The 144,179-nt window shown below is 45.4% G+C and overlaps 1 protein-coding gene across 1 annotated transcript; it reads left to right on the plus strand.

The window, feature by feature from the left end:
* The first annotated feature begins 790 nt into the window (after positions 1-790).
* On the plus strand, positions 791-90,855 carry LOC146868381 (F-box only protein 44-like). Its single transcript, XM_085609882.1, has 6 exons — positions 791-920; positions 30,623-30,934; positions 39,862-39,988; positions 42,426-42,521; positions 49,669-49,804; positions 88,720-90,855. Exons 2-6 carry the CDS (start codon positions 30,676-30,678, stop codon positions 88,942-88,944), a joined length of 843 nt encoding a protein of 280 aa, XP_085466008.1. The 5' UTR covers positions 791-920; positions 30,623-30,675; the 3' UTR covers positions 88,945-90,855.
* The last annotated feature ends 53,324 nt before the right edge of the window (positions 90,856-144,179 follow it).

The following is a 144,179-nucleotide window of genomic DNA, read 5'->3' on the forward strand; positions in this document are numbered from 1 at the left end:
TCGGGAACTCTACAACCAGTGATCCGTAGTACCAACGGAAGCTTCTAAGTGTTAGATGTAGAACCCACTTATGAAGTATAACGTGCTATTTAGGTAAGGGTTCATCATCCTTTGTGAGTACATGCATGTGTAGTGATTATATAAGGGATTTGGCTCTTCCAGGAATTCTCTCCATGAATTCATAAAGGGCTCAAGGCGTGGCTCTTCGAATGATCCCAGCAAGTACCCAGCGCCTGGATACCCTCACAGGTGATTTAGTCGTGGTGCTCTACAAATCCAAGATTTAAGTTTAGGCTTTATGTATATAACAGGCGGTTTTTGAAGTGGGCTTGACGACTTTGTGACATTGTGAAACTTAGTTGACAAGTGGCTCCATGGCATCTATAACACTGAGGACTATTAAGGCATTTTACCTAACAGCCAGGGCCAGCCCCTAATCTGTTGACAAGCTTGCCCATGCCCATGCCCAAGGCCGGCCCTGCCAACAGCACATTGTAGACTGGGTTTTGAGCTGGTAACGTAAGAGTTAAAAACAAAAGTACAAGCCCCTCAATGCAAGATTAGCTGAAAATCCAGGAATTGTATCATATTTCATGGTGCACTTGGCGGACTCGTGAAATGCAAAGTAATATTTCGTTGCCGACGTTCTTTTATTGAAAGTAAGCCCTATATACAAATGCGGAAGCATGTTTTCAAGATCTATGTATGCTCTTTTGTTTAGCTTTCTATCCTCTTTATATACGCACTGATTAGTAAGCGGACTTTTGACAGGAACTTGGGCTTGTTTTGCAAAAAGCCTGAAAAAAGAGTGACGATACCTGTCTCACACAGGAAAAGGGAAAGTAAAGGTCCGCAGCGCCGTTTCACTGGTGACCTGTCGGCTTTTGCAGCACAAGAGGGAATCCTCTCCATTCTGAGAGGTAGGAAGCACTAGTCCTTCTTTGCAACGGCCAGGACGTTGTCAGAACGCTCTCGCACCCCCTTGTTTATGGGTAGTCAGTGTTGAACCTAGCCCACCATAATTAACGATGGAAAGCAGCTATCTCGTTAGCAGACATACGCCTCCCGGAAGCGATTGCTCAGAAGCCACACCCCTGACAGGTGTGGGGAAGCTGTCAGTTTCCCACTGACCGGTCCCGAAGTTTTGAACCTGCCCAAGACCTGCGAATCACTCGATCCTTAATTAGAGGCGGAATGCTGGTAGCGCCGACACACCCCATATTGTAGTGAACTCGAATCTTAATTTTCGATAAAAATATCGATGCCACATAAAGTGATCTTGAGTGACCATCAGCGAGTAGTGCACGAGCAGATGAGTTTAAAGTCAGTTCCGCTAGTCTCATTATGGCACCACACCCCACCCACACGACAACAGAGTATGCATGCATAAATAAATACAAAACACAACTTTTGTTTGGGAAAAATATTGCTGCAGGTTTATTCCATACAAAAGTATGCATTATGGTGGGTTATCTTACGGGCGATCCAAGGGCAGGCAGCTGTACCAACCTATGCTGCCCTGCCCGCCTGATGAGCCAAGCACTGTGGAGAAACCAATCAGCGCTACCCTTATGGGGGTGATCCCCTTACTGCATCATGTGACACATTGGCCCCTTATTACTCACGCCCTTTTCAGGGCGGATCGTAGCAAAGCAAGCCCCTGGTTGTTCAGGCCCACAACCGCCCGAAGGACTAACGGGGTGCCGACGTAATTACTCCAGGACTCTCCCCTGAGGCTCCTGGGATTTGGCTCTGGCACCCCTATTGTGCTCTTGCGGAGGTACCCTTCTGTACCCGTATGCTTCCAGATCACCCTGTAACTCCGCCACAGCTCTGGAGGCAGCCACCGTCGCCTAAAGAGCCCCCCACCAAAACAGTTCCTTTCTCACTGCCACCTGCAATTTCCCGGGCCTCCTTCATGTCCAGTAGGAACAGATCCAAGCCCACCTGTGCCAAGTGCACTCCCAACTTTGTCAAAATAACCTTTGGTGTTCGCCCGGCATAGCTCATGCCTGATGAAGCCAAAGCCCCTTGCTCTGCGAACTTTTGCATTAAGCGGTTTATGCTTCTCTGGGAATGTACCAGTGTCTCGCATGACCTGCAAGGATGTGATGGTCTCCCAGGAGGGAGCTCTACTCTTAAACATCGCTATATTACCCTTCGAGCTGATGTGGCTCCCACCTCCTGCAACCTGTAGTTGCAGTCCTTCTAGCATTTCATGCTCCCTAACTCCTGTCTCCCCAATTCATGGAACAGCAGCACACTTGCTTCGAAGACCGCTTCCACAACCATGCTATATTCTCTGGCTATGCAGGCGGGGCATTTCATGCTTAACTGAAGCAACCCATAACCTGCCCTGGGAGCAGAGTGCACCCTTTTTGTTGAAGTTGACCAGACATGTGCACCGACCGATTAAAAAACCATGCCGAACAGGACTGTTCGCATTGCGCACACTGTTGCAGTCACAGCAACCATTTGGAGTGACAACTTACGCCACCTACCAGGCTTACTTATCTAAAGCTCGATGACAGATACACACATACCTGCTAACCAGCTGTGACCCTTGATGCTCAACCCAGCTAATGACCTAGTACTTTGTTATTCCAGGGAATATTGCCCTCCTCAAGATCAAGCTGCACATGAGCATATGGCCTTCACGTACTGGGCGGAGGTGCAGTGTGAGCTCTGGAATTGTCGGCGATGGTGCTCCAAACACATTTCAAGCTGCTATTGGAGCCACGGAACACATTCTGGCCTAACCAACTGATGCTAGCTAACTTGCCGCTGCAAGATTTTGATCTTAACACCACCCTCTTGCGGTTACTGGTGCACATCGTCTATAGGTCTTGCCCCCACTCTGTTTATGCCGATACCTGCAATGTACCCTTCTGCCCCTGTATGGGCGGGAAAATACCCGTGACATTGCGAAACCCACTGCACTCTCATTCTCGGGCAGTCCGGTGGGGGAGAGAGGTCCTTAGAATTGGTTCTGCTATCTTGCCTGGCCTCCTAGCCCGCAAGCACCCTCGACTGACAGCACACTATCTGCTGTGTCGCCCGTTCAATGACCGCACCCTGGGCAGGACGTCCCGTTCTATACCTCTGCTAACAGACTACCTTCAGTGAAGCTGGAGTGAACGGTTGTATGTTGTGCATCTGACCATAAGAACCTTGGTTTGCTTTGAGAGGGATCAATTTGTTGCATCTGTCACACTTGAAATAGTGGCAACGTGCAGTTCTTTTGCATTCTGCACTGCAGAGTGTGCCTGGACGATCCTTGACACCCCCTGTGTGCCAACCAGCTTTGACCCAAGATGCAATGCACGACCCCCGGCACAGTTGGTTATCCCGGACTTAATTGCCCTCCCCGAAATCCATGTGTAAAGATAGCTGGTCCCTGATTTAATTCCTAATAGTCTATGTGTTATGCCATACTCCTTTTTATTCCTTTTTTAAAGCAGTTAACCCGCTCACACATGAGACCCGCTAGTAGCAAGAACATGGAATTTAAATTCCCCTAACAACTGCACGGAGGGCCAGCCACACTCACTGCTATTGGTGTCTGACTGATCGGCCCTTGGAGGCCGTAGCAATACTGCCCGGCCAGCAAGTACGCTCACTGTACAGTTGTAATTTAGTAACTTATGGCGCTGACAACCGCAGGTGCCTAATATCGGGCTGTGTGTATGCGGCCCAGGAACCTAAGCAATAGGCTTGGTGTGGATGGGTTGTTAACAATGCCTGGCAATGAGTGTAATACCTTTGACAAACCACTCCTGACTGGCATCTATGTCATTCTTAAACATATTTACTGGTTTTGCCACATGGCACCCTTCTGGTTGGTTATACGGAACCTCCTACCCAGCATAAGCTGACAGTCTTGCGTTGCCGTCACACCACATGGGTATCTTGAATCACCCTCCTGTGTCACCTAACCTTGGTTCTAGAGTGCACTTAATCTGCGCCGTTGACCAGCCAATTTCACAGACCTCTTTGATTGCTAGACCCTGGTGAACACATTAATGTTGTTGATTCTGATTTGAAACAATATATGCATTGTGCCCTCTATTGGAGACAACTCACCTCTTTGTGGAGCGACAGCTACCCAGGTGCCTACACAAGTCACCCAACAGAGAAGTTGGCTCTGACTACCTTGTGTTCTGGTGCCAGATTTGGAAAGAGCCTTGCCTTCACTTGCTGCCCACCTGGGAACACAATGCCTGTGCTCTGGCTGAAGCGCGGCGATGCCCTTGTGTAGCATCGAACCTCTGGTCAAATAAGAGTGCCAACTCCAAGTAATTAAACCTACACCTTGACCATGTGTGGAGACTAGCTCTCCCCAAACCTCTGCTGGTGTAACCCACGGTCACGACCTCCTGTTCAGTTCAATGTAGTCATTTATGGCACTGACAGCCACATAGGCCTAATACTGGGCTGTGTAAATGCGGCCCGGGGGGACCTTAAACAATCGGCTTGGTGTGGATGGATGCTAACATTACCTAACTGAAGTGCAACCCTTTTGAAAATCACTCCTGACCAGATATGCCAATGCAGGTAGAAGAAAGTTATCTAGCCCGCCTTTTATTTCTCTCCCAGTAAATTTTTGAAAGATGCCTGCAAACGCTCTGCTCAGAGCAGCCCGCTAGACAATGGCTTCCATTGAAAGACGGTGCCAACAGACCTCCAAGCACTTAAGGCGGTACCTCAGAGTAGGGCTCTATTCTAACAGATGCCACTTGCATCGGATACCGCATCTGGCTGTAAGCTGCTCAGTGCTACTGATGCCTCGGCGCTTCCTGACCCACAGCCAGCTCACCCTAATACAATCCGCTCGTGGCTGGGACTCAACCGTGCGGCGAAAGCGCAAGACATCCTAGACTGACCTTAGCTCTTTAACAGACTCCCACACAAGATCCCTCCACAAACCTTGTGGCCTAAAACATTCGCCCTGTGGGGTGGTTGCAAATGGACTGCAAACAAATCCTAGGCATTCTCTACCAAAGTTGTAAATGGAGTTTCTGGTTGGCTAGGGTATGCACCTGAGACTGGCCTAACCCATCTCTCTAGTCAGGAAAAGGGAGTACACACTTAAGCTGACACCAGGCCACCCCCTAGGTGACAGAGATTTTGGCTTAGCCCAGAGGCAGTGTAACTATAAAGTGCCAACCGCACTCCCACCGTGGCACACTAGGTACACTAGAGAGACTCCATACCAGGTTATTTTAATTACCCTGGATTACATAACTCACTAGGTCAATCGGGCCACAGTCCTACAGCTCCAGTTAGCACAACCCAGTAGTTGGTGGTAGGAACTGTACTTAGCATAACCTTATGCATCCACTCAATCAGCAGTGTTCCCTACTAACACTTGTAGCAGGGCGCATATCATAAGTACCTCATGCCCAACTTAGGCATCACATAACACCATAGTGCTGTGTACAATTGGCTTCACGGCGGGACTAGGGTGCAGCTTCTACCCCCTCAGGCTGCCTCGCCCCCCACAACCGCACAAAACTGCATTCCGCGTTCATGACAACACAAATGGGGGGGGGGCGAGATCGCACCCCAAAACACTGGCTAGATCACCCCTTACTCTCACTCCAACTAGGGTAAAACTGACCACAACAGGGGCCGGATACTGGGCTGGGCATCTGCGGCCCAGGATGACCTTCCAATCGGCTTGGTGTGGATGGGTGTTAACCTTTCCTGCCTGTAGTGCAAAATTCTTTTACCATCACTCCTGACAAGATGTGCCAATGCAGGTAGAAGCCAGTGTTATCAAGCCCGCCTTACTTCTTTTACCAGTATAAATCGACATGTATGACTGACACCGCAATCTCTCATCACCTACTTTGTGTGATCTTGACCCACTTTAGTGTGGGCAGAGCCCCGATGTATACTTGTCTTCATGGTCGCAAATGCACAAGTGAAATCCACTTCCCATCAGGGTGGGTCGCACTGTACCTACTCAGGGTGCAGGGGGCTAGTTGCCCTCCTGGGGCCCCAATGCCACTGTGCTTGCGGCGCTAATGAAAACTTGTTTTGGCTGTGTCAAATTGGTTGCCTGCGCCACCCATCAGGCCCAGGAAGATCGTGCTGAACTCTTGTTTCCCACACTGCAGAGGGGCCCCACTCTATGGTAGGTTGTGCCATATAGAACCACCCACATCACAATGCACTGAGTGCTCTGTCCACTATGCCTACTATTAAACCATTAGTGCCAGCTGCAGTGTACCGTTATTTCCAATTGGAACTTGGTAGGCACCTAATCTACAACTGCTTGGAGCCAAGGACACGCGGGCAAGAAAGGTGTTTCTCCCTGCAAGCGAATGCTGGCCCATGTGTACCTTCGGGAGTCATTATCTTGCGCTGCTATCCAATTGCCAGGTTGCTGGTACTACACGAACACTCTGGCCAAGTTCGAATTGTGTTTGCCTCAATATTCAGGGGTAGTGACTTGTGTTTTCAACCTATGAAAAACAGTAGCAGCTCACTAATATTACTGTAAATAATATCTGTGACTCCCCGCTCACTCTCATTTGGATGTCTTGTTTTGATCTAAACGATACTATTCATGGATGTTGCTTGAAACCAACCCCATATTTCTCTGCAAGATATCTGTTGTCTTCTCACACACTGCACACGTTAAACTTGCATTTGAGGCAAACGGTAATTAACACAACCCACTCTAGATACCCACGCAGAATACAACATGGTGCACTGGCCAGGTCTGCCCACGTAAGTCGATGCCCAAGCAGGAAAAGGCATGCGACACACCCTGATATCCTGATGTGACGGCGGCCTAGCTGTGCCCAAGGACCTTGCAAATTTCACACGAGTGCTTAATTTGTAGAAAACAGTACTAAATGACTATGTTCCCAACCTGGGTAAAGACGAGCTTCTTTGGTACTGCCTCCAAAGGAAGGAGCATGCCTTTGGTGTTTATAATTACGAGCATTACGAGGGTGTGTCGTTGGCGAAAGTTGTAGCCCATGCGTACTGCAGCTTCATACACAGGTTCGTTGGCTACATACTTACGCACAGTGACTGTGCTAAAATCAACACTGGTGGACCCTGTAGTTAATTGGACTTGCCACCCCGGCACACGGATGATAGGGTTTTGTGTTCAAATTGTGCCTAGCCAGCCAATATCTGCACAGAGATAGGCAGCTGACACCACCAAACATATTATTGTTAATACCTGTAAGCACTGTAATATCGCACCTTTACCCTCCATTGGCTCCGAATGGAAGGCAATCATGGAAAAGCATAAGGTCCAGCAGTCGCATAGGGGCCGACGCTACCCCAACACAGGGACCCGGCTGCTAGGATCAGCACCTTTCGATGTGCATCAAAATTTCTTATCTCTAATGATTAACTGCAGGCACGCCCTCGCAGCCGAGGCGTCATACTGCTGGCCCATAGTGCAATGTACAGTGCGGCCGGACGACTGAGACAGCCGGCACGCCTCCCTGCTTCCAGCATTGGGTCTGTTACCAGGATTCCTTCATCCTTTGCAGTAAAAGTGGCCCACCACATGACGCCAATTTATTAGGTCACCAAATGGTTTATCATGAAGATACGTAAAACTCATGATAGGTGCTGTTACTAGGCATGGGGAGATGAGTGATTCTCCCACACTCACTGTATGTTGAGCCCGCGCCGAGCTCGAACTGGGATATCCCGTTCCACCGATGGCACATCCGGACGTTACTTCACCTCCTCTCTTCTCCCGATAATTACTCCCGAAGCACTGCAGGAGTACCCTTTTTGCAGTGCCTGTCGAGCGTACAAGTTTTAGGCCAAATATATAGCGAAAAAGGCATAAATTATCGCCCTTGCCTCCTGCACATTGTGTGATTACCTCCAGCTGGGGCCCTTTGTGCTGACCTTAGTGGAGACAATTTCGGCAAGCTCGCTCTGTGCGAGACTGGGGAAAAGTATTTCCCCAACCTGTAGCACGTTAACACCATGAGCCGGCGTGCATCAACGCTCTCCTTGCACTGGGCTCAATTACTCCACCCATCTTCTCTGGGAAACAACCCTCAATGTCTGCCCCTGTATGTGCTATCATTGTTGCAGCGCAAAGCCAGGCAAAAAGTCACTCATTAATCCTGCTATGCGTCCACAAACCATTGTGACCAGCTGCTCAAAGATTGCATCACATTAAGTTAGTGCGCTTGGAAGCCCTCAACACATTAATGGTAGTTATTACTGCACACATCCATCGTTGTTTTAAAGTAATATTACTATTTGTCATTCCAAACAATTTGCCCCTGTTGCTGCACTGAGCCAAGGAAGCGCTCTACTGCTTTACCAAAAGCACAAACACCATCAGTCTGTCAGACCACAAGTCTCTTTTTCACCCGGCCGAGAGCACCAGACGCGCAGGAGGTGAGCTTATTTTGTAGTGTGGTGTGCAGTGTCTGATTTTACCAGCTTTTAGGGGTTTCCTAGGCGGTCCCTCCCAACCTCAAACGGTGCAGTGACTGTGCCCCACTTCTACTGTTGTGCACAGTCAGTATGCCTCTCGGGAGCATATTAGTCCCCGAGCCTGCCTCAGAATTACTGCTCGACCGGAGGGGCAACCCCCTTACTTCATTTGCATATATCACACCCTCATACAAATTAGAGAAGGAGGCCTCCTTTGAGACGCATTAGTGCTAAATGCGCGTCTGCACATGGTGATCTGCAGATGGAGTTGCACACGGATATTTGGCCCCCTCTTCAATCACCGATCAGTCTCCCCTGCTGGGGCTACCAACAAGACCCGCCACTCTGTCTGGGGGGGGGGGCAGCGTTACCAACAGCTGGCCCCCTCGCGCTCACCACCGTGCAGCCCCCCATGCGGGGGCACTAGCAAGTGGCCGTCGCGCGCCATATCGCATTTTCACCCATCACACGAAATACGAGAGAAACCGCGGAAACGCTGTTTGCTCCTTTGCTCCGAAGGCCCTGAAATAATTACACGGAGGCATTAATCATTTTAAACATGCAGTGTCGGGAACCAAAAACTGCCTGGCAAGCGCCGAAGCAGAGCGCCCATTTTTCTCGAGGCTACACAGGAGCGCTGGAGATTAGAATTAGCGTATAACATGCCCCCCCAACGTCACAGACGAAACCTCCAGCAAATCCCAGCGATATTTGCAACCTGGAGATACAACACCAAATTAGCGCCGCAACTGAAAACCCGGCTTCCCTGCCGAGCCTGGAACCCTGGTCTCCCAAGACCAGAGTTGACCGCCCTGACGAGTGAGCCACACACTCCGCTTTGCTAGCTAAAAATCAGCCGGGGTGGTTTCCTCAGGCGGTTGCGCTCGACGCGCTGCCCCCAGTGGTAGGAAGCTGGGGGGCGGGGGGGCGATCTGGTGGGTACCAGGAGAACCTCCTCAAGTAGCGGCGATCCGAGTGAGACTGACCTCCGGTGTAAACACGGCCAGCCACTCCCGGTTCTCACAAGCAGATCGAGGGCGAGTCCGCACAGTGAGAAATACCACCACCAAGCCCTCACGCATCCCCGGGAGCCACACTCCTGAGTGCCCCAATGCCACCCCTCCCCACTCTGACTGCCCGTGCCAGGGCACCTGTCCAAGCCGGGACTGACCCAGGGACGGGACAGGGGGAGGGGGCTGTGGTGCTCTCACCGAGACTGCTGATGTCGCATGGGAGCGTGCGTGGTAACGACTGAGTCCGGGTCGGTGCGAGCGACGACGACGAACGACCCTTCCAGACGGCGTGCTGGCCTAGGGAGCTGCTCCACAACACCCCCCCCCCCAGCCACACTGCATCCTCAGCAAAGACTGGGCAATTGTCGCCAGGCGCATTGGCGCCACTGCAGTAAACACCGGAGCCCGCACTGGCCCATGGCCATTCCGTGCAGGCTCCGATTGCAACTTTTGAGCCCCAGAGGGTGGGAGAGCCCGGGAGGCGACATGCTCTCCTGGCCTCGGATGCTCGGCCTCCCGTGCCGCTGGTAGGTCTGGGACTAACGCAGGAGCCATAAATGCCAACTCTCATGCAAGCGGGCCGGGTCGCCCCCCACAGAGCTAAACCCACCATGGGCAGCACGCAAAGGAACCTCAACCGGCCCTACCCCTGACCCCATGCGCACACGCACCGCAAAGTCCCGCACTGCCCCCGAGGGGCATACGCTTTCCTAGGGCGAAAGTGCGTCCAAAGAGCTTGCACCCCTCCATGGCAGCCCGTGCCATGGCCCCTGTGGAACCAGGGACGGGGTGGGGGGGGGTGGCTGTGCTGCACTCACTGTGACTAATGTCGCGTTGGAGCGCTCGGGGCACGACCAGGCCCGAGGATAACGACGACAAGACGATGGGTGACACACGCCCCTCTCGACGGCGTGTCTGGCTCAAAGAGGACGCCAAGATGGCCGGGGGAGGCATAAATACCTCCTCTGCGTGCCGGAAGTGACGCGTCTGTTAAGGGGACTCCTCCTGGAGTCCCGCATTATAGTGGGGGTGGGAAAGTGCCCAAATGGAACTAAAGGGGCCGCCCGTTTAGGGTTGCCCGCTGCGGGGGCCGCGGGCAGCCGCAAATACAAAATATCAGTTCATATATGATCCCGGGTATTACTTTTAAGTAAAGAAGTGCTCAGCCATTTCCAGGAACAGTTTTACTTGCCAAGTCGGCCAATCGGCGATTTCGCTTCGTACATGGTAGCATAGAGAGTATGTATGCATACGTTCCAATAGACCGTATTCAACCAGTAGTATCACAATTTTTAAATTCAAAACATGCTTTGTTTTAGTTGTCCCCCACCACCCCCAGCTTGAAATTGCCTCTGCTTCAATAGAATTCAATGCGCAAATACATTCTCCCGATGTCTTATTTTAAATCTCCCACTTTCCTGTTCTAAAATGATGGCGTGTATGGTATTTCTTAGTGCCATTATCGGCAACTTACCCCACCCACCCACCGTCTGACCATGCATGAATAAATAAATACACAAGACAACTTTTGTTCTGGGAAAATATTGCTGCAGGTTTATTCCATACAAAGTATGCAATATGGTGGGTTATCTTCGAGGGCGGGCAGCTGTACCAACCTATGCTGCCCCCGCCTGCCTGATGAGCCAGCACTGTGGGACACACAGACAGTGCTACACCTTTGGTGATCCTCTTCCAGATCACGTGACACGTTGGTCTCTTATTACTCACGCCCTTTCCGGGGTGGAGCGTAGCAGGGGAAACCCCCGGTTGGTCAGGCCCCCAACCGCCTGAAGGACTAACAGGGCGCCGTTGCGGTTTTCCAGCAACCTGCCCTCAGGCTCCTGGTCTTTGGCTCGGGCACCCTTACTGTGCCGCACAGAGGTACCCATACTGTACCCGTCTGCCGCAGAGGTACCCTTACTGTACCCGTCTGCTTCCAGATCGCCCTGTAACTCCTCCTGCAACGAAAAAAGAAAACATTACAACGTTCTACGTACATTGCCTGCCACCCCCACGCCGGGTAAGCGGTAGGGTGGAAGATGGCGTGTCTGGCGCAAAGAGGATGCCAGAGAGGTGGGGGGGAGGTATAAGTACCCTCCCCCTACCTTTGTCCGCCAGAAGTGACGCGCCTAGCGCACCAAGGCGAAGGACTCCTTCCTGAGTCCAACCCTTGGTCAGTGGGTGTGGGTGGCGTTTGTGCCCAAATGGCACTAAAGGGCCACCCGTTGGAATGGCCCCCTGCGGGGGCCGCGGACAGACGCAATCACCACGAACCTCAGCAAAAGGCAGTGTAGGAATTATAAGAATAAGGGTTACTTTCAGACAGTTATTGTTTTTCAACTAACCTAGCACATAGTTTCACTTTTTGGTTTATAAGCATTCCTTTATCGGTTTCTGCTACGGTCTCATTCCAATATGCTTTATTCATTCATAGCAAGTGGTGTATTGGATCGAGGATTGTGATGGGGTGGGGTCCAGGGAGTTGGACAGGTGACTGGATCCAGGGGAAGCCTGCTTGAGACCAGATATGGGGTCTGTTTGCTCCACCTCGACCGATGGAAACGGACCACGCGTAGTGTGAATAAGGGACACTCCCTCTTCTCAAGGAATAAGCCGCGGGCAGGGGAGGTGGAGCCGGACCACTGACGGGCCCAAGTTGAACATGTACCAAGGGCGGAACCCAGGAGACGGGAAGGCAAAACGCCCACAAAAACAGGCCAGCGCTGGGATTGGCTGGTGCTGTTCAAAACGCCCAATCACAAGAAGGGCCTTTTGCAGAAATTGAATAAAGGGCGAGAGTCAGCACACAGTTCACTGTGTTTCTGAGGCCTTTCACAGCGCTGACCATGTGAACTAACTTCACCTGTGACAAAGTGTCACAGATCAAAAAGAAAACCAAAACTGCGACAAAAAAAATGAATGTGGAGTAATGAGGCTACCGCCTCGGTATCCAAAGCACACCACTGTTAGAAGGATTCTGGCAGCCAGGAAAGAAGACATCTAGGCAGTTCACTGTACTGTGAACCCTCGCCAATTGGCCGCGAACGTTGACATCAACACCAGAGATGCTGCGTTAGGAGAGCGACGCTTCCCCCCCCAAAGGATGCCAACTACCAGACAGAGGACTCAAGTGCAGTCGACGAACCATGCACAGATGCTGGTCATGGGGAAGCACCCTAGCGAGGATGCACAGATACAAAATAGCAGTGTCCTCTAGCTGCAGACAAAGAAGCTCAGCAAATGAAGAATCGCAGGAGGAGCCCAGCTGTACCGCCACACCGGTACCTGCAGCCAGGACGGCGGTGTCCAGAAGCAGAGTCTCATCCAATGAAGAATCACAGGAAGTGCACATTTGTCCTGACAGATTTGCGCCTGCTGGCAGGATGGCGGTGCCAAGGAGCAAGTGGCGGGCATTCGGAATGCAACATGGCCAGCAGATCAGGCCTCCCGGAAGCATCTGGAGCCAGCACGGTGGTATTCATGGGGAGCAGCCCACCCAATGGCAGGATATGTTGCTTTTGGGTGGCTAGCGATAGGGAGGCTTGCTTGTTTTTATCTGGTCTAACAGCACACAGAGGCGTGCCAGGCCGTGGTGCCTTGTCAAGTTTGCGTTATTTAAAATCCGAAGTAGCAAAATGGTACCGTGGACATCAAGCATGTGGCAGCAGAAGCATCGTGCACTAGTGGCAGGAGCCGTGAGGTAAGCATGGGTTTGCACATTAGGGTTCCAGTTACCACTCCATCAGCTGTTTTCCCAACAAAGTGCAGTGGCATTTTCTTTTCCCAATTTCTCAGTGATCACAGAATGGCAGAGACCATTAAAAACCTCACTCTTGTGCAATGAGCCTCCTCAAAGAAGGACTTGCCTCAGTAAAGGAAATAACTATCTACTTTGTGTACTATAGCTTACTTTTGTGCAAAATGCACATATTTTGTTCTCCTGTCATTAGACATGATGGGATTATTCCGGAAAGTCTACCGGTGTCAGTTCTCATCATGTGGTTGCCTGACTTGAACATGTCACCCCTCAAGGCAGTTAAGGAAACACTATTGAGGACCGCAAAGAAACATAAATTACTAACTGTGGTGCTAAATCTTGCCCATACCAAAATTTTCACTAGTGATCTCTACTTTTTACTATATTTCAACATGCTTGACTGCCTTTGGAAATGTTCACAAATCGTGCATTACTTTCAATCTGACACAAATATACACTTCATCAGCTGCCATATAATCTACCTTCACTGCTACACAACTTGACAGATACAATACATATTGTATCCTGCTTTCGGACACCCGCTTATCATCAGCACCCAATATGACTGACTGCAATATTATAGTATCTCCCTAGTAAGGGCACTAGACATCCACTTGGAAGGAAACTATCGGGCTAGGCTTATAAATTAAAGGGTGTCATAATCTTCCTCTAAACAGGTCTAAAAGAAGCCATATGAATGTGAGGTGTCTGGACAGATAAAGTTAACTGTTCTTCCTCAAAATCAAAATACCTACCCCAATTGCTAAAAAGTCATTTGAAGCAGTGATCACCATAGTTGGATGAGGAATCCAGGAGAGTCATCTAGAAAGTATCCAAAGATGACAAGAATGTTATGTTATTATAATATGTATTCACTCAATGTCTATGACCCTCCCTTTTGGTAAAATCTGAACAAAAATGCTGTTTACTACAGGACCCAATAAAACTACTCAGCGGCAGGCAGAAGTGCCAGCCCGTCATTAAGGACGTCGGGGCTCCACCCCTCTGACTTATCCAAATCATGATGAGTGTCTGTCATGCTAAGCTAAGGTAAGCCTGACAGATAAGTTCAGGCAGCCAGGTGCTTTACATGCGCTAATGTGTAAGTGGCTGGCAGCCTGAGCCAAGGTTTTCTGGGCTGAAGATCTCGCAGCCCTGTGGGCAGTGATCGTATGACAAGGGGGAGACTTGCTGACAGTCAGCTCTGGGGACTTCAGGTTTAAGCCCTGAAATGCCCAGGGCTGACTGTCTATTAATGAGGTCTTACACTACCCTTTCCCAATTTGTTTACGTAGGGTGGAATCAGCAAGTTTCTCTAAATCCACCCCATTCTGTGACGCATGGCAAGGTTAGCCAATGAGAGGAGGAGACAGGATCTTCTGTTTTTCCCTTCCAGAAGCCTCTGTCTAGCTCATTTGCTAACCTTCATGCTTGTCCCTTCTACCACCCGCTAGTACTTCCATTGCTACCACAAACCAGTATTTACTGAACATTTGAGTGTGTGTGTGTGTATGTATGAATGCGTATTTGCCTGCATGTGCTCCAAATGTGTGTGTGCAAGTGTGTGCATGTATGTTCCTCTGAATGGTAAGTGTGAGTATGTGTGCGCCCTTGTCAATGAATGGGTGTGAATGAGTGTGCTTGTGAACAGATTAGTGTATGTATGTGCTCTTGTGAGTGAATGGGTGGAAGTGCCTGTTCTTCTGTTTTTCCAAATTATGAGCTACCACTCCTTGGTAAAGACTATCGATTCTACTTTTGACAGACTATCAAACTGTAAGTACCGCCCAGCTAGAGCACACAACACTATGCAAAAACTATGTGAGAGATTTGATTTTAAAGGTGAGCGGAGGTTACCATACCCCAACACAAAGGATTTTACATCTGATCTACAGCAACCACCTACACATCACAGCAGACTCACAGATTGGGACAAAACTAGCCTCTGATCACACTTATCACTATGGCACTGACATGTTTTTTTTAACTAAATCAGATTCCGAATGTTGGAGGATACATTTGAAACCAACTGGACAATAACTACTATTATACAAGTAAATGCCGACTAATCCTAATTCCGACCTATCCCCACAAGTCATATGTGATGCATTTAAAGCTGATATCAGTGGTGTTCTTTTCGGTTCAAGATCTTAAATGAATAGAGAAGCAAACAGTAAATTTGAAGTCCTAGAAAAAAAGATATAAAATAGATGGAAATTTGTCATAGACAGTTCAAAAGTAGTGCCTTTTAGACTCACTAAATAAGAACAAGCATTGAAAATGCAATAGGTCTCGCCCTCGTTTAAGTTAAAGCAATTCTGTTTGTAATTAGGGGGCTTTTTAGCTTCGCTTTTATTAGTGTTTTTCAAACTTTCATGTACATAACATGCATATGTATGCATATATGTATATGTATGCATGCATACATATGTATTTATGAGAGGTAGAGAGTAGTAGAGAGAGGTAGAGAGTAGAGAGTAGTATATAGTGAGCAGTAGAGAGTGAGTAGAAGAGTATGAGTAGTAGAGAGTAGTAGAGTGAGTAGTAGAGAGTGAGTAGTACAGAGAAGTAGAGAGTGAGTAGTAGAGAGTAGTAGAGAGTGAGTAAAGAGTAGTAGAGTAGTAGAGAATGAGTAGTAGAGAGTGAGTAGTAGAGCATAGTAGAGAGTGAGTAGTAGAGAGTAATAGAGAGTGAGTAGTAGAGAGTAGGTAGTAGAGAGTGAGTAGTAGTGAGTAGTAGAGAGTGAATAGTAGAGAGTGAGTAGTAGAGAGTGAGTAGTAGAGAGTAGGTAGTAGAGAGTGAGTAGTAGTGAGTAGTAGAAAGTGAGTAGTAGAGAGTGAGTAGAGAGTAATAGAGAGTGAGTAGGAGAGGGTGAGTAGTAGAGAGTGAGTAGTAGAGAGTAGTAGTAGGATAGAGTAGTAGAGAGTGAGAAGTAGAGTGAGTAGTAGAGTAGTAGAGAGTGAGTTGAGAGTAGGAGAGAGTAGTAGAAAGTGAGTAGTAGAGAGTAGTAGAGAGTGAGTAGAGAGTAGTAGAGAATGAGTAGTAGAGAGTGAGTAGTAGAGAGGTTCGGCGCCCTATGATGCACTGGGTGCAGTTTGTGCTACTTTCATCCGGTTGTAACCATAGTGTATGCTGATTTGTGACAAACTATACGGCTTTGTGTCCGTGCTGTGCACATAAAGTTGAGAGGGCTCTGCGTAGCCACTGTAGCGCGAGCTGTATTAGTACAACAGGTTAGAAGCAGTGGCTATCAGATGTTTATTAAAAAAACTCCCTTGTGTCAATGTTTTTAGTATTCCGAGGGCGAGCTAAAGGCGAAAAATCTCCCGTTCCTTGTTATTGGGCGACCTCTGCTTTGCTAAAGCTTAGGGCGTGTCTGACTCCAAGTAAACCTGAACAGGAGGCCTCGGGCATTTCCCTCAATGCAACACTCCAAAAAGCAGTCCTACAAGCTGCAGAAAGCGTTTTCGGGACTGCCAGGTCTGTTCTAGAAGGGACTACACGCGCTGCATTGGTGCTGCACCGCCGTCATCATAACAGGGGCATGCTTCCGTTCAGTAAGACTTCACAGCATCCCATCAAATAACTGGCGTGGTAATAATGGCATTAAAACAATGTATTAGCCACTCAGTTGCACATTTTATCGACCTCGGAAGGATGCAAGGCTTAACAAACACACACTGCATTGGCTTTGGAAGGATGAAAGGCTTGCCTCACCCATTAAGAGTGACCGGTAAGGGCCAATTGTACGCTTCCACTGTATGGAAATATTCACAACACCTCACCAGGGGTAGCAAGCACTATATAATTGCAAACCTTTTCCCTCCGCTCTCCTTCCCAATCCAAACAACTGACCAACATATCGACCGCCCAAACCACCTCCATATTTCACCATGCCACACAAACGCAAACCCTTTCCCTCTTCTATCCCTCGACCATCCCTCTCAATCCACACAACCGACCAACATAATCACCACTCAAATCACTTTAATATTTCACCGTACCAACCCAACAACAATCCCTTATGGGTTCCGAAGTAGCGTGCCACTCGCCGAAAAAAGCGCCTCACCGCCTCGTCAGGGGTAGTAAGCACTATATCAATGCAAATACAATAGAATACACCACAGTAGAGAGGTGTGGTGCAGCGGCCAGGGCAGCTGACTTCGGAGCACAGGGTTCACGGTTCGATCCCTGGCTCCGGCGGCAGCTCAGCTCAGCACCATGTGACTCTGGGCAATAGCTCACTTCATTTCCACGACGGCCCCCAGCACCTCGAGACCCGTAAGGGTGAGTAGTTTGCGCTTTACAAATACAGATTTCACAGTAGCTACTTCGACAGCTGGCGGTTATTGTTAGCATTTGTAACATAACTCGTCTAAAAACACTGAAAACGACATTTCGCTTTCTCTGACAGTCTTAATACTCGGATCATACACTTTTTCCAGTCAGCTCACCACCCTCTTCACATTACAGTTTCAAGACCACTCAGGAATATGTTGCAGCAGTTTCCAAAGCTGGTGGCCGGTTGAATTTAAGTACATACGTAGGTAGTAAAAAAAAAAAATGCACCTTACTTCAAATAACAAAAGGATAGTACATGGCGCCAGTGAGTGAGCAAGAGTTAGAATGCTGATGTTCTCCTGTCTGCAAAGTAAGTGTGAACGCACTCTTGCGAGAGAGAATGAAAGGGTTGTCTGGGAAGGGCACAAATAGCGCTTAGGTGGTATGTTTTCGTCCTGCATCAAAGAGAATGATAAGGCAAGGGTTGAATAGATGGCGACGCCGATAACAAGGACATTTCCTGCAGCGCAAAGTAGGTGTAAATGTGACAGCATGTGTCTGAAAGCACAGACTGCTTTGCTTTAGGCGGCGAATTTTACCTAACCAAAGATGGTCCATAGACACTTTGGCAACACTTGCTTAGACGCTAGGAAACCGCCAGGCTGCAGCGCGTGTGGGCACCGAAGCCCGGGGGCACCGCTGTCACCACCCCCGCCACCGGCAGCACACACGCCGAGGTGCGCAGACACACGCCGGGCTCTAGGCCTGCAGAATTGGGAGGGGAGGAACGCGATGTGGTCTTGAAATCAGCAGAGCAAGAAAAAGCAAAACTAATCCAGGCAACAGAGAAAAGCCACGTTGAATTCATCTACAATGCTGCCTAACGCGATCTACGAGGTGAGGCCGGTTCAAAGTGCACTGGATGAGAGCGCCCAAGTGCAGCTTACATGTAACAAGCGGCAGTGAAAGCGATCGCTTTTTCGTTGCTATGACAATGAAAGCATCGCAAGATGGCGTCGGACTGTCCGCAGTCCATAGAGACACGCGCATGCTGTCTGCTTTGGACAGATGGCGAGAGCAGCCATCTTTGTCCATGCAGGCGCGTGCATGAGCCCACGGGGAGAATTGATTCCAAAAGGTCCTCTCTGGCGAGAGCAGCGCAGGCGCTGCTCTCACCAGACGAGACCTAAAAATCACGCAGCATGCGGCGAAAGTACAGGGCGCCTTGCTTTCCGCTGTGAATTTAGAGGGAGACAAGCTGGTGGACACATAGTATGTGAAGACTCACAAAAGGGACAGCTAACAAATGTGTAACGCAGCGCTACAGACAATAGCGGTATTGCTACAAATTGATGTTGAAATAAATAAATCCTATTTTCGAATTATAAAGCGCATTGCTATAGTTTTCCCTTAAAAGGTTAGAAGAATATTCCCGGGTATGTTGTATGTTAGCCTAGTAACGTAAACCACTTTAAATGCAGGTACAAATGACTGCATCAAACGTCTCTAAATAGCCTACCCTTTGTTTATGTTTTTTTAAAAGTTACACAAATGTTGTACAGTGTTGAAAGCAAGTAACAGTAATGGCGCTTTGAGGACTAAAAAAACCGTAATGTTTATGCACCCGTAAGTATACCCTAATTTTAGGTAATCCCCCGCTAGATAGTAACACAGGTAGTGTAGACCCCAAAGTACACCGAAATTTGTCAAACCATAACTGTATATTTAAAAATAACCCTAAAGGTGAACGACAATTATCAAAAAGCCACCACATTTTTCAAAACACATTTTACTGCAAAGCACATAAAGGCAACACCTAAACATTGACACTTTGCTCTTAAATGTAATAAAAAAAGAGTGTTCGTACAACATCCTCTGGCTGTAAACCCAAAAAGCCTACCTTTGTTTAGGGATGTGTGCAGCTACGCGATGTTGTAAAACGCCATAAAAGAAACATAAAAAAACATATAACAGTGAGCGAACTGTCAATTAAAACACGAACCCTGAAGTCTGTCCTATTAATTATAAAGATTTTATAACCAAACACACATAAATAAAAGTTAACTTACTGATGCATTTAAAAAGCCTACGTTTAACCCGGATGCTAAGGGTTTGATACGTAAATGTAAACTACGCATTTGGAAAACGCTTGTTTTTTGTTTATGTACCTCTGTACATACACGAAAGGTAGCTGGCTGTTCAAGAAAGGCAACATTAATTGCATATTGGCCAATACAAAACTTCATGTGTATGCACCAAAGCTTGTACATAGCAGTAACTGCAACAGCTAATTAAACATAGAAAATATCAACGTGAAAAGGCCGTAGGTATGTAGAAATATGCTGGTGTAAAAGTAACTGAAGAAAAAGTTTACCATCGAAGCAAACCCCCCTCCCCCTTTGTAAATGTTCATTTGTGGTATTTTATCGGAATGCTGCTAAGCCCATTAAGCGTACTAAAGCCTAGAGCAAGGTGAAAAAACCATGTTGCACTTAAAACCTCACATGGTAAACGAAAAATAAATACACGTACCTTTTTGTGGCTGCGCCCGCTTCATGTTCGCCAAGCGAAGTTTTAGAAAACACACAATATATATGCACAAATAGAGTATAAATATATGAAATGTAGAATGTTGAAAAATGCTGGTATAGAAGTTACTAAACAAAATGTTTACTATTGAAGCAAACCCCCCTCCTCCTTTGTAAATGGTCATTTACGTTGTATTATTGAAATGCTGCTAAGCTCATTGAGCATACTAAAGCTTTGAGCAAAGCGATAAAAAAAGCATGTTGCACATAAAACTGCACGTGGTAAATCAAAAATAGACACTTACCTTTTTTGTGGCTGTGCCAGCTTCATGTTCACTGAGCAAATTTTCAGAAAACAAATAATACATATGCAGAAATACAGTCTAAAAAATGAAAAAAAATTATTTTGTTTTATTTAAGTGTGAAAGTAATGGGAAACACATTATACCGTACCTATAATTGTAATAACATAAGTATAGACATTGTGTTTAGTAAAAAAACGTACATGTACTTCAAATAATATGCTGCATTTTTTTATTTAAGTGAAGTCAAAATCAACAGGGTGTTAGTAAATGGAAGGGGTTTGTGAGAATACGCGTAGCAATGGTGAAAGGGTGTGCCTAACTGTGGCTTGAAAGCGCATATAAAGTGAGTGTGAAATCGATGGCGCCGTTGATAAGAAGGGCTTTTCCTGGAACTGTGTGAAGGTGGCAAAAAGTCACAGCATGTGCTCAGGAGCCCAGAACACTTTGCTCGACGGTATGAATTACTGTGTACCACGAGATGGTGAAATAGATAGTTTAGAATGAGGCGCCAAAAGGACAGGAAAGAATAATACCTGAAAAACATAACATAATGCCCAAAAAAACGTACCTTGGCATCGCTGTGCTCCGCCATCCTCTGCTCACTTGGCAATGGTACACGTAATCACCACGGACCTGTAGAAAAAAAAAACATTTTACATGCACACAATTAGCAACCCCAAAAAATAATCCCCCCTAAAAAACATAGCATAACGCCCTACAAAACATACCTTTGGATCGCTGCGCTCCGCCATCTTCTGCTCGCTTGCCAAAGAGGCACGTAATCACGCCGGACATGTAAACAAAGAAACACATTAAAGATACACAAAATTGGCAACGAGCCAAAAGTTATCATACCTGCAAAACATAACATAATGCCCCCAAAAACGTACATTTGGATCGCTGCGCTCCGCCATCCTCTGCTCGCTTGGCAATAGGGCACGTAAACACGCCGGACCTGTAAAGAAAGAAACACATTCAACATACACACAATTGGCAACAACTCAAAAGTAATCATGCCTACAAAACATAACATAACCCGAAAGAAACATACCTTTGCATCGCTGCGCTCCGCCATCCCCTGCTCACTTGAAATGGGAGACATGATCACAGTGGACCTGTAAAAAAGAAACATATTAAGCAAACACATAATTGGCAACACCAAAAACGAATTATCCTAGTATAATACATAACATAACTCACCAAAAAACGTACCTTTGGCTCGCTGCACTCTGCCATCCTCTGTTCGCTTGGCAATGGGGCACGTAAACACACCGGACCTGTAAACAAAGAAACACATTCAACATACACACAATTGGCAACAACTCAAAAGTAATCATACCTACATAACATAACCCGAAAGAAACGTATCTTTGCAGCGCTGCGCTCCGCCATTTTCTGCTCACTTGGCAATGGGACACATAATCACGGCGGACCTGTAAAAAAGAAACATATTAAACATACCGCCATCCTCTGCTCACTTCGCAATGGGAGACATAATCACGCCAGAGCTGTAAAAAACAAACATATTAAACATACACCTAATTGGCAACAAAAAAAAGTAATCACCTCTACAAAAGATAACGCCCAAAAAAACGTACCTTTGCATCGCTGCGCTCCATCATCCTTTGCTCGCTTGTCAATGGGGCACTTAAGCACGCCGGACCTGTAAAAAAAGTAACACATTAAACATAAAAGTAATAATCATCCCTACAAAATATAACTTAAGCCCAAAAAAGCATACCTTTGCATCACTGCGCTCTGACATTCTATGCTCATTTGGCAATGAGGCTTGTAATCACGACAAACCTAGCAAAAGCGTACAGTTACAAAGTATCCCCTTCAAACTCTCCCACCATCTGCACATTTCTACAAACCTAGGGGAAAAAAAATAACAGCATTAAGCGTACAGTTACAAAGTATCCCCTTTAAACTCTCACACCATCTGCACATTTAAAAAAAAAAAAAGTGCAACAAAGAATAAACCTACTGTGTCACGCCGCCGGTAAGAGATCCAATCCCGCAGGGCGTGGATAAAAGGAGACAGGGTGGCAACAATTAGGGATTGACATGCCTTCAGTGCAACCATTGCACTGCCTTTGGCATAATTCGTGACGCAAAACAATGCGCACAAATCAAAAGTTAAGGCGGAGCTGGGACGAGGCTTCTGGAATCGTATTGATTCCAAGAAGCCTCGTATGACGAGCCAGCGCATGCGCTGCCTACGTCAGGGCGAGACCTAAAAACAACGCGCACGAATCAAAAGTTAAGGCGGAGCTGGGACGAGGCTTCTGGAATCGTATTGATTCCAAGAAGCCTCGTATGACGAGCCAGCGCATGCGCTGCCTACGTCAGGGCGAGACCTAAAAAACTATGAATACAATAAAAGTCTAAGCTCAGGGGCAGGACTTTGGATAACCAAACAGCAACCTCTAACACTTGGTGTATCAGACAGATCTGTCAAAATGCTACACTCTTAATAAAATTTAAGCAGTCAAATTCAGAATCACCTGGATTGCAGATAAATTGAACACACTTCACACTAAACCCCAATAAATAGCTGATCTTTTCAAAATGTTTTACACTGAAGTACATTCCAAACATGTTAATAATAAAAGCAGAAAAGAGTGCAACAAATACATTGAAAATCTGTACTTTCCACGTCCAACAGAACAAGAATAAAATCATGTTTATAATCCAGTTAGTGGACATGAAATCCTGAAAGTTATCAAAAATCTTAAAAGTTGGAAAGTGCCTTGCACAGAGAGGTCTATTTCCCAATTTTATAGAAACCTTTTGCTGCTCCATCAGTGTCCTGCTGCTGGAACGTTACCATCACTTTGAGCCTACAGGTGTGATCAGGGGCTCAACAGCAATTCCAAAGAAGGATAAGGATATACTGAAAACAACAAGACACATCTTCCTTATAAACTCAGACTGCAAAATGTATGCAAAAGTACTTTCAGACAGAATGGAAAAGGTTTTACCTAATCTCAAAGAACTGGCAAAGCTGGTTTCTTAAGATTTTCAAGCAACAACTCTAGATTTCTGTTACATATTAGTGAAAAAAAACAGTGGCAAATGCTCTAGGTGCAGAAAAGACCTTCAGCAAAGTTGCATGGCCTTTTCTTAGCGCTACCCTTCACATATGTAACATTGGATGACTCAATCATAAAGATTAAAAAGATGGCCATAGCCCTGTGTACTAATCCAGTAGCCAGAGTTCATTTTAGTGGCATTACTTCTTTCATCTCTCTTGAGCAAGGTACTAGACAATGATGCCCCCTATCGCAGGCTTTCTTTTTATTAGTTACTGAACCTCTACTTCTAACCATTAGGAAAACCCTCAGAAATGTCTGGCGTTCATTTTGGTAATATAACAATTAATGCAGCTGTCTATGCTGATGAAATTTTAGTGGTGACCGAGGAAGAGGAAATTTCAGTTTCAAATCACAAGTCAGACCACTAATTATTTTGTGTACATGTGAGACGCTGGGCTCGACCGATCTGGCAAACTGTTTTTGTAAAATATTGATTGTAGAATTTAATGTCTTCCTTGTAGAATTAGTGAATCCTATTTAAGAAAAAAACCTTAAAAATATCTAGTTTGTTTGAAAACTGGTCTCCCATGTAACTGTCATGAAATGATGGTCTCTGCAATGGCCAACCACCTGATAAGCATGCTGCCGATCTGTCTAAATGATTTTTCTAGAACGTAGACAAACTCCTAAATCTTTTCCTTTGGAGAGGGGAAAACACAGATCTCCCTAAATAAAATCAATACGCAAGCTCCCTACCAATGTGGGTGCTTTTAAAAACTCAAGCAAAAGGAACAATTGACGGACGGAATGCTGAACAATGCAAACATTCACCCACAGTTATAACGATCTGGGTTTAATCCATCGTTGTTTTGCTCACCACGCCACCCCAGTTTGTACCCAGCCGTATGCAAATAGTCTTTACCCTGTTCCTCATGGGAACAGTCCAGCCCGAACTGCCAAGCCAGTTTCAGGGCATCCCCCCTCATCAGCCAGGCTAGCTTGACTCCGGTGGCATGGAGAGCACGGGACCCACGTCTGGGCATACCCGTTCCACTCGAGGTGACAAATGCAAAAACAACAATTGATGGACAGAATGCAGAACAATGTCATACATTCACCCCAGTACAGAGATCTGGCTGTAGGCAGGAAGGCACGCGTCGGAGGCATGGCTCAGTGAGCACAGGTCCCACGTCTGGGCATAACCTTTCAACTTAGGGCAACAAAAGCAAAAGGAACAAATGATTGATGGAATGCTGAACAATGCAAACATTCCCCACCTATCTCAAAGATCTAATTTTAATCCATCATTCTTTTGCTCACCACGTCACCCCAGTTTGGACCGAGCCATATGCAAATCAGTCTTGACCCCATTCCTCATGAGAGCAGTCCAGCCTGAACTGACAAGACAGGTCCTCCCTGGATCAGAAACAAGACTCCTGGGGGCGCTTTCGGGGCATCACCCCTCATCAGCCTGGCTAGCTTGAATCCAGTGTCACAGTGAGCACGGGACCCACGTCTGGGCATACCTTTCCCACTTGGGACGACAAAAGAAAAAGGAACAAATGATGGACGGAATGCTGAACAATGCAAACATTCACCCTAGGTGGCGTGGTGAGCAAAAGAATGATGGTTTAAACCCAGATCTTTGTGACTGGGGGTGAATGATTGCATTGTTGCCACAAAGGCTGTAGATGCATGCAGGGGGGCACATGGTGTGCCCCCTGTCTGTATGCACCCCCTGTTCCATCACGATATGGACTTTACAGTCCATGCTGTGCTGGAACACGCTGTGGCTGTCCCACGGCGCTGCCATTCTAAGGCTCTCCCATGAGCCTTTGAAATGCAGCGCTATGGGTCAGCCACCACATGACCGCCCGCCCGGATTACAATTTATAATCCGGTGGGCGTTCAGCGAAGGAGTTTGGCGATGTGGGAGCAGGGCAGTGGCGTGCCGCTCTGCTCCCACACGGTCAAACTCCTAATCAGGCACTAAGCCCATAAATGTAGTCTCCTGATAACCTGGTACAAACAGCCCTTCTACACTTCAAGATGCCTTGCTCATATTAAACTGCAATACCGGTAAAGGAACAGTTTTTCAACAGTCCTTACATGCAGGAAGTGATCAATCAAATTTATAACATTTACGTTATGTTTTCTTTTCCTCCTTTTCTGACTCTTATGTCTCTCATACGCTCATGCTTCCCACACATCTCACAGATTATACAAGATATGCTGAAGTAAGTCAAGCGGTATAGCTCCACTGAACGACATCTGGATGCCTGTCCTCTTTTACTTCTTTTTAATATTTAAATTTCTGTTAAGTAGTAACAACTGCTTATGTTGTATCCACTGCATTTGTTGCGTCCACTTCATACATATACAACAGATTTGAATGCTGTCTTTTTTTATTTTGTGTTTCTGTTTTCTTCATGCAAAAACCAATAAAGTTTTTTAACTTGAAAAATCTTCTATGTGCTCCATCATTTCCAGCTAAAGCTATCATTGTTCTTTAGATGTATGTAGCTAATGTTTTCCCAAATCTGCTCCCATTCTCATATATATGACCAAGCCGTAATTGGCGAAACGCGTCGGTAGGAGGCTTTCGAAAACTTATTAAAAAAGCATCTAGCATCTTGGAGTGTCCTGCGCTGTCTTTTCGGAATTGGAAAGTACGTGCAGGCTCTCCTAGTTGAGCAAGGGGACTTCTACAGCACAGTGCCGCTGCATGCAGCCCAACAAAGTTAATCTCTGGGCTCCGAAAGTGTTCTGCCTCCTCTATGTGGCTGACGTCAGCAGGGTCTTCGAGACGGCTTCAACATGGAGGAGACACAACACTTTTGGTGCCCAGAGATTAACTTTGCTACCAAGGAGGCATCCGGAGCTCAAAGTGGATACATTGAAATAATGGCACAACTGAAGTCAAGATGGCTAATAATTCCCCCAACTCAATGGGGCGTGTATGATTAGCTTTAGAAGGATGAATAGCTGGGTTGGCCCTAGTGGGGATTGAATGTGTGATCCGCAGAGGGTGAACAGCCCACAGAGCTACCTCCGTGTTTGATTGGAGCAGAATGAGACAGTCAGCAGGGATGAAGGACCAGCTCGAGCTTGCGGGATGCAGAGTTCGACAGTGACTGATCCGAGGTGACAGGAGAGAGATTTACAGAGGTGAATATATCTGCCGAACGACAGAGCTCGAGACAAGGGCAGCCGGGAGGAATCCGAGCCGGGAGCTGGGACTGTGCACGCAGCATAGTGCCTGCACAAACTGAAAGCAGCTAGTGATAAATCTAATAAAGATCACATTAAAATGTAAATAGGAACGCTAATTCGATCCACATAGGCGCCGTTAATGAAGGGGAACGGTGTAAAGTACTGTCAGGACAGATGTGCAGCTCGGATTTGCCCTGCCAGTAGTCTGTCCGCCCCCGCCACAGCTGCAGAAGGTTCATGGCAGGATTACTGGAACTACAGATGCGGCAGGAGACAGACGTGACTACGTGTCCCCCGTGTTTGTAGCGCCTGATGCATATGTACTGTGTCTGTGTGAGTGTGTGGAGAAGGTGTGTGTGGTTTGCGTGAGGATGTGCACATCTGCCATCATTGCTCGTCTGTGTGGTGTGTCTGTGTTTCTGTGTTGATATTTCATGTCTGTTGTGTGTATGTATGGTAGTATCTGTGCATGAGCTGTGTGTCTGGGGCATGGTATGTGTCTGTGTGTGTTTGTTAGGTGTGTGTGATTTTTGTCTTTATCATTGGTTTATGTGCCTGTGTGGTGTTTATGCTTGGCGTGTAATGTAAGTGGTGTTCCATGTCTTTGGTATATGTGTGTTTGAGTGTTTATTGTGCGTGTGTGGATTTTGTCTTTTATCGGTGGTTTATGTGCATGTGTGGTGTTTATGCTTGGAGTGTAATGTAAGTGGTGTGGCATGTCTTTCGTATATGTGTACTCTCTACTACTCACTCTCTACTACTCTATACTACTCTCTCTCTACTACTCTCTACTACTCACTCTCTACTATCTACTCACTCTACTACTCACTCTCTACTACGCTCTACTACTCACTCTCTACTACTCTCTCTCTAATACTCACTCTCTACTCTCTCTCTACTACTCACTCTCGACTACTCTCTACTACTCACTCTCTACTACTCTGTACTCTCTACTACTACAGTGGAGAAGTGTGGCTCAATGGTTAGAGCGGCAGACCCTGATGCAGAGGGCTGGCCCGGACCAGGGTTCAATTCCCGCCTCGGCGGGTCTTGGGCTCAATTTCCCCGGACCTGATAATTCTCGCCTCGGTGCCTATTCTAATCATGGGTCCCACTCTGCAACTCTGGGCAATAGCTTGCTTAATCTCCACAACGGCCCCAAAAGCGCTAAGATGCCTGGCTTCACCTTGGGGGTGCCCAGGAGTGGGCACTTCACAGGGAAAGGCCAGGAAGGATTCCACAGTGGTATGTGCACAGCGCCTGAGAGACCATTTCGGGGGTGTGCGGAGCGCTATATAAATGCACTACATTTACATTTACTACTCACTCTCTACTACTCTCTACTACTCACTCTCTACTACTCTCTCTCTACTACTCTCTACTACTCACACTCTACTCTCTACTACTCACTCTCTACTCTTCTACCTCTCTCTCTACCACTCTCTACCTCTCTAAGCGCACATATATATATACGTATATATGCATATGTATGTGTATATATATATAAACATATATACATCTGCATATCTATATAAATGCATGCATACATATATGCATACATATGCATGTTATGAACATGAAAGTTTGAAAAACATTAATAAAAGCAAAGCTAAAAAGCAACCTAATTACAAACAGAATTGCTTTAACTTAAACGAGGGTGAGACCTATTGCATTTTCAATGCTTGTTTGTTGATGCATTCAAGTATGACTTCTTGAATATTTTGGCTATGTTTATAGGCTTTACAGCGTCCGCGTTTGTGAAAGCCCTTGATTGGTTTCAGCCAGTTAGTTTTGTTTGGTATCAGTTGACTCTGTACTAACATATCTTTCAGAGATACACTCTTTTGGTATGTGATAGAGGGTGTATGTCCTACCTTATCTTTTAGGATGGGATCTTGTTTTAGGATAGTCCACCTCTGTTTTAGAATTTATCTCCGGTCATTGGCCTGGCTATTGAATTTTGTGATAAATCTGATGGGAACATCTGTCTCTTCTTTTCTCTCTTTGTGGTGTAGTGGTTGAAAAAGGCCTTCTACCCTGTTGATGTTATTAGACCTTTGTTCAGCTTGCTGTAGAGCTTTTATTGAGTCATTTCTTTGCTTTAATCTCTGAATCACTGTTTTTGAGAAAGTTTCCTCAGAGTTAGTTTCTTTTTGCCCGGAGAAATTCACTGAAAGGGATACTCCATTTCAGATTTGGGGGGTGACTGCTTGCCGCATGAATTTCCTGCTGGGCTCTTTCTATGTAGTAATGAGATGAGAGTACCATTCTTCACTGTGAGTCTTAAATCTAAATATGCTATGCTTTTTTCTACTCTTCTGCATGGTGAATTTGAAATTCAGATTGTTTTTATTCATTTTTGGGAAAAATAACATTAGGTCTTGTTCACTTCCTTCCCACACAAAGAAAATATCATCAATATATCTCAGCCACAAGTTTACTTTGTTGAACCAATGTTTCTTCTTACCACTCCCGAGCACCTGCTTCGCCCACCACAATATATATATATATATATATATATTTATATCTCCTAATGGATTCCCCTTCATTCTCTACTTTGCTCTCTCTCTTTCGATCAATAATTCTATTCTGATTGGTGCAAGCAACAATGGTAATTTTCTTGTCATTTGACTATGTGACACTTTGTTTTTCTTTTGTTGAAACCTGCAAAAACTAAATTATTTTCTCGGCATACATCCTTCTAATCGTATATTTTTAAGTATCTGATGAAATGTAGTTTTTGCTCATTTATAGTTCATATTGCATTTTTCTATTGTTTTGCATTATATTTATTTATTCTTTCTAGTGACACTACGCTCGTGCTGCAAAGATCTGTGCTTGGAATATATTTTTGTAAAATCTAAATTACTACGTGGCCTAGTGTATAAGCCTTGAATTTCGAACATTCTCTGTAGCTTTAACTAAAATATCATGCTGAGCAATCTCCCCTTTTCAGCGGTTTCCTCCAGCCCCTTTACAGTGAACAACAAACTTATTTTAAAGTGCCTCCTCTTGTACGAAAATGTAACTCTGGGAAAACCTTCAATTAGATTTGAACCTTGTGTTGGTATGAGATGACTTCTCGTTTCCTAAAAATAAAAATGTAGTATTCCTTTTCTGAAGTCTTAGCTTATGTGATAGCAACCTTGGAATCTATAGGTATGTGCTGTAATAAGAGTTAAGCCTAATGAAATTCTGACATAGAATCAAAGTTAAATAATTTTATAACCGAGGCACATAATCTTATCTTTGTTGCTGTATGTCTGACTTTTTTAAATAATGGTTGGCTAGGTTTCTGAACGACTCATTCTGTGACGGAATAGTATTCACGTTTTATCTCCCATAAAGGATCAATTTTAAAATATCTATCTACATAAATATTTACAACAGTGATTTTATTTTTACTCCTCCTTTCCCCATCCATATCACTCTCCCAGGCTGTGCACCAGTCCCTCTTTTTGTTTCTTATTAGGTTATTGCTAGAACTTAGTGTGTGACTGAGTTTTATAGAAAAACATTATTTGCACCATAAAATCATTAATTTAACCTTTTGGCGCAGTTGAGTTCATGTTTTCTCCAGTGCATGCTCAGTTTACAATGAGAAACACAAATAAGTGTTCTTGCAACCAGTTGACAAGATTTGAGATTGTTTATCTATTGCCAAACTACCAATCTGTGTTTTTGGTGTTCATCATTGTTGGATTTGATATATTTATACATTTCCAGAAGGATATGGTAAATATCAAAACTTCTAGAGTCTGAAATATACAGTTAATTTTTACTTGTGGATATCAGATATATGCAATCCTATATATAGTATTCTCCATGGGAAATATGTTATTTACTGAAGGCGGGCCACGCTTTCGGGATCTAGTATTCAGAAAGAAAATAAGTGACAACAGGTTTGCATAGGGAAGCAAACCTTTTTGTGAACAGAGCCATCTGTCACTTTGCTTCAACTATACAAAGCTAAGATGAGTAAAATATCAGAAAACAGGAGCAGATTGAGGAAAAACTAGGATTTGATGTGTTTTAAATTTCATTTCTTCACCAGATTGTTACACCTTGTGTTTCCCCTAACTGAGAGAGCCGTCAGCAGTCACCAGGATGCACAGCATCCATGATCTCCCTGAAGATGTCCTTGTGGAGGTGCTGTCTCGAGTTTCATGCCAGGACTTGATCCATTGCTGTAGGCTGGTCTGCAGCCACTGGAAAGATGTCGTTGATCTGCCCACCCTTTGGAAACAGAAGTGCCAGCTGGAGTTTTGTTTTCTAAGTAGCGACATACGGAATCCTGGTGATTGGAGGTGCCTGTACTTCCTCTTCAAGCTGAAGAAGAATTTAATAAAGAATCCTTGTGCAGAAGGTTTGACTCGCTTACGCTAGTCTGGGCTCTACAGAGAGGAATGGGATAAATAGCAAATAGTTATCGCATTGATATCTAGTTTCTCTTCCGAAGTTAAATCCGGTGGGTCCATCTTACGTGTAATTGAGGAGTACATTTTTAACGGCATGCTCTTTAGCATTTTAAGGAATTGGTGTGTGTTCCTAAACTCCCTGGGTAGAAAAAAAGAGAGGCTAGAGAGCTTATGGGAGAAGAATGGTTTTTTAAAATAATTTCCTAAATGTTCAATAATATCTTGTCTTTTGGGCTTCGGATGTTGCACTATTCTTGTGCTGAGGGTTTAATATGTCCCTGGCATTTACTGCCCCAGGATGAGACCAGAGAGAGTGGCTATCTCTTTTGGCACATAGGAGTCAACTGCCTTTACTGTCTGGCACCACATGTGCATGAAATAGTTAAGTAACAGCCTACTGTTGCAGCTGTAGGAATTGGGATCTGCCCACAATAGGTAGCAAATCAACCTCACAAATCAATTTCTATCATGCAAGTAATAAAGTACAATTAGTCATCCCAGTTACACTTGTTCTGTTATTTCTTAGACCTTACAGAATGTCTAATTTACCAGGCATGACATAGACACTGTTTTGAACGGCACACAATTCATTCATAAATGTGAAGCCCTGACACTTTTGTGGCCCTACTGCACCACCCATGCACATTCATGGACTTCCAGTTCCCAGCTCTTATTCTTAGCCCAGAAGTGGATCTAATGTTCATTGAGATGAGAACAAGGTAACCAGACTGGTCGCCTCGAGAAAGGAAGACACTTAATCACTAATAAATTCCCCACAACCTCAGAAATATTATAAAGGACCCACCTGTGATCAGGTAGGCAGAAAAGGAACACTCTCTTGTTACAAAGACCACCCGCCTTCATCTGAAAAGCAGACTGTGCGGGAAAACACTGAATACTTGAGGAGCTACCATGGCACCTGAGCCAAGTGAAACAGGTGTTCATGTTACAAAGGGTTTTTAACATCAAGTAAAACTCCCACCCTTTTCACTCAGTAAACCAGCGGTCATGCAGGACCCGGCAACTCCCAAGAAATGAAGAGAAGATAAAGATAACTTCTGATAAAGGAAGATCTCAGAACTCAGAAAGTGCCACTGGCCCCAGGGGGTGGTAACAAGTGCAGGAAATACCCCAAAAGTACATAAACACGAGTCCACAAAAACTAAAGAACCTCATTTAGAAAGACTAGGCAACCACAGTGGAGAAGACAACGCAGCGTCGTAGAGCCAGCCCCCAACTAAGGGACCGATTACGATGTTATTAGGAAAGGCTCTGGATGGGATTCGGTATTGCAGAATCTGATTCGGAACCCTTGTTTCCTACCGAATTGTACAGATTTCCCAACGACTGATTACGATGCCCGGAAACCGTTTGAGCAGATCGAATCGGTTCAGAAAGGCATCCAGCCAGCCCGAGTCTTTCAGAGCCAATTAATACAGCTGTATGGACACGATTTCCGGACAAGCGATTACAATGACCAATTTGGACAGCCATACCGATTCGGTTTGCCCGAGATGAAACGGCTGCCGGGATCTGTCTTTGGGGGCCCTTTGTGGACCCCCCTTCATACTGAGACTTACGAATGTAGCCCGTGGAGGTACCCAAGGGACCCCTCTTCCCAACCATGCCCAATGTGGCAGGCACCATGGGGTGCCCACCACAGGGTGCAAGGTTTTTCCCCACCACCCCTTATTTCAAAGGGAGCCTGGGTTTTCGTTCGAAACACAGGCTCCCATTGAAGTCAATGTGAGTCCGACTGAATGATGGTAGGGAAGCCTTGTAATCGGTCGTCCGGACTCACAAGACATGATTCGTTTGGAAACTATTCCGGAACAGATTAGTTCGGGACAGTTTCTCAACGACCTCCCAATCGGGCCTTAAGTCATCAAGAACCACCCAGTGGAGAGTTCATCTAAGAACAAAACAGACGGCCAGTCAGCCAACACTTTAGAGGGTTTATTTCCATATTGAAGATTGGGTTTCATGAATGGCCTCTCCTTGGTGCAGCTTTCCAAATGTCTGGCCCATGAGAGAATCCCAAAATCATTTTCTAGGGAAAGACGCTACTTTGCCTCTCAAGTCCTTGTTGTCTCAGCTGCAAGAGAGTCCTTGCTTGGCCTCTGTCATGATAATTGCAGTTCTAAAATTAGATGTGATGCTCTAAAGAACAGCTTAGAATAACACTTTCCCCTCAAAGATCAAGTCGAGATCCACCTCACAAGCTACCTTTGGCAGAATTATTTTCTTTGAAGACCAAGCTGTCCTTGGCCATACACCAAGCAGCTACATTGGTATAGTCCATGGAAGCGGTTCTTAATCTTTTGACTACTGAGGACTCTCACTGAATCATTAATGGAATCTGAGGAGGCTCACTCAGACATTACTGGGATCTGGGGATTCCCACGGTTACTGGTAGCTTGGGATCCCAGCTTAGTTCGTTTCTACTATTTGAATTTAAAAAAATACACAAACATACAGAAACAGGTATACATGAAACAAATACACAATTAATGAAATATTTTATTTAATTCACAAATAAATATAGATAATTCGACATTTTACGTTTAATGGGAAGGTGGGTGTGTTGCGCTGGCTCTGCTGCCCCAAACTTGTAATCAGGCCCTTAGTCTTTAGAACAGTCCTAAAATACATTCAACTAACAAATGCATACAAAATACCAATAAACATTCCCCACTAAAATATACCCTAAACATTAATTGCATTATTATGCTTAAAAATGTCGCCCTAAAATGCTAAAACACAACCACAAAATAACCCTCTCATAACCTTAAAATGTAATTGAGTGGAATTTCTTGAAATTCTTTCTCCCTTTGCTGGTAACAAGAAACTTCCATTTGCACAAGTCCCATCCCATATTTCATTTCCATTAAACAATCAGCTGTTTGCTTACATCCGAAAACGAAATGTTTCTAAAAGATTGGTTTACATTTTTTTTTTACAAGCCACTTAAAATCTTTGACAATCCAATGAAACATGAAAAGAGGCCCACACTTCAGCCCACATGTGCATTTGCCATTGTCTTCTATGGCTACTAGTCTTACAACCTTATTTTCAAACCAGGGATTTAGTCCAGATCTGAGGTTTCAGTAAAGCTTGTCTAAGAGAAGGGTTTGGCAATGCATCAACTTATGGGAACAAATCATCCCTTACCTATGACTTTCTCAACAACTCTATATATATGTTTTTACTTAGATGCTGTATATATGCTGCTCCGGCTTCCAACTTGTCCCTAGAGATATTGATTTCTAGATTACGGTCACCTAAGTCTATAGTTAGTCTTCTGCATAGTTCACCTAGCAACCTCCTAACCTCTTTTGCTCATCTCAATTCACTGTGTGCAATCTTGTTTTTACAGATGGTGGCTATTTAATGACGTCCTTCCCTCCCCAGACCAGAATCTTTCCACCCCAGCATAAAGTAGATATCTCCAGGCCGAGAGCTGTGTTTCCATTCCTATAGCCTGTAGCACTTTTCCTTGTCTTAGTAACTTTCCTTTGCTTTTTATATGGGAATATAGCTCTTGTACCCTTTATGACTCCCATATTTTTTGATTAACATCGGTTGTTTTGAGACATAAACAAATAGGACCCCCTTTTATTCTTTAGATAAATTCTCCTCCCCCTTAGAATCATCATATGTTATTGTATCCTTATGAACATATACTGGTTTTGCTAATGTCCATACACCTATTTATCTGCTTTAGTTCTTCTGCAATGCCCTGCAAATAGATTTTCTGACATTTTACTATGTCATTATTCGCCATTATTACTTCTAAAATTCCTTGCAAAGTTGTTTGCATTAATAACAGTGGGCCCAACATAGAAGCTGATGGGGAGCCGACATTTCCAAACCCAACAAGGCCTGTAAGGTTGGGGTGTTGCTCTATTGCTAGATATGATCTCTGCTCTTCCAAACTTCTCACTTTTTCTAGCACAATTGATAATCTTATACTCTAGGTTCTTACTAATTCCTTCTAGGGATTCAAAGGGTTCAATGTCCAGCTCCACATTTAGACCTTTTTTTGACAGGCGATTTGTTCTGGGAAGGGTAAGATGAGGTAAGGACGATACTCCAGGTTCAGGGAGTGTCTTATTTCTCATTGGTGAGTCTAACTCCTTCACAAAGGACCGATCTTGTACTAATTCCACTGGTCATGAACTAAGTCGAGCTCCGATATGCTTTTGCTTTCGCTCCTCCTCTCCGCCTGAATAAGTCTTACTCATAGGTGGCACCTTATACATCAAACTCTTTTTAAAGTGCTTACCCACAAAGTCTTTTATTCCTTGATTTAGTGAGGTCCTTCTAGGAGCTCCAGGCTACTCCCTAGGTTCAGTACTTAACTCCTCCCACTGATAATTCATGTGGCCCTTTTCCACCATAACACCTACTATGCTCCCATTGAAACTCTCCAGTTGTTCTTGTTCCTGGATCAGGCTCACTACCTCACAGGCCTGCCCCTTTTTTGGTAGAATAGCTCTTCGTGGACGGGTCTCATTTTGCGGCATCCGGCACTGACTGACATTTATCAGGCAACGCTGTACTTCCCAGGAGGTGACGCACTCCTCTTATCCACTCCTGAGGCTTCTTAACACGTTTCTTAACTCTGTTAGGGATACCTGTGTGAATAGGTTGAGCCTCTAGTTCAGCCGCTAGTTTTAATATTGCATTCAATAAAAATTCCATTACTTAGCAACCCAACACTAAATATTGTTCTGCAACTTCGTTAGCTGCAACTTCACCGTGCATTAAGGCTAGAATTTGCATGTTATCTCCTAGTAAACCTTCCAAGTCACACCCTGATATCCCTCATAGAGATCACATAAGGGACCTAATGGTCATCAGCGACTGTACAAATAAGATGTAAAATCAAACTACACCTTCACTTACCTCCTCCCTCCAGTAGACCACCGCTTCCCCTCCGCCACCACCACCAATGTGTAATCCCTTGACTGTGGTCACAAAATGCTAATGCTCATAAATCCAATAACACAAATATACCTCCTGCCCCCACCCTTCGGTCAGTACCGCCCCACCCCGATGGGGTTAACTTTCCAAACCTTCCAGAGGTCGTAGTACACTGCTGTCTGCATGCGGGACGTACAGGGCAAAGGTCGCACATGAAGGCTCCAAGACCGAGCTCCAGGGCAACCCAATATCTTTAGCAGCACTGATGCTAATTGTCAAACAATGATCAAACACATAACCAAATCAGGTGTTCCGTCATTTTGAGCTCCTCGTCTGTTTGTGGCCTCGGAAAGGGAGGGGTGCAAGGGCTTGAGAGGGATCCGAGGACCCCCACTGAATCATAACTGGAATCCGGGGATCCCCCGCTGAGTCACTACTGAAATCAGGGGATCCCCGCTGAGTCATTACTGGCAGCCTGGGATTCCAGCCATTTCATTTCTACTATTTGAACTTTAAAAAGATACAGAAACAAGTATACACGAAACAAATACACAATTGTTGAAATATTTTATTTCATTGACAAGCAAATTTGGAAAAGTCGAAATGTGCATTTTAATGGGAAGGTGGATGCTTTTCTAAGTTCCGTTTTTACGTCTAAATGATGAAGCAATATGTTAAACTCTAGCATATCGCTTTGTCTTTTCTGCTCCTAATGCATGCTCTCTTTTTGTTGGCATTTCAATTGAGGTAACCCATCAACCATACATTACTGTTTGCTGTTTTGTGTTGTTGCAAACAGTGAAGCTAAGGTTAGCAACTTTATTTTATATCCTACATTTTCAAAATCCTTCACATTTACAGCACGTTTCTCAATTTTCAATTTTACAATTTTTTTTTTTCATTTCCTTTATTAATCTGGTAACATTATTTAATTGTCATTACAGTCTGGACACCCTGTGTATTTTTCGCAGACCCTCAGGCATCTGTGGACCACGTTTTAAGATCCACTGGTCTACAACAACAGTGCACTGGGAATTGTTATCTCACACATTTCTTGGCAGGATGGCTTGACAGGAGCCACATAGAATGCCTTGGTCATAGTTTGCATTAGCTACAAGATCCCCTGCGTTGGCTGTCAAACAATTATTGCAAATACTCGAATCAGTCTGCATCATTGATGGAGCAGCCCCTTTTAGGTGCGTGTAGGGAAAGTATTCCATTTGCCTTGACTCAAACAAAGAGCCAGCCGTAAGACCTTTGACACGTTTTGGAAGTGGGCATGGGCTGTGGTGAATCACAAGCTGGTGTACCCCGAGACTCTTAATCTGCAGTATACTGTTTACCTCCGGGGCAGATCTATGCAGGGAGAATTCTGAACCTTCATGGTCTATGAAAAAATATATCAATAGTGTGGTGTACAGCTGTGAAGACCAGCGGCGGCCAACACCAGACTTTTAGCACATTGAAAGGAACCACAGTGATGACATTTCCTTTCAGTGTACAGAGACGACTGATGGACCAGTGGTCATCTCTAAATTTGGTGGGCAGAGGACCCTCGGGCTGGCAGAGGTAATGTCCTCCAGGATCCGGACTGACACTACTCAATCCACCAAACATCTTCAGGCCCCTAGTTTGAGTATGAAATATGCACAGGGGGACCACCACATTATACCTACATTATTGTACTGGATTCCATCAAATGCTTCTCATCTCTCTGGCCCACTAAAGTGCATTAGTGTCCCCGAAGTGAAGTATCAAGATAGTCTTTGTTGCAATCGGGCAAGCATCAAGTCAAGGACAGCAGTCCAGGTTATTCTATTACATTTATATCCTGGGTGGGCATCTATTCAGGGATGATAATTCTGTACTAGGTGTTCTTTGCAGAGGAACTTCATGCAGTGGGCTACAGTCCTAGAAATGAAGACTGAGAGGGGCAACTGCATTGCAAACCAACTGGCCTGTTGTACTCCAGCTATGAAGCCGACTACTAGTGGTAAAAATGTCATCTCCCCTCTGATACCTGCTGCAAGTTGTATTCCTCTGCAAATTCATTAGGAGATGTCTGATGCTACAAAGGAAAATCATTTGAAACTTAACATATTTTAGAATCTAATTTGATTCACACAGAAATGCACTTACACAATGGCACGGTTGAGGCCTAAAATATCAATAGTTTTGAACATCACTGCATCATTTGCAATATTCCAGTTTACCAAACACATGGCTTAGCATAGGCCTTCCATTTGGCCAATACTTATAAATGAGGTGAAATTAGTAATATCATTGTAAACACTAAACGCTCCCAAATTCACAACCCTGCTTCATCTTTTTCTTTGGTTAAAATTGCAGACATGAATGTGGCAAGTCCTTCAGTCCATAGCATTACGTTTTTGTTGGGTTATGTGTTGGAAATTAGAATGTGGAATGGGTTCCTCGGAGAGGACCCGGTTTCTAGGTGTAGGTTGCTGCCTGGACCTTGGTGCCAATTGTGGACAAGGAATACATTGGTGAATTCACCTGAGTATGTGCCAGTCAGTATTGCTTACAGAGGTGATCCATCGTAACTGCATTATACCCAGTAAAACAGATGTCCCTGAAATGATATGGCCTGTACTACTGTATTTGTTCTTCGCTTTTTTAAAATTACCTATTTAAGACAATTTTAAGTATGGAGCAGTGTTTCTGTTCAAGAGAAAATAGCTGGGCTCTTTTGTTACATGGAGTCCCTCTGAATACAGTGCTTGTTATTATTAATTCTGTATCATTCCAAAGAGATACCTAAGCCCATTCCAAGTTTTAAATCCGATTTTTACCAAGTATACATTTGCTGGGACTATAAAAGAATCATTTTATCCTAATGACTTATATTGTGGAATTTGTACTGTTTCGGGTGCTGTGTTAACTTCATCGAACATTTATCAATAACTCAACCTGATTTTAGCAGACACTGTGTTTATATGGATGTAAACAAAAGAGGCAAATAGATGTATTTTAGTGAAATCCCATTGCCAAGTGCCACGTTCTGACTCCTTTTGTGGCAGTTTGTTGTTTCTTCTACCTATTCACTGTTCTTTGATTGAGAGACTGAGTCACATCGGCATTATGATAGGCCTCGGTATGGTACTGTGTTTCTCCATGATTATCACTTAGACTTCGGAATCTGATTTCGCTTATCCTGAACTCTATGATCCACTGAGGCCATGATTGAAAAGTGTCAGCTTGCAAATTTTTCTTCATGTATGTAAATATCCTTTGCTTGAAAGCATCAATGTGCTGCAATAATGGATTCACTTGAAGTTAAAATAACATATGGAGCCAAATCACCCCAGACCATTAGGCGTGGCTCTTTGATACAGCTCCTTTGGGACCTATGTCATTTCCTTGTAATGTATTGTCGTCTGCACCTATGTCAGATATTGATTCAAGGCCTGTGAAGATACTAATGGACTGATTTGGTTTGGTGAGACCCAACATTAAGTCCCAGAGAATGTTGCTCAGGGCAAACGTGAAGTTGCAAATAGCATTTGTGGTGCATCCCTTTTATAGGCCCCAAAGGACCTTTGAGCAACACTCCATGTAAGGATCTGAGCATCCACTAAATCAAGACAGACGCTGTGCTTTACTTGAAGTGTTGTGTATGAAACATTTTGTATCCGTAAACCTCAAGATCGGGCAGATCTTAGGTTATGATCCATCACTAACCCTGTCACAGCAGAGTGAACCTCACAGCAAGCCTGTGCCACTTATCCTGTGAAATTGCTGTGCCCACTTGAAAGTGGGCGAGTGACTGTAAGGAACCCTCTACAAGTGTGCTTTGATGAGCTGCAGATACATTCTTTGAAACCCCAAAACAAAAATGACCTCTATTGAACTGGTGGATGTTTGAAGTAGCAGTTATTTTGAAGTTGAAAGACTCACTCTAATATCCTGTTGTTCTCTTTGTTTGTAGAGAATTTTAATTTTTGGCAAATTGATTCTAATGGAGGTAATCAATGGATATTTGACGAACTTCCTGGTGATCATGGCCAACCGTTTCCTCAACCCAACATCCGGAAATTTTTTGTTACCTCATACTGGTAAGTTTGAACCTATGACAGACTGGGGGTAGTCACTTGTGAAATGGGTTACACTGCTCTACGTATTAGTGGTCCATTTCACTGTACATAGTTAGAATGATTCTAGATTTGAAGTATGCATGACTATTTCTCAAGTTACCATCTACACTGTATGTAACTTAAGACAACAAAATCCCATTTGTAGAAGATGAGATCTGTCTCCATGTATGTCAGAAGCACAATATTCTACTTCCATGTAGATGTTGCTCCTCTCTGGAAGACGGAACTACATTCAGAGAGAAATCACATAATGGCAAAGAAATTGTAAAGACAGAACAAAATATCATAAGAAAAGTAAGTAGTACATGCTACATATGGTGTCCAGGGGCATTACAACAATGGAGCAGCAATTGTCACCCAAAAAAGCAACCAAGAGCAGCTAGGGAATCTGTCGGGAAGGACAGCAAGACAGCTCAGATGGTATGTCATTGTAGCTTGTATTTGAGGGACCAGGGTTCGCTGGACAAGGGGGAAAAGGGGTGAAAGGATAAATACATTTGAGGCGATGTCAAAGGACCCGCGCTACAATCAAACATGTTGTGGCTAGATATGATGGTGTGCAGAACTTGGGTGTTTGTTCACGTATTGGGTATTTGCAGAAACCTCATAGAGCTATAGTGGTGAGAAGCAGCGCCTTGCCAACTCTCTCACCTCTGTGAGGCAGGCAATGCAGGCGGGCCAGAGTAGGCTGTGCAGTGATGTCAATAGAAGCCAGCCCCAGGGGAGACAGCTCTGAGGTAAACGCTATGGCGGAAGATTGTCATCTTGTAGGGCACGGAAAGCCTTAATGAGAACATCCCAGCTTATCGACAGTGGGTATTTACGGGTCACACAATCGTCTTTGCTATGTAGCAGTGTGCTCTTGTCCTCCGCCCATGCAACGATTCTCCGCGACCATTCAGTCATTTGTGTGACTGAATGGTTGTTTGAATGTACTTTTTTGTTGTCCTCATTTGCCTCAAGTTAGGCCTCTAAGATCTTACTCTGTGCCCTTATCTTAGGAGATCCACCACACCCAAGGCATCATTTGCTTTTTCTTCTCATACCATGCTGTTGAGACCAGGTAGCGAAGTATAAAAGATGTGACTAGGCGTAATCATTAGACAGATACCTAAAAAGTATCTTTCACAGAACCTATACCCGTCACCCCTCTAACGACCTCACTGGTGGTGCCCAAAACTTATATCTTTTTTTTCCAAATCCATCATATCCAATTAAAAGATTTATTTAATAAACTTTTTCCAATCTGTGGTCATCGGTGGAAGGTAACTTATCCATTTCCTACAAATCTCCCCACGAGCCAGGAGGATCATGTCAAACAGCAATTTCGCTCCATCTTTATTGATTTTTGCCTGCTTCTTAAGGTCTACCAAAAATAACATGAGATGGGCTTACCTGAACTTTTATATCAAGAATTTCAATTAAAGCCTTACTCACGTCCTCCCAGAATTTGTGAACTCCTGGGCATTGCACAAGCATATGAATGTCGTCTGCTTTTTCTAGTCCACAATTCGCGCAACTCACCACTCTTCCTTTTCCCCAACTTTGACAGCCTGAGTGGGTCCAATATACCCTGTGGAGGGAGAAAAGATGGTTTCTCCTTAAATTGGCAGGCTTGACAGTGCTGTAAAGAAGATTCAAAGATACTTGCCATAAATTATCTAACTGGCGCTCCATCAAGTGTCTTTTCCACAGCTCATCTGGCAACCTGAAGTCTCTGTCCTCCAAGTCGACCATCAGCCAGTACCGTCTTGAGACCTCCTTGACTTCTGGTACCCCCTGATTTAAAGTTTCTTACAGCTCATTTGAAACTCCTATCTCCATATTTAATATTTGAAGCCAGCTTTTTAGTTGAAGGTATTTGAACTTTGAGATTGTATTATCTAGTTTACTGAGCGTATCCCATGATACCAACCTACCCTCCTCAACCAAGTCACTCAACGTCCGAATGCCTGCCTCTTTTAATGGGAGTGCTAGTTTGAATGTACTTTTCAAATGGGTTTTATTTCAAGTTTATGTAGACTGCATTAGCTTTAGTTTTTTTATCGACAAGACGTTCATTTTCTTGTTTCTGTCATTGGCTTTAAAGTTTATTGTGGTTTCCTGAGTTAATGATGTCTACATGTGAAATAGTTCTTGCTGTTGTACTGAGTTGCAACAAAGACGTTTGTATCATACAAGTAGGCGGTATCATTGACTATTACCTGCTATGTTCGCTTTATTATTGAGTATTGAGTATTGTGTTCTGTCTGTTGTTGAAATATCTGGTGTTTCTCATGACTTTTCCCTCCCTAGTTGCTTAGACAAAATGTCTGATTGTGCCCTGGGACTAGAATCAGGTGCTTTAGCACCAGACCTGTCCTGGGTTTAACTTTCTCATTCTTACATTTCTCTGTAGTGAATGCAAAAAATCCCAGCTCATTGACCTGAAGAAGGAAGGATACTGGGATACTCTGATGGACGAGGTACAGCCAGACATCGTAGTGACAGACTGGTGAGTTGGACCTGTAATATTCTGGTGTTTAGGGGCCCCTATGGGACTGTTTGAGTGGAAGGGCTATGATTTAGCTGATGATGGGAAGGCATCCCTTGGAATGGTGATGGGGAAGGACTCTGATAAGATTGAGGACCATATCAACCTGATGAGTGAAACTTCCATTGCACTGTTGAATTGGTTCCTCCGTCGGGTATATGTGATAGTGAACATTGATTAGTGAATGGAAGCTCCATGATTTTGGTTAGTCAGAAAGCCTCTATTGCGCGGCTGAGCTGGTGCTTTTATTGAATGAGCGAGTGAGAGCATCTATGAACTCACAAGTTGAAGCCTTTATTACACCAATAACTGAAAGGCCCTGATCTCATTGGTAGAAGCTTTGCATGGAAGCTTTTGGGCAGGAGGTATTATCATGAGATTAACATTTCAGTTTCTAGGGTGGAAGGACCAGTCATATAGCTGAACCTCAATTGCTTCTTGGCATGAATCTTAATTACTTTTGCAAGGCCCACCATCACCTACAGGCCTCTTTTAGAACTGATATGTTTTATGTATTCTACTAAATGTTCTGTGGTCTTTTTTCAAAGAAATACCTAGAAAACCCATTAAGAGACCCATCTCTGTGTGCTCTATGGAAATGCTGTGAGCCAGTCAGCAGCCAGTCATTTAATGTTTGAAAGCAAAGACAAAGCAGGACACCTAGATTATTTATGCCAAAGAGCTTGGCCGCACTCCCTGGTCACAGAACTGGAAAATTCAATATTTCCCTCTCAATTGCTTATGGAGAATATGTCCGCTTCAGTGAAAAGTGTGACTCCTTTTCAACATAGTGTCTGTCTATGCAGTCTGTATCGCTCCAAATAAAACTTTGCTCCAATTCAAGATGTCTATTTTATTCCGTATAGCTCAGCAGGGTATAGGTGCATGATATCTGATAGAGACGTCTAGCCGCAGACTCTTTAACTTAGAATATCCCCAGGCGTCAGACTGGATCCGGCAAACTTTCCACAGCAGCACCTTTGCACGCCGGGGGGCGGCACCGCCCGGCTCTACCCTGACGTCGTCCACGGATATGACATCAGCGGAGCCATACATGCCCCTCCGGGCGCGCTGACGTCAGTTTTCTTCTTTTCCGCGTCTGAGCACGGATCCTGGAAAACCAGCAGTTCCTTGGCCTGATTTTTGGGCCTTCTCGACACCTTCGGTGTCGCGAGGGACAGTGTGCAATGCCTTCCGGCTTTAAGGCCTGTGAAGTCTGTGCGCGTCAGATGTCTGGCACTGGCACTGACCCGTGCCGTGCCGCTGCCACCCATTCCTCTCGCACTGAGCTGGGTAAAGGCGTACGGGAGCCTCATCCTACGTATCCACCCTTTCCGGGTGTTGGGACAACGCGTGCCCAAATGGAGGTCTATTGTAAGGCACTCCAGGCTTGTTTTGCGTCGCCCCCTCTCCCTGGTGCGCCTTTAGGTCCCACAGTGGTAGCAGGCACTCATGCCGGGTCATCGTCTGCGGACGTTTCCCCAGCACCGGCTGTGTGCGTCGACTCCGATTCCGGAGCCGACGCAATGCCACCAAGCCAGGGCCCATAGCACAGCCCACCCCGTCAGTCAGCACATAGCCCTGTGCGACTTCCTGTGCCGACATAGGAGGCGGCGCCGGTGATGCCCGGGTCGACGCTGGGTACTACCCTAGGCTCGACGCCGGCACCCCGTGCCCCCTCCAGGCAGGTTGCTGTGGGATCGGCGTCGGTCGGCGTCCAGGTCGAGACCTCTGTGGAGGCCGTCGACGTCCAGTCAACTCCGATACGACGTCGATCAACATCGATACCGGTGTCAAGTCCACTTCCCTTGGTGGTTTATCCCCCGACTCCTCGGGCTACAATAGGTCTCCACCGCGACGTCCGTCGACACCGCTGCTGCCATTTACACCTCCTCATATGGAACCTGATGCTTCCCTGGACTCCCCTGATGAAGGGGCCAGGGTGCAAGTACCCTGTGTCGCCTGGCCTTTGGGTCAGTCTCCGGCTCTTCTACTCCTCATGTCCAGTGTTAGGATTAGCCTTCAACCGTCTCCTACTGACAGTTTGTTATCACCTACACGGATGGCAACTGAGTCTAGTGCTGCCTTCGCACGCGCTATTCATGGGGCGGCTGCTGTGCTTGGCTTTCAGCCTCCTATGGTGCCTTTGCTTTCTGATCCTTTATTGGATCTGCTCCATTTGGAGCCTATTGAAGTTGAACCTTTGTTGCCCTTCGGGGACTCTCTACTTGACATTCTGTGCAGCACTTGGTCAAGACCCTCTTCTGGTGATCCTGTTGATTGGGTTTTTGCTCGTAGGCACCGCCCTGCTCCGGGTGATCCTCTGTCTCTCTCTTCACCCAACTGCATAGGGCCTGGTTGTTCAGGGTGCTTTTAATTTGCAGTCTTCACCATCTTTACCATTACCTCCCACCAGAGAGTCTGGGTGGCTGGATGATTGTGGTCGCCGGCTTTTCGCCTCTGCTAGTGCAGTTGTTCGGGCTTTGAATACAGCCTGTGTGTTCGCACGCGCATCCTCCGCTCTTTGGGACTCAGTTGCTCACCTTCTTCCTTGTATTCCAGAAGGGCCACAGACGGAATTGCTCCGCCTTCTTCTGCATGGCAGAAGCATGGCACAAATTTCCCTTAGGTCCTCCCTGGATGCAACTGACTATGGGACGGGTCCTGGCTCGCGATGTGGCTTTACGCCGCCATGCTTGGCTGTACGACAGTCGCTTCCCGGATCATATTCGGGATGCCCTCAGATCTTTCGTTCAATGGGTTAGATCGTTTTTACCGCCACGCAGATTCGGCAGTCTCCCACCTTTTGTCAGGGCTGAAATAACTCTTTTTGCCATATTCTCTGCATTATTTTCCGGTGCCCGACCTAATGCACAGGTTGGTTTTAGTGGCCGGTTGCTGTTCATGGCTGGTTAGCCATTTATATGTTCTTTCGGCACAGTCCTCTGACTGTGTTTTTAGCCCAAGAGGACACCCCTACTAGGGATTCGCCTTACCCTATGTGGGGTATTGATGGCATTTGGTTTTGCCATTGCCTTGGTACGCTCCTATGGAGTCTCCGAGCACAAGTTCTGCTGGGAGTCACTTGTCTCTTCCTACAGAGTTCCTAGTATAATTAGCGTCATTGCCCGTTGGGTTGGTCTGTCTGTGGTGTATTAGAATCTGGCATAGGTTCCGTGCCGTATGGTGTCTATTCTGCACGCTTGGGGAAACACCGGGTTGTGGCAATTCTTTCGTGAAAGGCACCATATTTTCCGCTAAGCGGCCTGCTTATTGTTGTTGTTATTGGTGCGACTTGGACATACAACCCCTTCCAGTTTGTCCTCCAAGCTAGTGGTTTAGCAGGTGTTCTCTGTTATACGTGGTCGTAGCCTCTTTCTAGCCGCTTGTGCTACAGCGGTGTCCATAGTCCCTGCTTTTTCAGTATGAGGGTTTCCACGCTTTGCTTGGCTTCATACTCTGTACCCTCAAAGGGGCGTGTTTTCCTTCGATAATCACTCCTTGGGGTCCGGGATCTTTACATTTGTCCTCACTTTTGCCACGGCAGTGACTAGTTCTTCTCCTACTCTGTCTTGCAGGGGGCTGTTGTTCCTATCAGGCAGGGAGCATGGGTTACTTACTGTTCTGGACATTGTCTTACCCAGTTTCCGCATGTCTGCGAGTATGTTCAGCATACTCTAGACTCTTGTTGGGTCACGTTTTCATTGTTTCAAAGTTTTTCTTCCTGCTATGGATCTGCTCTGTGTTCCTACCCAACGGATTCGTGCAGGCTCTTTCATTCATACGGTGTCCGTGGTTCCTGCCCCGGTCTACTTGTTCTACCAGCTCTTGGGGTGTCCGGCTTGCTGGTGCCCTTTTTGAGCCGTCGCCTTCTTACTGTTGTTTGCCTCAGAGTTACTACGCTACCCTACAGAAAGTCTTGCTTCCTTCATATGGCTCCAGTGTCCACACGGCATGCTTAGGTCCCTTCCGGTCTTCACTCTTGGTTGTTAACGCACCACTACCTGTCATCGGCCCGTCACATATTGTGACAACATCGCCCAGTCTTGGCGTGTCTTGTGATTTCGTGCTGCCGGCATCTTGTGGCCATGGATTGGCATTCTGCCACGGCTGTCACTCGTGTCTTTCTGGTGCCAGTTTCAACAGGGCTCCTTTTTGCTGTTGTGCATGTTGGGCCGGTGTTCGAGCTGCCGTCTCTCAGAACTTGGCTGCGGTCGGCACGCTGCATCCGGCGGTTTTCTCAAACCTTCGGTTCAGCTACACTTCTTGCGATGTCATGGCATTCCTTTTAACCCCATCATATTTGGTATACTTGCTGGGTAAGGGTCTCCCTATTGCCTCTGCTGTTCCACGTGCCTTTGCAGGTACAGGTTCCACAGTGTTTTTTAACACTATTTTCTTGGTCGAGCGGTAATGGCTGTTGCTTCTGTCACCAATTCGGGTCCTGTGGATCCCTCAAACCCTTTTTCAGAGTTATATACTCTCACCTCGCTACGGACATCCTAGCTCTGTGCTTTTCTTCTTTCAACCCAGGAATACACAAAGAGGTTTGTGTGCTGTTCTTAACGGCTTCTGGTGCCTTTGCCTCCCAGTATTTTCCGCTCTTTTAGAGCTTCATGGTCTGGCGGTTAACTGCGCTACATTACTGTCCTCACTATGGTTCGTCCTAAAGGCTGACGGTGCTGTTTTACTCACCTTATGGATGACTAAGTTCTCTTGGGAACTTGGTGGGGTTCAGCCGCAGACCCGCCTCCTCCATGGGTATGGCTTTGGTATCTATTCTAAGTTAAGGAATCTGCGGCTGGACATCTCTTTCAGATGAACGAATTACTTACCTTCGGTAACGATGTACCTGGTAGAGACATAGTCTAGCCGCAGATTACTTAACGCACGCCCATCCTCCCCGTTCTGCAAGGACCTTTTCAGGTTGAGTTTATGAATCATGTGTTCCTTCCAGCCCTTGGCCTGGATTGTAGAGTGTGAAATCTATTCACGCTTTTTCCCACCATCCTGCTTTCCCCTTCTGCATTGCCTTGTGGTCTTTGCCACCTCAGCGCCCTTTCCTGCTCGTCTATTGACTATGTACACTTATAAATCTTTAATTGGGATTGCGACGTCTCTTTCTGGTGACGTCTCCGTAATATAGTGTTCCGGACCTGTTCTCATTCACAGTTTTACTTCCAGGATGTGGGCTTTCTTTCCTCTGCCAGGCTGTTTTTCCACATCCTTGTCTCCCTTTAACGTTGCTTAAGCCTTCGCTCTTGCGGAGTGGCTTTTCAGAGCAATGCTCTGTCTCACCTGTCAATTTTTTCATCATTTTTGCATACTGTTCCCATATTTTCACAGTTTTTTAATGATGGCTCTGCGTTCGGACACGGAAAAGTTTCTCAGACGAAAACTGACGTCAGCGCGCCGGGAGGGGCATATATGGCTCCGCTGACGTCATGTCTGTAGACGACGTCAGGGCAGAGCTGGGTGGTGCCGCCCCCGTCTCGCAGAGGTGCTGCTGCAGAAAATGTTCCAGATCCAGTCTGACGCCTGGGGATATTCTAAGTTAAGGAATCTGCGGCTAGACTATGTCTCTACCAGATACATTGTTACCGAAGGTAAGTAACTCGTTCATTTGTCAGACTGGTTGGTAACATTGCTTGTGGTCTCAATCTTGGGGTTGTTTCTACTCATCTTTTGGCTTTGGACTGTAAATTAGTAGTTCTGTGCCATGCCCAAAGCTTCAACTCACAGTAGGACTTCTCCTCCCTGCCTCTTTGTATTGAACTGTGAAGCAGTGCTTGTTCAGCTTGTGTGCTTGCTTTGATCGTTTTTAAGATTTGCTGCCTAGCCTTCTCTACTAGTTTGGTCCAGAGACCAGAACTTGCATACCTTGCCTCCTGCCTACAAACCTTAGTGGGGCGTGGGGGATAGATAGAGAGAAAGAGTGAGAATTTTTAAGTTCTCATATAATGTGTAAATGTGTCTAACACTATTTCTAAATGTATTTTCGATGATTGATGGAAATGTCATTTTTCAAAGCTCCTTTACCACTGGGTTGCCTGATATACAAAGCCCTGCAGGAGAGCATGCCACCTTATTTAGCTAACCTGGTCAGCATCTTTGGGGACTAGAAGGATTAAGAATTAAGAGAACAGTGCTCTTCCAACTACCTATTTTAGAATGGCCCAAGCCAAGCATCAGTCCTTCTCTGGAGTGGCAACCTCTTTTTGGAAATTTCTGCCTGCAGATCGAAGGATCTAAAACCTCACATATTTCGATTCTGTCAGACATAGTTTATATACATATTTCTTGTCACCTTCGTTCCACACTTTCTCTCGTACACTTTGTGTCTGTTCTTGCAGATTAAAACACCCGTATGCTTACATTGGTGTCCACGCACTATATAAAAAGTTTAAATAAATAAATAGCAGACCATAATAATGTAGTGCTTGAGATACTCAATAGCAAAATGCGTCCGCTTGACACTTAATGCTGTTTTCACTGCCAAAGCCGTCACACCAACGTATTTAATGCATACAATTTTTCCTCCCATTTGAACACTTACACGTAATATAATTTGAGCAGAAATCATGATTACTTGCTTTGATTTTTTTATTCCATTTACAACCAGCTAGGGGCTTGTGGTGCATCTGGATCTGAAATTGGCACAAAAATAATATGCATCCTAATTAGGTGGTACACCTGTGGAAACTGGTATCTTATAATGATCACCATAAGTCAGCATGTTGAAGTCACAGTGATATATTATGATGAAAGGAGATCCCATTCATCCGCTACAACTTTCTGTCTGTCCCCTCTGCATTCCATTCCCCATTCCATAGGATCTCATTACATTCTAATCCTACCTAACATACAGACATACAGGGCAAGGTGCTGGTGTATAGCAAAGATGCAATACAGGAATACAGAAGTTAATGCCACAACACCCCCACACAAACTGGCTTTACCACCCAACTTAATGTCAAAGACTGAATGAAGCCTTAACTCTCCACTTGCTAGTAGTTCTTTATTACTCTTTGTGGGAATCATGATACACTGTGACCCAACTCTAGGTTACATGTGATGTGTAGTTACCTTTATTTTATTGACCATCTAGGTATGCAGCAAGAGATGACTGTGGGTGCAAGTACGAGGTATGCGTGCAGCTTCTCTCTATTGACTACAAAGTTCTACAGGAATATAAGCCGAAGCCAGTGATCATTCAGCAGTGGAGTGACGCTAAGTGGAGAAAGGTATGAATTGTGGGTTTAAAAGACAGAGGGCTGTTGCTCCTAATCTCTGTCACAGTATGGCTAACACTCCACATGCAGAGAACTGTCTGTAAATTATATTTTTCTTGCATTAGATGTTTTTTGTACTCAACAATTCGAATATTTCCCGTTGTCAACATGGACATCCTCGGTACACAAATAACATAGTATTTTTTAAAGCAAAATCAACATAGTCAATACATTTTGTTTCATCCTTTTTATACATTTCCAAGGATAGGCTGAGCTTAGGCTCCACCCAGAAAAAGATCTGCTATACCGCTTGTTGCAGGACGAAACCCTTGGAAAGTTTCCTTCTCTAGTTCTGGATGAAATCCTTTCTTTCTGCCTCTGAATACGTGCATATTAGCTTCTAGATGGCTGTCCCTTTTCTATATTTTTTAGCTTGTTTTTTTCAATTCGTTTGCCTTATCGCTAAGTGTGCGGACCTTTATTTTTTCCTTGAATCGCAATTTCATAAAGCACTCTGTTTATATTATTAATACTTGATGAGTTTTTTTTGTTTACGGGTATGCTCAGACGTGGGTCCCATGGTCTCCATGCCACTGGAATCAAGCTATCATGGCTGAAGAGGGGTGAAACACCGAAACCGGTCCTAGGATGCTTGTTTCCAGTCCAGGGAGGACCTGGCCTGGCAGTTCGGGCTGGACTGTTCCCATTGGGCACAGGGTCAAGACTGATTTGCATATGGCTGGGTTCAAACTGGAATGGCATGGTGAGCAAAAAACGATGAATTTAGGCCCAGATCTCTGTACTGGGGTGAATGTATGACATTGTTCTGCATTCTGTCCATCAATAGTTCTTTTTGTAAATGGAAAAGTCTGTCTGGTATTTACAGTGCACAAACCTTGCTGGGAAGCAACAGAGAGCTTAAGAGTGGGCAGGAGCCTGATATATTAATCAAACTATTTACATTGAGTCAGGCAATAAGTAAGTTATAAATTGTCTGGGGTAATGCTGTTTGAAAAATATGTGTTTGAGGCATATGAGCTGCAGAATACATACTTGTGCATAGATCGCCATCTGGTGTTGGGCTTCGATGATTGCAGTTTGTTGTTGTCTTGGAAGAAGTCTTTGTAGTCACGAGATAGGTGACTCCTCCCTTGGACGATAGTGCGCATGGGCATCGACTCCATCTTTAGATTGTTTTTTTCTGCCATCGGGTTCGGATGTGACTTTCGGCGCTCCGGTTTGGTACCGTGTTTCCAAACCTTTTCGATGCGCAAACCATCACTACTCGACGGTATTTTTTAGATCGCTAGCCCCAAACTCCTCGATTCCGGCCGTCGACGCGGGCCGCTGGGCCTATCGGCACCATTTGGGCCTACGGCTAATGGAAAGGACTCCATTTAAAAAATGCCTCCAGTGTGGAGCTAAATTTCCACACAGTGACCACCACAAGGATTACCAAGCCTGCGCCTTTTTTTGATTTAAAAAGACTATCTGTGATCGCCGGGCTCGACGACACATTATGGCTCAACAGGCTCCACAGGTGCCGCATGACATCTTCGACGAGGGTCCCGATGTTCCAGAGGCAGAAGACTCGAAGGATCTCGACATCGTCTCCGAAGCCGATCACTCCGGCTCACTCCAGGTCAACAAGTGAGTACAAATGCCCCTACCCTGGCCCCCTTAGAAAAGAAGAAGGCTCCGGACAAAACTTTGCCTGAAGGCCTTAGTCAAGACCGAGGGAAAACTTCAGAAGCCCCGCCTCCAGGCCCGGCTCCGAAGACAAAGGAGAAGCCTTCCGGCAGCTTGGGACTGAGTAAGCCGCATATCACTACCCAAAAAACACCATCGGTACCGAAATCGGTAATACACCCTACTCCCGTTACGTCCAAAAAGACCTCGGTATCGAGCTCTTCAGCACCGAAAGACCATAAGGCCACAGATCCAAACAAACACCGAAAAACTTCGGATCCGAAAAAGATTTCCGACTCGACATCGAAGCCAGAGGAGCACAAGACCTCTCCTATGGCTCCAGAGCACAAATCAAAACCGCGTTCGTAACCAAAAAAATCGGCACCGAAAGGAGACAACACGGAGGAAGAACTGTTTCAACCAGATCCTATCGATCCAAAACAAAAGACATTACATGTGGACCTTAAAACAGGCCATATTTTCTGCCTTCTGACAAAGAAGAGGAAATTAGATACCTCACACTCTCCTGAGGTACCTGTCAAGAAAAGAGACTTTGCAACTTCACCCCTAAGACTCTCTTTTCCTGTACCTCCTACTAAACCTTTGTCTCCTACAAACTCTCCTAGACTCTCTCCATGCTCACCCTTAACACCACAGGATGAGGATGACTTAGGGGGCGGGGGTACACACCATAATGATCCTTTAGATGACCCTGATGATGACACTACTATACCACAGGATACATGGGCAGATTATAACGATCCTTCAGATCCTCCAGACCTTCCTGATCCAGATGCATACCCAACAAGACCATCGCCCCCAGATGGCAATATAGGGTTTAGTCAGTTTATTAATAGGGTTGTGCAATGTCATGGTGTTCAACTAGATTCAGACCCCATGGAAGACGACTTCCTACTGGATACTTTTGCCGAGTCACAAAAGACAATACATACATTGCCCATGCTCAAAGATGTCATTAAACATGCACCTGACATATTTAAAGACCCTGTCAGGACCAGGATTCTCAATCTTAGGATTGACAAAAAATATAAACCTGCCCCCAACGATCCCACCTACATTAAAGGACAGCTCCCTTTAGATTCTCTGGTAGTGTCCAATGCTAATTCTCAAACCGCTGGTGATGCTCCACCTTCAGATAAAGAGTCTAAACTGCTAGATGCATCAGGCAAACGAGTTGCCTTCCAAGCAGCCAATCACTGGAGGATAGCTAATGCACTGGCACTACTTGCCAGATATGACAGGGCTCACTACGATGAGCTGGAAAACACTCTCAAAGACGCCTACTTCCATACTCCTATACACCCTGCCCACAGGAAATATGTAAGGTTTACAGTGGACGTTCAACACTATCAGTTCAAGGTCCTCCCATTCGAAGTAACCACAGCACCCAGAGTCTTCACAAAGTGTCTGGCGGGGGTAGCCGCCCACTTGCGATGACAACAAATTCATTTGTTTCCATACCTGGACGACTGGCTGATACAAGCCAAGTCATACAACCAGACACTCACCAAACAATTAATTTGCTCCACAACTTGGGGTTCACCATAAACCTCACCAAATCACATCTCTAGCCCTCCCACATACATCAGTATCTAGGGGCTACAATAGACACTTCCAAAGTTCTTGCATACCCCAATCCATCCAGGATAGCCAGTATGCAAACCCTCATCACTAAATTTCAACCCCAACATATCACTACCAGCTCGAGTGTTTATGCAGCTCATAGGAATGATGGCTTCTTGCATTTTCATAGTACCTTATGCAAGACTTCATATGCGCCCTTTACAGGAATGCTTAGCACGTCAGTGGAACCAGGCTCAAGGTCAACTTTCAGATCTGGTGTTGGTGGACAGCCGCACACATCACTCTCTGCAGTGGTGGAACACACAAAACCTTTCCAAAGGGCGACCGTTCCTAGACCCAGTTCCACAAATAGTGCTAACAGCGGACGCATCACTCACCGGCTGGGGAGCCTATCTATTAAATCACACGATTCAGGGCAAGTGGACCCCTCAACAAAAAGTGCTCCACATCAACCCCCTGGAGTTACTAGCAATCTTTCTCGCATTAAAATCATTCCAACCCCATCTCACCGACAAAACTGTCCTTGTCCGCACAGACAATATGACAGCAGTGTATTATATACAAAAACAAGGAGGAACACATTCTTTGCAGCTTTCTCAACTGGCAAAAAACATATGGAGATGTGCCATCCCACAAAACGTATACCTTCTAGCAGAACATCCTCCAGGGGTCCACGATCAGATTGCGGATCTGCTCAGTCGTCAGTCACAGCAGATACACGAATGGGAACTTCATCCTCAAGTTCTTCATCCGTTTTTTCACATGTGGGGCCATCCAGACATAGATCTCAGGGCTCGACAAATCCACTCGCCCGCTCGCATTTGCGAGGTAGAATTAATGAGGACGAGCTATTTTTAGGTCCTACTCGCCCTTTCTGGCGAGTAGGAAAACAAACTAACTTTTATCCTCTGTCTTTAAAAACGGAGCAAATGTGACAAGTTAACAAGATTTAAAGGCATTTTTATTGCTCACAAAGCTAATGATCAATAAAGATGCCTTTAAATCTTGTTAACTTGTCACATTTGCTCCGCTTTCAGAGACGGAGGTCAAGTAGGGTGAAGTTAGGTCGAGGAGATGTTTCAAGGTACTAGACCTGCAGGACTAGTACAATTTTTCGGATTTTTCGAGCCCTGGATCTGTTTGCCACACACGCAAATGCAAAATGCACAACCTTCGCCGCCAGGTATTCACAACCATTGTCCAAGGGCAATGCAATATGGATGAATTGGTCAGGCAGATTTGCGTACGCTTTTCCGCCACTCCCACTCATTCCATTAGTGGTGCGCAAGCTCAAACAACAGTCTCTTAAATTGATCCTAGTTGCTCCAACATTGCCCCGGCAACCATGGTTCACAAACCTGCTGGAACTCACAGTAGTTCACACCAAAAACTACACCTCTCCCCAAAGCTTCTTACACAGAACCATGGAGAGATAAGGCATCCGGATCCAGCTCAACTGAACCTGGTTCCTGAAATCCTAGAGTTCGGTTACCTCCACCTCCCACTGGACTGTATGAACATTATTAAAGAAGCTAGACGCCCCACTACTAGAGCATGCTATGCAGCCAAATGGAAAAGATTTGTCATTTACTGCAATAACAACAAGATTGACCCACTAGATGCTTCGATCCAAAATATTATTTGCTACTTACAGCATCTACAAAGATGTAATCTAGCATACACGTCCATAAGATTACATCTTGCGGCCCTTGCCGCTTACCTACAAAACAGACAACATTTGTCATTGTTTAGGGTGCCTGCTATTAAAGCGTTCATGGCATCCGTGGAGGTGGCCTTCTGCTCGAACTGACATCCACCTCTATTCTTTGTGAAAACACAGCTGGTGTAAATCCAGCCAGTTGCAGACTTAAATGTATGTGGCTAAAAATACTTTTGTGGTCGGGTCCTTTGTATTTTCCTACTTTTTTGTTTTTGGAATTTTGTGAAAGCCTGCTGTTTTATACTATCTATAACGTTTTGTTATATTTGCATATTCCTAAACTGTGGATTTTGTTGCTTCAGGGACTTTTATACATTTCAGTATTATTAGCATTTCAAGCCAAAGCACATGCTTACAAAGCTTAATAGATTTCTGGAAGCCCAAGTTGAAAGTACTTTAAATTGGCCCACCACATATTAAACCTTAATTCTCCTGGTGTCACCCCTTCCACCTCCCTACTAACGTCACTGTGGGTAGTCCCAAAGACAAAGAGGTTGGAGTTTGGCAACTTTTGGTGGTGTGCAACAGTATTAGTGTGGCGCCAGGTATGGGTGGGGCGCCGGATGGCTTCGGGCAACATTACTGTGGATAAGTCTTCAGGTAAAAGATATGTCCTCCGGCTTCTCTGTAATTCCAAAACCCTGCCAAGTCTGTACAGGTGTGTCTATGAATAAAATCATTTGAAATCATGTTTGACATGGTAATGTAAATTCCATCTCTCCTTTCCTGCATGTTCATGGGCTTTCTTGTCTGATACCAATACTTCTTTCTTTTTCAAGATAATGAGCACTTCTACACATATTCTTCACATCAGACTAGATATTTCTTTGTCATCCACTATTATGTACAACATTGCTGGAAAAATAGTTGTGTCCTGTGCCCACATCATTGCAAGCACCCTGTGGTTTCAGCTCCCTTTTATTTTCTTACTTTCTTCCAAGACTTGGGATGTAGTGAGGAGAGTGTATTAGGTTATTTCCCAACATTCCTTTGCTCTTGCTCCGAGCTGCCTGTAGCAGTTGACTTGTGGGATTTGTCATTTTCGATATCAATGTAAATTTGTATTTTGTCAGTTTACATCTGGAGGTGGAGGTGATGTTGATGTAGCAGCTGAGAAAAAGGATACATGAAGTAGTCAATCAGCAGTGGGGAAGGTATATATCCTTGGGGAAGAACACATAGGCCCCTGTTACAAGGATGCTGGAATTTGGTGTGGGGATAGTGGAAGGCCAGCATTTCTGATTCTGACCAGTATACCTCCACCAAATTTCGGTGATTTTCTCCCCAGTATGGAGAATAACTACACTGACCCACTAATACTGGGTATGTTTCTGTGCATTTGTTCCCAATTTGTGGGAGAAAACCGATGATGAAGGGGTTGGTCTGGGGCCAGGCTGTGCTGTTGATCACAGCTCCTGCAGCTTGAAATAGCGGTCCAGTGTCTGCGAACCCTGAATTACTGGGTCTGGAGTTTGCAGACTTGACCATTCCAGGCCTAGAGTCACTTGGAATTTGAAATGGTTGAGCTATAACTCTAGGTGAAATTCCACTACTTGTAAAGAGGGCCACAGCAAGCAGCAAAAGGATGATTCTGTGAACCCCTTGTGTACTTGCTGAGCATAATCACAGAGAAAGGAACTAAGAAACATTGTCAATCAGGTCACTGGTCTCCATAACTTTGACCGTGTATTAATTGACTCCCGGGAGGTGGGGGGGGAAGGCTAGAGGGCCTGCTGCAAGATGGGTGCACTGTAGTACAGCTCTGCCAGCCGGGATCATTAATCCGACTATAATCCTGCCAGCCGCTGCCCTTTTCTACAATACACCGCAGTGCCTATGTTGAGGCACTGAAGTGCGGCTGCGAGCAGTATTTTTGTGGTAATCCCGCCTCCAGCTGACAGACTGTGACAGCTGGCCACGTGGGAGGAGATGCAGTGCGGAGGGCTGCAGCCTGTACTGCCCAGTGCGGCGGGAGACTGGCAGTCGTATGGGCGGAAAAGGAGGGCATGACAGGAGAGAACCAGTTCCTCACCGGCCCGTGCTGAGCTGTATGCCCTGTGGAACACACGCTGCTGATCCTGAGAATTGCAGGAGACGCCTGAGGTGCCTAGTGCCTTGAGAGTACCCGGTGTGAGGAAGTGGCCTTCAGTGGGGCGGTGGACTGAATTCAGGCGCTAGCAGTACTGCTGTGAGTCCTCATAACTGCATGTTGCCGAAGCGGGTGCAAACCTGACTCATGGGCCGAGGCAGTCTAGTGTGTGCGGCCTACATATGTGGCGACCAAGCTGGGAGGCTGGTCTAGAAGATGGGAGTGGCTGCGCTGGCCTTGCAGTGGCTTTTCTGGCAACTGATGGCGGTTTGGCAGCCTGCTCTTCAATGACACCTCTCTTACTGGAAACGCCCTACCCAACGCAACAGACGAGCACTGGCATGATCTAGGTTCAGACACAGTAGAACTGGGAAGAGCTAGCCGGTGGTCGTGGAGGATAAGGCAGCCCAGTCACAATATAGACATTAAGTGAGAGGCCTGGCCCTAGATGATAACTCTCTGTACTGAAGCCATCCATCAACTTGCTGTAGGCTTACCCTTGCACTATCCTACTCTGCCCTAATTTGAGGTATTTTATTGACATAGGATAGCAGAGGCTTTATTCACTGCGGAAGGGGGCTGCTGAGCAGTTGTGAACTGGCACTACCGACATTTGCTGTAAGCTTGCAGCTTGGGCCTTGATAGATGTAGGGCTGTGGGCCCTGGGGGGCGAATTGCAATCTTCAAAAGCAACTTCATCTGGAACAGTCTGAGAGATCACTGACCCTGCAGGCACATACAATACGTTCAATGGCACAGGCATATAGAAGACCACAGCAGCTTCACATCCGGATTACAAAGTGTGGCGCAATATCTCTTGCTGTGGGCTGCCTTCTGAGGTGCTGGTGCCACTGGGCCACAAAAACAACGGAGCACCCCCCTGGGATCCAGTCGAGAATTAACCACATAGTAGTAGGACGGTGCAGTTGCACCACTGCGCAGCAACACGGGGAAGACAGATAGGAACCAAACTCCACTGAAGTTCAAAACCAGGAGCTTTTTCAAGCCGTCCCAATATGCCCCAAATGATCATGAGCAGGCCTCGATTTTACAGAGTGTGCCTAAGCTGAAGTCTATGCTACTGGCGATGCAAATCAGCCTCCAGTCTATAAATGGTAAAATAGACACCCTCAATCTACGTATGGATAATATGTCCGCCAAGTTGGATAAGCAGTCCACGCAATTCTCAGCGGCAGAGCAGAGGATCTCCACAACCGTAGATGATCTACAAGCAGTCAGCATAGCATGCCTTACTATGGAAAAGGTACAATGAGTGATCCAAGCAAAAAAATAAAGATTTCGAGCAGAGTTTGCACCGGAACAAGCTGAGAATAATGGGAGTGCATGATTGAACCAATATAGGAAAGATGGAAGCTTATGTCGAGACGATGCTGACTACAGTCTTTGGCGAAGGGAATCTGTCTCATCTTTTTGTGGTGGAGAGAGTACATCGATCACTCATGATGCGGCTTCCTCCTGGTGCGCCACCACGACCGATTATAGCAAAACTGCTAAATTATCAGGACAGAGACACTGCTCAGGCTGGTGCATGAAAAACAAGATATCAACTACCAAGGGAACCAGATTCCATTTTATCCGGATTCCATGGTGGTGGTCCAGGCGGCCCAACGAGAGTTTCTACCTGTGAAGAAACTGCAGAAAGCTGAAATCAGATACTCCATGCTGTATCCGGCTTGCCTCCGTATCGAGTACAAGGGAAAGGAGAGCATTTTCACCACTCCAAAAGCTGGCAAGGAGTTCCCAAAAATTATTTCTCCGCACAAGCGGTATTAATGAGCAGTTCACAATGTTCATATGCAGTCCTAATGCAATGCTGTTCAGTTTGTAATGCAGTTCTTATTGTCAGACTAATGCAGTTCGTAATGCAAGAATAATGCAATCCTCAATGCATGTAACCAGGTAGTTTGAAATGCAAGTATAATGCACTCCTTAATGCAAGTAATAAGGCAGTTCATAATGCGAGAATAATTAAATCCTCAATGTACGCTATCAGGCAGTTCGTAATGCAAGAATAATGCAATCCTAAATGAACCTAATCAGGCAGTTCGTAATGCAAGTATAACGCACTCCTTAGTGCAAATAATAAGGCAGTTCGTAATGCGAGAATAATTCAATCCTCAATGCACGTAATCAGGCAGTTCGTAATGCAGGAATAATACAATCCCTAATGTAAGTAATAAGGCAGTTCGTAATGTAGGAATAATACCATGCCAATCAATGCGATTAGTGCGGGCACTATTAGGCCCCAACCACAGGCAACAGTCCTGAACTTCCGAGGGCGGCCCTGGTCCTGCCGGGCATGTCCGGACTGCTCGAGGACTCAGCACGTCTAACGCGATGCAGCGGGAGAGAGACGGAAGCACTCCTGTACTCCTCCTGCATTCCTCCCCAGGCCACGCACGCTTGCAGCTCCCGACTGGAGTCCAAGCCTTACCTGGGGGATGCGCTGCCTAGCTCTCTCTCTCTCCCCGCTTGTCGGACGTCCTGCTGGACGCTCCTGATGACGACACAGCTCCGATACAAGGTGACGCTATAGCCTTCTCCGTTGCTGACGATCTTGTGCAGATTCCTCTTGTGAACAACGATCACAATTACCTCACGCCTTCCTTATCTTTCCGAAATCCTTCACACCTTGCGGCTCAGGCCGGCGGCGGCGATCTTGATCCGCAGCCTCAGTGACGATGACGGTTCGGGCCACAAACAGATACACGGGGCACTTTCCAACCAGCACCACGTACCCCATGGAAGTCTCAGCCTGCACACGCACAAAGCGTCGCTGAGACTCGGTTGGGCTTCGGGTCACACAGTCCAGGGGCAATGCTTACAAAGGTCTCAGGCTGCAAAAAGCACACGCACACAGCGCAGCTGAGACGCATTTGGTAACTTTGATGTTCCTGAGTTCCACAACAGGGAGCCAGCTCTCCTCTGGCCCTTGGAGACAAGGTCCTGCGGGACACAGCACATAGCAAAGTCCTTTCGAGCAGGGGGACACAGCACACAGCAAGGTCCCTTAGCCTCTCCTTAGTTAAATCAGCAAACTGCCGGCCAGCCCCAGAACACACAAGGGTCAGTCCTTCTCTTCAGTCTCTTCAGCTGTTTTTCCTTGGCAGAGGTTCCTCTTGACCACAAAGTAGTTTCAATCCTTTTCAGTCTTAATCAGTCCAAAGCCCAGGGGTTTCAGCTCTCATAGTTATACCCCTAAAAGTCTTTGAAGTCTTTGTGTTCAGGGGGCACTGACCCCTGTCCAACCCAGTTCTGGGTGTCTTCCTGCCAGTGGCACCTTCTTCCTTTGATAGTGGGGTCTGGTTCCTCTATACTCAGCAGAAGGTGGATCCTTTGTTTTATGGCAGCAGCCCAGACATCTATATGACTCCTCTGATATACCTGGGAGAGGAGCTGGGGGCTAAGGTGTTGGCTTATGCGGATGACACCCAGCTGCTTTTTACCTGGGCCAAAGGTGCGGACTCTGTACTTCTGGCCAACATTGCCTTTCATCAATCTTTAAATGGCTGGCGGAGGCACAGCTCAAGTGTAATGAAGGGAAATCGGAGATTCTGCTTTTTGGCACATTTCCCTTGAACTTCAGAGAGCAGCTCTGGCCTCCTGAATACCCACGACCGACCTCAACTGGGAAGCCAGCAAAAAACCTGGGGGTCTGGTTTGATGAAGACCTTTCCTTTTCAGTACACATCAAGAAGCTGGCCGCGGCTGATTCGGCCTGCTTAAAACTTTTAGAAGATGTTTTCCCCTTCTGCCACCTGCGACAAGGCAAACGATCACGTGTGCATTGATCCTGTCTTGGCTGGATTACGCTAATGTCCTTTTTGCATCTCGGGCTACCTGTTGAAGAAGTTACAGGTAGTCCAGAATACCGCAGCCACACTGCTATCGGGTCTGTCGGCCAGGGACAGTGTTCATCACCACTTGCGCTCTTTTCACTGGCTGCCTTTGAAATTTAAACAGCTGATCTTGGCCCACCGTGCGCTCCATGGGTGTGGACCTCTTTACCTGCAGAGGCTTCTTTCCTTCTATGTTCCTGCGCGCTCTTAGCGCTCTTCGTCCCTATGCTTTGCCCAGGTCCCACGTTTCAAGCTTCAGAGGATAGGGGGCAGTTCTTTTTCAGTTAAAGCAGCGGTTGCATGGAATGCTCTTCCTCTGGTCCTGTGTACCATCCAGGATCCAGTTGTATTTAAGAAAAAACTGAAAACTCATTTATTTATCTGAAGCCCACTACCGCACCCTGCTGGTCTTGCGCCGGGACACTCACGAGTAGCCGTGCGCGTAATAAATTCATATAACAGAACATCCAGGGGGCTACTCCTCCCCGTACACTCCAGATGCAGGTCAGCCTGTTGCTGTCTCACCTACTCCTCCCCTGGGTCAAGACATTTCCCAGATCCTATCACATTCAAATCCAGACAGTCAATCCACAACCAGGCAGAGACACACAGAATTGTAAGAACAAAAAAACAGTCACTTCTAAAAGCGTGGTTTCTAAACACACAATTCAAATACCACCTTCACAAAAAGATGTGTCATTAACTCGTTAATGGCCCCCAGCCATCCGATGTCACGGTGGGCGTGTGCGGAGGACGGCCGGGGGCCGTCCGAACCACGCCCACTCTTTATTTCACCCGCACCGTGGCGGAATTTGCACCGCGGTAAAAGGATTAAATTGTGAGTTCAGGCACACTAAACTTCACTGCTCCATCTTAAGGCTCGAAACATATTACACAGCCTTCCTACATTCTGTCCTATGGGCAAGGTGGCCTTGCAACAATGAAAAACAAAATGGAGAGTATTTCACTGTCAGGACATGGTATACACTTCAGTACATGTCCTACCTTTCACAGACACTGCATCCTGCCGAGGGGGTACCTTGGGCCTACTATAGGAGTATCTGATGTACATGGAAAGGCAAGTGGGTGCACTTCTCAGGACAACATGGCAGTTAGCAGACTGCGAGCAGGCACTGCAGTGGCAGGCCTGAGTTCTCTCTTTAGGGCTACTTGTGTGGGTGGCACAATTTTTGCTGAAGGCCCACTAGTAGCATTTGCATTACCAGCCCTGGCACACATAGTGCACTTACCTAGAGACTTTACTAGTAAGGCAAACATACCAATTATGGACAACCAATTACCATAACACTTTATACAGGGAGCACTTGCACTTTGACACTGATCTGCAGTGGCAAAGTGCCCAAAGCATCTAGGTCGGCAACATAATGGCAGAAAAAGGTCTAGGAGGAAGGCAAAAGGTTTAAGGAACTTTAGCCACAAAGGGCCAAGTCCAACAATCGGCAATATGAATAAGACAGAGCTTTCAAAAAGTTACCAAAGTTTAAAAATCTTAAAATGATGCAGGTTTGTCACAACCATGGTCTACAAAATAACAATGGCAAGAGCATAGAAGAGTCGATACTTAAAAGAAGAAATAAAAGAGAAGAATTATCCTCATTTTTATCAATAATTAACACTATTCTAAATGGGGAACAGTGCAACCTTATAGGCGTAAGTGAGGTAGATTTAGATTTCAGTTTGATTCTGTCACATTCCAAAATGTTGTCACGGCTCCCAATAATTGCATGTTGTGGTCTCTGAAATGCATTCCCACTCATTAGTTTGTAGTTCTAAGTAAAGGTTTATGGAAGGTTGGTTCAAGCCACCTTCTCCTCTCAAATGAAGAAACTTAACAGATGCACAAAATATGTGCAGCGGAATCCAACCCCAGAGTCAACTACTCTTTCTCTTTTTGGTTAAGCACTCAACAAGAGTTCATTTATTTTGCAGCTCTCTCATGTATGTACTTCTCTTGTCCCACACTCTGAGGCTTATTATGGTGTCGGGTAGAATCACTTCTGCCTGACACCGACTCAGTCATGGGACTGACTGATACCCGGTCGGCGGTCCCAACCGCCTCATTAGTATCGACGAACACTGTATTGTCGCTATATTTCACTATGGGAGCATGCATTACGGCAGTAAACCGGCCGTAATGCATGCTCCCATAGTGAAATGGGAGGTGCGGTTCATCCCTGCACCCCGTGGCAGGGATCAACAGGGGTGCATCATAGGTGCCCCCTCAGCCTCTAATCGGAGCCCGTGCACCAAAGGGTGCTCTGCTGGGGGCCCCCAAACACATTTTCCGACTTGGTTTCCATGTCAGACAGACCGGCATGGAAACCATGTCGAAAACCGTGATCGTAATCATTTTTTTTTTTTACAATATCATTTTCCACATTGCAGTAACAAGCAAGCATCGCTGAAAACATTTCAGCAAGAAATACGGAGTATGCACCAATGTAAGCTGAAGCATTGGAATACAGAGTAATGCAATCATATGGCTTCTTTTACACAGTAAATGGTACTGTAATGCATCCAATTAACTTCCATAACAGATAACATTCGTCCTGGATAGTCCTACAGGTAATAGGAACAACCAACACATTATCCCATTGTAGGCGCAACGAGACTGCGATATATGTCCCACAGCCGTGGTTCACTCAACCCACCCCGCACGATCAAAGTTAGCTTGAGACATGTTAATATTAGCCATAGCCAGCATATACTGTTGATACGGACCCCAGATATCTTCGGGAGCACATCTGATGGGCATCAGCTCGTTATAACTGTCAGATTGGGTGGAACAGTATGCTAAATCCATTTTCCATTCTGCAATCGTCGGCAGTGGACCCTTCATCCACCTCATGGCCACTCTCCTTTTGGCTACGAGTAGGCCAATGGCTGATAACTTGCGCACCCCTTTTGGTATCTGTTTGTCGAATCCCAGCAAAGCATCCAACGGCACCTCCAGCAAGGCGTAATCCAGCATTTTAGACAATACTTCGAATACCTCCCTCCAGAACGCACGTATTCCTGGGCATTCCCATGGCATTCCCAGGTCAAGTGTATAAAATTTGAATCTGCGACAGCAAATCTCATACATCTATCATCCTCCCTCACCCCTTTTCTGTATAACCTTGCCGGAGTGTAGTAGGTTCTGTGTTCCCCCCCCGTGCCGAAACCTGTTCTCACGTTTTAGCGATCCCTTCCTGGAACAGATAACCAAGGCAGTGTATTTCCAGCTTAGCCAGGGTGTACATCATGGCTCTGTCCTCCTTGAGCGGTAACCAGTCACACCATCGCAGTGGCAATCTGGAAGTGTATATTAATTTAATCTGGTGCTTGCTGGCAATTTCAGAAAGCTGATGTCCAGTGCAATGGACCGGGTCTGTCAGGCGTGGGATGAGCCGCACAGTGCCGGTCAACAATTGAGGAAGTGGGATAGGGGAAACCATATGTTCGAGGCATATGAGCTGCAGATTATACACTGTGCATAGATCGCCATCTGGTGTTGGGCCCGGATGTTTGCAGTTTGTTTTTCCTCTTGGAAAGTCTTTGGGTGTCACGAGGTCGGTGACTCCTCCTCTGGTTAGTATTGCGCATGGGCTTCGGCTCCATCCTCAGATTGTTTTTTTCCGCCATCGGGCTCGGATGTAAAACTTCGCGCTCCGGTTCCGAACTTCCCAGTTCACCGATCGACGCACAAATCCTCGCTCATTGAGCTTCTTCAACGACATAAATCGTCTTATTCATCTTCTCTTCGGCACTTCTTCGATTCCGGTGTTCGACGGCGGCCTTCGGGCCTATTCCGGAACCGGTCTCGGCTGATGGAAAGAACTCCCTTCAAGAAGTGCCCTCGATGTGGGTCCAAGTTTCCCCACACCGATCTCCATGAGGTGTGCAACCTCTGCCTCTCCCCAGAACACGAGGCCAGAGACTGTCCCGCCTGCAAGTCTTTTCGCTCAAAAAAGACTATTCGAGATCGACGGCCTAGACGCAACATGGCGCACTCCTCAACCTCCGCTCCAGTCGACATCTTCGGAGATGACGTCGAAGCTCCGGGACAGCAGGACATCGAACAGGAGGACGACGACCTCGTCAGCGCTTCCGAGGCCGACGACTCAGATGTGGAGGACATCACCCCGACGCAGCGGGTCGTGAGTACAATTCCCCATCCCACGCCCACGCCGATACCGAAAAAGGCTTCGGTCACACCTTCGCCTCCGGGCCTAGGCAAGACCAAGGACACTGCTTCCCACACCCCACCTTCGGGCCCGGTAAAGAAGCCTTCTAAGCCTTCCGGCAGCTCGGGCTCGAGCCAGCCGGCCACCGGTGCCGACAAACACCCTTCGGCACCGAAGAAAAAATCGGCCTCCACCTCCACACCGAACCCGGCACCGAAGCCTTCGGTGCCAAAACCTGCTCCTCCGGCGCCGACCAAACATCACAAGACCCTCGGCACCGACACTCCCGTGCCGAAACCTTCTTCGGCACCGACCAAAAAAACGGAGGTTCCCAGGAAGCACGGCTTCGACAAACCTAAAAAGCCGTCGGCCCCGAAACCTTCGGCGCCGACCGAACAACCAGTGTCACAGGAGCTCTTCACACCGGATCCTTTGCAAAAAACCCTCACCAAGGATCCAACGACCGGACACTTGACTTTGTCTTAAAAAAAGAGACACTTGGACAAGCCGGCTCCACCTCCACCTCCAAAGAGAAAGGACATTGCTACATCTCCTTTCAGGGTGCCTTCCCCACCTCCTCTACCTCCTCCACCCTCTCCACCTCCACCTCATCGTTCCCCCACCTTTTCTCCTGTCCCAGACGATTTGGGGGACCCTTACTATGATCCAGCAGATGTGCCACAAGATCCCACCCTTACTGGATCTTCAGACCCATGGGATGATTATAACAATCCGGACATCCCAGATGTCCCACAAGATGACCTTTATCCATCTAGGCCATCCCCTCCTGAAGATTCCTTGGGTTTTCACCACTTGTTACAACGGGCGGCACACTACCACGGGGTGGAGTTACATACCGACCCAGTGGAGGAGGACTTCCTCCTAGACACCTTTGACGATACACATAGGTCCACTGCCATTCTACCTATGTTAAAGGGCGTAATTAAACATGCCCCTGAGGTTTTTAAAGACCCAGTCAGGGCCAGGGTCCTAAACCCTCGGATAGAAAAGAAATACAAAGCCGCCCCTACAGACCCTTCTTACATTAAGGGCCCTGCACCATTAGATTCCCTAGTGGTATCTACAGCCAGGAAGCGCTCAAATTCTCAGGCGTCAGGCGAGGCACCCCCACCTGACAAAGAGTCCAAGCTCCTAGATGCGTCAGGGAAGCGCACTGCGTCACAAGCGGCCAATATATGGCGTATTGCCAATACGCAGGCACTGTTGGCCCGATACGACAGGGCGCACTATGATGAGCTAGAGACCATCATGCACCATCTCCCTGAAAAGTACAAGACTAGGGCTAATGAACTTATTCAAGAGGGAAAGACAATAACCAATACCACGATACGATGTGCCCTAGATGCAGCAGATACAGCCTCCAGGGCCATAAACACAGTGTCCTTCTCCGTCACCATGCCTGGCTCAGGGTTTCAGGGTTTAAACCAGAGGTTCAAGCCTCTATACTAAATCACCCATTCGACCAAGATCATCTGTTTGGTCCTAAAGTAGATGAAGCCCTGGAAAAAATGAAAAAAGATACGGACACGGCGAAATCTATGGGAGCCCTACAAACACATACTCCCAGGCGCTCCTTTCGCCGTTCTTCCTTTCGGGGCACGGGCAGAGGCTACTCCTCGGACAGTGCATCCACGTCCTATAAATCCCCTCCTCAGTCTACCTTCACGAAGGGTTATCAAAGAGGCGGATACAGAGGCAATAATAATAAGGGCAGAGGCAAAACAAATACCGCCCGCTCTGCCACACCTCCTGCCCAATTACTTTCCCCCGCTCCCTCCAGACCATTCCACTCCGGTCGGAGGCAGACTACGACATTTCCTTCACGTCTGGGAGACAATCACCTCAGACAGATGGGTGACACAAATTATTCAGTCAGGGTATTGCCTAGAATTAACATCTACACCCCCCAACATTCCACCCAGGCACCGCCCTATGTCGCAAGAACATACTGCGCTACTAACACAAGAGGTGATCTCTCTCCTGCAAAAAGGAGCAATAGAGCAGGTCCCCATAAATCAACAACATTTAGGGGTCTACTCCCTGTACTTTCTAATTCCAAAGACAGACGAGACCCTACGACCTATCTTAGATCTCAGACCTCTAAACACTTAAATTCATTCGGACCATTTTCACAGGGTAACCCTCCAACAGGTTCTTCCACTTCTCTCCCAGAACGACTTTCTCACCACTCTGGACTTGAAAGACGCGTACTTTCACATCCCAGTACACCAATCTCACAGAAAGTACCTCAGGTTTGTGGTAGACGGACAACACTACCAGTTCTAGGTGCTCCCGTTCGGGGTCACAACAGCACCAAGGGTGTTCACCAAGTGCCTGGCAGTAGTGGCTGCACACCTCAGAAGACAGCACATTCACGTCTTCCCCTATCTGGACGATTGGCTCATAAAAGCCACGTCCTACCAACAATGTGTGCAACATGCCGCCGCTACAGTCCAACTACTTCACCAGCTAGGCTTCACAGTGAACCATCAAAAATCCCACCTGCTACCATCACACACAAAAGCAATACCTCGGTGCCACCATAAACACCTCAAAGGCCATAGCCTATCCCAACCCTGCCAGGATTGCAAAAATACAGGCGCTGCGTCAAAAATTCTTATCCCAACACTCTCTCCCAGCAAGAGTGTTTATGCAGCTCATAGGGATGATGGCCTCTTGCATCTTTATAGTGCCCCATGCAAGACTCCAAATGCGCCCACTCCAAGAGTGCTTGGCGCGCCAGTGGAACCAGGCCCTGGGACAACTGACAGATCTGGTGTTGGTAGACGGTCGCACCCATCGCTCTCTGCAGTGGTGGAACACCACAAACCTTTCCAGAGGTCGACCGTTCCTGGACCCGGTCCCACAAATAATCCTAAAGGCAGATGCATCGCTCTCCGGCTGGGGAGCTCATCTGTTACATCTCACAGCACAGGGCACATGGACGCCGCAACAGAAGTTACTCCACATAAACCATCTGGAGTTACTGGCGATCTTCCTTGCCCTAAAATCCTTCCAGGCGCAGATTTCAGGCAAGGCAGTCCTCATTCGCACAGACAACATGACTGCCATGTACTACATTCAAAAACAGGGGGACACACACTCTCCACAGCTCTCTCAGTTAGCACAGAGCATATGGAGATGGGCAATTCCACAAAAGATTTTTCTCCTAGCCCAACACGTCCCAGGAGTACAAAACACCGTGGCAGATCTGCTGAGCAGACAGACATAGCAGGTCCACGAGTGGGAACTTCACCCACAGGTTCTTCACCCGTTCTTTCAGAAGTGGGGGCATCGACACATAGACCTATTCGCCACCCACGAAAACAAAAAATGCCCAAGCTTCGCCGCCAGATATCCACACCCATTGTCCGAAGGCAATACGATATGGATGAACTGGTCAAACAAATTTGCATACGCTTTTCCACCTCTCCCACTAATTCCATTAGTGGTGCGGAAGCAGCATTCCCTAACTCTAATCCTAGTAGCTCCAACATGGGCCAGACAACCGTGGTACACCACACTGCTGGAACTCTCAGTAGTACCACACCAAAAGCTACGCCTCTCACCATGCCTCCTAACCCAGAACCATGGAGAGATCAGGCACCCGGACCCAGCTCAGCTCAACCTTGCGATCTGGCTCCTGAGGTCCTAGAATTTGGATACCTTAACCTTCCCCCTGATTGCATGAACATTATCAGGGAAGCTAGACACCCTACTACTGGGCCTGCTATGCAGCAAAGTGGAAAAGATTTGTTATTTACTGCCACAACAACACAATCAATCCCTTAAATGTATCCATACAACACATTATATGTTATTTACTCCATTTACAAAGGTGTAACCTAGCATATACCTCCATTCGGTTACACCTTGCTTCAATTGCTGCCTATTTACAAAACAGGCAGCACCTCTCACTTTTCAAAGTGCCTGCCATCAAAGCCTTTATGGAAGGCCTCAAAAGAGTAATTCCACCCAGAGTGCCACCCTCACCTGTTTGGAACTTGAATATAGTCCTCACACGGTTAATGGGACCCCCTTTCGAACCATTATATAAGTGCGAGCTTCAATTCCTCACATGGAAGACAGCTTTTCTAGTGGCCATCACTTCCCTCAGAAGAGTTAGTGAAATACAAGCACTCACTATACAGGAACCTTTTCTTCAGATGCATCACAACAAGGTTGAACTCCGCACCAATCCCAAATTTCTACCCAAAGTCATTTCTCCATTCCATCTAAACCAGTCGGTAGAATTACCAGTCTTTTTCTCGCAACACCAATCAGTTGCAGAAAGAGCCTTACACACACTGGATGTTAAAAGGGCTTTACTTTACTACATCCAGAGAACACAACCTTTCAGGAAAACCAAACAGCTATTTGTTTCCTTCTCCCCACCACACAAAGGCAACCCTATTTCCAAATCAGGGATAGCTAGGTGGATTGTAAAATGCATACAGATTTGCTACCACAAAGCAAAACGAACGCTATTGGTTCCCCCTAAAGCCCACTCTACAAAGAAGATAGGGGCTTCTATGGCTTTCCTAGGGAACATACCACTAGATGACATCTGCAAAGCAGCGACATGGTCAACACCACACACCTTCACAAAACATTATTGTGTAGATGTGCAAACCAAGCAACAAGCTAGTGTGGGCCAAGCTGTACTAAAAACACTGTTTCAGACAACTGCAACGGATGCCGGTGGTCGCCGCTAGGGTTGGGTACTGCTATATAATCTATGCACAGTGTATAATCTGCAGCTCATATGCCTCGAACGGAATATGCTACTTACCAGTATGCATCTGTTCTTGGCATGTAGAGCTGCAGATCTATACACGCCCACCCGCCTCCCCGGCTACCTTTATCCGTTCCAGTCTTATCTTATTTAGATACAATACACATGGGTTTCTTTACTGTTACTACTACGCTCCATCTTTCCCTGCTGGCGAAAAACAATCTGAGGATGGAGCCGAAGCCCATGCGCAATACTAACCAGAGGAGGAGTCACCGACCTCGTGACTCCCAAAGACTTTCCAAGAGGAAAAACAAACTGCAAACATCCGGGCCCAACACCAGATGGCGATCTATGCACAGTGTATAGATCTGCAGCTCTACATGCCAAGAACAGATGCATACTGGTAAGTAGCATATTCCTTTTCTCTATAAGGTAGTGTGGCAGATTGTCCGGACCATGTATCCAGCAAAAGGCATGTAGGGTCTGAGCAGCCCTATAGTACCGTTCCATGTCAGGTGCGTTCAGCCTACCCTCTGAGTATGGCTTTGTTAGAATATCCCACTTAACACGTGACTGTTTCCCTGCCAATTCCAATCGTGTCAGCAGGGTGCGCAGGGTAAGGAAAAAGGACTGTGGTAAGCTGATGGGTATATTAGCAAATAGGAATAGAAAACGTGGGAGCACCACCATTTTTGTCAAAGCGACCCTGCCGATTAGAGATAGCGGCAGCTTGATCCATTTTTTTACAGCCTCTGTGAGTTTCTGTACTGCACACCCATAAATTTCCGATAACACCATCTCTGCATCCGTGTGAATTTTTATATCCAGATAACGTACCGGCTCCGTAGTCCATTCAAGAGGATAAGTGGTTTGCACTTGCGGGGTAGCAGCCGTAAATGGAAATACAATTGATTTATGCCAATTTATATGTAGGTCTGAGTGGTGACTAAATTGCTCAACGTCCTGTAACATTGGAACCAAATTTTGTTTGGGGTTACGAACATACAATAGAGTATCGTCAGCATAAGCCGCTATAGTGAGTTTATAATTTAAGGACCACGATAAGCATGATATTCATGTATTGCACACATTAAAGGTTCCGCCACCAAGGCATACAGTAGAGGGGAAAGGGGACAACCCTGTCTTGTGCCCCTAGTTATTGCGATTGTGTGGGACGACCTACCATTAATCTTCACCTGTCCCAGCTGCTGCGCGTATAGTACTTCTATTAATTGCAGAAAAATATCCCCAACCCCCACCCTACGTAGGACAGCATATAAAAAGCCTCCATTCCACTGAATCTAAAGCCTTTTCGATGTCTATGAACAGGGCCGCGACCCTAACCTTTGGGGTAATGTGCGCTATGGTGCCAAGCAGTGTGCGGAGATTGCTGGTTAAGGACCTGCTGGGCACAAACCCTGTCTGTTCTGGCCCTACTACTTTAGGGAGAACCCTGATAGTAATCTTCAGGGCGGAAAGACCTGCCCTAGAGATTTCTTGCTGGCTTCTGACTGGCAGACGGGCTTTCCAAGCCCGTTGGAAGCCAGCCAGAATGGCTGCCAGGTTTTCTTTCCAACCTCCTCCAACATAATGAGGCGGTCAGACAGGAAACCGAGTGGCCAATACAATGCGGCCCTAAAGGTTCTGACCACAGGTAAGAGCCTTTACGGGCCGAAACGTAATCGGCCCCTCTGTGATGCTCTCTGTCGTCTGAGGCTTCTCCGTTTCCTCCCTCCGCCTTGCTCCCAACCTTAAGTGTTTCTCCTCACTTCATTACTTTCTCACCTGTGTGCTCCAAGTTGCTCTCTCGCTCTCTCTCTTGCCCGTTTGCTTTTTTTCCCCTCACTCCCACACTCCTTGTTGCTCTCTCTCGTGTTGTTTACTCCCCTGTGTACTCCGTGTTGCTTCCTCAGCCCCATCGGGTTTTTAAAAAAAAGCCTTTGCAAATTTTTTATTTGCTGATCCAAATTGGATCTCCGAATAAAATTTAAAAAAGTGCCTGCATCATTTTGTAGGCACATGCTTGTACCCGCCTATAAAATGACTCATTGGTCCATATCATAGGTTATTTAGTAATCCTCTTTAGTCATGCTGTACAGCATTATCGATCTTGTACAGCATGGCCAAAAATCATTGATAAAGCCAGTGAATCCTAAAGGTGTGACACATTGGCTTTACCAGTGCTTGTTATTGTGTTCTAAGCATGTGCTCTCGTAGTATCCTTTGGCAAATGGAATTTCAAAAGGTGATACAACAATGTGTGTGTCTTAAGTTTATAAGTGACCTCATTCCTTTGTCTTTTTTTCTCTGCTAAAAATGTGTTGCTTCTAAATAACTCCAAAGAACCGGTCTCGTGCTCACTTGAGAAACACTTCTCCAGTGTATGTCTGCACCATGCTTTTGTGGTTCTTTTAAATGCACCAAACTTATGGATATATAATTGGTTTGGCAACTCCAGAAATTCTATTCTATTCCATATTCTTGAAGTGTCTCCAATACAATTCTGGAGTTTGCCAAGCCAAAGCCGTGATAAGCAGGCCCAGCCCATTACCCCAATACTCCTGGCGTGCTCTAACGCCTCACTCTAGCCCCTTGTGCTGTTCATTACCGTGATTCAACACAAAGTGTGACACCTTCCCTTGCACATTACGAGTCTGCAACCCCCTTGAATGCAAAGCTGGCTTAGGACACTTGTGACACTCAGGTCTGACCCTTGTTCTTACCTCTTTACACAGTCATGCATCCACATTGTCTGCCACATGCTGCCTAACTCACCACATAGTGGAGAATGGATGATTATCTGGTGCGGGTCAAAGATCATAGTACTTCAAGGGATCTTCACATTAAACATGCATTTTCCCTCTTGCTTAAAATACACCACCTTCATAACCACTGGAGTCTCTCTACCATTACTGTCTACCTCAGCCTCCGCTTCAAAATCTGAGTAACAATGATGTTTTAATTTGTACCACCATGTGAAGTCACTGTGTCTGCACTACATATATCATAGCCTTATTCCTTCAAGCCCTCATTTAGTGACTGGAGTTTACCCACAGGCTGTAGACCAATCCATCCATGGAGGATTGTCCTGGTAATGGTGGTGCTAGATGGGGAAATATAAATGACAAGTGTCTTAATTCGGTCTGGATTTTCTAAAAGCAAGGGAGTCCGATAGTGTGTATTCGTATGCTCTAGGCACTGATGTTGCTTCTGGTTTTGTTTCAGACGTATTCTGAGAGCACCCCTGAGCTCTGCCTCCGCTTAATGGATGGATGCATAATGTGTGTTCAATAGCTTCTTACGATATTTCCTCGGAGATCCCTGGCCTTTTTGTGGTTGTTTAGTTCACGTCAAATAGAGAACCCCGATTGAGTAGTTGTTCTTTAGTTATAGTTTTGCATCTCAAGACTTTTGTTTTTTGAAAATGCCTGATTCAACAGCACAGTAGAGGGACACCGGGATCATTGTCATAGTTCCTCCACAGCGGGGGCGCGCACAGGTTGTGAAGCATTCTTTTTGCATTTGATGTCAGCTGTAGCTACGCTCAATAATTAGAATTGTGCGAAAGTCTTTATTCATTCTTATTTAGCGACCGTCCTGTTGATAGTAGGTTTCACAGACATCAAATTGTCTTCAGATGCGTAGATTAGCAGGCTTGTTTGAAAGTCTTCGGTGGTGCTAGGCATGGTTAGCATGGCTGCTAGCTCAGGTCGACCACAGGGTGGCTTTCTTCCCATTCTCCTCATGACAGTGTTGTTTGAGGTGGCCCCAAGGACAACGACATGTATGTGACTCATACATTCTTGGGCTGAGGCCTCAAAATCTATTTCCATAAAGGCCTGTTCTTCCGTACTGCCATAGGTAGGTCCTAAACTTTGGGTACAAACGACTCACTTGTTGTTTGTGTTCCATGTTTCACCAGCAGGTTGGCAGGTTATGTTGGAGAGCTTCTGGATTGCCGCATATGCTGGTTTGACTGGAGGTGGTTTGTGGTTAGAGAGTGTGTGGGTGTCAGAGCTACTTCTTGTTTTAAATGCACATTGGGATGGCAGTGGATAATGAAAGTCTTAGAGCTCCACTTATCTGGGGAGTCATAACCTGGAATGTAAATGGTCTTAGAGAAAAAACATTAAATAGCCACTCAATCCCTTCAAAAGCATGAGATTGGCCTGGTCTCATTCCAGGAAAGACTCACTGGGTGGTGGATGCCCTTGCAGTGGGAGAGGGAAAGCATGTGCTGCCCTCACAAGGGGGTGAAGGGGTGTGCCAGTATGTGCTCTAAAGCTCTTCCATTTGTGCCGGCTTAGAATTGGCTAGACCCTGATAAGGTAATCATATGGTTACGAGTACGTGTAGCCTCATAAAAATAACTTTTAATATATATATATATATATGCCTCGCTTACAATTGTGATTGAGACCATGTCAAATTGTGTGGCCTGTTGGCTGAAACTAGGGCTGAAGAAATTGTTCTCACAATATTTTTAAATTCACCAGTGGCTAGAATTAGGGCCCCACCTCTGCTTCAGAGGTGGGGCCCTAAAACAACACTTGATTTTAGGTGCACAGTGAGGGGCCTCACATATTACTACATTAAGGTAAATACATTGCCTGGAACCCTAACAGTGCACTTGAAAGCAATTTCCCCGGTAAGGCAGCCAGTGTGCGGTTCCTGCCTATAAGGTCCACGTGGCACTCTAGAAGGCAGGCTTTATGGATAGGTTCTTGCTTTTATGCACTGTATATTCTTCCTGGGCCCAGTGGGTGCGAAATCGAGAGAAACTGCAGTAATTGTCTGACGTTTTGCATCTGCTTACCATTTATTAAAGCAAATAAGGACGTCGGCCACCCCTACCTAAAACCACTGACCACTGACAACAACATGATGGGTGGGGGATATTAATGAGGTGATAGAGATTGAATGAGATAGGTCAAATGCACACGACCAGAGAGCGATTCTAAATCCATTTTTTTGGTTTCATTTGCAGCGGTTGTAGGCCTAAGAGATGTGTGGAGGATGAAACTTGGGTAATCATAGGCCATACTCTTATTCTTCTGAGGTACATGGCACTTCATTTGCAAAAGATTACATTTTTATGCCATGTGCCACAAGTCATCCCATAGAGAGTGTAGAGTTTTTGGCCAGAGAGCCCTCCGACCTTTCATTCTTGTGAATAGTTATGCACTGCTATGGTAGTAGGGGTGGTATGTGGAGAGTGAATGCATGAGAAAAATTGTGGTGGCCCACCTGGCTACAAAATATCCTGTATTTTCTTAAACACATTGTGGTTAATGACAGACCCTGACAGAGCAAAGTAGAGTTTGCCCAAAAAAATTAAAATTCGATCATTCTCACCTTTGTTCTGACACCCATGTGGTGATGCCCTAGGGTCTTTGAGGAAGAGATAGTAGCTCTGCTCTCAGTCATTTGATATGAGTTAGAATGGTGATCATCTTGCAGTGGAGGCGAGGGCAAGAGTGAGCATTCCACAGTGTGGTAATGGGACTCAGCTGAGCATAGGGTTGTGGGGGACAAAGAGGCATGTCAGTGACTGGGAAAAATGCAATCAAAAATACTTTCCAAAGTCTTTTTTCAGGATGCGGTCCTAGGTCTCCTGGTCCTAACGCTTACTGAGATTGAGAAAAGATTGATTGATTCTCAGCATGACATCAAGGACCCATGTTAGCTCAAGAAGAGCATTCACTTCTTCTTTTAGCCTTGAATTAGCATGGAGAAACTTATTTTATGAGTATCAGAATAGTTTCCTCGTATTGGAGATAATATTAGAGGATGGTTGTAAATTGCTTCTCGTTAACTGTTATAATGCACCGAACGGTCACCCAGAAACTGTGCATTTTACATGGTTATCAGACTTTTTAAGTCTTTATAGAGACAAACAATCCACTTTGTGTCGATTTATTTTAATGGGCGATTTTAATGTTCATTTGTGCTCACATTGTGCCCTAGTGGATGAAGATGGGCCAGATAGCGTGTCCCCCCCTCACCTAGAACATACACAGAAGGGTCTGGTGCTCGAAAATGTATTACGGGAAAATGAGCTGAATGAACCAGAATTCTACGATAAAAGTACACGGGTTGCCACTTATACGGGAAGGGCTAGTGACTCGATAATTGATTTTATTTTTGTTTCAAGAGGTTTTCTGAATTATGTGATTTCATATAATGCAATTGCTATGCCTATGAGTGACCATAATCCTGTGGGGTTGGAGCTAGTGAATAGCTCCTTCCTGTTAAAATCAGCTGTCTTCCATCGGTCTATATTGCCTGTAAAGGATAAGGATCAGGGGAGAAGAATTAAATGGGAGATGGTTGTACCGGACAACTTTTTCTTAACTCTATCCTCCTCAGTTTCTGAAGAGCTAAATGTGTGTGCCAAGCCGTTAACTGGGAGCAAGGAGGTTATATCTTCCTTTGAAGGTATTTGCCGGTTTGTGTCCATTTGCCTCACAGCTAAAGGTCAGGGGGGCAAACATAAATCGGTGAAAGGCTGGTTTGATAAAAATTGTAGCAAAGCACACAACCGCCTTAAGAAAGCCCTCAATACTCGCCCAAGGGACAAAGCGACAGTGGCGCGACTAAGAAAGGATTTTACCACGGCCACTAATTCGCGTAAAAATGAACTAAAGAGTAAAGCTTGGGAAGATTTAATGGATAAAGCCACCCTAAAAAACAGCGCTAAGTTTTGGTCAATTATTAACACCCCCTTACTTTCAGGCGACCAAAACTCAGTGCTGGAACTAAACATATCAGAGGAGGACTGGCTTCGGCATTTTGAAAAAATTTATGATAGTAATAGGGAGCTGGAACCTTTCACAATCCCTACTATTGAGATCCCCCTGGAGCCTGTGAGATTTGATACAATTGAGGTACTTAGAGCTATAGAGGAGACAGCAGGACGCAAGGCCCCGGGCCCCGATGGAGTGCCAGCGGATATGTTTAGGGCAAATCCGCTGTTTTGGGCCAATATTTTAACAAAAGTTTTTAATGCCTCTGCCGCAGTGGGATTCCCTCAGACCTGGTCTTTAGCTACAATTGTGCCAATATTTAAAAAAGGGCAGAGAGGAGACCCGAAATGCTACAGACCAATATCGTTGCTGGACTCCTCGGTAAAAATCCTAGGAAAGGTTGTCCTAGCGAGAATATCCGTGTGGGCCAAGGGGAACAACATCCTGTCCGAGGCACAATTCGGATTTAGGTCAGGGAGGAGTACAGAGGATCAATGCCTCAATCTCCACCTCATAATTTCTAAATATACCAGAGCAAAAGGGGGAAGTATATTCCTTGGCTTCATGGACTTGTCCACAGCCTTTGATCTTGTTAATAGATCTAAGCTGTGGGCAATGCTCCTGAAGATGGGCCTCGATAGTTCCTTGGTACACTTTCTGGCGGAGCTCCATAAAGACCTGAGGGCCCGCATCAGAATGACCACTGACGGAAGGTGTACCGAGAGTTTTAGATCAAATAGAGGGGTCCGTCAGGGATGTATATTGGCGCCAATGTTGTTCACGCTATATGTGAACTCTTTGGAGGATGACCTAACGGCTGCCTCAAAGGATATCCCGAGCATGGGGGGTGCACCAATTCCGGTGCTCCTCTATGCCGATGATGCGGTGCTAATAGCCAGGACCCCAGTTGCCCTGCAAAAGTTACTCGACTCCTTCGGCAACTTTATGTCCAGTCTTGACCTGGTGGTTAACAAGAACAAATCACACACTATGTCAGTAGGATGTGGTAAACTTAAAGAAAAAACCTTTTTTTGCGATGGAGAGGTGATTACAAGTGTGAAAGTTTTTACATACTTGGGAGTGATTTTTGACCAAAGGGGAACTTGGACACCGCAGTTAACATCTAAAGCGAATGCGGTGAGAAGCTCATATTCTGCAATCCTGGGGTTTACTAAGAGATTGGGGGGGAAACCAATCGAGGCTGTCCTGGCCGTTTACAAAGCCAAGACAGCCGCGATCGCTAGATACGGGGCTGCAGTCTGGGGTTATGTTAATTCTAAATGCATTCAGACAGAGGAAAACAAATTTCTTCGTTCTCTGTTGGGACTACCCCAGTCAACTGCCACTCACTCTTTACACCTTGAGCTGGGTTTGGGTTATATTCTAGATATAATTAATCTAGCTCCACTCTTGATGTGGATCAAGCTCTGGCTTAACCCGAACCTCAGCCTTAATCACAGGATAATCAAAGACTGTCTTATATTAGATCACAGGAGGGATATTCAGTGGCTGTCATATATTGAATCTATGGCCGCACATTTGGGACGCCCTGAAATCTTTAATAGTCCAGAATCCCTGTGCAAAGCTGATTTGCTGTGGGTGAAGACCAATTTCATCAGATTACGTATGGCCGAGCGTGAAGCGGATGAGTTATGTAAACCCTCTGTGAGGGCTCATGTATTGATAACCCCATCTTTTGAGTTGGCTCCTTATTTGTCAGTGGTCACTAATTCTTTTCATGGGTGGCTACTGTCCAAATTCCGTTTTAACCAAATTTATATGGTTCTGCGGGACGAGAAAGACTGGTGTAAGCTCGAGGAATCGTCCCCATGCAAATGCGATGGTTTCTCCACTCAGGATAATGCCCATTTTCTGTTCTTCTGTTCTTTTTATCACGAACCTCGTACCCGATATTTAAAATCAATTCTGAAGGAGCTGGGTTTTACGCAGTACAAGCCTGCGTTGTTATATTTACAGATGATGCATTCCCCTGTAATTATGTATTGCACTGCTAGCTTTTTGGCTGCATCTGTTAGACGTAAGAGATCAAGGTTAAGATTGGAATCACAGACGAGGATAGATACTTGAATTCATGTTTATTGTAGTGTTGAGTGCAAACTGTAATGAATTTTGTGTAAATAATGCCTTTTTAACTTGCTTTTAAAATCCACCTACTGTTTAATACTGTTTTAATCTGGTTCTTAAGATATATGAATGTATGATATTTGTTGTAGAATACTTTTATGATTTTAATTAATCGAATAAAGTGGACTTTGACTTTGACTTGACTTGAGTATCAGAATGTAAAGAGAAAAACATGACTACACATGCTTGTCACTCCTAAATGGGGACTACTTAAAATCCTTTTGCAATACACACAGTCCATGCACAGTGCTTCTGCATGACATGTCCTATATAATATATCCACCCAATGTTGCCTTCTTAGCCAATGGCAAATTGCATTTTAACCAGTAGTTTTGCTTTCCTTTTAGGAATTAAGCCATGCATGCAGGCCGCAAAATTCTCAATGGAAATCATTTCACTAAAAATACTGAAGGAGGGATAGCTGTCATTCACAGAAATTCCTTACCTACAGATCTTACTCTAGAATTTGCTACTCGTGAATGCAAATCCCTTCTTGCCCAATGTTCCCGTTACACTATTGTTCTCATCATAACTTCTGTATACAAAACTCCGCCACCCAGTGCTGCATTTGCCTAATGCTGCGTAGAATGTCTCAGAATCATTAAAACTTCCTAACCTCTGTGTACGTAGTGCAAAACCTAAATGTGTCCTTTGAGAAACCTGGATTGTCTTTAGCTAGCAGCCTGCTATCCACTCTACAATCTCTGAAACATATGAATTGATCTCTGGCCCTCCCCAAAAAGCTGAATACACACCTGAAGCAATATGTGCCTTTTCCTACCTCATCACATTGACTTAAACTGACCACATTACCTGTACCTTTCATTGTATCATATATTTTATCCTCTAAGTATCTTCTCCTCCAATGACGTCCTCTGCCAATGTTCTTTATAAAAACAAAACTATTTGTTCATTGAAAAACGGAACCTATTCCTTACTTAATAAACAAAGGATCTCAGTCCAGCAGTTCCACCATTAGCTAACACCCATCCTTGACATCATAATCCGACTCAAGAACTCCACAACTTAACATAATGCTTGAAACCCAGTTGGATGACACCAGAAATAAAATGGCAAATCAAATAAGAAATGTCTGTAAGCACAACAAAAAAGATAAACATTTGAAATATCATTGATGAATCCATAACGCCATGGTGGGAAAAGTTGAGTTCACAGAGGCTATACGTAGCTCAGCAGGATGTAACATCTAGCTAGTGGGCATCTTTCTAGGAATAACTTGCATCTGAGAACACAGTGAAATAGGTGATGCTAACGGTACCTCTGTACTTGAGTTAACCCATTCCACAAAGTTCTTGGCTGTGCAGTTAGTTACAAGTGTGTATTTTGTATTTAGCAGATAAACTCTCATGGAGGATATGGGTAGAGTCATCTCCCGCTCATGATGCTGTGATGAAGATGAGGTCAAGGCAATTAGATGAATTAGCTGAAAGTTCTTGTGGTACTGTTTCTTACTGATGAATCCTGCATTGATGAGGATGCTGGTGAGCTAGAGGTTGGCTGATGGAGATTATAAAGGGGTGGACGGATATTGAGTTAAGGTAACAGTATGAGGAGGGGGAAGAGGCAATACAGAGTGAATGACTGAGTCTGCCTGAAATAGGGATAGTAGAGGTTTACCATGAATAGGAGTGCAGTGTGTCCAAACGCATTGTAGACAGGTAGATTATGGTGCTACAAAAAAACAGGAAAAACGGGGGAATTAGAGATATAGAGCAGCTTTTTGTGGAAAGTTGTAGAAGGGACAAGCTGAGGAGGAGAGCTGATCGATAAGGATGGGAGATGAGAGTCAGGACGAATGGTGGGTAGGGTAAGGTGGGATTCAGAGAACTGAAGGCCAAGATTGAGGTGCAAACGGGGGGGAGTAAGGTGTTGAGAAAGAAGAGATAAGAGGTGAGTAAAGGAGTGGAGAAGAGTTTGTGGATAAAAGAAGATACAGGTGGTTGTGGGTTTGGTGGGGGTGAGAGGTAATGTGTGATGCAAATTTCCGATTTGGGAGAGGTGAAAGAGGATGGGGGAACAACTTGTAAATAACCCACATTTATGTTAAGAGCCCTTGTTTCACACTGCGAGACGCATCGGATGAGCTGGCATGAGGGAAGAGGAGACCAGACACTGCAGTGAGGTGCGGTGAGTGTGGGCCGGGGGATTGGGACGGTGCGGGGCCACACGCGCTCCTGCTGCACAGGCTTGGACCCCATCTAGTATACCACACCATGGGGGCTGCTTTGTGGTAGGTGGTGTAATTAGGCCCGTGCTGCGGCAGCTCCCAATCGGGCTGAACCACTGATGTGCTGCAGTGCTAAATTAGGCGCCCGGGTGAGCGAGGGAACTCTGCCTCCGCCTCTCACGCATCCTATGCTCCAGTGATGGGCGTGGGGGCCCGATTTTGGAACACGAGTGCCACTCGTTCCGGTCCTGCTCTGATGATAATTGGTAATTGGCACTAGTCTCTACCCACTGCCTTGCACGGTTGCAGGTTCTCCCCCCCCCCCCCCCCCCCCCATTGAGGTGCGTGGTGCGCACTCTACTGCAACACAGGCTTGGGGCCCATACTAAACCCTGCACGATACACAGCTAATGCAGTAGATACAGCAGTCTGAGCCACACAAATATAAGCGAGAACACTGTAGTAGTGCTGTTACCCTGTATTGACCCCACGTCGTCTAAGTCTTCCATTACTATCTTCTGTATATACAACTACCCTTCCAATAGGGAAGACAGACCCCAAACAGGCGAAGCTTCCCTTTGAAAACAAACGCCTAACCCAGACGAATAACGCTGGCCCTGCCCAAGGTCCCAAAGAACCCGTGGCGCAACCGGAGGAAGACATCCTCACTATCTTGCTGGACGTGCGCTCCAGTATCAAAACAGTGTACAACAAGATAGACGCTCTTGCCTCAAGTCTTGATATAGTCAAAAAACGTGTAGACACTCACGAGAGCCGGCTTGACACTCTAGAGAACAGGTTGTCGGATACCCAAGACTCTAATGCAGAAGCCAGAACGCAAATCCTTAACATGGAAGAAGTATTGGCTGTGATGGTAGCTCAAAATAAAGATTTGGAGGCACGCTCTCAGCGCAACAACCTACATATTATTGGGCTGCCGGAATTAACTGCCGTCCCGAAAATGGAACCATACATAGAAGACCTACTGCGTGATTTATTCAGGCCAGTAGTCTCGCAAGTCACGATCGTAGAGAGGGCGCATTGTTCCTTAGACCCCCGCCAGGAGCAACGCCGCGTCCAATAATTGCACGCGTTCTGAACTATAGGGACAGGGATGCCATTCTCAGAGCAGCAAGGGACAAGAGCCCTATAACTGATCAAGGAAACTCCCTTTCTTTTTTCCCCGACTACACATCTACTGTCCAAGCAGCAAGGAGGGAGCTCACGCCAGCGAAACGCATCCTACAGACTGCTTTGATTTCATATGCTATGCTCTACCCAACCAAGCTTAAAACCACATACGACATAAAGTCGCAATTCTTCACAGACGCTTAATCAGCCCTTAAGTACACCGAACACATAGGTGCAAGGAAATCGCCCTCGCATTCCTCACAACAAGCTGCTTCAGAATAGAAGCTGAGTGACAATGATTGATAAACCGATTAAGTAGCTCTGCATTGTATTATACAAGTTTGGTTATAATTGCATTAATCACTATAATGTTGTTAGTTATTTCGACTGTAACAGAATGTGGTTTACTTCTCATGGTTATTTAATGGTGCAAGCTTTTCCTTTGGCAGATTGCGTATCACACGCCAAAGCCTGGTCACCCTGCCACATGGCAGGTTATAGCCGGCGTCCCAAGCCCCACAAGGAGATCTCCCATTTGCTTTTGTTTTGTTCAAAGGGTTCTTCAAGGGTGGGAGGGTGGCCATGAGTCACAACCTAATTGGGAGGTTGATGTGGGTGGGGGGTGGGACGGGGGGACATTATATATTCAGGCGCATGGTCCTTAACTGCACAGCATATACATGAAGTGAAAAGCACCTTGGTTTCTCATAAGGATTATTTTAGCTTCTATTTTTCACTAAGTGTAAAACATGGTAATACTGTATATTTGTAGGTCAAGCCTAGCGCAGTGCGCAAGCGCTGCTTAGGAGATGACCTCTTGGAATCGGTCTGTACTTTTTGTGTAATTCGTGCATGTACTGCACTGTTTCAAATGAGCACTCGTCCATGTAAGGCATCCACCTTGCGGGAGCGAGCAGCAGCGCCATCTGTTTCGAATTATCGCGTCCGCACTTGTTTCCATTTGCCTGTCTCGTTAATTGTAAACAGACGGCGGTCGCTTTCACTTTTGTAGCCTCGCATTTCCTGATAATTCTCATAGATGTCTCCAGCAACGACTGATGCAGCGCTTGTTTATTTAGTGCTGGATTCCATAGAGACGGCGCGCGCAGGGGCCATCTGTTTTTTTTTCTTATTAGCTTTCACTTTCGTGCTTTTTGCGGCCGCGCTTGTTTATTTAGTGCTGGATTCCATAAGGACGTTTGAGTGTCCACTTTGAAGTCTAGGGACTCCTGCATCACTCATAGCAGGGCTTTTAATGCTACCCCGTCCCTGGCAGGGTCTGACATCGTTGCTCTGGGGGCCGCTCGGTGTTTCGTCGTCCTGCGGTGGCTGTCTGGGGCCTCTGCAGGACTGTTGTTCTCCATTTTCACCATTGTCTCACTCCTTTCCGACCTCTATCCCTGCCGTCGCTTCAGAGATTGTCACAACGCATTAGTTTTAGGCGCGGGCTGCCTGGGTTGCCCGCCTACTTGCGATAGCGTCAAAGCGCTGCAGGTGTACCCTGGTTAATGTCTATAAGCCCCCGTATCCTGCCTTCTCCCCCTTTTCCAATGCTCTTTGCATGGGAGGGCACAAACAGGTCCGAGACTCCCAGTCGCTCTTTACCGCGTTTCTGCTGTATCGCAGCAGGGCCTCACCTTGCGATTACCAGGAGTCTCCAACCTCAATATTGTACTCTCCAGCGGGCACCTCCAGTCTATATTTTGTCTTCTCCCAAGGGCACGTACCGAACTGCATCAGCCTCAGCAACCGCTGCCACCCAAAGCACCGACAGTGCTCGGCACTGCTCGTGCCCAAGTCGGTAGCAGCTCCAACCTCACCGTCTGAGCCAGCCACGAATGGTGAGATTGCAGTCACGCTTCCAATCCTCGCCCTAGAACGTCACCATTGTAGGCGCAGCAGGTGCGTGCTGAGACTGCCCCTCATATCGGTGGTACTTTTTAACTGCAGATGGCAGCGCAGTCTGGAGCATTTTGATAAATATTCTCCCCTCCCCCCCCCCCCCCGCTGCTGGAGGGAGCCTCACGAGAGGAGGTCATCTTGCCAGCCCTCTCCCTAATGCCCACGACCTGTTCCTAAGTGTACCATTTTGGTCGGGCCGGACAAATATCTGTCAGTTTTAGGACCCTTAATTACCTTTTTCTGACTACGTCACGCTTGCTGAAATATACTGTGCATTCACTATGTTGGTTTGGCTTATTAATTCATGTGTATTGGCTGCCTCACATCAGTTCTTTTGCTTTCTTTTTGCCATGTACTGTTAACATATGTTTCGCCCCTCAATGGTGTGCAGGCCTGGGGCTTTTTCAAAGCTAGGATAGTTTGTGTATTAATATATTTCATTAGTTTCGATCCGAACAGTTCTTGCGATCGCTTTGCTATTAAACAAGCATTGGCATAGCCAATAGGTCTCACCTTTGGGACCTTATAAGTGTTTAGCCACGCAACAGTTGATGTTGCACCAAGGATATTGTGCTGGATTAATAAACACTTATAAGGTCCCAAAGGCGAGACCTATTGGCTATGTCAATGCTTATTTAATCTATGATGTTCTATTGTGCGCTCCTCTTACAGTAACACATATCACACACCTTATTTACTGATAAATGACTGAGACCAAATTCCTCACTTGGAACGTCTGTGGGCTTAATGATTTTAAGAAAGCACTGTTGATACACACATATTTAAGTATGCACCGCATAGATGTATGTTTCCTCCAAGAATCTCATCTGAACTACGACTCTGACCCTAACCTAAAGAATAGATATTGAGGGGAGATACACTCGGTCCCATACTCTAATTACGCCAGGGAGTCTCGATATTGATCAGGCGTGGCCTTGGTTGGTCAACCACACAAATACAGATAGACCCTGAGCAAAGATATATCAACTTAACGGGTACCCTTATGACAACTAAGGTCACCTGATTGGCAATATATGGGCAAATGTGGATGACCCACAATTCTTTCTCACTGTATGGGCTAAGATAGCGGCACTGGGAGGAGACACGATCATTTGGGGAGGGGACTTCAATGTCACTCTTAACAATGACTGGGATAGAGTCGGTGCCACTCGCAACTCACATATCAAGGCAACCCTACAACTAAATAATATTATGCTTGCGCATGGTCTTACAGATATCTGGCACAGTAGGAACCCAACCATGAGGTAGGGAACATGTATCACTTCCCACCATAATGCATGGTCCAGGATAGATCACTGGCTAGTGACATGCGATGTTGCGCCATGGACCATAGACACTCTACACCTCGCACGCAGGCTATCCGACCACGCCCCAGTGGTGCTACACTGGAAGATACCACAAACATTAACCCACGCATTCAGCTGGTGCTTGCCACCACATGCACTCCTTGATACCGCATTCAGAGAAGAGATTAGAACTGACATTACACAATATTTCTTCACTGATGAAGGTTCGATGGACGACTCCTCGATGCTGTGGGAGGCGTTCAAGGTAGTGATTCGAGGGGTTTGCATTTCCAAACAATCAGGGGTGTTGAATTCAATTTGGTCTACTATAGTAAAACTTGAGCAAGAAATCAAATCCACGGAACAATTGTTCTTCCAGACTAGAGAACCTAGGCACCTGGCCACCATCAGGGGAAAATCTCAGAATATGAGGAAGAGGCAGATAGGGAGACCGTATTCTTATGGAAACATTCAAGAACACGCTGTTATGGGGAGGGCGATAGGCCTAGCAAAACTCTTGCTAATGCACTTTATAGCCGAGTTATTGGACGAGGACGCTTCCCCCATCAGAGGTCAATAGGCTACACATAAATATCTCACTAAATATTATTCCTCATTATATATGGCAACGCAGAGTGCACCCCACCCGACCTTGGTGAATATTTAGAATCAATTGAACTACTCTGGTTGTGCGACGCCCACAGAGCCTACCTGGGTGAACCTTTTCAATAGAAGACATCACACAAGTTATTAACATCTTACCTGGTGAAGAAGCACTGGGGCTAGATGGCCTGACTACCACATTTTTATAAGACTTATGCAGAGGTGCTGGCGCCTAGTCGCTAGAGATAGGAATCCTCCCGACGACTATGCGGGAGGCAGCAATCATTTCCCTTTTAAAACCAGACAAGGCATCTAATCTATTTGACTCATATAGACCCCTGTCGTTAATCAATGTAGACGCAAAGATCCTAGCCAAACTAATAGCTAATAGACTGCAGCCGCTATTACCGCTCATTGCCAGTCCAGACCAATCAGGATTCATCCCGGGTAGGTCAATGGCCCACAATGTAGGCACATTCTTCGCTATGGTACACCAAATTAACCCCCAATTACCCACTGTTGCAGTGTTTCTTGATGCAACAAAGGCGTTTGATTCCTTGGAGTGGCCTTTCTTGTTTACTGTTCTACCTAGATTGGGATTTAGTCCCAGTTTTATCAAACTAATAAGCCTGCTCTATACTAAACCCACAGCCCGACTCAGGGCAAATAATCTAGTAACAGAACCATTCTATATAACTCGTGGAACTAGGCAGGGATGCCCGCTTTCGCCACTACTGTTCGCAGTGGCAATGTAGCCCCTAGCAGCCAGAATTTGTCAGCACCACACCACACGGGGTCTGGGATTCACAGACAGGAGTCTTATAATATCAATGTTTGCAGATGACATAACATTATAAAGTCGCAAACCAGATGAAAACCTTAACCCTGTGCTGAGAGAAGTCCTTCGTTATGGAGGTATTTCTGGCATATAGATTAACTGGTCAAACTCCTCTATTTTACCACTGACTGATGCCCCGCTGGAAACCAACTTGGAATTCCCGCTTAAATGAGCTGATGGTGCTGTTAAGTACCTAGGGGTGTGGTTGAGCAGACACTTGCAGGAAATATGGAGAATGAACTTTGGCAAGTTACCGGACTGGGTGGAACGCAAGTCAAAACGTTGGGCTGCCCAGCCTTTGTCACTGGCTTGCAGAATTACTATCACCTAGATGACAGTTTTTCCTAAATGTTTATACCTATTTGCTAATATGCCCATACCTTTAACCAAGGCCTTTTTTAATTCCCTGTGCTCTATTGTAATTGCCTTAATTTGGGCCGGTAAACAACCTCGTGTGAGCTGGGACCTGCTAAAACGCACCCTATCCGGGGGTGGAATGGGTGGACCTGACTTCGAACTCTACTCACTGGGTGCGCAAGGCCAATTCCTTCACTTCTGGATACATCCCATCCCATTCCAGCCACACATGGCCATTGAAACAGATATAGCTGATCCGACCCCTCTACATGTAGCTGTCTATAAACCATATCACAGATCAGCAAACAAAATAAATACAGTTGAGACCTTGCGTTGGGCCGGGGAAGGTTTAAGGAAACGTGTCGGAACACCACTACTATACACGCCCTCCACTTCAGTTGCACACCACCCTCATTTTCCCTTTCTTAATGATAAGGGTTCCATAGCACGGGCACGCAGCATGGGCATTTCCACATTAGGGTACCTGTACCCACAAAGCCACAACAACAGGAAGACACTCAAATACCACTCCTGAACGTATTCCTATATTTCCAACTCCGAGCCACTTGCAAGACAATGCACTCGACTTTCCCAGCCCACCCCCCGATATAATGAAACCGCTAGAACATCTATTAACTACACCATCACCTCGTAGATGAATTACTAGATTATACAACCTCAAGCAAACAAACACCCTTTGGGTTGCCCCCAAGGCACTAATACAATGGAGAAATGACCTAGAAGAACTGCCCAGAGACGCGCAATGGTTATTTTGTTGCTCACAGCTGAGATATTTATCCCCGAACTATAAGCTGAGACTTATCCATTTCAAATTCACACATAGGATGTATCGCACCCCTATGCAGTTACACAAACTGGGGTTACGTCCTGATTTGCGCTGCGTGGAAATGCAAACGTGAAGCAGCTGCCTTTCTGCATGTTGCGTGGAGTTGCCCACCCATTGCTGAGTTTTGGAAAGAGCTGTATGATACTATTCAAGCTGTCACTGCAGTGTTGCTGGAAAATACCCCAGTGGTAGCTGGCCCTGCTGGGCTTTATGGGGGAAATCCCACCTGAGAAATGCCATTTGGTGGCCATGATGCTACTACTCGCAAATCGCAGATTGGCTATACGCTGGGGTGCCCCTAGAGCCCCCCGAATGGCTGCGTGGGTGCGAGATATTGCTTACTTCCAGGGGCAGCTGGCAGCATTCTGGGACCTTATGCCGACAGCATCTCGCCCGAGGGACATATGGAAACCTTTCAATACCTGGCGCAGAGCACATAATGCGGACCTCCCGGATGACTCTAGTCCAGTGCCAGTTGTCTCCCCGTCCAGATCGCCCCAATAGCTGCCTTAACAATCACCCCTTTGCACAAATGTCCCTCACATATATGGGTCCGCGTAGCTCAAAACAAGTGTTAAGGTCAATCATAGCCACCCTTCCCCTCCGCATTTAATGAGCCTAAAATCTATATGTTTATTTAGCCCACAGCTGACATTGTTATGTTCCAGTCACTATAACTGTGAGAATTGTGATAATGTATTATACGGATGTACCTTTTTTCCTCCAAAAGGACAAAACGCACTGGAGCAGTGAACCTTATTTTTATTCAGTATTGGTGTTTCAGAATTATTATAATGATGTCACTTGGAACAATGCTGTGTAGTGTTAACATATAAATTTACCTATGTTATATATATGCCTGAACAAAATTTCAATACAAATAAAATAAAAAAAGAGCAATTGTTTCACTTGTAGAACCCCCTTTCACCTGGTATTGTCCTGCTGCTTGATTTTCAGATGTCTCACACCTTCCGGAAGTACGGTCCCGGCGTGCGGTACATAAAGTTTCAACACGGTGGACGAGACACCCAGTTTTGGGCAGGCTGGTACGGGGTGCGAGTGACCTGCAGCAGCCTGGTGATCGAGCCGCCGGGCCCTAACGTTTCAACACAGTGGACGAGACACCCAGTTTTGGGCAGGCTGGTACGGGGTGCGAGTGACCTGCAGCAGCCTGGTGATTGACCCGCCGGGCCCTAATGGACAGTAAAGGGAGAGGCTTGGAAAGGATCCCTTCTATGTACAGTGCGACCACAGATGAGAAGACCACAACTTTACGGAAGGTGGGGACCACTGTTCTGGTCCTCCGGTTCATGCAGATGACACATTTTCTCCCTGGATAGGAATGGGGGAGATCATATGTATTTATTTTGCTGACACATTTCCAGAAAATGAAGCACTGGCATAGAGGGCTGCCAGCTCTCTGGATTTTTATTGACAATATCACCACATATCCGTTTTTTTCTCTTTATGATTTTAGAAATTTCTATTGGTTTCCGTTTTAACCTGCTCAGATCCTCGTACTGTCTGTTTAGCAAATCATACGTTTTGTTTAATGCCTTAAAGCTGTAGCCTGATTTATAAAACTAAACCCTGACCCAGTGCACATTAGGCTGCACAAACCTTCTCGCCCGATGCCCTTCACTGACTAACAACCTCTGGCCTGCCATGCCCTGTCTTCATTTTTCATTGCATTCCTTTTAGTATTTAACTTGAACTACCTTACCAAATAAATATACAGCCACTACCTCCACTAACATCGTTAACCCACTACAATGTAAAAATATAGGCTAAAAAAGCAATAGGAACTCCTCTCTCAATGAGTGGGCGGGGTCAAATTACTGTTCTAACTCCAACTTGACCACTGATGGGTCAAAGGCTTGATGCTGAGATTTGCTGCTTGTCCAACGAAATTATCAGTTATTTGATATTCTCTGCAGTCAACAGAAAGTGATGTGTTCGAATCCTAGCAAGGCTGATCCAGCCTTCCATCCTACTGACATCGGTAAAGTGAGGACCATTACATTAGGTAATAGTAACATTTGTAAAAAAGAAATCACACACACACCAGGAAATGGATGATGTGTGAAATATAGAACACTATATAGCGCACTTTATTTTAAAAAGGTTATCATGTCCTAGGCAAATAATTCTTTATTTTTTTTAATTTTGGTGGTCTATAGTTTCGTAGTCACGAACAACCTCACTGCCAAGCAACTCCTGTTCTTCAGTGTTTAATGTACTGTACACTTTTTATTTTCTAGAACAAACACAATAGTTCTATGGGTCAAATGTATCCAGAAATCTACCCCCAAAACAACGTTTTCCTGGGTGTAGTAGTGTACTATAACCCGTTAACCGCGATTTAAATTCCGCTGCGGTGCGGGTGATCTATTGCGCGGGCGGGGCCGCGTCGGCCAATAGACGTGCGCAGCACTATGGAGGTAGTGCTCGCAAGGGCCGTTGGCCGACACACGCATGCGAGGGGTTAAATGATTCACAAGGCCTAGTACAATTTGCAAACTGCAGTGTATTATTCCATCAACATTGAACAGCATATATCAAATTCTAGTGCAGTCGGTGCAGAGTGCACAAAGTGCACAGTGATTGATGCATATTTACATTTGTTCACATCGATGCACAAGAACAACACAGGGTATTCACATGTTATAACCTACAACATCAACATGAATACATCAACATCTTGACTCGAGTGGCAATGGTATCCAGTGGGCGTTTTAACCCATATGGAATTAAGCCGCGGGTCTCATCAGGACAGGGTCATCAGTCTAGTGTCTTTATTTGGAAGAAGGTTTTTCCTTAGCCCCTATATGTGGCACCATGAAACAATCACAATGTCGATCTCCAATACATGAAAATAGGCTTCGTCTCTCAATACGCGCTGCATCAGGATTGTTCCTCAGTGGGACTGGGTTCTGTCTGGCATTACGGGTCTGTCCTTGTTATTTGTGATATATAATGTTTTTTCAGCACGCCTTCTCAGTGCCTTCCTGTTATTGTGATCATGCTGTCGCATCCTATTATGAAGCATTCTATTGAACCAAATAACCCAAATAAAGAAATACAAATAAGTCATTCAGTGTATAATCTCAAAACTACACAATTGCTGTTGCAATTATAATCCGTGCAGTGTTTTAACTATGGTAATATATCCGCACACAGTTCCATGTGGGTCAGGACATTCACTGTAAGAACATTTTTGCAGCATGAATCTGCGTGTTATGTATGGCTGTCACAGAGGGACACTGCTGTGAATAATCGATTCCAAAGCTGGTTCCTCGCTGCTATGACGAAGCAACAGTGGGAACGTTTTCCATTATTAATACTTCATATGAAATTCCAAGCTGCTCTTTCAGGGCTTTCATACAGCCCATCATCGCTGCGCTGGCTCTCTGTTCAGCTTCGGAGAGGAAGGGGTGCGGAAAGCACAGTGGTTAGTGGGGTAGGTGACAGATTACATTTAAGAAGGGATGAAAGGACATGCTATGATGCCCTATTACTCCTCTGTCCCTGTCTAGCAATTGAAATCTTGGGCAGTTGATTCTGGGAGCCATACATATCACACATTTATAGATGGGCAAAGGTGACTAATGGATCTTTTTCACCTCTGGGTTCTGAGTGACATCATGGATAACCTGAACGCCGCTCACATTGTCTATGTGATTTCATCAGAACCACTAGTTGAAAACGTCCATTATTCACTGTTGGCCATCTATAATTCTGTATACTTTCACATGTAGCTTACTTTTGGCTGTTAGTGGATGACCCAGAGCAAGATCTAAAAGATGTAAAGGCAATGTGAACGCAGCGCCTCAAAGGCATGAGAGTACCTTGGTCTTTGGCTCATCAATTGAAATCCCAGAATGATGTGTGACCCAATGTCATCATTATATTCCCATTTTCACTACTGTGCAAATGAGTAGTTGTTTTCACTCTTTTGAAGTGGTCTTCCTTCCAGAGAGGTGATGGTGTTGCATAGGCTCTGGGGATATACAATTGTCATCAACAACACTCTGCTCTTTCGACTGCGTTCCTTTTTGAGGTAGATGAGGATCAGGCAGGAGGAGAGAGTTAATGTGAAGTGCCTTAGCTCCAACTTATGGGTGAATTCATCCTTACTCAGAGAGCTGTGAGTGGCTGTGTGATTACCTGTGCACCAAACCTAAAAGTAAGGAAGACTGTGCCTGCAATGACCAGCACCCACGAACTAACCACAGAGAAACCCACAAATTGAAATAGGACCACCAGAGGAAGTTCCTGCTTTGACAATATTTCCACATCAACGGGAACACCTGCTGCTCCCATTCGATTGCTCAGCTCAGGTTTTGTGTCCTTGAAATTGTTGGTTCGCGTTCGGACAGGGATATGTCTAAAGTTCTTTCACAGCGTGAATCGTATTGGATTTGGTACATGCAAACTTTATTCTCTAGAGGGTTAAATGACAAATTTGAACTTGCTTGCTTTCTTTAATGTAACCACTGAACTGTAAACTTTGCATCAATTTTGTATTTTACTGATGGTTTCTACTGCGCATTGGTTGCTAAATTCAGATAGTTTTTTACATTTGTATTAGATTAGGTTCTCTCCTTTATGTCATTGTTAATATTGATTATCACTCACAGTATATCATTGTTGTATGGTATTTCACGTTTAGTCGGGTAGAAGTCCCTCTTTTATTTCGTCTTCTTTTCCTCCATGTCTATGGTGAGGGGTCTTTTCTTCACTAAACAACTGTTAAGGCATTTTTTATCCTTATTTCCATTGTCACATTGCACATCTTGATTATTATTTTATTATTTTTTTATTTTTATTTATAATTTTTAGTTTCCAGTGACTTATATTCCGTTTCTAGTTTAAATATGGCGCCTAATACAGCATTAGTGTAGTCCTTTCTTTGTTATCATGTCCGCTATTTCACAGCGTATACATACGCGCTGAGACGCGCAGGCTTACTAGTACGCGACCGGCGTCTCTGTTGTTTGAGAATGATTTTGAATTTCCCGTCTAGAGGTAAGCGTTGTTCAGCATAGTCCACACGAACTTGTAGCGTATTTGAATTTTACGTTTACGTTCATTCTTGGCCATTACTCTTTTTATTTTCGTAGATTTCTTGTTTTGCTTACAAGGTTTCCGGCTTTGGCCAGTGAGAGGCATATTACCGGTAAGCGACTTTTCGGCTTTCCGGTTTTGTTAAAGCTATTCTCATTTTACTGTTTGTACTCATTCCACTTTAATTATTGGCGTCCCCTAATTGTTTTTTACACAGAGACTGGCATATCATTGTTATCTCTCAACTTTGTGGCATTAAAGACATCGTTAAGTAGACTTGCTGGTTTCCATTGGCGCTTTGTATTTACTAACTTGAGTGCTTAAGGTATGATCCATTTTCTAGGTCACTATCTAAATGATAGTTCAGACACGCGTGGTCACTTGTTTCATTCTTGTTGTCGACACTTCTATTTCACATTGTTGGTAACTTCTTGGTCTGACCTTTTTGTTTTTCTTTCTTTCTTAATCATTTTTCTAGCTTTCAATAACACTCATGCACACTTCTTTTTGATGGACTTTTAAGGTGGTTCACATTTAATAACTTGGTGATAAGATCTATCTACTCTCTATTGAATCCATTTAACTATCCATGTCATATTGTTGTACACGCAGATTATATTCAGTTTATGTTTATATTTACAGACTCGTAGATTCCCCTGATGAAGGGCTCATGTGTATAGCCCGAAATGCATTGGGATTTTTTGAAGATTGATTTTTGAAGATTGAGAATTTCACAAGCTGATTATAAGTGATATTCTGTTGGTTTCTACATACATGAGAATTTATCTGCGATCATCAAGAATAAAAGCAGATGACTATCATCTTTTTCTGTTTGAAGATTTGTTTGTGAAAGCGTGATACAGTAAACAAAGGACTGAGTACCGTCATTGTTTCACCAATATTATTCATTATTGTATAATATTTGCCCTTCAATTTTTGAATACATTGTGTATGCTTTAAAGCGACATTCCGTAGTGCATCCGGTATTTCTAGGTATTTATCTGGAATTTCCATTGTTCAGTTTGAATCAGGTGGTTGGCAGAGCCCCTCACCTGGTGCACACATCATTGATTTTTGAGGTTTTAAATTACTGATCACTTGTAAAATTTGATTAATTAGAAAAATTGAGTGCATTCCAGCTGCTATATTTTCTATTACTTTGGAAAGTTGGCATTTGCTTGCCTAACCATTTCAGCCCGCCTCTGCGCTGATGTGTGTCTGCTGTCTGGTTTGTGTGAGTGGCAGGGCGGGAATTCCAAGAGACAGTCTGGGCAGCCAGGTGGTGAATAGGAAGATTACACCAGGATGGGTGGGAGGAGTACACCTGGACTCTGAATAGGGCTGTGCTCTGCCACCACAAGGCTGGCTCCACCTCCTGTGGAGCGTCTGATGTCTCTGCCCTGCACACTGAAAGCAGAAGCCTGCATCATGTCAACAAAGTGCTCAGAAACCGGACCGAACTAGGCAAAGGCCCCCCAGGCCTGCAAGAACAAAAGAATTGCACTATAAGTATTGGGACCCTGCTCCCAAGAACTTAGATCCTGCTGACAAGACGAACCTCTGCCTGAGGAGAAGGAACCGGGAAAGCTGTAGGAGGAGTACTGTCCCTGACCTGGGGGATTGGCCTGCAGTGGTGGCCTTGCTGCTGAAGGAGAGGCGAAAGATTATCCAGAAACTTTATTTCAACTTGTGCTTTTAAGATCTCCAAGGGCTTGTGACTGAGCTTGCCCCCTGAACGAAGTCCCAGGACCAGTGGACTTCACCGCCGCTGAGAACCGCCGTTCTCCCCGTAGCGCCGAAGCCAAGAGAAGTGTGCGTCTCGTAGATCGGCGCGCACACTGGAAAGCCTGTGCCAAGCTGTCCGGCCCGAACAACGCGACTAAGGCCCCCCTACGAGCCGTAGCTCGCACCATGAAGGAAGGACTTTGTGCCGCACCTTGATTTCCCCTCCGCATAGTACTGCTCAAGCGTGCCCCCCTACCCCTGTTGTGGCCACGCTGCGGCGCGTAGTGTAGTTGGGTACGTCGCTCACAATCGGAGCGTACTGCCTGCTTCGCACCGCACTCACGGAGAAGACGCCGCTCTCAAGGCATGGCTCGTACGCCGCAACGAACAACAAGAGCACCGTACCTATGCACCGTCCCCTCAAACAACGCGACTGAGGCCCCCTACGAGCCGTAGCTCGCACCGTAACAGGAGGACATCGCAACGTACAACGCACTGGTTTTTCACCGCATCGTCCGTGACGAACTCTCAAAGACAAGGTACTGTGTACGTTTCACACCGCAGTCTGCAGCGTTTGTGAGACCTGTTCTTAAGCACCGCAGGGTGTACGCTTCGCACCGGAGCGTCTGCAGCGTTGTGAGACCCGTTCTTAAGCACCGCAGGGTGTATGCTTCGCACCGGAGCATCGGCAGCGTTGTGAGACCCGTTCTTAAGCATCTCTTGTCCCCGTACGAACCGCACGAAGAAGAACGAACCGCACAGAACTTTGAAAGTACGCTTAAATCAAGAACTGCTTATTGCCAATAGTATTGTGGGCCGTTTTATCGTTGTTTGTTCTCGTGCTAAGCCTGTTATATATAAAATACTTATTTTTTGATAATCCCAGTGTGGAGTCCCTTTGTGGGGTTGTCCCTGAGATACTGTATGTGGTCACAAATGCTTAACCATTGCGCCCTGAGATAAGCCTTGTCTGCTCGCGTCAAGCTACCTAGAGTGTGGTAAATATTTCATTACCGGTACTATTTTTTATGCGGTAAAGTCTAGTAAGAATAACTCAGTAAATATAAGAGGCAGAATCCGTGGTATTAGAGGTTTTAAAAGGCTTTATTCCTATACAAAGGAATACAATTCGAATTGCAGGCTTCTATTCCATCACCACGAAAGTTCAGGAAGGAAGGGCATACATTATTGACAGATAATTAGTTTTATAGGAAATGCATTACAGTGTAACAGATGCAAGAGGCGTAACAGCTGTAATACAGATAAAATGTGCATACGTAACTAATAGAGGCGTACATATAGGCGTAACTTAGTAAACGTCATTATACATGAGGTCACAAGTGGGTGGATCCATAAGAGAATCCTGCAATGTCAGCAGAAATATTTGGCAGAGATGCGCGCGCAGCCGCATGACGTGTGATTGACGTGCAACTAGAGGGTGAAGGGGACTTGACATTTAGCTCTACATGGGGAGACAGAAGTCTGGGGGGTCATGTCAACCTAATCCCAAATCATATCTAATATCCTATGTTTAAAGAACTGTGTTATCCAAAAGGGAAGGTCTCTAGGATAGAATCTATTCTATACTGACTGTTAGTGCGTGTACAAGCGTCTAAGTGTCTACATGAGGTGCGAGGGGGTAGGAATATTCCATGGTAACGGGGGCTATGAATTACTTGCATGAGGACAGCGAGGCCTGGCCCTTTGCACGGTAGCTGGAGGAATGTTTACCTAAACTACTAGACAGGAATGCATCGGATGAGGAGCGGAGCAGAGCAGATAATTTTGAAGGTGAAATACAGTTTTTGGCAGGCAACAGGCTGGATCAGGCACCGTTAGCCGCGCAGGGAGTAGGACAAAGTTCATGGATACAGATGCAGGCTCAGACTGGAGCTTTCAGAGGCAGAAGGCAGGAAAAGACTTGATGACAGAATTCTGGGCCTACTCGCCTGAATCCGTAAAATGTGGAAAGTGAACCACATAAAGTCGGTGGCCTTTCATACTTAGGAATGGAATATCTGATCCATTCATGGCGGATCTGAAAGAGGACATGTTGACGGTGGACGCACATGTATTTGCGTCTTCAAAACTGGAACTGGAGGGAACATACATGTACTTATAGCATGCACATGGAGCCGTTGGGGTCTACGATAGGGGACATAACTGATCACAAAATTCATATTTCCTCATTCCCTCCTTGTCCCCTACGGACCCTCAGGAGATATCGATCTTCATCAATCCATCGATCTGTTCATATAGCATCATTTGTTCTTCTTTCTTCTTCCGGGATCTTGAACGAAAACTTGGATGTGGGATACACGATGTGGCACACAGACCACAAATCGCTGGCCCACATTGTAGACATAAGCAGCAACTGAATAGTATGAGAAAGCCAATACCTAGGAAGGATAGGATTCTCCATCCCCAGGCTGACAACACGCTCCAAAACCAACCGGACCAAGTCCAGGTGCCTGGACTCTGGTGTATCTGGCTCATAATCTTATGAAGGCGAGTTATGGCTTTATATACTGACGGCGAATTTTCTGGTATGAAAACGCAGCAACTTGATCCGATGACCCTACAAGCTCCGCCCCTATCGGCCAGGATGACGTCAAGGACAAGACGATTTTGAAGCACAACAATCCGCATAGCAGACTGCTCTTCTGTTAAATTGCCTAAGGCGGAAGTAGTCTCGTTCACTACTGCTTCAAGGGTTCTGGTTAATCTACGTATCGGCTTACTATCAGTGACTGTACCTATATAGGGAAAGAAACCTTTATTGAAATCTGTGTATTGTTCCCATGCCGTTTCAGTGTAATCGACAATCGGGAGATCTCTCTGCTGTCTATTGTGTACTAAATTGGTATTTCTGTGATAATCAGGAGGAGCTAGGAAAACAGGTGGTAGAAGGAATGCTATGTAACAGGTACCATCCCAGTCTAGAGGTAGACATATATATGCGGTCTGGCCACATATGAAGTAGGAATGATGGGAAGCTCTAAATGTAGACTTGCCTTGATCACTGAATTTTATTACAGTGGTGCATTTACTATGGCCCATGTGTATGGAACCATTCTTTCTTATACATAATTCCCCTTTTACTGGGAATACTGACATGGCGGGCAAGATTGGTGTAGCTTCAGATTCAACGTTCAGGATCATGAGGTTAAGTGTAAAATTACCTAATCCATATACTTCATTTTCTAAATCAGTTCCTGTTCTTTTGGGAAGTCCCTCCTTGTTAGGGTAGCAAACTTTAAGCAAAACTAGGTTCAGGTTTCCCCATACCCAGTTGTCTTGATAAACTGCGGAATTTGAATCTAGGGAATTAATCAAACTAAACCATGCTCCACAGGAGCCATTGTGTGTGAACGGATAGGGAAAGAGGGGCAAAACTCCCTTATAGTTCTGATAGGGAGGGAGTCGGCCACATATCCAACAATTTGTGGCATTGTTGGTCTGATGGGAATGATGTAACATACTAATGAATGTGTTGTTGCGCAGCGCAAATCTATAGGACAACTCATGCAGAGGTAATTCGCTAAAAGAATGTTCTGCAGTTACATTGTAAGCACGCTTAAGAATAGGGTAATACATATGCAATAGTATGCTGGAAATGATGATCAGAAGACTTAGAAAAAACAAAATTAATAGTGTTACTGTGCAGTGACTACGAAGTGATTTACAATACGCATGCTTTTTAAGCTGCATCTGTTGATTTCTTTCTCTATTCCGGTCTAGAGGATACATGTCAGAGACAAATTCAACCGATTCACCTTGGAGAGGACTTAAACAATTAAATTGTCTGACTTACTAGACCTTAACTTCAGTTTATAAAGTTCAATGTTTGTTGGCTCAACCAAGGGGAGCTTTGAGTCTGTCTGTGAGGGAATGCAGGGCTGGGCGTTCACACTAGATGGTAGTCCATAAAATTTCTTGATATGACTCGAATGCAACCACCCTTTACGTCCCTCGATCTTCACAGCTGTCCTTGTAGTTAGTAGAACCAATTTAGGCGATTTCCACCTAGGCTCCAGTTGGGTCTTCCGGTCGAAATTCCGGACCAGAACCAGGTCACCAGGAACCACGTCATGGGGCTTCACCTCAGTATTATCGGGAAAAGCTGCGGCTACCTGTGAACGACAAGATTGTAGTGCAGACATCAAGGAAGCCAAGTAATCTGTCAGCATATTACAGTCAACATCAGTGATTTTGCGAGGTATAGGCGTCCCCCACATATTTGGTGGTCTACCGAAGATCACCTCGTACGGGGATAGCCCTGTTCGAGAATGTGCTACCATTCTCATGTAAAAGAGCGCAACTGGTAAGGCTACTATCCAATCGACACCTTTTTCTCTACATATTTTTGACAATCTAATTTTCAGAGTTTGATTATGGCGTTCCACGAGACCTGCTGCCTCGGGATGTCGGACACAGTGAAATTTCCATTGGTAGCCTAACAAAAGAGAAACGTGTTTCATCAGTTCGGAGGAGAACGGCTGGCCGTTATCTGAGTAGACAACACGTGGTAAACCGTACCGTGGGAAGAATTCTCAAACTAACTGTTTGGCAGTAGTCGGGGCAGTGTAATCTGAAACCGGGTAGGCTTCTGTCCAACGGGAAAGAGCACAGACAACTACGAGAACATATTTGAATCCTCGACATCGTTCCATCTGGATATAATCCATCTGGAGGACTTCAAAAGCATGATCGGGAGGTTGAAATCCACCCTGTTCTACGGGGATGCTTTTACCTGGATTAAACTGACAACATATCATACAGGTACGAACTTTTTGTTTAGCTGCTGCTCGCAAGTGTTTGTTGAACCAAATGTGTTGAATGCTGTCTAGCATAGCTTTTTCTCCTAGGTGCGCTGGACTATGTATTGTGTTAATGATGACTTGAACCATGGAGTCGGGAAGAAACCATATAGATTTTTCCTTCGTCATCCATCCTTGATCCGTTTGGATCCCTCCTAATCCAGTCCATTTCTTTATTTCTTCTGGTGTAGCATGTGTCTGTATGTCAATTACATCAAGGGCGGGATCCTTAACTGTCATGCAATGTGTTGGTGTCGGAACTATTGTCTTTGTCGTGTCAGTTGTGTGAGTCTGATTCTGAGCAGTCTGTTTAGCTGTTCTGTCAGCTAGGTCATTACCCTGAGAAATGATATCGGTAACTTTTGTATGGGCTTTGCATTTCATAATCGATATTGCAGTAGGTAGATGAATCGCGTCTAATAGGGCTTGAATGAGGGGTCCGTGTTGGATGTGGGCACCGTGAGAAGTTAAATAACCTCTCTCTCGCCACAGTACGCCGAAGTCATGGACGACTCCGAATGCATAACGTGAATCTGTGTATATGTTGACTTTCTTATTTTTGGCTTGAATACAGGCTTGTGTCAGAGCGATGAGCTCTGCTGCTTGAGCTGACAAAGTGTTAATACAATTTGTTTCAATGACTTCAGTGTCTGTTGTGACTGCGTAAGCGGCCACTAACTCTCCTGTACTTGTTCTCATACATGACCCATCTACATACAATGTTAAGTCTGGATCTGACAAAGGGATGTCTGTCAAGTCTTGTCTGGGTTTCGTCGTGATAGTAATGACTTCGACACAATCATGTGCCAATGGATCTGTTCCGCCTACTGGCAACAGTGTGGCAGGATTTAACGTATTACAACGTCTGATTTCTATGTGTGGCTGAAATAATGTCAATTCGTAACCAGTGAGTCTCGCTATAGTCAAGTGTTGTGTTTGTGTGCGGTTCAAGAGAACCTCTACTGCGTGTGGTACATGTACTGTCATTTGGTGTCCTAACACTATGGCATCGCTTTGTCTGATTGCTAAAGCTGTTGCTGCCACCGATTTCAGGCACGCAGGAAGAGCCTGAGCTACTGGATCTAATGTACTAGAGAAATAAGCACATGGTTTGTGTGATCCTGCTTGTTCCTGAGTGAGTACTGACAAGGCAGTACCTTCGCGTTCTGTAACAAAGAGTGTAAACTGTTTACTGTAACATGGTGTTGCTAAAACAGGTGCTTGGCATAAAGCTTTCTTTAAGCTTTCAAAGGCGTGTGTATGTTCTTGAGTCCAAGGGAGGACAGTCGATGTGGCTGCCTCCTGTGTTGTCAACTGGATGAGTGGTTTTGCTAGAAATGCATATTGAGGGATCCACTGCCTACAGTATGAAGTGAGGCCTATAAAAGCCCGCACCTCCTTTTGTGTCTTGGGTGGTGGCATGTTAGCGATTAACTGGATGCGGTCGGGTGTAAGCTGCCTTCCCTCCTTGGACAGCGAGTGCCCAAGGTAAACAACTCGCTGGACACAGAATTGCAGCTTAGAAGGGGACACCTTGTGCCCCTTGTCGGCCAGAAATTTTAAAACCGTCAGTGACGCTTTTTCACATTCATGTTCGCTTCGGGCGGTGATCAGCAGATCATCGACATATTGAAGCAAGGCAGTGTTAACGGGCATGTGGATACTGTCAAGTTCTCGTTTCAGTGCTTGGCTATAGATGCTGGGGCTTTCTGTAAATCCTTGAGGTGCGCGTGTGAATTTAAAACTTCGTCCATTTAAACTGAATCCGAACAGATATTGACTTTCCGGATCTATTGGGACGCTAAAGAAAGCATTCTTGAGATCAATTACAGTGAAAAACGTTGCTTCTGAGTCAATAGCGGTGAGTAATGAGGAGATATCTGGGACCACAGGGTATTGTGGTACAATGCATTTATTCAATTCGCGCAGATCAATAACTAATCGATATACTGGTGGTGCTTTTGGATCCGTTCTTTTAAGAATCGGAATTATCGGGGAATTACATACATTGGAGTCGGTTTCGACAACCACTCCTTGTGCAATGAGCTCGTCAATGATTTGCAGCAAAGCCACAACAGCATCTGGTGGTAACTTGTATTGTCGCATTCGTGGTAGTACTACTCCTGTTTTCAGTGTGACTCGATATGGTGTAATGTTCATGCAACCAACATCAGTGGGGCCTTGTGCCCATAAATGTGTAGGTAAATTCTGTAGCCGGTGATCCATGTCTCTAGACACGTAGTGACCTTTGAAGTCACGTAGAAATAGTCGTACTCCTTCCGGAGAACAACATATAATAGCTCCTAGAGCTTTCAATGTTTTTATACCTAACAAGTTTTCTGGACATGATTTAGTAAGCAATAAATCTGTAGTACGTGTCAATGGACCAATCGTGAGTGGAAGAGGTTGTGTTACGTGATTAATTATGGGTTTTCCTGAGAATCCAAGGGAAATATTCTGTGAGCCTGAGAGGGGTGCCCCTGGAACTTCACTGCGTCGTATAGTCGTTCTGCTTGCCCCTGTATCAAGTAAAAACTTTCTGTCTTCCCCTAATAGTTCACTATGTACATAAGGTCCCTCTTGGTCTACAGGAACCTCAATAAGGGGTAAGCCAACTTCCCTCTCTAGGCTATTTCATGTATATCGCTGATAATCGGGATAATCTGCTTGTGCATACTGATACATCTGTTGCGTTGTCGCTTGTGTTGCAGCAATAGGCTGCGCCTGTGGCGGTGCTACGGTCTGTTGTGGAGCTCCCTGTTGCGGAGCTAGTTGTTGCGGAGCTAACCTAGGTTGTGCATGCTGAGGGATTTGTTGTTGATTCTGATCCTGTCTAGGTGGACGTGGTCTCTCCTGGGTTCTACCTGTAGCAATGTTATGTTTCAGGACTGGACAATCGTGTATATAATGACCTTGTTGTTTACAATAGTTGCATGTCCCTTTCGTAGGACCTGCGGAATCACCCTTTTGATGACCATCGGCTGGAACTGACTGGGCAACAAGCATTTTCATTTTTGTATCTTTCATACGTCTTTGTTCATGTTCTTGTTCTTCTCTAATTCTATTGTGGTGATATTGTAACATCTGTAACATCTGTGATGGGGTATTACCTTGCCAGGTACTTTCGAATTTCAATACTCTATTCTTGACTTGTAGCAGAGAATTTTCAACTAATTTTGTCACAAACAGATGTGGATATGACTCACTACTGGCTTTTATGCCACTATTTATACCAAAACATTTTTCAAATCGGGAATAGAAATCACTAGTGTCTTCATCTGGCTTTTGTTTACAGGCTGATATCGCACCCCAGTCTTCCTTTTTCGTAGTTAATAAACGTGGCAGTACCTGCACTAGTAGCCCTGGTAGTGCTGTAGTCTTTTCCCCAAGCCCTGCTCCTGCAGCTCGGGCCCTTTCTTCGTTTTCTAATGCTGTCCAATCTATCTTTTGGTCTCCTACCTCCCATTCCTTTTCTTTGAGTTTCTCATAAACACCGGCGGGTAATAGGACTTTTAATATTTTCATAATGTCGGGGTAGGTATACTCTCCCATGAGTAACATGTCTTTTATTTCAAGGTGGAAACCTGCTGGATCCTTGTCATGGCTGGGTACTACTTTCTTCATTTCTAATAATTCCATTTTAGTTATGGGCGTGTACACAAACACGCGTGTAAAGTTATTACCATCACCTCTAATTGGGTGTACTTCGCGTAACGGGTTCTGTCTATCTATGTGATACATTTTTCTTCCCGTGATGGGAACTGGAACGTGTTCTGGGCATACGAAAGCTATATACTGGTTTCGGAATTCTAGAATTTCATTAATTAAATCAGTACCTGACCCTCTCCATTTATTCGTGAGTAGTTCTGTCAATATGTCAGGTAAGGGTCCTGGATCGGAGTGTTGGCTTTTATATAATATAAGGAGGTGTTGAATCATGTATATACTAGCTAAACGCTGTTCGTAGGGGTCAAGATTCAGAAACGTGTGTGCTAGTGCATCATCATTGTATTCGCTGGGACTATCAGCCCATTGTACTGCTGACCTGGCTAAATCTTGTTCGTCCATGGAATCGAGCATATGATACCCCCTTCGATCTCGGAGTAATTTATCAACGGTTTGGAATAGGTGTTCAGGGGATCTTGTATTCAACATAGGGTTTGGAAAATGTCTATTATATTCTGGACGTATTGAACGTATCGGGTCATTAAAGCCTCTAGTATTATTATGGGGTCTTCCTCTACCTACGTAAGCTATCGTTTCCAATTGTTCTGAGTATTGCTCCTCCTCTTCTTCTGATTCTACTCTGTCTGCTTCTCGTCTTTCTTTATGTATTCGTTCTACTTCCTTGCGGATCTTTCGATACATGGCGATTATACACGCCTGCCTATCATGTTTCTCTTCTGATATGTTCTGACCCCATTTGGCAAGTTTTTGCATGGTATCATGATCTGCCCCAGGCCTGTCTTGGTTCCTAATCACGCAATTTATAAAAAAGCGTAGTAGTTGTCTTTGTGCATCCACTTTCTGGTATTCCATAGCTTCGTTAATACTTTCTGGACCTCGCCCTGTTTGGACAAAGCGATATATATTGTCTAGGTGTTCAACCATTCCTGGTATCGTTATCAAATATAATGTAGCTCGTCTTATACGTAGCGATGATATGAGCAATTTGTCCTGTCTACCTGGTACTGGGTCGTATCTACAATCCACAAGCTGTTCCTTAAACATGTCGGATGTCGCTAGTTGGGGTGTACGTTGGAGTGCTAAATCTCTAAGGGTCTGTTTATTTCGCGGCGGGGTGGCAAACATGTCTGTCATACCTCCTGTAGCACCATCTGAGGTGCTGGGCACGAAAGGATTCGTTGGACGTAGGATAGAGATTGTAGATGCGGGAAAAACTGTAGAAACGGACGGACCTGTGGGAACTTGTGTAGGAGGTTGTAGTTGCGGGGATACAGACGGATGCTCTTGGTGTTGAACACCATCGGCAAGCGGTGTGGGTGGCATAGCATTCGCATACTCGGGAGCTACGTCATCTAAATAGGAGGAAAGGAAAACGTCCTTTGCTGTTTTGGGATGTGTTTTGGGATGCGCTTTTATCGGGAGCAATGGAGGAGTTAAGTCTTTTGGTATTTCCGGGGTAGCCTTAGGTAACCCTTCGGCCAGAAGAGGATACATACCATTCATAAGAGTGTTTCTTTGTCTATCTACTTGTTCTGATTTTACTCGGGTACCTTCCTCAATTAATAGATTTTCTCGGGTTTTATTTGAATTCTCTCTACCTTTCTCTTCCTGTCTGAGCGCTTTTTCTGTACGTCTATATGATTCTTTACGCCATAATTCAATGGCATCTTTCTGTGACTGTCTGGCTTTCTTTTTCCATAATTCTTCTTCTACTCTCATGATGCTATCTGCATCCCAGGTCCCTGCTGCGGGCCATCTCTGATTTTCTGACAAATCCTTGGTGTAGTCCACCCATAAATCAAGAAATAATACGGCATCTAGGCCATGCTTATGATACATAAAGTACCCTGGAGTGTCCCTTGGTGGGATGGGAACAGCTTCTTCGAGTACCCCTTTTCTAGTTTTGATCTGTCTTAATTTCGAAAAGAGCGGCATTTTTAGACCTTATTACTAGAACACACTTTATACAATAAACACAATAATGAACAGTCATTCATACCACGATATATAGAACGTATTAAAACATTTAACACTTAACAGTTTAACGAATGATGATAACTAATAGAAAACTAGTTACTGACATAATATTGACACTAGATAATACTTATTTATATGCAAGACATACTAGATATACTGCTAAACAGTACAGATACACTGCTGAAACAGTGCAGACCGGATTTGTGTACCCAAACCCGTCTTGACCGGCACAGACTATGTGCACGTTAAATGCCTCCCCGGTAATGGTACTCACCGGGTAGCTCGGAAAGGAAGGCCTCGGAGCGGGACTGAAACTGGACCGGACTGGACTCGACTCGACTGGACTCGGAACTTCGGAACCTGGCGGGCCTCTGTATACCTCGGATCTTGCTCTCTCAGCTAGGCTCTGGTCGGGATACTTCGCACTTCTCACCGCCTCGTCTGGGTGTTGATCGCAGCCTCAGTCGCCCCCGCTTGGCCGGAGGGAGATACAGGAAATCCTTCAGGTACGCGTTTTTGTCCGTTCAGCTGTGGCAGGAGACCGGGCCTGCAACGCACCTCCGGCGCGTGAGATGAGAAAGTGTCCCTGTTCGGGCGCCAATTTATGTGGTAAATATTTCATTACCGGTACTATTTTTTATGCGGTAAAGTCTAGTAAGAATAACTCAGTAAATATAAGAGGCAGAATCCGTGGTATTAGAGGTTTTAAAAGGCTTTATTCCTATACAAAGGAATACAATTCGAATTGCAGGCTTCTATTCCATCACCACGAAAGTTCAGGAAGGAAGGGCATACATTATTGACAGATAATTAGTTTTATAGGAAATGCATTACAGTGTAACAGATGCAAGAGGCGTAACAGCTGATAATACAGATAAAATGTGCATACGTAACTAATAGAGGCGTACATATAGGCGTAACTTAGTAAACGTCATTATACATGAGGTCACAAGTGGGTGGATCCATAAGAGAATCCTGCAATGTCAGCAGAAATATTTGGCAGAGATGCGCGCGCAGCCGCATGACGTGTGATTGACGTGCAACTAGAGGGTGAAGGGGACTTGACATTTAGCTCTACATGGGGAGACAGAAGTCTGGGGGGTCATGTCAACCTAATCCCAAATCATATCTAATATCCTATGTTTAAAGAACTGTGTTATCCAAAAGGGAAGGTCTCTAGGATAGAATCTATTCTATACTGACTGTTAGTGCGTGTACAAGCGTCTAAGTGTCTACATGAGGTGCGAGGGGGTAGGAATATTCCATGGTAACGGGGGCTATGAATTACTTGCATGAGGACAGCGAGGCCTGGCCCTTTGCACGGTAGCTGGAGGAATGTTTACCTAAACTACTAGACAGGAATGCATCGGATGAGGAGCGGAGCAGAGCAGATAATTTTGAAGGTGAAATACAGTTTTTGGCAGGCAACAGGCTGGATCAGGCACCGTTAGCCGCGCAGGGAGTAGGACAAAGTTCATGGATACAGATGCAGGCTCAGACTGGAGCTTTCAGAGGCAGAAGGCAGGAAAAGACTTGATGACAGAATTCTGGGCCTACTCGCCTGAATCCGTAAAATGTGGAAAGTGAACCACATAAAGTCGGTGGCCTTTCATACTTAGGAATGGAATATCTGATCCATTCATGGCGGATCTGAAAGAGGACATGTTGACGGTGGACGCACATGTATTTGCGTCTTCAAAACTGGAACTGGAGGGAACATACATGTACTTATAGCATGCACATGGAGCCGTTGGGGTCTACGATAGGGGACATAACTGATCACAAAATTCATATTTCCTCAAGAGGGTGAGCAGGGGTTGTGTTAGGAGTGTAACCCCTTACCCTGACTAGAGGAGAGGGTCCCTGCTTGTCACAAGTACCTACCTGTGCCAACCAGAGACTCCCAAATCTAACATTGGTGGTCAGCGGTGAGGATTCTGAATTTGCATTTGTGATTCATGTACAGTGATTTGGTGAATGCCACTTAGTGAGTTCAGACCAATAACGCAGCCACATACCTTTTGATTTTTGTTTACCAAGGAATCTCCATTTTTGAAACATCATGCCTGGTTCAGTCATTGTTGTGAAAGCGCCATCTGTAGTCTCTGAAAGCGAAGAAGTAGAATGGGAAGAGGAGAGACTAGAAAGCTACACCAAGGCCCAGCTGAAGGGCTTCTTCAAAAAAATCAAAGTTCCTCTTGTTGGATGTAAGGTCAAAGCAGATCTACTCAAGGCGCTGAGGGCCTGGATTGAGTCAAGGTCGCCTGAGGATGTGGTAGTAGTTGAACCAGCAGAAAGCGTCCATAGCTTTGGCAGAGGCCTGTCGCCAGAGGAGTTGGCAGACAGGAAAGAAACCAGGATGCATGGGATGGAGATGGCAAAGCTCAAATTGAATGAGCAACTGGAGCTGGAAAGCAAAAATCTGGCTCTGGAAGAAAGAAGAATCCAAATGGAACATGACATGAAGTTGAGGGAATTAGATCTAAAAGCTAAAAGTTTAGAGTCTACTCCCTCTGGTGGCAGCACACCGCCAGTGCAGGTAGAATCAAGGGTGTACATACCAAAGGATGTGGTAAAATATTTTTTTAAGAATGATGACATAGGGCAGTGGTTCAAGGCCTATGAGGTAGCCATGTCTTCCCACCGGGTCCCTGAGAAAGATTGGGGAGCGGGGTTGGGGGGACGGTTCCTTAGTGAGGGGCGGGACACACTGCTAGACTTGCCTTCAGATGATTATAATTCTTATCCCCATATGAAGGCAGCTTTGATGACTAGGTATGGGTTGACCCCTGAGTTGTACAGACAAAGGTTCAGGGGTTGCACAAAGATTCCAAACAGTACGTATGTTGAGTATGTAAGTTTTTTTATTTGCAGAGCACTGGTTGGTTGGGTGAAGGGTAGCAAGGTTGATGATTTTCAAGGGCTTCTTGATTTAATGGCATGGGAGCACTTGTCCAGTAACTGTTTTCCTGAGCTACGCCAGCACCTGATTGATAGTAGGCTGACTAACCCTGGAAAGCTTGCTGAGGAGGTGGACCGCTGGGTCAGTACCAGGGTCCACAAGGGTCACGTGGGAGACTCAGCCAAAGGTGGACAGGGTCCCCAGCAGAACAGTGGGGGGGGACAGGGGTAACCAGAGGGAGTTCCCAAGAAGGCCCCAAAGTAATCCCCAAGGGAGAGGTTCTCAGCCTCCCCCACCCCAGAAACCGACCGGGCCCCGACAGGCCAACCTGTTCAAAAGGGGCCCATAAAATGTTACAAGTGTGGTAACATGGGTCATTTTGACTCTGATTTAAAGTGTCCTTTGTTTGGTAAACCAGCACCCACTGGTGCCCCACCCCGGCAGATGGCTAGTGTAGCCTTGGGGGAGGAGAGGGCAGTCCAAGGTGGGTAGGGTCCCGCAGAGATGTCCCTTTTCTCATTAGGAGACTGTGAGATGGTACCCCAAACCCAGCTGCCTGATAACACTAAAAAATACAGTCAGTGGGTGACCATCAATGGCCATAGGGTTGACGCTCTGAGAGATACAGGAACCAGTGTGACAGCTGTCAAGTGTCACCTGGTGTCTCAAGAGCAGGTGGTCCCAGGAGCATTCTATCCGGTTGTTGCTGCTGACAACACAGAGAGTCACTGCAAGGTGGCTCAGGTTCCCTTTGAGTGGGGGGGGGGGATCTCTGGTACTCTTCAGGTAGCTGTGAGGCCCGCCATGCCTGTAGACTGTCTGTTAGGGAACGATTTGGAGAGCTCACCTTGGGCTAAGGTGGAGCGGAGTGCTCACCTGGAGATGTTGGGTATGCCGGATTGGGCGTGTGTCACCACACGGTCCATGGCAGCAAGTAGAGGTGCTCAAGAGGTCCTGGAGCCTGAGACGGAGGTCCAGGGACCGGCCTTAGAGAGAAGAGGAAGGGGGCGTGGGAAACCGGCCCTGAAGTTCACGGTCCAGGAGGAAGCAGACCTTGAGGGGGATGCCCTGGAGCCTACAGGGGAACAGATAGCTGAACTGGGGGACCTTCCTGAGCTGACTCATTGGCAGCAAGAAGGAGGCCCCTCCAGGGAGGACTTTTGCAAGGCGCAGAAAGAATGCCCTTCTCTCGTGGGTATGCGGCAGCAGGCTGCAGCCCAGGCCGCAGGTGATCAGTCTGGGTCACATTTCATTTACTGGGAGAACAACCTCCTGTATACAGAGCCCAGGGTTGCTGAGCCTGGGTCAGCCCGTGTGCTGGTGGTACCCCAGAGCTTCAGAGCCTTCCTACTGGGGCTGGCTCACGATGTGCCATTGGCAGGAAATTTGGGGCAGGACAAGACCTTTGAAAGGCTTGTCACCCACTTTTATTGGCCTCAAATGCGCAGGAGTTCAGACACTCACTGCAGGACCTGTCAGACTTGCCAGGCAAGTGGAAAGAGTGGGAGGAAGCAGAAGGCTCCTCTCCAACCATTCCCTGTGGTCAGTACCCCATTCCAGCGAGTGGGGATTGACATTGTTGGGCCACTGGACCCCAGGACAGCCATGGGCAACAGGTTTATCCTGTTCCTGGTGGACCATGCCACCCGGTACCCGGAAGCCATCCCTCTGAGGACAGTGACGGCCCCCGTGGTGGGACGTGCACTGGTGGGAATTTTCTCCCGAGTGGGATTCCCTCTAGAGGTGGTGTCTGACCGGGGTACCAATTTCATATCCAAGTATATGAAATCCCTTTGGCAAGAGTGTGGTGTAACCTACAAGTTTACCACACCTTACCACCCCCAAGGAAATGGGTTGGTTGAGAGATTCAACCGTATCCTCAAGGGCATGAGGATGGGTCTGGAAGAACCCATGAGACGTAAGAGGGACGTCCTCTTACCATGCCTTCTCTTTGCTTACCGCGAGGTGCCACAGAAGTCTCTAGGGTTCAGCCCCTTTGAGCTCCTGTATGGCCACCCAGTGAGAGGACCTCTAAGTCTGGTCAAGGAAGGCTGGGAGCAATCTCCCAGGAAACCTCCCCAGAATGTATATAGCTACATGCTGGCCTTCAGGAATCAGACTAGGCGTTTCAGGCAACTTGCTGAGGCAAATCTAGAAGCCAGCCAGGAGGAGATGAAGCGGTGGTACGACCAGAATGCCACTCTGGTAGAGCTTCAGCCTGGACAGAAGGTGTGGGTCTTGGCCCCCGTGGAGCCTTGTACGCTCCAGGATAAGTGGACCGGTCCCGTTGAGGTTGTGGAGCGCAAGAGTCCTGTTACCTATGTGGTGGACTTGCAGTCTCCCAGGAACCCCTTGAGGGTCCTACATGTCAACCGTCTCAAGCCCCACTTGGAGAGGTCCCAAGTGGGCATGCTCTTGGCAACAGATGCTGGGATGGAAGAGGAGACGAGCCTCTTCCAGACCTCCTGTCAGCCCAGGAGCAAGATGGGTCAGTGGATGGCGTCATCCTCTCTTCCACCCTGACCCCTGAGCAACAGAATGATTGTCGCCAGCTGCTGGGACAATTTTCTGATCTGTTTTCCCTGGTTCCCGGTGTCACTGATTGGTGCATCCATGATGTGGACACTGGGGATAGTACACCTGTGAGGCACAAGGCCTACAGGGTGACTGACAGGGTGAGAGCATGCATCAAGGAGTAGGTCTCCAAGATGTTTGCACTCGGGGTAATTGAGTCCTCCAGCAGTCCTTGGGCCAGCCCTGTGGTTTTGGTCCCAAAGGCTGCAGCTCTGGGAGCCACACCCGAACTCCGGTTCTGTGTGGACTACAGAGGACTCAATTCAGTCACCAGGACTGATGCACACCCCATCCCCAAAGCTGATGAGCTCATAGATCGGCTAGGGGCTGCCAAGTACCTCAGCACGTTTGATTTAACGTCTGGGTACTGGCAGATCGCCTTGACCGATGGGGCCAAAGAGAGGTCAGCATTTTCCACCCCAGATGGGCACTACCAGTTCAGGGTTATGCCCTTTGGGATGAAGAATGCCCCTGCCACCTTCCAGAGGTTGGTCAACCAGGTGTTAGCTGGTCTGGATTCGTTCAGTGCTGCCTACCTGGATGACATCGCAGTGTTCAGCTCCACTTGGGAAGAACACCTGCGCCACCTCTGGGAAGTGTTGATGGCGCTGCGGAGGGCAGGCCTCACGATCAAGGCAAGTAAGTGCCAGATCGTGCAGGGTTCCGTGGTGTACTTGGGACACCAGGTTGGGAGCGGCCAGGTGGCGCCCCTTCAACCCAAGATATAAACCATCCTGAATTGGGAGTCGCCTAAAACCCAGACAGAGGTGAGAGCCTTCCTAGGTCTCACCGGGTACTACAGCAGGTTTGTCAAGGGGTATGGCAACATTGTTGCCCCCTTGACAGCAATGACTTTCAGGAAGCAGCCCAGGAAAGTGATTTGGACTGACACCTGTCAGAAAGCTTTTGAGGCCTTGAAAGCTGCTATGTGCACAGCGCCCGTGCTCTTGGCTCCCAACTTCTCCAAAGAGTTTATCGTTCAGACAGACGCTTCAGAGCATGGTGTGGGGGCTGTTCTTTCACAGATTAATGAACAGGGCCTAGATCAACCTGTAGCCTTCCTTAGCAGGAGGTTACTTCCACGGGAACAAAGATGGAGTGCTATTGAGCGTGAGGCATTTGCTGTGGTCTGGGCACTGAAGAAGCTAAGACCATACCTGTTTGGGTCTCACTTCCGGGTTCAGACAGACCACAGGCCCCTCAGATGGTTGATGCATAGGAGGGGTGAGAATCCAAAGCTGTTAAGGTGGTCCATTTCCCTACAGGGTATGGATTTTACGGTGGAACATCGCCCCGGTACAGATCACGCCAATGCTGACAGTCTGTCCAGATTTTTCCGCCTTAGTGATGAGGAACTCCCTGGGGTAGGGTAGTTCTTCCCACATTTCAGCGGGAGGGGACACGTGTTAGACCTGGCACCTTGGCGTGAGTCTCCCATCCACTTTTTTGTTGCTGTGCCTCATGTGTTTTGCTGGTGTTGGCTGCTCAGAGCACTGTGCCACTGCCAACCAGTGCCACAGTGCAAGTGCTCCCTATATAAAATGTATATGTTGGCTGGATTCCATGATTGGCTTATTTGGTTTACTATCAGACCCCAGTAAAGTGCACCAGGAGTGCCAGGGCTTGTAAATACAAATGCTGCTGGTGGGCTTGCAGCACTGGTTGTGCCACCCACAGAAGCAGCCTTGTAAAATGTGTCTAAGGTCTGCCATTGCAGAACCTGCGTGCAGACTAGTACTGTCATGCTGACTGGGCAAGTGCACCCACTTGCCAGTCCCTAAACCTTCCCTTTACTTCATGTGAGTCACCCCTATGATAGGCCCAATGGCAAGGTGCATTGTAAGCATAAGGTAGGACAAGCCCTGATGTGTGTGGCATGTCCTAATAGTGAATTACAGCCCTTTTCGTTTTTCACTATTGTAAGGCTACCTGTTCTCCATAGGCCAGAATGGGCTGTTGGAATTGTTACATTCTATGATCCTAACAGACCATGGGGACATGGTAGAAAATCGAGTTTAGTATGCCTGAACTCAGAATAATAAAATACATCTTTTAGCAAAGTTTATTTTAATGTTCTGTGTTTGCAAATGCCACTTTTAGAAAGTTGGCATTTGCTTGCCTAACCATTTCAGCCCGCCTCTGCGCTGATGTATATCTGCTGTCTTGTTTGTGTGAGTGACAGGGCTGGGGAATTCCAAGAGACAGTCTGGGCAGCCAGGTGGTGAATAGGAAGATTACACCAGGATGGGTGGGAGGAGTACACCTGGACTCTGAATAGGGCTGTGCTCTGCCACCACAATGCTGGCTCCACCTCCTGTGGAGCGTCAAATGTCTCTGCCCTGCACACTGAAAGCAGATGCCTGCATCATGACAACAAAGTGCTCAGACCCCGGACTGAACTAGGCAAAGTCCCCCCTGGCCTGCAAGAACAAAAGAATTGCACTATAAGTATTGGGACCCTGCTCTCAAGAAATTAGATCCTGCTGACAAGACAAACCTCTGCCTGAGGAGAAGGAACCGGGAAAGCTGAATGAGGAGTACTGTCCCTGACCTGGGGGATTGGCCTGCAGTGGTGGCCTTGCTGCTGAAGGAGAGGAGAAAGATTATCCAGAAACTTGAGCTTGCCCCCTGAACGAAGTCCCAGGTCCAGTGCACTTCACCGCCGCTGAGAACTGCCGTTCTCCCCGTAGCACCGAAGCCAAGAGAAGTGTGCGTCTCGTAGATCGACACGCACACTGGAAAGCCTGTGGCAAGCTGTCTGGCCCGAACAACGCAACTAAGGCCCCCCTACGAGCCGTAGCTCGCACGGTGAAGGAAGGACTTCGTGCCACACTTTGATTTCCCCTCTTCGCACCGTATTGCTCAAGCGTGCCCCCTACCCCTGTTGTGGGCAGGCTGCGGCGCATAGAGTGGTTGGGTACGTAGCTCACAATCGGAGCGTACTGCCTGCTTCGCACCGCACTCACGGAGAAGACGCCGCTCTCAAGGTACGGCTCGTACGCCGCAACGAACAACAAGAGCACCGTACCTACGCACCATCCCCTCGAACAACGCGACTGAGGCCCCCTACGAGCCGTAGCTCGCACCGTAACAGGAGGACATCGCAACGTACAACGCGCTGGTTTTTCACCGCATCGTCCGTGACAAACTCTCCAAGACAAGGTACTGTGTACGTTTCACACCGCAGGGTGTACGCTTTGCACCGGAGCGTCTGCAGCGTTTGTGAGACCCGTTCTTAAGCACCGCAGGGTGTACGCTTTGCACCGGAGTGTCTGCAGCGTTGTGAGACCCGTTCTTAAGCACCGCAGGGTGTACGCTTCGCACCGGTGCGTCGGCAGCGTTGTGAGACCCGTTCTTAAGCATCTCTTGTCCCCATACGAACCGTACGAAGAAGAATGAACCGCACAGAACTTACGCTTAAATCAAGAACTGCTTATTGCCAATAGTATTGTGGGCCGTTTTAACGTTGTTTGGTCTTGTGCTAAGCCTGTTATATATAAAATACTTATTTTTTGATAATCCCAGTGTGGAGTCCATTTGTGGGGTTGTCCCTGAGTTACTGTATGTGGTCACAAATGCTTAACCATTGCGCCCTGAGATAAGCTTTGTCTGCTCGCGCCAAGCTACCTAGAGGGTGAGCAGGGGTTGTGTTAGGAGTGTAACCCCTTAGCCTGACTTGAGGAGAGGATCCCTGCTTGTCACAAGTACCTACCTGTGCAAACCAGAGATCCCCAATTCTAACAACTGGAATCTATGTTGTATGTATGGGTTTGTTCTCAGAAGGCTGCGCTTGATGAATCAGATGTGCATTTAGGAGACTCAGGCTGTGTCTACTGCAAAAGAGACGTCCAAGGGGATGGGGCCTTCAGATGTGCCACCCTGAGCGGTACTTGTTAATTCTGTTTTTTTTCACGTTTCTCCCGCTCCGTCAATGCATATGTTCAGACCAGTGGGTGTTCATTACCAAGTAAGTGCAGCAGTGGATTGCGGGGAGATTGCTGAGTGGCTCTTATTAGTTTGGTGGGGGGGGAGAGGGGTAGCGTTGTGTTTCCCTGCCGTTTTGGGCAGGAAGGAAGCCTGTATATGGTGATTTAATGAAGGGCGTGGGCGTTATATCTGCTATACTCGAGCAAAGGGTGCTGTCCAAAGCAGCTCATAGTTTGAGCCCAAGGAAACGGCGTGATCAAGTAGCACGGAGGGATCAGTGTGGAAGAGTGGCGCGTGCGAGTAACAATCATCTAGTTAGAATTTGTTGCAGTAAAGGAAGATATGCTGGCTAGCTCACAAAAATAAACAATAAATGATTGGGTTACAGATATTGAACAACATAATTCCTACTTGTAAAGCGCAAACGTATCACCTCTTTTAAGGGTTTCGAGGCGCTGGGGGCCGTTGGGGCGATTAACTAAGCTACTGTCCAAATGTGAGTATATGGTGCACCTCAGCTCAAACTCTTAGGGAACAATACACACGGATTAAAGATATCCACTGGTTGCCAATTAAGGGGAATGACCGCACAGACAGCGAAACAATGCAGAATATGACTAGCTACTTAAAGTAAGATGAATACAATAAAACAGGTTTGAGACCCTAGGGGCACTACTGGCTGGGCGACATATTGCAGTTCATGGCATGAGCAAGCACCACATTGATGAAGCTGAACACAGGGCGTGTTAGAGTTGGCCATGGAAAGGCAAATGGAAATGATGAGTAAGATGAAAAGCTAAGACCGGGCTAACTGGGCTGCAATGATTCAGGTATTGTCTAATACCCCTGACAGTGGGCCTGCTTAAACTGGTCAGTGTTCTGTGTGGGAAGAAAGAATATATAGTGATGGCTTCTGTGGTGACTGGAGCTCGGTCTGATGGGTGCTGGAGAGTAGTAGCCAATCCAGAGGTGTTGCGCAGCAAGGTGTGCTTGGTACAGTAGCTCCTGCTCCCCCTATGGTCGTCTAAAAATGTTTCTGACAGTTTAAGAAAGTAGCAGGGAAGACGTAGAAGGAACGTTTCTAGTTTGACAGAGTAAATAGAAGGTGAGGAAGATATTGTGAATGTTGAGTTGACAGCTAGGAAATTATGTAGGGGTTCAGATTTGACAGTATTTCACTGTGTAAATTAACCATGAAATGTGGGGGAAGAATGAGGACAAGATATGAGATACTGAATGGCTCTGATTAGCAGAAGAGGAGGAAAGAAAATATATTGTCCTTGAAAGGGTAGAGCATACGGCTGTATACATCAATCCACTACTGAATGTCAGAGAAAGAAGTACTAAGTAAGGGCAAGAAAAATATCAGGGTGTTATGTGGGTGAGGCTCAATCAGGGCAAAATCCCTCAAAAGAGAAGTGAATACATTATTCACCTGGAGGACTACCATAACCATTTGGACGTGTAGAGTTTTTTCAACTCTTAGAATACACAGATACAGTACAAAAATGGGCTATTTAATGAATGCAGTTTGAGTATGAACAATAGCTAAATACCTCTTAGGATTATTGGAAGTTGTTGTTAATGTATCAAGGCACATTGTAAACAGAGATGCATTCTGAATATAGAATCATTAAGGAGCATGCATCTCTTTATGGGGCACAGACAATGTGAAGCAGGTGTCCATATTCTGATTTCCAAAGTGAACGTAAAATAGCCATGTTTTACATTGAAATACATTGCTGAATTATAGGACACTTACAACAGCACCAGATATTGATGAGTGTTGTGCCAAATCCTATCTAAACGAATGAATTTGCTTCTGTATCATCATAATACATCAGGTAAAAAGCAGCGTGGCAGAAATATTCAAATCTAGTTCTTGATGGCAGGAATCATAGGCATCCGGATGCAATATGAAACCATAAAAATCTGTTCTGCCAGAATACAGATCCTGGTGCAGAGAAAGCCACTTGACATGTGGGTTCTTAGGAACGTTTTCTCAATAAACTAGCTGTCTTAGAAAGGGATGAGGCCCCTAAATAAGCCAACCTATACATTTCGAAGTGTATGTTCATTGGGACATGCATTTAGGTAGACTGATCCGCTTGTAAAGCAATCCCCGAATTAAAGTATATATACAGGTACAATAGAATAAGTTTGTGCCTGCATAATAGGCCATATGTGGACACTTCCTGTTGTGTAGGCACTCGGCCCCAGTAGCTTGTTGTGGCCTATATTTGTAAGAAGTATGTTCATGCCTCTTTAATTGTGATACAGCCCCTTGGAGTCCTGCATACATCATATGGAATGTGATGCCCCTAGACAACAATATACTTATAGAGAGTTAGTGAACAGCTGGCCTTGTGGTGGCTGTGCAGTTACATGGTGGATGCATGAAATCTTCGTATGTGTTCTCTTAACATAGCTGTGAGGTAACTCTGCAGCAAACGTATAAAGCACCTCAAGAGGTTAAAATTACCAGCACCCTTTCGGGTCAGGCCAGTGTGGAAATACTGAGAGCATTCCGATTGTAACAACATTAGAAAAACAAATTAACAACATGTTAGGTTATTTCCAAAACAACTGATATACCACCACAATCAACAGGATAAAAACGGTGTAATAATATGCCGAAAAACGATTATTTTTTTTACGAGCAACAAACATACTTTCACCACCAAAGCTCCAAATTACTCCTAATACTTAAGTTTTGATTTGATTGCATCAATAGGATTTAAACAAGGTGAAAAATATGGAGTTGAATCTACGGCAGAATATTAGAAAACGCAGACTTCACGGAGAAGAAATGCCATGCCCCCCCACCCCCTTTGATATTTTTAAGTGTGTTTTGGTATAAACTGCAATAATGTTCATGTTATCAGAACCTGCTAGCAAGTCATCAGTTTATTCCTGTGACATCTATGCAGCTTCCAATCCATCAAGGGGATTTTACTGAAATTGCAATAAATACGGGGAGGGGGGGCAGATCGGTGGGGAGAGCACTCAAACTATCAGGATTCAAAAGAGCTCAAAACATCAACTTTTTAGAGGAGCATAAACACATAGCTTGTAGTAAGAGGGAAAACTGCCTGCAACATAGAAGTTCATGTTTTATGAGGGGGAAAATTGGGGGAAAATAATTTGAAGAATAAAAATGAAAACATGTTACGGCAAACCCATCCCTACTATGAAGCGTTGGGGACGTATAGCACGTTTCATGTTCGTTTTAAGAATGAACGTGATGTGAACGAGCCACAAGAGAGGTATTCCCCATTAAAGAACTCTTGATTTACTTGGTCGCAACAGACCTAGGACCACGTTTCAATGTACGGCTAAGTCTACGAACGGTATTTACAAGTGTGTGCATAGATGAAGACGTGCCTCATAAACGGTTCAAAATACATGCCCAGTTTAAAACCGAGTTTGTCGTCTTTTGCCACTTACCTTCCACCGGGTTTCCTACATGCCACTGGAAGTCTGACCCTGTACCCGGAAAAACTCAGACTAAGTTTTATTGGGGGCAAAACAACAGCACTGGATGGATTCCTTTGGTATGCAAATAGAAGGAATGTTCAAGATATCAGCCCTTAAACAGCGGCAGCACAAGTTTCACAGGGCGGGGGGGGGGCAGTGTAGTGAGCACGTTACAGATGTCACTCAAGCACAAAATTGACTTCCCTTTTTACATTAAACATATCGGTTGCGCTGTTCCCGACAGAAATAGCTATCTGCACTGCATTTTGTCATAGGCAATATTTACAATGTGGACGAAAAGAACAGCTCGCCGACATATTGAGCAGACAAGCATTGGCCACGCGCGCGGTTGCGAGATGCGATATGTGGAGGGGGAGGGGGGAGAAGGGGGATGGGGAGAAGCGGGAGTTGGACGCGCGGCCGAGAGACGTGCTCTGTGACGGGAGGGGGAGCAGGGGGTGAGCCATAAAGGAAAGCCAGGGCGCAGAAAGCTGGCGGCTGCTCGCGTGAACGCAAGCGCTAGGTCGTGTGGCAGCACTTTTAAAAGCTCTAACTAAACGTCTCGCAGACAGCGCATGCGCTGGCTCAAGCGAGACCTAAAAACGACTGAAATACCTCAGTTGGGTAGTTTTTATAAAAGAAAATGCATTATAACACTATACAAAATACCTTAATCAATCCTAAATTATGTTGGAAGGTGTATACTGTAACAGTGATAACCATACACAATTAGATACATATTTTGAATTGCACTATTTTGCTTTTTTTTCCAGAAGCACATTAACTGATGTATTTCAATACAGTTATGATATCTGTTTTACAGCTCACAGTGTGCACCCATTGTACCCTTATATACTGTTCAAATCTTTATTTTAAATGAGTGACTAAGCTGAGCTTTTCAGCACACTGTATATTTTCCATGTTACTTTAATGTAGGCCACTGCAATATTGTTTTCCTTAATGAATAAAGCATCTTGTATGCTGAGTTCAGTTGGTAAATGTTAATTACCATTTACAGAATTGCAAACCAAATTCAGGTTACAAAACACTCATACATCTAAATACTAGCAGCTCAAGCATACAGTTAGCTCTTGCATTAAGGGGCTGATGGAAGTACCACCTCAAGAAGTAAGGGCCTTGGAGGGTAGAATGGCTAAAAAACAACATTGCTGATATTTACAACATTAATGGTCCACACACAGAAAGACTGGATGGCATCAAAGCTAGATAGAGAAAGACATACGCCCAATAGAAAATGGGTTATGGCTTCAGCAAGATATGGTTTCCGCTTGGTCCAATTGAAAACTCTCCATAGAGTGTACTACACAAGGATTCAGCTGTGGATATTTGGGTGAACTAATACTGATATGTGCTTATGAAGCTATGGCCAAGAGGCTACGTTTACCCACACATTGTGGAGTTGCTCGGTCATAGAGAAATACTGGGAGTAAGTTCATAGAAAGCTGGGGGCGACCATGGGGTTCTCCTACCAAGGAAAGGTATAGCACTATGATGGGCCAGCCCATTACCACCAGCCACTGAGGAGTGGGCCCGCAATATGAACTGGTGTATGACATCGGACATTGTGGAATTTAAAGGGAAGGGTTGTCAGAAGATATTTATAAAAAGAACTTGGAGGACTTGAGACAAACATAATGGACTTGGTTAACTGAGCACAGTACATCAAGGAGAACAGGTAGCAATGTACTCAACAACTACCCTTTAACATCGATTATGTAGAGAAACCGCTTATAAGCGTAAAGGTGGATTATAATGACATTTTGCCTACATTAGTCACATATTTGGTCATAACTGTAATATGTACGTCTTGCAGACGCCATAGTTCATTTTGCATTGTTGTCTCAAAAAGTGACCAAGGACCTGATTTATATTTTGTGGATATCCCGTCCACCTTAAATACAAATACCTTAGGACATAATGGAATTTATATTTCGGCCGACAAGCTGTCCATGAATGTTGTGACAGAGTAATTCATCCCTCAAAGTATAAATCAGGGCCCAATTGTTTAAATGAACATGAAGAATAAAAAACTTGATAAAATATATATATATTTTTAATTCTCTTCATCCTATAATCCATAAAATCCTTAATCAAGCTACACTTAACTTTGTTTGTGTAACCCCATGTACATCCCAAGATGGTATCTGACATTGGTTCACTTTATTCAAATATTTCAAAAGGTTAGCCAAAAATAGATATTGAAGCCCGCCTATATTTACTGAAAATGGCACTGAGTTATATTTCTGGCTCAAGTGTTGGAAATCCCTGATATTCACCAGTTATGATTAACAACACCACAACACACATAACATGCTGTTCTCTTGATAGCGCTTTCTTTATCTTTGGTCTGTTGGTATTACATTTGAGCCAGAATGCTAACTGTTTTTCTATGGTGAGCATACACGTAGAAAAAAAGATAAATAAGAAAATGTGTGATATTATTAGATAGGGGTGTGCAAAATACTTCAAGAGTACTATTTAGGAGACTAGGGTCTAAGGGAAAAAAATTTATAGACCTGCCCAAGTTCCAATCCCCACTACTAACTCAATTATACACACAAACAGGAACTGGGGGTCTAGTGACAAACAGCACAGAAAAAGAGAAAGAAGGAAGTTAGTGCAAAGGATCAATCCCAAACAGTCCTAGAACTGAGCATGGATTACCATCAATCTCACTCATAGGGTGGAGCATAGATTTGGAACGTACTAGCTCTCTTGATCGTTCACATCATTTGGTCATCCAACTAATGACGGAGGTATGTCTCTTGATCATAGAGACTGCCTCACTAGTTAGAAGCTCTGTTGCTCATTTAGGCTGTTGGATATTGACCACACAAGCAATTCAAGAAATGGTTGTGTCCAAGATGGATAATCCTATATAGTGCAGTGCAAAAAAAACAGTGAAAACTTTAAAAAGGTTGTGTAGAGAGAGAAATCCTAGATAGTGCATTCATTCCGCACACCTTAACTAAAATAGTGTAACAAAATTATAGCAGTGCTTCCTAGTGACTGCTATACGTAGGTCAACATGTTTCAGCCATTCGGGTATACTACCCACGGCTTTCTTCAGGACCTGTGTCTATCTAAAACATGCTACTGCAAACAGTTATCACACTACCACTAGTGAAGCATGACAAAACAAATCTAAGAGATGTGAAAAGTAATCAAGGTTGGAATTAATACAACCTCAGTAGATCCTAATCCTCTGGATCACAGGATGCGAACGTCACCCAACATGATCTGGGATTACACCTCACCTACCCTGGAACCTGTCTCAGGTGAAGGAGGCCCCGCTCTGTCCGTCGTTGCCCCAAGTCTATCTGAGCAGGGTGGGAGGTGCAATCCCACCTGAGACAGGTTCCAGGGTAGGTGAGGTGCAATCCCAGATCCCAGAGTCCCCAAAGTCTGGCGCATGCCACGCATCACTTCCAGCGCATCAGGGGGTGGGGGGCAAGGTACTTATACCTGCTCCGCCCATCTGGCTTTCCTTTTGGGTCTTCTGGTCACGCTGTCTCCCTTCCTACCGCATACCCGGCGTGTTGGCTGGGGTGCTTAGCTAGGGTAGGAACATGTTACCTTGTTAAATTGTGTTGCAGGCGGAGTTACAGGGCAATCAAGTGGCTGAATGGTACATAGGGGTACCCTCTTCAGGAGCACAATAATCGTGCAGAAGCCAAACAACCCCAGGAGTCTTTACGGCAGGAGCCTGGAGGAAAGTGACAGCACCCCGCTAGTCCTTCGGGCGGTTGTAAGCCTGAGCAACTGGGGCCTTGCCTGGACACGCTCTACCCCTAAAAAGGTGTGAGTAAAGGGATGGACTGGTGGTCCATGGTATTTAAGGGGGATAATCCCCACAAAATGGTAGCACCGATTGTGTTGGCCACAGTTCAGTTGGCTCATCAGGCGGCGGGGCAGCTTGGGTTAGTCACCACTGCCTGCCCTTGGATCGCCCGTAAGTTAACCCACCATGTTCGCATATTTCTGGTATGAAATAAAACCTGCAGCAAAATGTTTCCCAACAAACATGTCTTGTGTGTTTATTTATTGATGTGCGTGCTATGTTCTTCATGTTGGGTCAATTGCCTATATTGTCACTACTCTAGCCACACTAGGCCCCTGCCCACGATCACACAAAGAAACAGAATCAGCAATGGCAAGTCGTTGAGAAGAACCTGAACTGAGGGCAAGTAGCTCTCAGCATTTTAAAAAGTTGTAACACCAATGCTTGGTAGGATTGAATGGCACACAGTGTATGCATGCACACACACACGCAGCAGTGAGGGAGCATGGGCTGTGTGTGTGTAGGTGGGTTGTGTGTGTGTTAAAGAAACAGCAGCGATATAGAATGAGTGACAGAAAACGGGGAGAGAAAAATAGGGTAGAAAGGGGGTAAGGGGTAGAGGGCAGGACTTACCTGGTTGCTTGTATGTCTGCTGCCCTCTGTAATAGTTATGGATGCTCCCTATAAAATAAAGTAATGCCAGAGAATAGGCAGCAAGAGGTGGTGTAAGGAAATGGTAAGGAGGGATTTAAGGGAAAGGAGGCAGTGAGAGAGGAGATGGTGCATGCGGTATGAGTTTCATTGAAAGAGGATTGTGTGAATATCTGTCAGTGAAAGGGGGTAAATGAGCAGGATGCAAGAGGAATGTGGATATACGAGAAAAGGCTTAAAAAGAAGGTGAGAACGTGTGAGTGAGGTGAGAAAGAGGAAGGCGTAGGAGAGAAAGGACAATGTTAGAAGTTTAAAAGGTGATGCTCAAATATATGTGAAAGAAAGTTGGAGGTGAGGGTGGTGAGAGGAGAGAGAGGAAGAGTGTAAATGCTATGGTAGAGAAAAGTAAACATTAAAGGAAGGAAGGATTTAGAAGAGAGCTGAGGGGACAAAATAAGAGGGTGTCTCTCAGATTAGTGAGTGGATGTTCTGTGAGATAGAGAAAGGGGTGAGAAGGAAGCATAGTTGTGAGAAGAGGAAGGAAGATGAATTATAGAGAAGTGTTCAAGAGAGAAAGTAGGAGAAAGAGAATGGTGTGTGAGGAAGAGGAGTAGGTAGTGCTGTTTAGGGCTTAGGGGACTACTAGGTAGATGCCTTCTGGGCCACCAACCTAGGATGTCATATTGATCCTACAATCCGGAAATGTGACTCTGTTGATAGAGGAGGGATGCTACCAAACAAACACGTCTTTAGCTAGGTTGGCAAACTCTTTTTAATGAGCTAGGAGGTGAAGACCAGGGGAGTAACGCAGGCAATTTACCTCTTATTCTGATGTGTGCCATGCAACACTATTCCAATTCTGATGCATTCAGTGGGTTCTCGTGATGTACCCAGCAACGGCTGCTGCCAATTCGACTCTGATTGGGACAGCGCAGGGAAAAGAAATAAAACAAATACACTTACCTTTTGCTGCTGGCCACTGAAATATTCTGCTCCCTCGCCATGCGCCTCGCTGGTTCTTTGCTCGGCACTACAATTCCCAGGAGCACATGCTCCCTGACTCCCAATGCTATCCCAGCATTTCTCTCATGCAATTAATCCCAGCATGAGAGGAGCACTGGGATTGGGCCGAGCTGGCCAGTTTCACTCTCCAGCAGGGACTGGGAGCCTGTGCCCCTGAGCACTGCTGATATCTCAGAGTAACAGCCTGGAGATATCAAAGTGTGCATGTCTTTTTGACCATCCTAAGACGACAAGCCAAACCGACATGCACACTTTCAGTGCCGGCAGCACCTCCTCCCCCTGCTGCTGATGCTCAGACATGGCGTTGCCCCAGACTCATGGACTGCAAATGAAAAATAAAACGACAATAAAATTGGTTTATTCATTTTTCTACTGTCTGCGGCATTTCACCAGTGGGGCGATGCTCCTCTGCTGTAGCGAAGGAACCACCCATGGAAGTACCTCTATACTGACCTGTACCATTAACCTAGATCCCAGAACAAAGGCATTAATAGACCTTGACTAAAGTATTAAAGTGCTTTAAATGAGAACCAATTGCATTACAGATGGACACATGCATTTTGTTAGGCATGAGGAGATTAAGTGATTTGCCCAGAATCACAGGATGTTGAGCGTCCCTGCCAAAACTCAAACCCGGTTCCCCAGCTTAAAGGTCCACCGCTCTAGCCATGCAACACTATCCTAGGACTAGGATCTCTGAAAATGCGCCTGTGTCGTGAGCAAACATACACTGCTGTCCTAGCAATGATATCTCATGTTATGTTAATATAAACCGGAGTATGGACTGCAGACCTTATTGGTGCTATTAAGTAAAAACTGCAGAGAATAAAACAAAGCCTCAAACATAACTGAGATGAAAGGATTAAGCTTTTCCGAAAAAAGATAGGTAAGGAAGTATACATAATTCAAATTGTTGATCACAAACATATCGCTGCAAGATATAGCGCTTCAACAATATTGTTACTAAAATATTGTCAAGTCAAAAAATTATTGTGGGACAGAATACAGAAGTCTACACTATCGTTTTTTAGATATAAAATAACTTTTTTATATTATTGCATATAATATTGTTTACTTGAATATAGCTCAGGAAATAATATTCTTTAAGTGATTTAATATATATAAGGTATTATCTTATTTTTAGGTATTAGTAGTAATATAATGATTCATTTTAACCATAGTTTGTAAGTTTTAAAATGCAAATAGTAATTTATCATTTAGTAGTACTTTAGTAGATTTGTAAGGGGAATGGAGAAGTTATTTAAATGATAAATTATTGTTTTTTTTATTTTAATTAGGTTCGTTATGTTAATTAACTATTTAACTGGTAATAAATTATGTAATTGCTTAATAGTTATTTTAACTATATTAGGGCCTGATTACGATATTGGAGGTTGGGATACCCAGTCGCAAATGAGACGGATTTCCCATCCGGCTTGATTACTATATGTCCACCATATTGTAAGTTCCATAGGATATAATGCAATTGTAATATGGCAGATGGGATATCCGTCACGCTTGCGATGGAGGAATCTTGTCCGCCAAGATTGTAATCAAGACATTAGTGTATTTTGTGATTGTTAAAGTGTATTTTACATTTCCTTCAGTTTAATCACTAATTTATAATTTAGTAGCAGGTTGTTGGGTTTGTAGGGGAATAAGATGTAAGTTATTTAAATGATAAATTATTATTTTTTTAAAAATTATTTTTAAGGTAAACATTTAATTGGTAATTAATTATTTAATTGTTTAATAGTTACTTCAATTATTTGAGTGTATTTGCGATTTTCAATTAACATTTTCTAAATTTTAATTATTAATTTATAATTTATTAGTGTGTTATTTGATTTGGAGAGGATTGGGGTGTGGCCTTTTTAAAAGTATGGATTATGTTATTTATTTGAAATGAGGTTTTTAGATTAATTAAAATGATAATCAATGATTCGTTATGTAAATTATTTAATTGATTATTTGTTCTATCAAATACTTGTTATATTTTAATTAATTGTTAATTTGTTGATAAGTGCATTTGATAATTAACTTTTTAAAATGTAGTGTATATCTATTATTTATTTTAATTTTATTTGTTTCATGCAGTTACTATTTTAATATGAGTAATGTTGTATTAATCATGTTTTGGTTGTTTTTTTGGTTAGGGAGGAAAGTGTATTTATTTTAAGTTTATTTATTTTGGTTTATAGTTGTTATTTTTATTATTAAATATACGTTTTTGCTAATGTATTTTACTGTATTTGTTCATTATGCATAATTTTATATTTTGTGTTAGGTATTTAATTTTTTTTTTATTTAAATGATTAGGAATTGGAATGGTATATTTATACCTTCCAAAGTCCAACACTTTCCCTACTGTTGCTGAGAATAGAGGTGTAATAGTAAATCTAGCTTTCCATACTGTTGCTTAGATTGCACTGGTAATAGTGAATCTAACCCTTCTAATACCCTAATCTTTCACCGATTTTGCTTATGTTGGAGCTGGGGTAGTAAATCCAAATTTTCCAAACCCGCCATTTTCACAACTGCTCCTGAGATTCAAGTGAGAATAATAACTCTAACCCCACCATCGTCCAACATTTTCCCTACTATTGCTTAAAATGAAGCGGGAATAGTCTATCTAACTCTTCCACAGTCCAGTGTTTTCCATGATTTTGCTTACATTGGAGTGGGAATAGTAAATAGAACCCCTCTAAAGGTCAATACCTTCCATACTATCACTTAGATTGGAGTGGAATAGTAAATCTAACAGTACCAAAGTACAAATCTTTCCCTGCTGGTGCTGAGATGGGAGTCAGAATATTACATCTAACCCCTCCATCATCTACACTTTCCCTACTGTTGCTTAGATTGAAGATTTAACCCCTCCAAAATCCAACTCTTTCTCTGCTTTTGCTCACTTTAGAGTGGGAATAGTAAATCTGGCACATTTAAAGTCCAACAATTTTACTAGTGTTGTTTATTTTGGATTGTTGTTATTTCTTTATTATTATTTTCTTTAATGTTTACATTATTTATAGAATATAATTGTTTTTTAAGTTAAACTTTATCTTTGTTTTTTGTGTAATGTATGTTTTTGTTATTACATGGTAGTTAATTTCAATTTTGCAGTTTCGTTACTATGTTTTTTTATAGATTTTTAAATGTTTTTTATATGCACACACACATATAAATAAATGTAGGTACATGAATTATTTAAAAATGTTAAGTTTATTTTTTAAATACATTTCATGTATGTTTTTCTTATATATGTTTGTTAATCCTAACCTATCATTTATTCCTAATGTTGTTAATGTAATGCTTTTAAAAACTTGCTTAATTATGTTTTAAGATTTTTCAAAGAATATATGTATATATTGATTTATATATGCAATTTTCTAATTCTAACGATTTATTTTTATTTATATTATTATGATCAAATTAATAGACTGTTACATCCACAACTACTGTGTCAAAGCAACAGTCCCATGACAGTAACATCGTTGTTATCCCCGCAATACAATACAGTGAGTTATGTAGATTCTTTACGTATTCCTTATGATTCACATTGAGCTTGTGTTCACATATATCCATGTACATAGTCTCCAAGGAATGAATTCCAAACATCATAATCTCAAAACCAGTAAATGAGTGCCTTCCAAATTCAATGGATGCAGAGTAAGCATGGCAACGGTTTTAATCAGCTTATTCTGTCGTCAACAATGATCATAGATATGTTTTAAAGATGTCAAATGTGATAAGTGGCAAAATTACAGCAATCGGAACCCACAATTTTGCATCTTAGTTATCTATAATGATCCTCATGTGCTATCATATTCATCAGATTGCTTTTCATGTATATTATCTGCCGGAATTAGAGTGCAGACTGGGTTCTGGCATTATTCATAATCCGCATATGGCCAGTTACCAAGTGTTGCAGTGCAAACCAGCATAATTTTTATTTCACTTCCATATTTTACATAATAACAGTAGCAGCAGAAATACCCAGCTGAAATACGTTGTAGTATATGCTGTATGCCAATGATCATAATCATATCTGGTCCCATTTCCCTAGATGTGGAGTTAATCCAATGACATCATATTACAAGATGTCACAATGCATATTGCCTTAAATCATAATCTATTTCTGTATTTTCATGTAAGCACGTAACAGCAAATCAAGATGCATAAAGTATCATGGTGCATACAGATTCTAAGGACAATAGCTCATGCCTGGTCCAATATTTCTGTAATATTGAAGAGTTGTTGTACACAATGGCCCAAGCTATGTTCACTTCTCTGTTCCCATGCTGGTTCAGTGTTTCTTAGTTTAATATCTCACATGAGATAAAAACATAATATGGAATTGTTACGTGCAAATGATATGGGGTGTGTATTTATGTTGTCATATTAACACTTAGCTGCCCTTCGGAGGACAAAAAGTGTCAAAGTGGATATAGAATTGTATGGACAAGAGTCTATGCCCAATCCAATATTTTTGTAACGTTAAAGTGTCATGGTGCAAAATGACCCTGACCATGTTCCCTTTTCTATTCCCATGCTAGTTAAGTGTATCTCAGTCTTGTATCTCAAACGAGTTACCCACATCCCAAGAAGTAATTGCATGTAACTGACGCAGGGAGTAAATTCAATGTCAGGTTGGTGTAAGTGCCTGTTATGTATGTGTGCAAGGTAGCTTGTTAAAGTGTCATAGTGCAGTATATTATCATGTAAGTGTGGAAAGTAGCTGAACGACATGTCATAGTGCATAAAGATATATTCATAAACTCATCTTGACATTAATTGACCTATCATTGACTGAATCCCATGTGACAATTTATTATATATATAGATATATTCAAATGTATCCAAGCACGCAGGAGACGCATACCCTGGTGCAAAAAAATCCAACTAGGCTTGAATTTGCAAAATTAATTTTAGTGCGACCACCATGTACAAAACAGTCCAACGCGTTTCGACGTAACAACTCCAAAAGAAACGGGAGGCCCATGGGTCTCAGTCACTGACTTTTCACTTATTGGTGAAACGTTGAAATCCTTTGTGATTGAACAGTTCTTCATAGGCTCATGGCTGCTATGGGGCTTGTTCTTAAGGCTCCGATCTTAACCTCTTGGCCACGAGTGGTGCTCCATCAGAAAAATAATCACACTGGGAGTCGAATCAAAGACCTGAAGGACTCTGACAGATAAACATGCCACTAATGCACCAGTAACACAATGAAAAAAACATTGACCTAAGCAAACAGCAAGTGGGAATCAACAAGAAGACTGGGGTCAGAGTCATAAGAGACTGGCCAGACAATACAGGTTCACCCCAAACCTATAAAGCAGCAAACAATTAATGGACAATGTAGATTTTCCACAACCATGATGGGATGAAAATCTGGATTTTATTAAAAACACAGAGGCTAATATTATGCAGTAAGCTGCCACATGGCGCAGGGATATGTAGAGGGGAACTATAGGTGCCCCACAGGGCCAATATCAGAGGACCTAGGGGAAGGGGGAGGCTGGCTACAGGCCTCCAAGTCCCTTTACGCCTGCCTTTTCCTGGCAGGTTAACCGCCATGAAATGGCAGACGGAAAGGGACATTTTAATCCCTACAGCGGTCCCTGAGCAGGCACCGCCACTATCGTAGGGATTGCAGTCCCTCTGATGGTCTGACGGGCTCCCTGAGCCCATTGGATCCACGGCAGTTGGTCTCTCTGACCGTCCACCATCTTAGCACCATCCTAATGTTGCGGGCGGACCTGCAGGGTCCAATGGCAGTGGCACCGCCACTGACAGCCACACAATGGCGGTCCCACCGTCATTCAGCCTTTAGAGTCATAAAACATTCCAACATAATAAAAATAAAAACAGCAACTCGTCATCTTACTTCTTTTATGAACTATGAACTCCATCTCAAGAAAACAAATGTCTCTCAATAAGATCCAGAATGTAAAAATATACGTCTTTGTCAGGACAAAACTTCTTCCTCCAAAATAATCCATCAATACATCCCAAAAATGTTAAACTTGTGCTGCTGTAAAAAAATGAAAATATAAGAAACATCAAGGAAGAGTATATATTGGGAGGGATAATATTAGCTTCTGTGTCTTTAATAAACCCAGATTTTCAGCCCACCATGGCTGTGGAACATCTTCGCTTTATTTCAAGACCCGGAGGCCAACATTATACAAGTTTAAAGCTTTGCAACTAGACATTTTGCTGCACTCTCCACAGGTTTTAAAAAGAGTCTGAACATGGAATCTGGAGACCAATCAGCGCATCGCAAAATATCCTGCAAACTTCCACCCACCATACAGGCCTTCGAAGCAGCTGCACCCCTCACAGAATGTGCACCAAACAAACATACTTTCACACCAGATCTCTGCATTATCTCTCTCACCCATCTAGCTAAAGTAGGAGAAGAAACTGACCTATGAGGATGCCTGAATAAAATAATCAATGGATCTATTCCAGACAGTCTCAACAGCACTGTTCTGCGTTCATACTCCTTAACACATTGCACCACACATAGGTTTTGTTTTTCATCAAAATAATGATAAAAATTTAACTTTAATTTGTGTTAGTTCTCTGCCTCAAATAGAAACATAAACCTTCTGGGGAGTATGATCTACTATACACCTCCAAAGCACGAATGTCCGAAACACTATGAAAAGACACCAATCATAACAACATTGTCAACTTAAAGGACAAATCCCTCAAAATCAGTTCTCCATTGTTATCCCATCTTTCCAGACAATGCTAAACTTTTGAAACATCCCACAGGGTAGAAGAACATATTCCACAATGCACACAATTTGCTTGACCTTGCCTTCCGTATTCTCGAAGAACGCAATTCACAAGGCTTTTTCTGCAAGTAGACTTGTCATATTCTTTCAAGTCAACATTCCTGAGTCAGGTGGGACTTCCAATTTTTAAAGCCAAAATGTTCTTCAGTGAAACTGGAGAAAGCGCCTGTGAGGTGTAAAAATGGCAATTGAGATGTACCTTACCTAAAATTCTAGACGGACCATGAAGTTGCCATCTCTTATCAAATCTTTTAGGAGAAAACGATACCCTCCACTTAGTGCCAGTACAGTATCCATGTTTTGAAGTCTTTGAGGATAACTGAAGAGCCCAGCGAAAACACCACCTATGTGCCTCCTTCTGGACTGGCCTAAGATGAGAGGCGAGGTGAAGTGATGGTAGTGCAGCGATAAGCAGTACCAGGGGCAGTCAGAAGACAATCCAGAGGGATTGATCTACATGGGCATATCCAGGTGTGCTGAGACGAACATAGAGCATCTCCTGAGAGAATAGAAACAGGAGGTGCCAATCGAGAGACAATGAAAGGGAATGTAATGAGGAGTGTTCGGACTGCTCATAGTATGCGTCTACAGAGAAGCTCACAACATGAAGTGATTGAGAGGTGGAATAAAACAGCACAAAGTTCTTAAGGCTACCTGTGCCTAAAGGATAACCAAAGTAGAGGAAAAAGAAGCATTAACATAAATCTAGGAGTCACTGGTCCTCAAATAAATATGCATAAACAATGAACAATTTATCATAAACAACTGTAAAGGTCTATTTATCATGGCAGCTCCAAGCAGCAAGAAAGAGGCAGTGCGGTAGTTGTCAAGATAGTTATATTTTATACTGTACTATGATTGCTGGTTGAATTTCCCTATGGGGATAGTAGTTTTTTCCTCAAATAACTAGTTTTGTAGTTTGTTTGCATTTTCTGTGTTTAATGTTCCAATATGGCTGGTATTTGAATAAAGAAGGATAAAAAAGGAGATTGTCTAATAAAAAGTTGCGCGTCCCGCCACGGAATTTTCAAACCTGGCTCACATAGAATTTTATAAGAATAGCTGTAATGTATACTTGCTCGCTAAGAACATTTTGTGAATATGAAAATATTTTTGATAGAAGCATGTCTTATTCCTGGAAGTATATAAGTAAGATACACTGAAATAAATCACAACTATTCATGGGAAATGTTTTGCAAATCGGACCCAGATATTAAGGAGTAGCTCACATTAAATAAACAAGTAAAACACATCCATCAGACATGCCATCACTCCTCATTTAGCTGTAGATTCACAATTTTTCCAGCCAAAAATGTTATTATCTTTCTCCCGCCCTAAAGGGCCTACCCTCCAATGCAAGCTAAAGGAGAAATTAAAGACCCTCAATTGTCTGTCTATTCCTCTACATCTAAGCAGTTTCACAATGTTGGCATTTACACAGCTAATCATATCATAGTAAATTATTTTCTCTCCTGCATTTTAGGGACTCTCAGTATTGGCCCTCAACATTTTGAACAGGTGTCACACTGAGTCTGGGATTGCTCACAGTGAAACTCATGTCTAAAGCATAGTTACTTAGGATGTGGTTGGGCTGCCCTGCATAACAATGATCAACTAGGGAACATCTACTTTTCAATTTCAAAATACTTTATTCGGCTTTAAAATAAAAACCATAAAGGTTACACAACTCCTTGTAGCAATTAAAACATACAATTCATGACAATAAGATTGAGACAGATGGTCCCCTAAAATACAAAAGAATATACATCTAATGCAAGGAATAATAGGGGGGAAAACCACACAGCCAGAGGCCAAAACTTCATCTATATGGGTAGTAATGGGGGGTGCCTACCAACGTTGAAAGTTTACTAGCTCTCCATACAGATCCTAGATCTCAGAGAAGATTTCAGAAAGCCTACTATAAAAATTACACTATCTGATTTCAGCAGTTGTAAATAAAAAAGAGCTGGGCGGACCTGGGTAAAATTCAACTTCTTTAAAAGAGGTGTTAAAAAATATCTGCGAGGTACTTCATAAAATTTACAGAAAAACATAAAGTGTAGCAAATCCTGAGGAGACACTCCATCGCAGCCACAGGATGCTATCACCTGGCCTCTGCAGCTCCCTTTTGGGACAGCGCGTAACAGATGGAAATAGTCCAATCGGAACCTGATCAATAAAAAACGCTCAAGGGATGTCAATGGCCACAAAAGATATAGCTCAATGGGTGTATTTGTTTTAAGCATCACATGTTTACGGACGCTAGATTTCCCAATTTCTAGATCGTCTCTACCATGCTTTTTTAGGGTAGTAAAGGTTTTCTTTACAAATTCCACATCCTTCAAAGTAATAGAGTCAGGCTTTAAAAAAAGGTCCGGCCGTCCCAGCTCTTCGAAACAACCCTTAATGTATTTTAACCATGGAATGCGTGACATATAATCGAGGCTCATAATTTCTCTTAAGATCTGATGGTTGAGAGCTAAGTATTTGCTTAACCAACAGTTAAGCCAAAACAACAAAGGGCGCATGGCCAAAGTATCACATAAAAATGGCAACCCATAGTTCTTCGTGTACCAACAGGTTTGATGTTCTGATGGGCACTCCTAGGAGACGTTTTAAGAAAGTGTTCTCCGCCACCTGCAAAGCATCAATTTCACTCCCATAGCTAGCTATAGCAACACTTTTGGCCTGATATATTTTCACCATTGCCGCAATTGGGCGCTTACCCATCTTCACGGCAAAGTTGAAAATTGCAGCATTCGCCCTTATAATCTCCCCTTTTTCCCTCTGAATCAAGGCCCCCCAATTCAAGCGGTCATCTATTAAAACACCCAGGTAAGAGAATATCGAGGTCGTTGGTACTTTCTCATTACCCACTTTAAAAGGGAACAATTTCTTCGGGCGAGTCCCGACCTGCATGATATAGGATTTAGAATTATTAATTGCCAAGTCACGGGATTCCATAAATCTCCGGAAGGTGTCGAGCAGTGTCTGAAGTCCCCTTGCCGTCCTAGCAACGAGGACCGCATTGTCCGCATATAGCAGGACGGGCAGACCTCTTCGCTCCACGTATGGGAAGTCGACCCCTGTTTTTATCAAGGTTTTTCCAGGTTATTAATGTATAAATTAAATAAAAAGGGGGCCAGGATACACCCCTGCCGAACCCCCCTCTCTATTTTAAAATCCCTAGATACACGGAGATCCTGGACATATCTAATGTTGGCCATAGTGTCCCTGTGCAGATTCTCCAGGAAGTCAACCAAATTATCCTCCACCCCCATGGCCCTCATGGATTGCCACAGTTTCCCCCGATTGACACAATCAAAAGCAGAGGAAAGATCCATGAAGGCCATGTAGATCGTACCTTGGCGGGCGATTGTATACTTCCCCAGGATCATATATAAGTTAAGGCATTGCGCCAAGGTGGAACGCCCTGGGCGAAACCCATATTGTATATCGGAGATGATCTCATTCTCTGCCGCCCAGGAGCATAATCTTCCCAGTAACACCCCACCCACAACCTTAACCACGGAGTCAAGAAGGGAGATCGGTCTATAACACAAGGTGCTATTACGATCGCCCTTCTTGAATACCGGCACAATGGGTGAGGTGCCCCAGGAGTCCGGGCAGCCGATCCTGGCCACCGCGTTAAGGACAGCCATCAGTACCGGAGCCCAAAAGAGTGGGTTTGATTTAAAAAGGTCTGGAGGGATGCCATCCGTGCCTGGGGCCTTATTGCACGTCAGCCCTAAGATGGCCTTCTCCACCTCTTTCAACTCAAACATTACCGGAGCATTGATATTAACCCTGCCTTGGGGTTGATGAGGATCCATGGGGCATCTGAAAATAGATATAAAATGAGACACCCATTCATCCTCAGATATGTTAGTGACTACTTCTCCAACCCTAACCTTTTCAAATAAAGTTCGGTTAATAATGCCCCAAAACCTTGCGCTGTTCCCCAAGGTGCTTGCCTACAATAGGTCCCTCCACATTTCCTCCTTCAGTTCGCCCTTACGGGTGGCCAATGCCCGTTTGTACTCAAGACGGCGGGCACATATCAAAGATTGATTTCTCGGGGTAGCTTTTAAAGCATCTTTTAATTGTCTTGCTGCCTTAGAACATAGTGGGTCGAACCATTTAGGGTTGGATAGCACCGTCCTATGTGAAGGGGCACTTAAAAGTGCCCCTATCTTGGTAATAATGACATCAAAAGCCTTGAGGACAACCCCCGGGTGGGAACCAGATGACACACAGGAAGCTAATTCAGTTGCACATGACACTTGTACCTCGCCATAAAATGAGTCTGGAGATATCTGCGACCATTTTAGGCGGCGTCTTCCGTCCACAGGTCTCAACATGCCTGGGACTGTCACCCTAGCTTGTGTTAACAACAGCCTACCTCCAAGGTGGATGCAAATAGGATTATGGTCGCTAAAAACGCTATCCATGATTATAAACCCACGGAAATTGGACTGGAGGCCGGTGGAGATCAAGATGTGATCTATAAAAGAACCATCACTACATCCTTTAAAAGAAGGAACGGACTGTATGCTAAGGGGGTCAGATAAAGACATTGATGGTCGCAAGTCAAATTCATTAAGCAAATTATTCAATGCATCCCCCTGAACAGAATGCTCAAAATGGAATCCCCGCATCCTGGCACATCCCAGCTCAGCCATACCTCTGATTTTGGGGTCTCCACAGGGGTGAATATTGAAATCTCCCACCACCATAAGATTATATGCAACAGAACCGCAGGACTGTCTTATAAGGCAGCCTAGCTGGGCAATCTTGCACTCCCCCTGCACGCTTGGTGCATTATAAAAATTAATAATGCCCATACTGTCATTTTCTCTCCTTAGAACACTAACTTAAAAGTCCTTATTCGCAGTAGGAAGTTGCTGGATCCTGCAGGTCACAGCCAATGATATATAAGTCACCAAACCACCCCTAGCTCTGCCACAAGAAGACGGGGTCGCAGGGACAAAGAAGGCTTTATATCCCTCCAAAAACAGGTTACAGTTCACAAGCCAAGTCTCCTGTAGACAGATCACAGAGAATTGTCTGATGAACTGCATCCATAAGGGATCCTGAAATTTTCCCAACAACCCTGCAATATTCCATGACAGGACATTATAAGTGTCTGCACTTGCGATCATCCCTTGATGTGCAGTTGATGGAAGCACCTGCTGCTGGGGGTTAGTCATCCCAGACAGCGCCACAGCGCAGGACACAGCATTTTGCATAAAAATGCGTGGGGACCCCTGTTGATGCGATAACTCTCCAGCGGGCTCTAAGTTCTTATTTAGTCAGTCGCACTCATCCAACATTGATAAAACTGAAAATCTGTTGGATAGCGCTAACCGAGTAGCAGGCTGCTACCCAGTCGATCGGAATTGGGCCCCTTGGGGTTGTGGATAACTACCACCTATAACCTCACGAGGTCTTTGAAACCACCTAACACATGAAATGTTTGTGTTTGGGCGCCTTGTGTAGTCAGCCTTATAGAAAAACCCAATGGGAGAACCTGGATACCAGAATCGCAATGTGTACGGTCAAAATAAGCATCCTGTAGAATTCTATCCACAAGGAGAGATCTATTGAAATTCACAACAATACAATCCCCCCCTTCCGGGTTTCCTTATGCTCCCTAACCAACCCACACGACGCACCATAATAATATTGCGTTCCACCATTGGACCCACAGAGGTGTTATTCAACAGCCAATGAGTAACCTTGTTTTTAAGTTGAGTAAAATCCTCATTGGAACCTGGTAAAAGTGGAGGGACGTTTCCCAAGATTATTACAAGGGTTGTTGATTGGGGTGGGAGATTAATGACCGCTAGATTCTATGTGGCATTTGTCAGATGACCCTGCGCCTCTTCCGTTGGTATTCCTGATCTTTGGGAAACTGTACCCTGGGGATGAATATTAGGAACCTGTCTTTCACTTGAAACATTAGCCAACCCCCCTAGGTCTTTGGGAGCCATATTTATACCATGAAGCTGGGTTCCACTGGCAGGCCAAGGGACTGGAGCTGACCCAGGCATATGTGTAATACCTGGGGTTATGTTATCCCTAGACGAGTTCGGCACCACAGATTGAATAGATTGGGTGGGTGGAGCAGACCTATTTTGTTCTACTAGGATTTTCTCTATAAGGTTTAACTTATCCAAGATGGGGCTCAACTTAGCATCCAGCATACAACTCATGGTTGATTTAAAGGCTTCCATCATAGCCGGGTGAACTGTATTTACTTCTGGTGGTACAGGTACCATGGTTTTAGAGACTAACTTGGTGGATACATTTGGTTTAGTTTTTTTTGGCTTGACTCCCAATAGACTTCCATTTTCTTATATGCTCCCACATGACCTTTGGGCCACCCTTGATTGTTGTGAGGGGCAAACGTTACTGTGTTTCTAGTGACCTGTAATTATTAATACCACCAGTCCCTGTCGTTAGCGTAGAAACACCATCCTCCCTGTTCACAATAATAACAGCGGGAGAAAGTGGCCTATGTGGCACCTCACAAGAGATTTTGTTACAAAGAAGAAAGAGTCATCAGGCATGAGGTAAGGACAACTCTGTTTATTCCAGTCATCCGCTCTCCTCGCACTAGAACCTTAGGTTGTCAACATTCTACTGTCACCTCTCCAGTCGGCCATACCAACATAGGCCTTAGGAGAGGGGTGGTGGACCATACCATTGTACCTAAGATATTGAGATTACAACACATCTCATTATATAGGGGAAACAAGATCTTTTGCATTAGAACAAATACGCTATATTACGAACACCATTTCTTTTAAGGTTGGGGGAAACCAGACATTTTGCATTAGAACAAATAAGCCATATTACGAACACCATTTTCTTTTAAGGTTAGGAAGCGGCCGCTACTCTGTCCTTACTCCACGTTTGACCATTGTCTAGGCGAACCACATTCTTTCCATCTTTCTCTACCTTTTGATGAATATGGTACTTGCTCAAACCCGGTTGTACATGTGTTGGCTTTTTAACCGCCACTGTGGAGCCGACCTTGAACTCTCGTGGTCTGACCCCATGCGTCTGGTCATACCAACCTTTGTATTTCCTTTGATGTTGAGATCTCAACTCTCTACTCACCCCCGGAACTTGCACCACTTTGTTCCCACCCCTCAACCAGTATGGGTTCATTTTGGTGCAGGGTTCCCTTCCTCTTAAGCACACAAACGGTGACACTCCCGTGATGAGTTTGGGTGTGGTGTGGTATGCCCATATGCACTCTCTCAATGAATCTTCAACCTTGAACCCACTGGAAATGGCCAATTGAATGTGTTCTTTAATCCATCTGTTAGTCCTTTCCACCAACCCATTGGCTCTTGGACAATAGAGTGCAGTTTTCTCATGTTTTATGTTTAGCTCTACCAAAAACGTATTCATGGCCTCAGAGGTAAACTGCACCCGATTGTCGGTAACCAAAGTTGCCGGAATACCTTCATACGCAAAAATATTCTTCAAAAATGATATAAGGTTGTTTGTGGTGGTTTGCGGAGTAAACTTAAAATTTACCCAATGGGAAGTGTAATCCACTAGAACAAACATGAATCTCTTTTGGGACCCTAGGACATCCATGGGCCCTATGATGTCAACTGCTGACTTGGTCCAAGGAACCTCCGGAACCTCTACAGGAGACAAAGGAGCTTTGCGTGTGATTTTACTTTTGTCGCTATTGGCACAGCTATTGCATTCCTTTACTTTGTGCTCAATCATAGAGTCCATCTTCGGGAACCAGAAATAGTTTCTGACTTTGTTCTTAGTGAGGCTCCTACCGATGTGTCCCTCATGGGCCAGCTCAATTATCTTGTCCCTCAAATTACTGGGAGGAACTACTCTGTCCCCTCGATGTATCACATCTGACACCAATGACAGTTCATACCTCACTTCCCAATAGTCTTTTACTTCCTCCGGAAGTTGTGAACGGTTCTCCGGCCACCCATTGAGGATGAACTGTCTGAGGATGCTCATCTCCTTGTCCTCCTTCACACCTGCGTCCCATTCTTCCTTTGTCAAGGACGAGAGATGCAAAGATAAAATGGGTGTGTCTAACTGTACCTCTCTGGAAAACTCTGGTAGTGGTGACCTGGATAGGTAATCAGCGATTACATTCTCTGGACCAGGCAGGTACTCCACCTTGAAACAATAATTTTGTAGGCCTAGAACCCACTTAGAAATGCGTGGAGAATTGTTCTGTACACTTTCGGGGAGAACATAAAAGTCAAAGGCTTGTGGTCAGTGTGTATGACAAATTGTATCCCCCACAAGAAAAACTTAAAATGGTTCACCGCCCAGAAGCAGGCGAACGCCTCCCTTTCGATGACCGAATAGTTCTTTTCCGCCGAGTTGAGGGATCTCGACGCAAACGCTATAATGGTATCTTGGCCCTGGCTCTTTTGGGATAACATCGCACCCAGACCTTTGTTGGATGCATCCGTGGTGAGAAAGGTTTTCTTTAGAGGGTCAAATGATCCTAGCGCAGGTGACTCTATGATGCGCTCCTTTATTAACTCCACTGCCCTGCTGTGTCTTTCCTCCCAAACAAATTCTTTCTCTTTTTTTAACAGTTCACGCAACTCATCACACAGGTCAGCAAAATTCTTTACATACTTCGACATGTACTCGACTAAACCCAGAAATGATTTCAACTCCTCTTTGCTAGTAGGATTCTGAGACTCCCTGACGCCCTGAATCAAACTGTATTTAGGCTTAAAACCCTCTTTAGATATAGTGTGACCTAAGTAATCCACAGAGGTCACTTTGATTTTGCATTTGTCGAGTTTAACAGTTAATCCGGCACTGGACAACCTTTGGCACACTGTGTTTAAAATAGTATCATGCTCATCTTCCGTTTCCCCATACATCAAAATGTCGTCCTGGAAACAGAGGGTGTTTTTTACGCCATTCAACACTTGCTGCATAATTTTTTGAAAAATTGAGGCCGCAGATGCAAGCCCAAATGGCATCCTCACAAACATGTAGGCCCCAAACGGCGAGGAAAATGCCGTAAGTGGTCTCGAATCCTGGTGTAACTCGACCTGGTGGTAGGCCATGGACAAATCAATGACTGAAAAGAAACATCCTTTGCCCATAGTGCTCAGCATCTCGTTTATATTAGGTAGGGGAAACCTCTCTACCCAGATGTTATCGTTGAGGCTGCGTAAGTCCACACAAACCCTGATACCCTTGCCATCAGCTTTCGAAGCTAGGACCAGAGGGGCCAACCATTCCGACGCCTCAATAGGTTGAATTACGCCCAAATCGCACAATTTATCCAGCTCATTTTTTAGGACTTCCCTCAGACGCAACGGCACAGGGCGCGCTCTCTGAACTACAGGTTTGGCACCTTTCTTCACTTTTATTCTATGTTGAAAATCCTTTCGTTTTCCTAACTTCTCCGTAAACAAGTCAGGAAAAGCTTCTTGTAGGGACTTGTTTTTGTTGTTGATGGGGATGTCTACTAAGATGACCTGGTCCTTGTCGTTGGGGTCTAAGATAATACCCAGTACCTTCTGGTGTTGCCACCCCAGAAGGTTCGCACCCCTTTCAACCACATACACTTTGCCCATCATAGATCTACCCTTAAATTCGATGTGGCTACTCAACATGCCCACAAGTGGAATAGGGTCTCTGGTGTACCCCTCAGGGGATATGTCGGGAGTGCTAAGCAAACTCTTACTCAACCCAGCACTTTCTCAAAATCTGTCACATTTATTAACGTAAAAGGTGAGCACGAATCCGCATACACCTCAATGGCCTTACTGTCTATGTGTATGATGCATTTGGGATAGTTAGGCTTACTAGACTCTTGACTATCCTTAACTTGGAAAATGAATCTTGCCTGAGTTTCCCCAACAGGATTGCCCAAACTAGAGGTATTACCTATCCCGTCCCTACACACTCTGGCCAAGTGTCCTCTTCTATTACATTTTTTACATAGAACACCTCGTGCCGAACAAAAAGGACTGTTAGCTAAGTGGTTATTGCTTCCACACCTGAAACATTTCAAATTCTGACCCTCTTTTCTAATGGGGGTATTTTTTAGGCTTTCCCTAAGGCCAACTTTGCCTACCTACCCTTCAAATCCTTCACATTGAATGGGCGCCACTACGTCCTCTTTTACTTTCATCTCCCTTACACACTTAGCAGTATGCTCAATAGATTGAGCAATGGAAATGGCATCCTTTAACGAAGGGTTTTTTGCAAGTAACTTTTCTTGAACCCTCCCACTGTTCGTACACCTTACAAGTTGATCCCTGATCAACGAATCGTTGAGGTCACCAAAATCACACAATTGCGTAAGCCCTCTTAAGGCTGCTATGTAATTATTTATAGATTCGCCCTTTCCTTGCACTCTGCTAAAAAATTTGTGGCGTTCAAGCACCACATTGACCTTGTCACCAAAATGAAGCTCCAACTTCATCAGGGTGATGTCGTACACATCCGCGTCATCCTCCTCATCCAACTCTGGCTCTGGAAGAGTCTCATAGACTTTGCGTCCATGAACCCCCAAATTATGTAAAAGTATATGCTGTTTACGCAACGGAGAAAACCTCTCCCCCCCCCTTGGCAATCAAATAGGATTCAAACAGTTTAGTCCAATCCTTCCAATGGATTTCCGGATCGCCACAGTCATTAAGAAAAGATGGTGCTTGACTCATCCCTGGAGTACCCATTATGTGCTACAGGAAGTAAAGACTGGGGTACTAAGCAATTCCACAGAGGGTGTTCACACACACCAGTCACAGTGCAGAAGGGGAAAAGGAGAACTACACACTAAATTCACCCTGAGACATTAACAAGCCCTGGGACCTAGGAAACCTACCCCAAACTTGACCCTAAAGAGAGGAACCGCGACACACGGCACCTGAAAAGCCGGGCTAAAAAACCCCAGGAGGAGTAGACAGTTCCCTCAACGCCAGAACACCACTGTAAAGTTATCAAAGGATACGCAGACAAAGGTTATCTTCCTCCTTTAGATACGAGCATGTACTGGAACTTGCTCCGGAATACTGATAGGGGGCACGCACATGTGTGTGCATCACAGCGCAGAAAACATGGCACATCGCACATTATCATCTTGCCACAACATAGGAAAATGATGATAAGGCACGCACAGTGTGTGCGTATCACAGCGTAGGAAATACCAGGAAGGCACGAACATGTGTGCCTGTCACAGTGATGACGCAGCTTTCGCCGTAACAAAGAGAGATCTTACTTGAGAAGCGACGCTGGCTCTCTGTAGGCTGATACCGGCAGAACACCACAGCCGGGGGAAACCCCAAGCCCGCTCTCCTTCAACCCGTTAACCGCAGGCTGGACGCTCAAGCCACACTGAGCGCGCGGCGGACAGCTGACAGGAAAGAAGCAGGCTGGCTTTAGAGGCTGAAAACAAGCTCCGTACAAGTAATGCCTTTAGCCGGATCACTGACTACTGGTGCGCCGGCTGCTCCACAGGAAGAGGCGTGCCACAACAGCGTTTCCTGACTCCGCTGACAGAGGGAAGCCAGCTGGTTGCACTTGTGACTCCGCAGCCGAACAGCACCCGGAAGCTGCGCTCTCCTCAGGAACACCTCCACACGCCGCTAGTCCTCCGATACAGGTGCAGAAAGAAGGAGTTCTAAGTGAATGTGAAGTTGCCGGCACGCCAACAGAAGTCGTCACCTCTTCAACAGCACACTAGGAACCTCCTCCCTGACCGGATACACCACCATTAAGACGGGAGACGCTCCGTGACAAGGCTGCAGCAAACCCCACGCTAGGGGTGAAAGAGAATACTGGTTGTACAACCATACGCAGGTGAGTCCAAAGAAAGGGGAAATGACCGGCTGCCCCCTCCGCAGATCCGTCACCAGTGTTACAAAGAAGAAAGAGTCATCAGGCATGAGGTAAGGACAACTCTGTTTATTCCAGTCATCCGCTCTCCTCGCACTAGAACCTTAGGTTGTCAACATTCTACTGTCACCTCTCCAGTCAGCCATACCAACATAGGCCTTAGGAGAGGGGTGGTGGACCATACCATTGTACCTAAGATATTGAGATTACAACAGATTTCTTGCAAAGGAGATGAAGCTTCATTGGGCTGTAAGTTGGTACCCAGTACGGGGGACAAAGGTATACTCGGTGTTTCCATAACACCTTCCCTTATGGGGTTGATAGGACCAGCCAGGAGAGAGAATGAGCCATTAGAAGGAGATCTGGAGAGACGCCTGTTCACCAATTCGATCTCTTTGTCTATAACTGAAACAGCTCTCAATAAAAAAGCGTCCATGGTTGTAACATTAGCCCTGGTTACAGCTTTTGTCCCTTCTTGACTCCCTTGAGTCTTCCGCCTCCCCATAACGCAATGACAATATAACCCCCCAAATCTTAAGCAGAGATAACAACACAGCACCTAATGCCCTGGTTAAGGTGAAAGAAACAATGTCAGTCTGACAGACCGTTACAAGCCCCTGCCGTGCAACAGCGAGAGCGCAAAAGAGGTCCCGTTTGAGTAATATTTCACCCGTAATATGGTGCTACACCTAAACACTTCTCCAAACGGTCCACCAAAAAAAAGGACACAGTCCCAGACCAAAGTTTCAATCTTCCCCCGCAACTGCAGAAGAAATACCAAGAGGGGGGGCCCAGCCCGGCCTCTTCCAGCCCTTGACGGGCACAGATGGGCCTGCCCTTGGCCCAGGCTTGGCCTGGGCGCAACCCGCGCACCTCCTGCACCGCGGGGGTCGAGGCAGCGCTTTATAGCATGATCACCACACCTCCCCCAGTGGCAGCTGCATCCAATGTGGGCGTTGTGGTGTGGTGTACCCTGGGACAGCGAATCCCACCAGGGTATGGCGTCTGTGGGCTCGGGGGCAGCAGGGGCGTGAGCAGCAGCCCGGAGCCCGGCAGGCAAAGGTAGATGGTGGCAGCTGCAGAGATTGCAGGTTAAAATCCCCTAGAGCGTCCTGCGCCGCGGGGGTCGAGGCAGCTCTTTATAGCGCTATCACCACGCCTCCCCCAGCGGCAGCTGCATCCAATGCGGGCGTTGTGCTGTGGTGTACCCTGGGACAGCAAGTCCCACCAGAGTATGGCGTCCGTGGCCTCAGGGGCAGCAGGGGCGTGAGCAGCAGCCCAGAGCTCAGCAGGCAAAGGTAGATGGTGGAAGCAGCAGAGTTTTCGGGTTAAAATACTCTAGAGTGTCCCGCACCGCGGGGGTCGAGGCAGCGCTTTATAGCGCGATCACCACGCCTCCCCCAGAGGCAGCTGCATCCAATGCGGGCGTTGTGGTGTGGTGTACCCTGGCAGAGTGAGTCCCACCAGGGTATGGCGTCCGTGGCCTCGGGGGCAGCAGGGGCGTGAGCAGCAGCCCGGATCGCAGCAGGCAAAGGTAGATGGTGGCAGCAGCAGAGATTGCGGGTTAAAATCCCCTAGAGCGTCCCGCGCCGCGGGGGTCGAGGATGCGCTTTATAGCGCAATCACCACGCCTCCCCCAGCGGCAGCTGCATCCAATGCGGGCGTTGTGGTGTGGTGTACCCTGGGACAGCGAGTCCCACCAGGGTATGGCGTCCGTGGCCTCGGGGGCAGCAAGGGCGTGAACATCTACTTATCAACACATGGAAAATGTAGGGCTGCCGGATGCTCACGTGGACTATCGCCCAAGTGAGAATAGTGCCAGAGCTTGCATATTCACCCACCCACTTATCTATTCCACTCAGTGAATTAAGCACCTGCTCCAGAGATCTGTCTGTAAGATACATGTCTCATGCGCCTTAGTTGGATATAATCTGTGAGCGAAGAAAGCTTGTACTAGACTGCACTGCCAGACCTGTTCTCTGGGGAATGGAAGATTGCTCTTGCTGCCCTCTGTGAGAGGGACACTGCTTTACTATGACCATGCTGCACTCTTTCTGTGGCAAAGCAACGCTTGCACTGCTGTTGCCCAACATGTACATGTTCTG

This window comes from Triturus cristatus, chromosome 1_2 (assembly GCF_964204655.1).
Source record: "Triturus cristatus chromosome 1_2, aTriCri1.1, whole genome shotgun sequence".
Classification (NCBI taxonomy): Eukaryota; Metazoa; Chordata; class Amphibia; order Caudata; family Salamandridae; genus Triturus; species Triturus cristatus.

Excerpts from the sequence above, each read along its gene's own strand:
- LOC146868381 (XM_085609882.1), top strand. The coding sequence starts at position 30,676 with ATGCACAGCATCCATGATCTCCCTGAAGATGTCCTTGTGGAGGTGCTG. Across the intron at positions 39,989-42,425 it reads TTTTTTGTTACCTCATACTG|TGAATGCAAAAAATCCCAGC; the intron begins GTAAGTTTGAAC and ends ATTTCTCTGTAG. Across the intron at positions 49,805-88,719 it reads GTGACGCTAAGTGGAGAAAG|ATGTCTCACACCTTCCGGAA; the intron begins GTATGAATTGTG and ends CTTGATTTTCAG.